This window comes from Mus musculus, chromosome 7 (assembly GCF_000001635.26).
Source record: "Mus musculus strain C57BL/6J chromosome 7, GRCm38.p6 C57BL/6J".
Classification (NCBI taxonomy): domain Eukaryota; kingdom Metazoa; phylum Chordata; class Mammalia; order Rodentia; family Muridae; genus Mus; species Mus musculus.
The window spans coordinates 68,429,965-68,574,143 of NC_000073.6; the positions used below are offsets into that span (position 1 = coordinate 68,429,965).

General features: G+C 43.1%; 1 long non-coding RNA gene across 1 annotated transcript; it reads left to right on the top strand.

Moving 5' to 3' along the window:
- Positions 1-58,106: 58,106 nt before the first annotated feature.
- Positions 58,107-60,933, top strand: Gm34549. The gene is made up of 3 exons (XR_391569.2): positions 58,107-58,234; positions 59,512-59,570; positions 60,773-60,933. It is a non-coding gene; the product is annotated as a predicted gene, 34549 (long non-coding RNA).
- Positions 60,934-144,179: the final 83,246 nt, after the last annotated feature.

A 144,179-nucleotide genomic window follows, 5' to 3' on the forward strand; every position in this document is an offset into this window, starting at 1 on the left:
GCTGCTTTGGAGGCTGAGTCACGGAGATTGTAACTTCAAGGCTTGCCTTGGCTTCACTGTGAGCTCAAGATTAGCCTGTGCAACTTAGTGAGATTCAATCTCAAAATAGAAGACAAAAAGATGGCTGGCATGTAGCTCAGTGGCAGAGCTCTTGCCTTGTATAAATGAGGCCCATGCTTAGTCCTCAGTACTGAATCCACTCTGGACTAAAGAGCAGATGTTTCTTATAGCATTCTGGGTGGTCCTAACAAAGCCCACGTATGCAGCTGGCTCCCAGAGAGTGTGTGCAGGGAGCCAACCCTACATGTGTCTCACTGCTTGTTCGTTACTGCCTCGCCACTCCATATGACTGTCCATCATGGGTCCTGTTGTAGATGTGTGTTATTAAGTTGATGTGGTAGTTTTCTTGTCGGTATATGCTTTTAACTGAAGAGTAATAACTACATTACTGAAGTGTACCTAGAAAGGGTAATTCATAAGACAGTTTCATGTGTCAACAATATCCCTTTTTAAATCCCCCTCTTATGTTGATTTTCTTGTTTCTATTTTTATTTTACTGTGTGTGTGTGTGTGTGTGTGTGTGTGTGTGTACATGTGGAGGTCAAAGGACAGCTTGTGGGAGTCAGTTCTTTCCATCTACCATGTGGGAATTGAACTCAGGTTGTCTGACTTGGTGACAAGTTCCTTTACCCTGTGAAGCATCTTGCTTGCTCTTGGGTTCATTTTCTTTCTGTCTTTTTTTTTTTTCTGGAGTGAGTTGTTGTAGACTACTATAGACTAATAAGCATATGCTGGGCCCTTAGTCCTTTGTCATCATCTGCGTCATTAGCCTGCCTCCACTCTCCTGCATCTTTTTTTAGCTCTTCCTCACCCCTCCCCTTTCACCTTCATCTCTACTAACCATCTGTAGCAGGTGGTTGATGTAGTTGCCTTACTTTTCTTTGTTTCTTGTACCCCCTTTTCTGGCTGCTGCTTCCAGTCTTCCCGTATCACGATCAGGGCAACTCACCATCTAATGGGGCTGGACTGGCTGGGAAGGCTCCTGCGGGTGTTTACTAGAGATACAACTATCTGTTAGTGATTTCATCTTAGTGCCATCTCCCATCAACCTATATATTCTCAGGCAGGTTAACTGGTCAAACCCATTTTACTTCACTTTCCTTATGTGTGAGATGGGAACGACTATTAGGCCACCATGAGGTCATGAGTTGGCTGATATTTGGCAAATACTCAATGAGTAGCCACATTATATATGCCATGGACTCTGCATATCTCCATAGCTGGGCTTTTAGCAGCAAGGATTTGCTGATGTTTTTGCTTGAGACTCTATGAAGCTATCAAAGTTCCACTGATCACCAACTTATGGTTGATCTTTTAGATGGGGCTACTTAAAGAGATGCCCCAACTTTTCCAGTATATGCTAATTTAATCAAATTCTAGGGCATCTCATTTTTTCCCCTGTTACATGGCTCTTTACTTCCAGATGGTAAGCAAAGTCTGTGTGTGTGTGTGTGTGTGTGTGTGTGTGTGTGTGTGTGTGTGTGTGTGTGAAGATAGTCATGAACGATCTCTAGTGGTTTTGGGCTTAGGGAACAGTAGATACACAAAGTTGAAGATCCTGAGAGTTAAGGCTCAGTTGGGGCTAACAAGAGTTCTAATAAAGATGGACAAATGTCCAGCCTGGGTTCAGAGGGAGGGGTTTGAAGCCAATTTTATAGACAGGAATTTGTCTTTCTCTTTTAGTATCAAGTTTTGCATTTGCTCATCCATCTTTTCTTTCATGTTTTCAGATCTTTTCCACCTATAAAGCAAGCCAGAGTCAAGTTTTGTATTTAATTGGTTATTAATCGGCAGACTGATTTAACCACATCAATGCAATTAAGCCATCAATATATTATCTTTTTTTCACACAGAAAATAACAATCAAGGTCTGTCTCTGTACTCAGGGACAGTTTTTTTTTTCTCTCTCCATGTTACCCTTGCTTAATATTTACAACTATGGACAGGTGCTAGCTCTTAATGAAAGCACACTCACATGGACACTAGAAGTGCCAGTGGGTTCTGGCATCTCCTGCAGAACTGTTCCTGCAGGTCTCTCAATTGACTCTTTTTCCTCAAGGCCAGAGGACAAGACGCTTCCTTTGGTGTTGATTGCAACCATAAAATGAAGCACACGGGAACGGCACGTTAGTCCTATTACTCGCTTTCTTGCTATATTGGGTATAGAGTCCTCCTATTTCATAAGGCCTTCAAGCACTGATTTAAGAAAAAAAAAACATTTTCTCTTTCATTTATGGACAGCGCCTGAGGCATCCACTATGTGATAGGTGCTTAATAAATAATAATAACAGTTATTATTTGGAGCGGAAATCTGCTGATCCTTTCCCACGAATGGAACCCCGAGACCTCTTTTTTTTTATTATGGAGGAGGCTGTATTTGTTTAACACTGCATTATTGTCGCCTTTATTTCAGCGCATCAGCGTTCCACTTAGCCATGTGCGGCAGGAGTTATGGTTATTGCTGTGTCTGGTTTTTTTTGTCTCAATTTCTTTTCTTTCTAAATTCCAGGGGTTGAGATAGCACCATAAAATAAATAATAAATTTATGCCTTAGTAAATAATACAGATGTGAATGAATATCTGCAGGTGTTGTGGGGGTTGTGTGTGAGAGAGAGAGCACGTGTGTGTGTGTGTGTGTGTGTGTGTGTGTGTGTGCGTGCTCCCTCACTTGAACAGTCTCTTCTTTAGCAGTTTGGGAAATCACAGGAAATCTGACTGTGACCTTGTAGTCTGGGCTGCATTTCAGAACTGTGCTTTGGTGTAGTCTTACTCCAATGCTAGGGGCTTTTCACGTTACCCAGTGTTCAGCAAAGATACCGCAATGAAACCTCATTCTAGTCCCCATTTCTGTTTAGATGAGAGAGGCAGGGAGGTGTTTTATTTTATTTTATTTTTTCACTTCTTAAAACATACAATGTATTTTGGAGAAATATTCCAGGAAGGATGTCACATGTCCTGCCACTTCATAAAAGGAACACAGTGTCTGTTTTTCTTTGTGACTCAACTTTGTTATGTCACAAAAAGCTAAAGAGCTGCTCTGGGTCCTCAGATGGTATCCTTGACTTCACAGCACTGTGGCCAGATTCCCCCCACCTCCCCATGAACCCTACCCTGATCCCCCTGTCCTCAGCTTCTCCTTCACGGGTTCTCTCCTTCCTGTGATACATAGCTGTTACTTTTTTCTATCTGCTGTTGTTCTGCCTCCTACCTCCCCCTCTTTCCCACCCTGTGTTTAGAATATGAACATTTAGAAAGAAGAGTATATAATCAATACTCTTGTTAGTATGTCCTAAATAAGAATTAACACAGCAATAAGGTAGGTTGTTTTCTGTGGTCTCTTTGGGCACCCAAATGTGATCTCTAAGTTTCTACCAGGACTAATGAGTTTTCATGGCTAGCAAACCTAACTGTGTTCACAATGAATGGCTGTTTTCCATATCAAATCACCCTAAGAAGTGGGTGCAGGACTTGAGCACCATAGCTTGTCTCTTTAAGATGAAGACCATCATTTATATCTGCCCCAACCATGTTGAAAGTCTTAGGAAGTCTGGAAGGAATCCTTGTCAATGATGAGATTGCAAGTTTGTATAAAAATGGGATAATAAACAGCAATAAGCTTGTAGAAAGTATAAAAATCAACCCACAAAAACTGACAATAACTTTTGCTTACCCTGCACTTCATCATTTGTAAGCCCTGTCATTAAAAAAAAAAACCTGTTATTGAAGGGGATTTTCCTATCCTGGTTTCAGAGAAGAGCAGACACTTGGGCTGCATAGGACTTCAGAAATGTCCCTTGAATTCCCCATGACCAGAGAAGAGAAGGGCATCCTCCAACTCCTGGATTAAGGTGGAACTCATTGTGGTAATTAGTTCAACCCAAACAATTTTTAATTAAAGGTTTTCTTAAAAGTGCCAGCCGTTGGGCCCTGGTTTTCCTAAACCTTTAGCAGAGCTCCATAGGTTAGTGCTTCGGGGCTGTGTGCCTGCGACAGCTCCATTTAGAGAGTATTTGTGATATTCTCTCCTGGTCTTTTACTATCCACAAGTTGAAATAATTTTATAAGCTTTTCTGGTGCAGTTGAGCCCACAGGCTTTTCTTTTCTTTCTTTGTAGCTCTATATAGGCACTAGTGGGGATATTTTTCTCTATGTTAAGTGATGGTGTTCTGAATTACTTTTCTATTCACCCAGAATCTTCTTAAAACAGAATATGTGTAGGAATGTGAATTGGAAAACCGCTTGGAAGTATCCAGTAAAGCTTATCTCATGTTTTCCCTATACTGCATAAAATATGCATATGTATGATATATCTCCATATATGCATATATGAGATATACATATATATCTCCAAGAGAGATGGGTAACAGAAAAGTACAAAAATGTTCTTAACTATCTTATCATACTCATCCACAATTGGAACATTCTGGAGAGCCACCCTCAGGCATGGTAAACTTGACACTATGCGGCAAACAAAAGCAACAATAGAAATAGCTGCTGTGCATCACAGACAGACTGGATGAGTCATGACTGGAATAGAAATATATGAGTGCTCACGGAGTATTCACAGAGTGATTACAGATAGCTGAGGGCCAAGGTTGGCCAAGCTGGTGTACGATGAACATGCAATCGTGCATTTGTGATGATGGTTATCCCTGGGAAGATGGTTTTGATTCAGGAGGGGAATCTGTTGGGGTACTAGAGGTATGTATGCTTTCAGGTGGTACTGATGGATAAGTGGAGATGTGTCAGTACTCTCTGAGTTTATAGGAGATGCTGTGTATGTGGTCCAGCCTGTATCCTCCTGGCTCTAAGCACCCATATTTCCAACTACTGAGAATGTTAGACAACTGTCAGTCAAACCCACCTCCTTGTCTTGCCCTTGGTCTCAGAGAGTAGCTTGTCCAAGATTACACCCTTCTCTGATTTAGCTAGCAACCTGTGACCTGAATCCCAGGCAGTTCTTCCCATTCCTGGAGCTCTTGGGGGACCACTACAGCTTTCCTTGTAAGTGCATCACTGGGTATCCTTTCTCCCGGCCCCATTCTGTTTCCTTCCTCACTTATGGGCAAGGTTAGTAACTTAATTTGGAAGGCTCAGAGCAAAATGTAAATGCAGGGTCTTGCTCACAAATTTAAGAATTCCAAAACGTTGAGAGCAGAGCAAAGGTCAGGTTTAAGTGTGGCTCTTATGCCCATGTGTATGTCTTAAAGTCAGGCTAGTCCCTACAACCATTTCAGGAAGTGTTTCCATGAACAGCAGGTTCATTCAACTTACAATAGAGACTGCTTTCCACAGAGAAGCCTGGCTGATCCCAGAACTCCATGATAAGGATTTATATTCTTGGGTCTTTATATGATGCTGCAAAAAAAAAAAAAAAAAAAAGTAACAAAGTGTAAACTCCTTTGTTGGTGAATAATGGTTCTTGTGATGGCTGTTATTGGTTGTCAACTTGATTATATATGCAATTAACTAAAATTAAAAAATGGAGTTCACAGCAGTGAGGGTTTTTTTGTTTGTTTGTTTAATTTGAAGTAGGAAAATCCACTTCTCATCTGGATCTTGAGGTGGGAAGACACAAGACTTTAATCTGGGCCACACCTTCTGCTGGAAACCTATATAAGGACATGGATGAAGGATGCTTTTGCTTTTTGTCTGCTTGCTCTCACTCTCACTGACAAGCCCACTCCTTCCTCATAATTTGAGCTTTGTTCTTCAGGATTCCAGCATCTACTGAAGACAAGCTGAGACATCCAGCCACATTAGAATGAGTAACATCTGGATTCTTGGATTTTTCTGTTCATATCCAGTCATTGCTGGATTGTCTGGACCACAAATGTAGGCAGAGAAATGAAAAGGGTAGGGATGAGATTACAAACTAGGAGAACTGAACCAAAGAGGAAGAATGCCTTCAGTTGGCAAACCAGAAGGTTGACAAAACACAGGTTAGGAGCCTGAAGGTAAGTTAACAGAAACTTTCCAACTCAAAATGCAAAGACAAAACCAGTGAAGAGTGGAGTTTCGAAGAACTATGAGACAAGTCCAGAAAGCCTTAACATGTGCCTTGTTGGAGGGAAAGAGAGAGAGAGAGAATGTGTGCAGGGAAGTCTGCAAAGTTACAGTGGCTAAGTGACTGTCAAAATTAACAACAGACATCCAAATGTACACTGAGGATCTTATGGAGCACGAAGTAAGATAAACATTATGTAACTGTATCAAGGCATCATGTTCAACGAACAGAAAACCAAAATCTTAAAGGTCTTTGTCCAACTTGTGTCAGGTGGCCACAAACATTTTTAGATGCTACAAGGGCAAAACAAGAGGTAGAAGAACCTAGAATTCCACTAAAGTAAATTAAATACAAAATAAGGTTCTTTAAAGTATTACATTTAGTATATATAGAATTATTATGTAATATATATTTAGGTTAATACATATTTCTTCTTCTTCTTCTTTTTCTTCTTCTTCTTCTTCTTCTTCTTCTTCTTCTTCTTCTTCTTCTTCTTCTTCTTCTTCTTCTTCTCCTTCTCCTTCTCCTTCTCCTTCTCCTTCTCCTTCTCCTTCTCCTTCTCCTTCTCCTTCTCCTTCTCCTTCTCCTTCTCCTTCTCCTTCTCCTTCTCCTTCTCCTTCTCCTTCTCCTTCTCCTTCTCCTTCTCCTTCTCCTTCTCCTTCTCCTTCTCCTTCTCCTTCTCCTTCTCCTTCTCCTCCTCCTCCTCCTCCTCCTCCTCCTCCTCCTCCTCCTCCTCCTCCTCCTCCTCCTCCTCTTCCCATATTGGAGTTAAAAATTTAGTCACAGTGCAAAGAAAATTCACCTCATAGAATTTTCCCCAAGAGGCAGAAACATTGATGTGTGTCTGTTATCCAGGATTTCCAGGCTTTAACCATCAATTGGTTTAAATAGCTGGTCCATGTCAAAGACCCCTTTTCTGTTGACTCTGTCAATATCAGGCAGATACAACCTTCCTATTCATGGTATCTGTTGTTTCTTTGTGAGCATGGGTTGGGAGAGGAGAGATGGTCCTTGGGTCTACAGTGGTCTCTGGATACTCCCTGGACTCTGCTAATGAGTGTCTGACTACAAAAGTGTCAGAGATCTTGCCAGTCTGGCTTTTCTCCAATTTAACTTATCAGTCGTGTTTCAAGAGTTCATATCTATGTGATCACTAGGCTCAAAGGTCCAGCAACCAGACTATCAAACCTGCATCTATCTATCTATCTATCCCACCTACCTATCTCATCTATCTATCTCATCTATCTATCTATCTATCTATCTATCTATCTATCTATCTATCTATCTATCATCTGTCTGGCTATTAGTCATTAAGGCACAAGGCCACAATGATTGTGTTCAGGTCAACCTCAAGCTCATCCTGTCTTGATGACACTGCTTTTGTGGAGCCTTTAAAGTCTGTAGCTGCTCAGCCTGACTCCTGAAGATGCTGTTTGAGTGGGTCTGATATATCCTTAGGTGTTTTGATTTAGAAAGCTCTCAAGATGAAACTGATAGACATATTGTATAAAATGTATTAAACTGCATCACCTAACGCTGTGGAAAAATGTCAGAGAACCAAAGAGAACACCACTCCTGGTACCAATTTCCTTTTAAATTTCATTTCTGTTGCTGTGATAAGATGTTCTAACAAAAGACAACTTAGGGGAGGATGGGTTCACTTTAGTTCATAATTCCAAAATTGTTAGGAAGTCAAGGCAAGAACTTTAGGCAATGCATTACATCCATAGTCAAGAGCAAAGAGAAAGGAATGAGGGCATGTCTACCCATATTCAGCCCACTTTGTAAACGTACACAGTCCAATATCCATTCCTATGGAATAGTGATGTCCACAGTGGATTTGGTCTTCTCATATAATTACTATAACACAGACATGCCCAAATTCCTTATTCCTTATAGACATGCCCAAAGGCCAACCTCATTTAGATGATACCTCATTAGGCCTATTGTGATAAGTTAACTGTTAAAACTAAAACCATCATAACTACTTGTATAGAGTTTATAATGAAATTAGTAAAGATCATTGTATAAGACTCATGGTCTAGTTCAGAAAATGGGGAAGCAGAAGCCACAATAAATGTTTCAGTAGTGTTAATTTCATATGGGGTTGAACACTTGCTGGAGAAAAGCATGACCATTGAGTTAACAGAGAGACAGATACAGCAAGAAGCAACAGAAGATTTCTTCATCAGTGGAAGATAGGCAGGACTAATCTTCACCCTCATGCATTCTGAGGTATCTGATGTTTTTGCAAACTTGTATATGGAGCAAGTCCTATGCCCTGAGAGACAATTCACAAAGGGTTAGATGGAGGACCGTAGAGCCTGACTTCTAGCATTAAAATCCTGGTGCTGTTTCTTAGTGTCCCTGTGACCTTCAGATGAATATAATTTAACTTCTCAGCACTATGGGTCCTGCATCTGTAAGATGGAAGCAGTGGATACGCCTGCTTCTTCAGAATAGAATATTGTCAAACACAGTGTTAACCCTTACACAGTGTTGGGCGTTCTAGGATTATTGTTGCTATGAGCAGTGTGACTTTTGAGGACATCTTTGGCTCCTCATGCTTTTTCATTACTTGCTGACTGTGAATTTCTTGGGGCTGTGTAGAACCTCTCCTCCAGGAGTGTCTCCAAAGTTAAGTCTCCTCTGGAGTCCCAAGAATAATGATCTTCTTTTTACTCAGTAGGAGGGCCACACCCCTGCTAGCTTTCTGACCTTCTCCTGGCTGAGCTAACCTTGATGGAAACTTCAAGCCATGTGTTTTTGCAGAGTAATCCATAAAGCATGACCCAGAGCTATATTAAACCCACAAAAATCAGCTTCCAACCGCGAGCAACAGCTTTATATGATAAAGTAGTGATTACATTTCCTAATGAGTACTCAAAGTATTTTATAATCTACGGGGAATATGTTTCATAGCTCCTGGGAGCCGTCCCAACTGCTCTACTTGTGATTCCACGTTTTAAGCAGAGCACAGAATATTATGAGAGGAAGTATTACATACCATTATTCTGCCAGGAGCACATGCATGCAGTCTCCATGTAATTTACCTGGGTTTGGACAGCCTGCTTATGACAATGCTATTTCTCTTCAGCAACAGAGATGGTTTTGTATGGACTACATCCTCTTGCTCCAAGATTTTGTACTTTATATATAAATAGTTTCATATTTTTTTAGCCGGTGGATGAAGTGTCTTCCTCTTAGAAAAACTATTTTCTTTTATTAAGGAAAAAATTAGGTAAATTCTTTGCAAAGTCACCTGTGGAGATTGTGATATTGGTGTGGCCAATTTTTTCATTTATTTTCATTTATTTTTAATTAAAATTTTTCATTCTTTAATTCATTTTTACAGTCCAGTCTTTTCACCCTCCTCATCCATCCCCCAACAATCGCTCCCTATCCCATACTACCGCAACCTGTCTCCAAGAGGATGTCCCCACCTCCTACCCCTACTCCACCAGACCTCCCCACTTCCAAGGGCCTCAAGTCTCTCAAGGGTTAGGTGTACCTTCTCTCACTGAGGCCAGACCAGGCAGTTCTTTGCTGTATATGTCTCAGGGACCTCACATCATCTCGTGTATGCTGCCTGGATGGTGGCTCAGTGTCTGAGAGAACTCAGGGATCCAGGTTAGTTGAGACTGCTGGTCTTCCTATGGGGCCACCTTCCTCCTTAGCTTCTTCCAGCGTTTCCTCAATTCAACCACTGGGGTCTCTGGCTTCTGTCCATTGTTTGGGTGTAAATATCTGCATCTGACTCAGCTATTTGTTGGGCCTCTCAGAGGGCAGCTATGCTAGGCTCCTATCTGCAAGCACACCATAGCATCAGTAACAGTATTAGGCCCCGGGGCCTCCCCTTGAGGAAGATCCCAATTTGGGCCTGTCACTGGACCTCCTTTCCCTCAGTCTCTTCTCCATTTTTGTCCCTGAAGTTTCTTTAGACAGGAACAATTCTGGGTCAGAGTTTTTGACTGTGGGATGGCAACCTCATCCCTCTACTTGGTGTCCTGACCTTCTATTGGAGGTGGACTCTACAAGTTACCCCTCCCAGGTGTGGCCTTTCTTTAAATAAGGACCTTTGAGATTTTTTTTTTTTCATGTTCTCAGTTTTCTTGGCTTAGTTGGGGCTTCTAAGGCACAAGCCTTCCTGACTTGAGGTTTGAACTCTAACTATAAGTTTTAACCAATTTTAACTTTTTTTCTTTGAAAGTATGAACCCTCCTTTTTCTGCTCTTGCAAATAATGAAGAGGTCTTGGGCCATGATTCTTATAGAGTAGAAATGACAGGAAGACAAAAGAAAAGAGACAAGGATTGATAGGGCTGAGAGGTAAAAGTTTTGCCTTGCAGGCCTGGAGACCCGAGTTCTATCCCTGGAACCAACCATAGAAGAGAAGAGGAAACAAACTCACGGAAACAGACTCACAGATACACTGAGCCCTTTTCAGGATTTGGTCAGTGCCGGGTGGGAAGTGGGTGCATGAATTAAAAGTCTAGGTTAGATCCCTGGCTGCTGTCCAGAAAGAGGCTGCGGAGGTAATGTTCTTATTGGGAAATATGCAGTGGATGTCATCATCCATTCAAAATGCAGATTAGAATGAGTAATCTCACAGGGGACATGAACTATTATGTCCAAAGGTACTGAGGTATAAACAGAAGAGATACTCAGTGCATGTAAATGCACGTGTGTGCATGTCCACACAGGCTCACATGCCCATCTGCCCCTGTCAAGCTCCACGCTGCACCTCTGTGTTTCATTAAAGGAGTGCTGATTTGGAGCCTGCTCTATTATTTCCAGTGATTTGCTGCCTCGAGGGCAGCTGAGAATTGAAAAGAGCAGGGCAGCCTGCTCTCACCGCGATGCTCACTCCCTCTGAAAGGTCATGTCGTGTTTTCTGGCAATTGACTCAATGGATTTGGATTCTGTGACACGAGGTCGGGCCGTTTCCACTCTGCTTGGGTTTCCTGGGGAACGTGCCTTCCAGTTGTTTTCACATTGACCTCATTACCCAGCACTGGTGATGAGCTTGGCACAGACAGGCTGCGGCCCAGGGCTTGTCTGCCCTTGTGAACCTGCACTTCTATTAGGGCCAGTGTGGGTGGATGTGGGTGCCTCTCCCTCAGTCTGATCTCTCCACCTCTCCCAGCAGAGATTGCCTCTAAGTCACTGAGAAAAGATCACAGAAGTTGGGACAGGCTATGGAGGGGCTAGGGATCACCTTTTCCTTCTCAGGGAAGCACAGGGAATGGAGAGACAAAGAGGAGATGCAAGGCCAGTCTTTAGATGCAAGTCTCTGCTCTTTAGTGCATAGACAGAGGGACCCTGTGAAGAGCGATAGGAAGTGTCCTAAGATTCATAACTTCTTTCCCCATAAAGACTCTAATTAATTATGAGAAACTGAGTTTCTTAAACCGAGTCTTTTGTAAACCTATACTCCCTGTACACATCTCTAGTGCATCATTTTCAGGAGAATGACAGGCAAAATTGTTCTCCCACAAGGGTGAAGACTTCGGCAGATCTAACCTCCCCAGATTACTGATGATCCTGAAAACAGCCAGCCATGTGCTTCTGCGAATTAGGTCTTAGAAGCCAAGGGTAGTGGATTGGGGCTGAACTTAGGGCTCAGTAGGACTGAGTGTCTACGTGGTTCTCCTCTTTGTGTTACATCCATAGGTGAGTTCTTAGAAGTCTCAGAGCCTGCCAAATGAAAATCATGTCTCCTACCCTTATTAAGAGGATTAAATGAGATTGCAGCTAAGAACTTTATGAATGCTAATTTAAATTATTTATGCTCGGTTTTTACTAGGAAGCTATTTCATTCACCAGGGTCTGGTCAATTATTTGCTGAAACGAGAAGAAACAGAAAGAATGAAAGAAAGGAAAAAAAAAGCCTCTCCAGTTTGATGCAGAGAGAAAGAACATTTCAAACCATGAAGGTCAATCAGGCCACAGAGTAATTCCACTCAGGAGCTGTCAGACACAGGGACTTGAGATATTCAAGGGAAAATTGGATGTAATACTTAGGGAAATAGTATCGGAAGACTTTTTGCCCTTGTGTATCCATCTGAAGGAGATGACCCAGCAGCCAATCTATAAATAAAACACTTGGCTGTTGTCTAAGATTTGGGGGCACTTTGGGAATGGCAGTTGTGTCAGGCACTTTGAAAAATGATAACAGCAACAGCATCGTAGCAAATCGAAGGCCTGTTTTTTTTTTCTTTCTTTCTTTCTAATCACAATATCAACATGGGAGGGTCCCTCTGTGTCTGTGATCATTTAGATCAGACAACTATGATCAAAGGACAAATATTTCAGAAATTTTAAGAATCTTAATTGTCTTTTTATTATCAATTCTAGGAGCAGGCAATACCCTGTCTCAGTAAAAAGCAAGTGGCTCCATGGTCCCAGTCGAGGAGCTTGGATATGCAAGAAGTAGTTTTAAAAAAACATTTATTATTGGGGTGTGGGGAGAGGGGCATGGGAAGGAGATGGGAGAGGGAGGGGAGGAGGAGGGGACTGTGAGGAAAGGAGGGAGGGGTACTGGGGAGGGGTACTGTGGTCAGGACATAATATATGAGAGAATAAGTAAAAGAAATTAAGACAAAAACTAAATCTACCACATGATTCATCTGTACCACTTCTGGGTATATACCTAAGGATCTCTTCTCTATTCTAGAGATACCTGCTCATTTATGTTTGTTTATGTTATTTATGTCCTACTTATATTGCCAGGAAACTGAAACAGCCTAGATGTCTATCAACTTACGAATGACTTCTGAAAATATGATCAGTTTATACAATAGATTATTATTCAGCTATTAATAACATTTTGAAACGTTCAGCTAGGAATCTATTATTATTGTTATCATTATTATTTATTATTAAAGCAGGAGTAGCAAACATGCTATTGGTCGTCGCAAAGTGATTTCCTTTGCAACACGAGGACAGGAAGGCAGAGCAATAGGAGAAGGACCGATCAGCCAGCATCAGGTTTTTGCTTAGGGTTTAAAGATGACAAAACTCCATCACTGTGGCCATTGAAACTGGTCTGTGTGGGAAACTTGGATGGCACAGGAGCCTAATCTAAGGCAGTGGTTCTCAACCTGTGGGTCACAACCCCTTTGGGGAGTTGAATAACTCAAAGGGATCGCTTAAGACCACTGGAAAACATAGATACTTACATTATTATTCATAACAGTAATGAAATTACAGTTATGAAGTAGCAATGAAAATAATTTTATGATTGGGAGGTCACTACAACTTGAGGCACTGTATTAAAGAGCCTCAGCATTAGGAAGGCTGAGAACCATTGACCACAGTAACACCACCCTGGGCCCATAATCTAGTGACATAAATATATGCCAAGGTTCTCTAGAATAGAAGTTTAGTGTCCCTCCACCCTTTGCTCCATAGGGAGTCTGAGGCAGTTTTTCCTGTTAGGCAAATGCTTTCTTCCATGCAATGCCTGGGAGTGAGGCTCCTTTGGCCACATGGTTCCACTGTCCTTCACAGCCCTCTTATCCTCTGCATGGGTTAGTGGGAGGGAAAAGGATGAGGGGAAGGGACATCAGCTCTTACGTGCCTTGGCCAGAGTAGGTGTAATCTAAGCCTTCTAAGTCATATGGCTTTATTTACCAGCAAGGGGAGCTGGGGAATGGGTCAGCTGGATGCCCAGGAAGAGGACACAGGCTGGTTCCAGCTGATCAGCCTGTGGTGATGACACCACACAATCCTGTTTTTAAAATTCATCAGCAGATCCTCACGGCTCTGAGATTAAACATTTATGCCACACAACAATGGTGCTACTGTTACTTTAAGACAGCTATAAAAGCCACCTTACTGAGTATGTGTGTGTGTATGTGAGAGAGAGAGAGAGAGAGAGAGAGAGAGAGAGAGAGAGAGAGACAGAGACAGAGAGAAAGACAGAGACAGAGACACACACAGAGAAAGATGGAGTTATATACATTGTATCTGTTCACGTGTCTATGTGTGTGTATGTAGAGAACAGAGGTTGGTGTCACATCAATGTCCTGTGTCTTCCTTAGTTACTTTCCATCTTATGTTTCCAGACAGGACTTCTCACCAAGCCTTGTACTTACTGACTTATAGCTAAGGAGCCTGGAGGTTCTATCATCCCTGCCCTCCTCACAGTGGGGTTACCACGAGCACTCCCACACTGGCTTTACATGGTTCCCGGGGATCTGAACTCAGGTCTCGCTTGCACAGAAAGCATTTTATGCACTGTTTCTGGTTTTAGAGATTGTCCCCAGATGTTATTAGTAGAGTCAGTATTATAAGAGGACAAAGGAACTGTTCCCCGATAAGGCTGCAGTCTATGAAGTACCATCTCACGAGAAGTTGGTGCAGAGAAGTACTTCGTAAAGTCTAATTTAAATAATTTATGTTCACATTTCTGGCTTTCACTACATTGCTATTTTGTAGTAGACAGGGATCATATAAGGGGCTAATTTTGATACTAGCATTGTTGGTTGCCTGGGGAAATACACAGAGGCAAGCCACTGCCCAGCGCACAGTGAACGGAGCTGTTTTCTCCACGGGTACTGCTAACAAGGCTCTGCTTGATTGCTAACCTCTGCTGTGTGGCTCCCCACCAGGAAAGTGAGGCTGACTGGGGTACCCAAGGTGATTCCCGAGGGCCCAATTGTGTAGAAACGTGTGCAGGTGTCATAATTAGCCATTTCCTGCACAAACCTCACAAACAAGCCATAACCCTCAAGACACAACCTTCTGGAACATTTTACAGAATTGTTTGCAGACCATATAATATTCCTCTGTAACCCGTTTAATTACCCTAGTCATATATTTAACTGCCCCAGACTTGCTGGTCCAAATTTTACAGAGAATCGGAGGTGAGGGTGGGTAATAGCAGAAGGGCCTTTAAGCCACCGCCGTGGGGAGCTCGACAAAGCTGAGACCAGGCTGGCCTGTCTGCAGACCAGTCAGAAGGCTTCCAGGGTGCAGTTTCCTGTTCTATTCCTTGTCCATCAAGAGCAATAAACATGTCACGAAGTGACCAGAAAAGTGTGAACTTGGGAAGACAAACATTGACACCGAGCACAATGTTTCAATAGTCCGAACTCCTTCTCCTACTTTCTAAGAAACGCTGTAAAAGTTCTGGATTGTTTGGGGTACGAAATTCATGAATTATTCTGCTTTTTAAACCCAGACATTGCGTGTACATCTCAGTAAACACATGGACCCAACAAACGTTTTCCCTCCTGGAGAAAATCTAATATTGCATGAAAGCCTAAACGGTTTATATTAACTACCCAGGCATTGGCTAGGATTATGCTTGTTAATGGTATAGCTGAGGCCCTCCCTCTTGTACCAGTAAGACATGTAGGGAGCCACTGTTCATTTTACACTACAGGAGAAATGTCTGCTGGGAGCAAAATTGCATGACCTGCCTCCAAAATGCTTAGAGGCAGTGAGTTGTTAGGTAAATATGGAGATTCATGCAAATGTATTTTCATCACATAATTAACTTGTCAGCTCACTGAGACAGTCATAGCATCTCCCATGTGAGGACCTCCGTTTCCATTTGTCTTGAAGTTGGAAAGTCATGTTGTGTCCCTAGTACCCTTTCCCTCAGGCTTGAAGCTTCACAATGGCTGATCTTGAGCAAAGGCAAACTGAGCTGCTTGGTTAGAGAGAAAATTCAGATGAGGAAGGATTGTGAGATACAATGTATAGAATATTAACAGCAAGGAATGAAGTGTGAACAGACGAATGATGAATTCCCTCTCACTTTGCATATTTGCATGTATGTGTGTACGTGTGTGTATGTGTGTGTACGTGTGTGTATGTGTGTGTACGTGTGTGTATGTGTGTGTACGTGTGTGTATGTGTGTACGTGTGTGTATGTGTGTACGTGTGTGCCATGTGTGTATGTGTGTGTACATGTGTGTATGTGTGTGTACATGTGTGTATGTGTGTGTACATGTGTGCTTATATATAAGATTCAGAGAGGGATTGGGTGGCGCACTTGAACAAAGCTATAGTTTATTTGAAATAAATCTGCACTGTTTCTCTTTTATTATAGATAATACCTCAATGGATATCATCTGCAAATAATTTGTTTTCGTTTAAGTTATTTTCTCAGGAGTAAATTTTCGACATGAGAATTTTTGGGCAGAGGTTATGGACTATTTATTGAGCCTTAAAAATGTAATTACCAGGTGACGTTTTCCAGGAGAATGACGATGACTCACAGCGTCACCAGGAAATAATGATTTAAGCAGCCTTTAGTTGCAGTTTTATTACTAATTTTGCTTCTCTCCTCATTGACCTGTGTCTATGGTGCCCCTCATTCTTATTTCAACTTGTTTTTCACTTGCTTATGGAAACAGTATTTTGCCAAGTGCGCAATTATTATTCACATTTTGGAACGGAATTCAGGCTTCGTCCTTCCCATGGCAGTTTTGAGAGTGGGTTTCCCAAGAGTGCTTGGGTCACGGAGGTGGAACCCTCATGAGTAGATTAGCGCTTTGTTACTCTGAGTGCTCACTGTTGCTGGGGGTACGTTAGTCGCCACAAGAGCTTTGCCTTCTCCGAGTCTCCGTGCTGCTCTCAGTGTGTCTGCTTTTCTCCACGCTGCATCAGTACAAACCCCCATCAGCAGCTGCAGCTGCTCTCTGGACTTTTCAACGTCCAGAAGCATCAGCCAAAATGAGCATCCTTCCTTTGTAAATTACCGAGTCTCTGCTATTCTGTTTTAGCCACAAAAGGTGAAGCAAGAGAGAGCTCTAGTTACATTTATAACTATGTGTATGCGTAACCCTTTATTCCATAGAGTTGTGGTGAGATTGTATTTGAAATTGCGTTGGGGCATCCTAAACATGATACGTATTTGGTGAACTTAGTGTAAAATTTGTATTAGTTAAAGCCATGAGTACACATAGACTTTAGAGATTAAATAATTTGATGGGAACTCAAATGTGGAAAGACTGGATAATACAATCGATCATGAGTCAGTAAGAGATTAGAACGGAGGGCAGCAATGCCCATTTGAGACATTTACAGCTGGATGTATTGTGGGTGTTCTTCTACAGAAGATTATCCATATGAAAGAGAGACCATCTATGTGCAGTCCAATCAGTTCCTTGTATTCAGAAAACAGTAAGAGCCACATTAGGACGATGTACTATCTCAGTCAGTATTAGCGCTTATCAAGAGATTCAAATTCATGAGGGAAAGAAATTTCATACCAATTAGTGATTATTCCTGGCTGGACAACCTCAGATTTTCAAAACTTACTATGTTTTTATGTATTCTACATTTGATCTTAGGGAACATGTTTTCCTTACTAACTCTTTGAGAATTTTATACAAGGGCAAGATACATTTTTGGTAATTTTCACCTCATTCCTCTCCCTAACTCCTCCCAGATTCCAATCCCACCTCTCCACCCTCCCAGATTTATGTTCTTCTTTTTAAAGAATAGACTATATAGACCAGCTGTGATGTCCACACACTCGTGGGTGTGGCACCAGTCACCGGATCACGGTCCACCTACCAGGGGCCACACCATTAGAGAAAACTGACTCCCCCCTCCCCCTGTTAAGAAGTCACCAGCTGTCAATAACTCCTATGAGGTGGGAGCTTGTGAGTCCCTCACCACCTCCATGCTAGAATGATACCTGGCTTGAACTTGAGCAGACCTTCTGCAGGAAACCATAGCTTCTGTACCTTCGTGGGTGCAGTGGTCCTGCCATATCTAGAAGACAATGTATTGCTCTGGCTTTTATCATCGTTTTGCCTCCTGGTCAGCAGTGGTCCCTGATCCCTGATGCTCTTGGAGTAATATAGATACCTCCTTTGTGGCTGAGCACTCCATAGACGTTTATTTTGACCATCTGTGAGTTTCTGTAGTCACTGCTGTTCACTGCATAAAGGAGCCTCTCGGACAAGGCTTGAGAGCTGTCTTAACTGGTATAGAGATGCCCATCTAAAGGATAATCTGCTAATTATGTACACTAAGCAAAATCATAATAGTAGTTCACCCTAGCTGTCCATGAGCTCCCAAACAATGGGTTTTGGGCAAGGTTACACTGCCAGGCATGCATTTTTTTCTTGTGTAATGGCCTTAAGTCCAATCAGAAAGAGTTTGGTTACCCCTCGCCCCCATGACATTCATGCCATCATGCATTCATGGGTATATCTTCCCCTGCCAATCATTACTGTAGCTCACAGGGTTCATGACTGGGTAAGATGATGACCCTTTTTGTCCAATACTATGAAATCTAACTAGTAAGGAGAAAGCCTCCTGATTGGTACCAGCCTGATTTTTCTCTGCCCTGGGACTGAAGTGTGTTATCTTCAGCAAAAGGATCTTATCATAAAGTTCTGGTGGACATGTCACGGGCAATGGCAACAGTCTGTATATATATATAATTTTGGGGTCTCTGGGACACTCTGGACCAATAATTCAAAGGGAAGAATCTTATCAAATAGCTTTTCTTATTTTTTTACAGTAATTATCAATACAACTATTGGTGTTAGCTATTTTTCTCTCCACCCCTTTTCTACCATCATCTCCCATCTCTCTCCTCCCACAAACTTCCCTCCTCATCCCCCCACATATCATCTTCATTGTACTATCCCACCCCTTAAGGTTTTTCCCTCCCCTCTCTACCAATATCTCCTTTCCAGTTTTCTGAATTCTACATGTACTCCCAATGAAACCCACAGCTCCAAGGACTCAATGCACTCTAAAGATGCAACTCTAAGGATTCACATATGGGTGAAAACATGTGACACTTGTCTTTCTGGGTCTAGGTTGCCTCGATTCATATAATGTTTTCCATGTCAACACATTTGTCTGCAAGTTTAAAAATTTTATTTATCCTTACAGCTAAAGAGAATTCCATTGTATATAGTAATTACAGTTCCTTGTTCATTATTGGTTGACATATTTATCATTTATAGTTTACATATTCTAGATGTTCTGAATAAAGCATCTGTGAACGTGGATGAACACGTATCCCTAGAGTAGAAAATGGAGTCGTCTGGGTATGTACACAAGAATGGTACCACTAGGCCACATGGTTGATCCGTTTCTAGTTTTTGGGATGAACTTCCACACTGATTTCCACAGTGGTGACACCAGTTTGCACTTCCTCTAGCAGTTCACGAGGACAGTTTCACAGCTCTAAATGTGGATCTCATAAGCCTCTCTCTGATTTCTAGAGATCAGTTGATAAAGCTAGTAAGGGGTTATGCATTACCATATTACATACACATACATTTGCTAGATTAAGTAAAAAAATAAATCCAACTGCTGAGGTTGGTAATGTATCTCAGTGGCCAAATGCTTGCCTGGTGTGCTGCGGTGGTCTAGGTTCAGCTGCAAGTACTACAAAACACACAAACCCAACCTACACAACACACAAACCCAACACACCCACACAACACCCAACACACAAACCCAACACACACAAACACACCCAACACACCCACACAACACCCAACATAACACACCCAACACACAAACCCAACCCACACAACACACAAACCCAACCCACACAAACACACCCAACACACCCACACAACACCCAACCCAACACACCCAACACACAAACCCAACCCACACAACACACAACCCAACTGCTAAAGGTTCCGCGGCTTGGGAGAACCCTTTCCTGCAGTGTTGTGTATTAGAGCCACAATGTGAAGCAGCTGGGATGTTGAACAGACATATCTGGACATGAAAAAACATTTACATAAGATTCAGAAAAAGGCAGCTTGACTGTGCATGGCTGTTTCTCTCTGGATGAGGACAGGTGGGAAGCTTTGTGATGGCTGCAAGGTCACTGTGTCAGTCCACTTCCATTTTGCCAAGCTGAGGCACCAGATGTGAGCAATCTGAACTTTGAACATATATCATCCTCCTGTAAAAAAATAAAAATCATACAGTGTGAATTTCTGAGAGCTAAGGGTGGTGGGCTGCTGTAGCACTACTCTGCATTATTCTGGACATGGTTCTGCTAAAAGGCAAGAATGATGTCATTGTGTGAAAACGAAGTGGAAGCAATTCTTTTTTGACAAATACAGATATGAAAGAGAAGTCATGTCCCTTAAGTGGTCTATGGGTATTAGAATTTGTAATTCGGAATAAGCGTGCAGTTAAACCCCTAAGTTATAAAATTCTAAAGCAGATACTTGCCGATCGGAACGGAAGTCTTCAGTTATAGATGCTTCCAAGTATAGATGGTCCCCTAAACCTGTCATAACCTGGAACTATATTAGGATGGAACTGCATTTAAAAAACAGAACTCACCGAATACAAGCCGACTTCTTGCCACTGCGTCCCTTTTTATTTTTTACTGAGTCATCATCAACTACCTCATTCAATCTTTTTGTGTATGTCTCTATCAAATTACTTATCTCCAAGAACTGTACTTATGTGTGCTTATATGCTTTTTAGCTGATATAAAAATTGCAATTTTAACCTTGCCATAAAGCCCCAAGGCATACGGAAGAGCATGAGTGATCTTTTGTGATCTCATGGCTGAAAGGGAGTTGTGGTTGGTTCTCTGTCATTGTGCACCTCTCAGTATCAAGAGAGAACACAGCACTGCACATTGTAGGTTCAGAGATTTGAGATTCAAAGTGTGCTTTCTGCTCAGTGTGTATTACTTGCATGCTCTCCTGAACAAATCCACAGTTGGCCAAACTGTGTCTAAGGGTTTTCTCTTTTTTTTCTTCATAATTTATTTTTTTATTCACTTTACATCCCAATTGAAGTCTCCCTCTTCTCCTTCCAGTCCCACCCTTATAAGCCCCTCCACACATTACCCTTCTTCTTCTTCTCAGGGAAGGGAAGGATCACTCCCCAGCCCCGCTGCCCCCCCCCCATGCTACCTGAGACATCTAATCCCAGCAGGGCTAAGCACATCCTCTCCAACTGAGGCCCAACCAGGCTGCCCAGTTAGGGAAAGGGGTCCAATGGCAGGCAACAGAGTCAGAGATAAGTTCTGCTCCAATTGTTGGGAGACACACATGAAGACCAAGCTGCACATCTGCTACAAATATGTAAGGGGCCTAGGTCCAGTCCCTGAATCTTCTTTGGTTGGTGGCTCAGTCTTTATGAGCCCCATAGACCCACACCAGTTTAATCTGTAGGTCTTCTCATGGTGTCCTTGATCCTTCTGGCTTGTTCAATTCTATCCCCTACTCTTCCACAAGAGCTCTGCCTGATGTTTGGCCGTGAGTCTCTGCATCTGTTTCCATCAGCTGCTGGGTGAAGCCTCTCAGGAGACAGTTATCCTGTCTGCAAGTATAGCTGAGAATCCTTAATAGTCTCAGAGGTTGGTTCTCTCCCATGGGATGGGTCTCAAATTGGGCTAGTCATTGGTTGGTCATTACCTCAGTCTGCTCCATCTTCATCTCTGAATATTTTGTAGGAAGGGCAAATTTTGGGTCAAAACTTTTGTAGGTCAGCTACTTTTGAGAAGTAGTTTGGCATCAGAAACCACATGTAGAGTTGCAAGTACATCATGAAGCCAACGTAGAAGAGGATTATGGAGTTCTGAGGATCCTTGAAAACATTTGTAAGAGGAAGGGCTGAGGATAGCCTGTGGCTGAGGTGAAGAAAGAGAACACTTGAAGTAAATGGATATGCATAAAGAAGTATTGCCACATTCAGAGAAGGAGGTTCATCTCAGTGGCTTTAGGAAAGAATGCAGAACGGATTCTGTTTGGTGATGTGTGTGTTGGAAGGTCACAGAGGAAGTCTGATATCGAGTGGGAACTAGAGCTTCAGTCCTGCAGTCTTGTGGGGCTGCAGATCCAGCCATCATCAGGAGCCTGAACTCAGGAATAGATCCATGTTCTGTGGAACCCTGAGATGATCACAACCTCTAACAACTTGATTTCTGTGAGTGATGCTGGCCTCAGGATACTCAGCTAAGATGGTAGCCAGAGTCTTGACCCAATCTTGACAAACAGGATGAAACAATCACTTCTTCTGAGCACCTAAACGTGGGGTTAATTTGTAACAGAGCGGCAGATGGAATGCCAGAGCACACCATCCATTGCTCACCGCCATTTAGAACATCAATGTGTTCACACTCTGCAGAAATGTCATGGACTGAAAGATGCACTGAAGATGCAATATTTAAATCAAGACTTTTATATCTATTTATTTATGTGGGGTGTTTGTGTGTGCATGAGTATGTGTGTGTGTGTGTGTGTGTGTGTGTGTGCGTGTGTGTGTGTATGTGTGTAGGTGCACATGTGCACTTATGTGGCGTGTTATGTGTAAACCAGAGGACAACCTGCAGGACATTAAACTTGCTTTGTCCAGCCTTGGTGGAAGTATCATTACCTGATGAGCCATCTTGCTGGCCTAGAATACTTAAATTTAAAAGCATCTATTGCTACTGTTCATAAGAAGTTGGGTACCTGAAATAGTAATGTTCTTTGGTCTCATCTAAGATTTGCTTACTGACCTCTTAAAACTTTCTGTGAAACTGGTCACGAAGAGATGACTAAAATGTGTTATTTCTTAACTCTTTTCAAGGAAAGCACATGGTTTCTAAGAACCAACTGGGAGAAGGTGATGGAGACTCTTTGTGTAGTAGACCTATTTACACCCTATTGAGCTGATATCAAATTAGCAAGTGACTGAGCTATCAAAACACTTAGAATCTTCCCCCCTTAAATATGAACATTCAACCCTAGAGCCATGTTTTGTTGAAAGTTATTGTTGTGGAATTTTAATTTTCTTGGCACTTAGCCACTCATTATAAATCCTACACCTGTAAATCTACTCCCCGAAGATATTTTCATTTCATGACACATTGTTTCTCCACGGATAAATTCAATTATAAATTACAACCAAATTGGCTTTTTCATAGCATCCTCCTTTCTAAGTATCTTATGTCCCTTATGGATTATAAAGTAATTACAACGCTCCAAGGACGGTCTAATAATTGCACACACGAACACAAACTCGTCTCTATGTTTGAGAGAGGTTCTTTCTCAGCCGGGAACGTGAAGTTGAGTTTTATTGAGACTGGGGACTCTTGGCTCAGACTCAGGGTGATCCCCTGGGTTAATTTGAAAAGCATCTTGGGATCTTTAATTTCCATCTGGATGGCCAGGGAGCTGAAGGAACAGCCTTCCCCAGTGTGGCCCTATGTTCCAGTTGGGGTCTTGACTCGGGCAGTTTCCCACCCCAGAGGTGCAATGCACACTATGGGTGATTACACAACATCTTCATTATTTCTGCTCAAATCCCAACCATATTCACAAGCTTGGCTTTCTTTCCAGGGCTTCAGATGGTAGCCAAGAAGTGTCAGAAACTTCTCAGAGAGCTGTTCCCCAAGGAAGGGTTAACTAAGCTTGCAAGGTGTTTCATTGTCGTGGTTGCATTTGAATTCAGATTTTTCTCTTTCTTTCTGTGTGCCATTCATGTAGCGGGAACATGGCAGACGCTCAAGGTTATTTGGTCTTGTGTCACCGTTTTCTTTTGGCACATCTAAAATGGAGTCGTTCTTTTTGTTTCTTTTCATCTGTTACCTTGGCAATGCTGCCTAAGAGAGCAAATGATTCCTTGTCTTTTGCAACTCACCTTGAGAGGCCTTGGGAGGCTTAGGTGCTAATTAAGTTGGAGCTGTTGGCCCTGCTATTGGTATGAGCTCCAGGAAGCAAAACACCTCTGTTTGTGTGTGTGTGTGTGTGTGTGTGTGTGTGTGTGTGTGCATGTGCGTGTTCCATTTTCAGTGATCCGAAGAACTGCTACCAGTGTGAGTTGTTTTGGAAGTCATAAGCACAACACATTCTTCAACCCTTGTTTGGGGGTTGACTCAAAAGTCACTCAAAAATAATTTGACACTTCAACTAAGTGTGTATCTGTTTGTTTTGATGGTTACAGGATACATGCCATATTTGAATACTCCCTGCCTCTAAGCAGAAATGAGCACATGGTAAGAACAGTTGGCATCTTCCTCCCTCACCTTGCCCTGTAGATATTAAGAAGAAAGATGAACAGATTCAGGAGTGATAAGAAAGCTATTTCACTGGGGTCTAAGGAGTCAGGCACATCGAGGCCCCAGTGCGGTAGTGTTGCCTTAGCCTGAATTTGGAGGCTGAACCCTTTCCTAGGGACTTGGCCTAGAGCAGTGGTTCTCAACCTGTGGTTCGCTCTCCCTTTAGGGTCAACTGACCCTTTCACAGGGATCGCATATCAAATATCCTGCATATCAGATACTTATATTATGGTTTATAACAGTAGCAAAATGATAGTTATAAAGCAGCAATGAAATAATTTTGTGGTGGTGGGGGGTCAGCACAACACGAGGAGCTGTATTAAAGGGCAGCAGCCGCAGGAAGGTGAGAACCACTGCTCTAGAGCATGGACTATGTTCTTAGAGGATCTGGTTCTTGGCTTTCTCCCATGCCAGTGCATGGAAAGCGAGGCCTCAGCTACTTCTGATGGTGCACCACTTCCCATCCTCCACTTCTTAAAGTAACTTCTACATTTGAATTCACATGGCTTGTTCCTTCTCCTGGGGTGGCAGTATATCTTTTATAGATCTTTTATAGTGTTATTTTTTTTCTGAGATACCTTCCATTTCTATACATAAATTCTTCTTTTCTTGCTGTGATAAAAACCACCACCACCACCACCACCACCAAAACATGTATGAGGTTGGGACCCAGGATCTTGGCACTGTAGCTGTGGTACTGTGGTCATATCCTTTCCCCTTCCTCATCTCCTCCCAGACCATCTCCACCTCTCTTGCTAACTCTCTTTAGCTCTGATTCTTGTTTTCTGAATGCCTTTTATACTTACTGGCAGAGCATGCACTCAACAAACAACCACTGAGCAATGTAAGAGTGGATCCGTCCTACCAAATGAGCGACTGCATTATTTTGCATTTTTAGCTCACTCATTGGTTGAATTCACCTACTCACAGACTATTTCTTTGGCCACCAAGGAATATTTGTATATTTTGGCAGACCGTGGAATCACTTTGGTGAATTTTTGTTGGAAGTGTTTGTTTGGAAGGGGCTAAAAGAACCATAGTTTAATTATGATTTGGTGCAAGGCCATTTGCATTAGAAGACCGATAACAATCTTTTTATGGATTGGACGATTTCAGCTTGAGCGACATCCAGAATTCCCCCTTCATCTCTGAATAGATAAAATACTATGATAATAGTAGATAATAATAATAATATATAAAATACTACGAGGGACCTGAGAGGGGTTTGTTTTTTCCCTAAGTTAGTTTCAACAGTCTACTGAGATGATGTCTCTTTAGGAAGCACCAACCAGCTGGAGTTTGCTTAAAGACATTGGGAGAGAACTTTAAGCTTCAGGAAGGACAGCTAATGAGTGACAGCTGAGATAATAAAGACCTGCCTGTCACCCACCCTGCTTTCTGCACAAGCCACAAACATCCTCGTGAAAGTTAAAAGGAAAAAGAAAAACATGCTCTTCCAAGGTGGGTGTAACAGGGAACAGGAGGTGAGCCTGGCTGTAAAGAGAGGTTTAACACTTCCAGCAACTCTTTCAGTGTAGCCCCTGAGGCTTTTATGTAGCCCTGTCACTGTCCCCACACCTCCTCGGTGCTGACAGTCTTGGTAATTGATGGCTTTGTGGGGGCTTTTTGCCCCCTGCAACACATTAAAGCAAGAAGGAACACTCCAGCTCCTACCCTGCAGCAGCCTGGCACAAGGGACTAAAGGAGAGTGGATACAGCGCCCGGTGATCTTGGAGGAAAGAAGGGATCGATCCTGTCAATCAGGCTGCCCCACTACTGTCATGCTCTGAGACCTTCCACTTGCTCCTTCGAGTCATTAGAACTCCCAAATCTCCTTGGAAGCTTTTCTATTAGACACATACTCACATGTTCTAATTTTTTGCTCCTAAAGTCATTACACACACACACACACACACACACACACACACACACAGACACACACACACACACGCACACACACACACCTGCATTGAACCACAGTTCCCATCTGTGGACTGAGAGTGGCCAATGATTTATTACTCTTGGTTTCTTCACTATGCGGAGGGGTATGGGATTGATTTAGCTGGTGGCACACACTGTGAGGAGAGGCTCGGTAATGGGTGGATGAGAGGCCTGTGTTAGGATTGGGACTGCTTTTGGAGACCTGGGGACCTGGGTTTTGGGGTTCAGTCAGTAGACTATGACATTGAAGAAGTGTTTTCTCAAGTTGGGGGGGGGAGTTACCTTATGGAAGGGAAGGAAGCCTCCTAGAGGACTCCCCTGGAGAAGAAAGTGTGCGTTTGTTGTGAGTGGGCACTGTGAACAGCTTGAAGCACAGCCTGGGAACACTATAGTTCTTTTGTCCATATCGAGGGTTTGACTGGGCAGTGGTCATTCATGCTTGAGGCTTCCTGACCACCCAGCTTGGCATTTGTGTCCCACCGGACTCACACACAAATCCAGAGATTTGGTGGTGTATCACCAGAAACATCCCCTCTTTTGATTTTCAAATTGCAGCATGGCCATAGTGGATTGGAGGAGCCCCTGTCTTCTGTACAAACAGCAAGCACCACCGTGCTGGCCACATGGGAAGTTTTCAGTAGCGGTGGTCTCCTGTTGTTTTTTAGGAAGCCATGATCTTGACTTATCAAAAATGCCCGGGTTTCCTAGTGAATAATGGGTAAAGAAGAGGAGGAGGCACCCTGGGTTCTATGGGGTCTGAATTACATTCGTCCTGTCAACTCCTTTCACTATAAAAATGCTAAAAAACGGCATTTATTGTTTTCTGGTAAAAAGTTACATTAAAACTTAACTCACCTAAAATTTGTATTTTTTTTTTTCCCTTTGAAGGCCCTTAGAAGTATTATGGCCCTGGCTACAGTCTCCACAGGGCCTCCTGGGCAGACATACCACTCATGGAGAAGAGAGGTCGCTGTCATTGTATGTCAAGTAAAAGACTTAAGGTTTCACAATCTTTTTGAATGATAGCCTAAGGTACATGTAGTGAGATTTATGGGGTTTTTATGATGAGCTGTGTGGACTCTGCGTTTTAGATGCTGAATGATATTAAAATATAAACTAAGGCACAGTACAACTGTCAATCAAGTCTTTGGCCAAACAACAACTCATGAATTAAGGAGGGTCACATGAGAAGACATTCTGAGCCTCCATCAAAGAAGGGCAGGAGGCCTTTATAAAGGTTATGGGGCATTACCACAAAGGAAATTTATTTGACTGGTTGTAGCTGTGAGGCTATCTCATTGTGTCTGCCCTAGTTGTGTAATTATAAGTTTTGTGGGTGCTTTTCATTGACCAAACTACAGTTCTCTTTTTCTTAAAGTATGCTTTTATAGGAAATGGCTTAAGTTAATGTCTACTTCTGTTTGTAAATCAGGCCAGGGTAAGGACATGTATGGAGCCGAAATGGCTTTGTCTTCTTTGGGATTCCTTATGTCGGGGCAGCATTTTAATTACATTTTGGGGCTGGAGAGACAAGTTGAACGGTTACATTGCTCTTCCCCCATACCCACAGGCTCCTTTATGGCTTTTGGGGTCAACTGCACTTATGGGCACGTACTCCATACAGACACATATGCAAACGTGTCATTAACAATGAAAAACTTTCACAGTGTTTCAGGTTTGTGATGTAACCCTAGGGCCAGTCTATGTTGACTATAAGACATTCTGAAGTTTGGACTTAAAAAAATTCCCTGATTATGAGTGGATTTTTTTTTCTAGATGTCACCGTTGCCTAAATTTCAAAGTTATGTGTTGTTAGATTATGGTTAAGTTAGGATGCTGTTCAACAAGCTATATACTATTTATACAAGCCAAAGAAATCTGGGGCTAAAGGACCTTAATAGTAATTTTTTTCAAAATTAGCTTAAAGAACAAACAAACAAGCAAACAACAACAACAAAAATAAAACCTCCCAGCCCTGAGGGGCTACGGTAATGCAAATACTACATCCTAATGAATTTTCTTGGCATGATGGGTGTCACATCATTGAGGAATTGTGGACTCCTTGGACACCCCCTTGTGTCTGAGCAACTGAACCACAGCTCTGGTTTCTTTTTTCTGTCCTCATCAGTGTCTCCTAAGAGGAAGTGAGATGTAGCCTGGGCTATGGGGCACCTGACTGTGGCTCACTTCTAGTTTTAACACTTGCTGCTGGTGAGGATGGTACAGGTGCTTAGTGCTCAGTGCTTCTGCTTCTCAGCCATTAAAAAGGAGTTTGTTCCAAGTCCGTGAAAGCTTGTACATACTCCTGGAAGCAGAACCTACATCTCGTTTTACTAGCTACTTATTTTTCTATTATTTATTAATTGGTATAAATTATATCTATATACATATAGATAAACATATTTGTGGTGTGTAATGTGATATTTTGAAATATACATGCATTCTGGAATGGCTAACTAAAGCAACCATTACAAGTTATACTTATTATTTCTTGTGATCAGAACACTTTTGTTTTTATCAGTTTTCAAGTGCTGGTGGACTCCCGTTATCATGTTGTAGAACAGTTTCCTTGACCTTAGCCTTCCTAACTGAGAGTTTGGCTCTTTTACCCAGGTTCTTCCTAGCTCCCCTTGATCCTAGTTGCTGGTGATCTTGTCTACACGGTCTCCTTCTGTCAGTTCCAGTTTCATATACTAGTGAGATCCCGTGGTGTTTATCTTTCTATGCCTGGCTCATCTGTTAAAAAAAGAAAAACAGATCATCTTAAGACTCCAACCGACTTCCTCCCAGCCCCCAGAATTCAAATTCTTTCCTAAGGATCCACTATGGATTCATGCATGACAGAGTATCTGAAATCTTATTTACTTCATTTCCTAAGCAATGAACTCATTAGTAACCACCATAGCTATGGGCATAAGAGTCAAAGACTACTCCTTTTCTTCACCAGACACCTTCTCTATTGCAAATGAGGAATGGGTATTAGAACCACTTAAAACATTTGGAGTTAAGAAGACAAATGATGCGAATTAAACACTTCCTTATAAATGGAGGGTGAGTGAGATTTGGAGGTCAGACAAAGTGGTTGGGACTGTTGTCCCTGCTGTGGAGAGTGATCTAACTCCATGATGTAATAATGACTTCTTGACCTACATATTGAAAAAATGGCTTTAGTCTCTTCACAGTCTGCCACACTGGAGGGTCCTCAGTGGACAATTCTTGGGAAACCCAGCAATGATTGGTCACAGAGAGCTCTCAGCTCAACCTCAGCTGCTGTCATATGCCCTTTGACTGACAATGCTGCTCCTTCAACATGGCGCGAGAGGGCATCTACATCGTTGGAGTAATAATACATCAGTAATGCATTCATACTGTCTTCATAATGTCCTCCAACAACAAACTGTCAGCCACTCTAAGGCTTCTCTCTAGGCACAGTCTCTTGCCTGATATATACATAGATAAAAAAGCTCGATCGCCTTTTTGCTGGTTCCTGGGAACCCCAGCTGCAGCTCCATTGTGAACACCATGGGTTATTCTGAACGTGTCCATTCTTTTATATTCATCTTTTCATAGTCCCTCAGTGCATCCAGATCTTGGTGTGAAACTGAACATCTTTTTCTTCTCCTCCTGTACTCTGTTTAGGACCCTGAAGATAAGCATCTTCATGGCGAGCACCCTGGAGCCTTTCACAATTGACCACACTTTTATAATCAAGGCATGTGAGGATCAGATGTGGCTGTGTTTATGAGCACAGGTCCATCTTCAATGAATGCCTTTTTAATTTGTGACTGTTTTTTTTTTTATTTTTATTTTTTATCATGCTCCAGTCTGTCTTTTTATCTTACAGGATTTTCTGTCTTCTAAGAAGGTAATTTTCTTAGTGAAGTAGGGAGGAGGATTTCTTAAAATGCTCCCTTTTAAACAATGTTCTGATCAAATCAGTGAGCCAGGAGGACTGTCCTGTGACACAAGGTGACTTCATGTGCACCCTCCTTAGATGTGGGAATGACAGATAATGATGTTTGGGAGCTGTGAAGTTTTTTGTCAGGTAGATTTAGTGGAGGCAAACTGTAGCGTGTACTTCAAAGGGCTGTTGTAAGGATATGTATAAACTCCTGGAGTAGGATTATAATTGTGCAGTGAAGTAAACATACAGAGAGAGTCTCTGGGATAAGAGCCCAGCTTGCCCAGTGGGGCTAAGCTGTAAACCACCTCCACAGCCTGCCTTTTGTATAAACCACAGAGCAGCTTGGTGGACTGTGAACATAGATCATTCACTTCATTTCATATGTGTGAAAGGGCCACGGAAAGGATCTCAGGGAAGACAGGTAGAATAAAGAATAATTGAAAGAAACTAATGAAAGACAAGAGAAAAAGCCAGCGGGGAAAGAACACTGAGAAACACACACACACACACACACACACACACACACAAACATACACACACACACACCCCACACAGAGCTTCATTTTAAAAAGGAATCTGGGTAGAGTCGTCTTAGGTTTCTGTGGTTCTTAGTATGCAAAGAAGTGGGAACCTAGCTTAAAAAGCTCAGTGTGGACTTTGACAGTAGTTCAAGGGGATGGGAATGGGAAGAGGTCTCAGGGTAGATACAAAAACCTCTCAGGGAGCAAGCTACTTGCCCAGCTAGCAATCTGGTCAAAGAAAGCCAGGAAAAAACAAACAAACAATTTTCTACTTCTGGTTCTGGTGTCACTGTGACAGGTGCTCTAGAAGTTGGTTTGTAAATGTATCTGAATTGGCAACAAACACAGGGTCTACATGGGCCAGGTGATGTCTCCATGTTCAACACAATACTGGACAATTATTCTTAACATATATATTCTTGACCTGGGCACTTGAGGCTGGACAGAAGTATCATTTCCGTGGTGAATGGAGTTAAGTTTTTCAAAATGATGCTTTCATGGAGGGTAGAAATTTTTATGTCCTGGAATTTGTTTAATGTTTTTGAGTAAGTTGGTCTCTGTGGAATTAAAACATCATGGTAGGTAGGTTAATGGAGAGTAGCCACGTAGCTTTCCACGGGACTGAAGAGCAGCTTTTCAAGAGGTCTGCTGCTGCAAATAGGTGGGAAGCCAAGGCTTTGGAGCACAGATTCATGCTGAGTGCCTTAGTCAGGGTTTAACTGTTGTGAACAGACACCATGACCAAAGCAAGTCTTATAAAGGACAACATGTATTTGGGGCTGGCTTACAGGTTCAGAGATCCAGTCCATTATCATCAAGGTGGGAGCATGGCAGCATCCAGGAAGGCATGGTGCAGACAGAGCTGAGAGTTCTCCATCTTCATCTGAAGGCTATTAGTGGAAGACTGACTTCCAGGCAGTTAGGATGAGGGTCTTATAGCCCACACCCACAGTGGCACACCTACTCCAACAAAGTCACACCTCCCTGGGCCAAGCATATACAAACCATCACAGTGAGTAAAGAGAAATGAACACCAAAGGAAGAATATACGCATTCTGAATGAACTCTGGTGCCAGATGAGATGCGATCTTGACCTTTGGAATGGTATCAGAATTTAAATTTTGTCCTGCAGAATGATTCTTGAGTTACTCTCACACGCTGGCTAAAAAACTTATCGAGACAGAGCTCTGGCAATGAAAGGTTTTTGGTTTAGTTTTAAAAAATTCCATTTTAATGACAAATAGTAATTGTACATATTCTGGGTTTAGAGGCTTGATATTTAAATACATAGGTACATTATAAAGATTGGGGTCATTGGCATATCTATCACAGACATTAATTTGATTGGTGACACTCACATTCCTCTCTACTAGCTATTTTTAAGAAGTCAGTTCGTTGACCACAGTCACCAACCTTCTTTGCAAGGCCACTGTCTTGATGGGGTAAAATTTCCCAACTTAGCACATGTACCAGTCTCTCTGAGAAAAATCCATCATATTTTTTGACTAGAAAGTGTTTTCTTATTCTAACCTTAACATTTCTACAAAATTTCAAGGACTTTAACAATAACAATAAAGTTCAAATTATTTTATATTACTTTGTTCTGTTCAGCTATTTATGATTTTCTGCAAAATTTCAAGGACTTTGACAATGACAATAAAATTGAAATTATTTTATATTACTTTGTTCTGTTCAGCTATTTATGATTTTCTGCATGGCATGTTTCAGATATGCCCATAAATATAATGTGAGGTTAGCCAATTTTTTTTTTTGCTACTTGTGTGTTTTAAAGTTAAAAATGAAATGGGGGTTTATAGGTACTAATGAGTCCATGCCTATTTTTTTTGTCCAATATCAACTCCCCTCCATTTTCCTTAGAAATTACTACAATCTTAATATTGAAATTCAATACTGAAAACACTAGTCCTTCATATGTCAATGCCCATAATGTCCATGAGCTAAGATATTGTTTGATATATCTTAAGTCATGTACAAAATGATCATTATTTTTTTACCAGACTTTTAAAAAATTCAAACACTGTATTTATGCTTACATTCACAGATTTAGTAGACTTTAATATATTGCTCACTTAGAAAATTCAAATTGGGAACAGTAATTCTTAACTGGAGAGTTTGCCTCATTTATATTTACTGTGAATTTGTTTAGACATATTTGTACCATAGTCTTTTTTCTTATCTATTTATAGTGCTTTGTTTCAAACATCTTTTTGTTGACTGTTAAAAACTGAGTCTTTTAAAGACTCCTTTCTTCATCTATTTCAAAGTTTATATATTGTTTCTATTCTACCCTTAGATTTGACTCCAGCTTTTCAGACTAAACAAATTCATCCGTCTAACTGTTGCTTCCCCTTTTTATGATCCCAGAGACTTTAGGATGTTCTAAACCCTTCCCCATGTCCCCCACCTTCACGTATAAATCCTAGAGTTTCACAGATGCGTCCTTGCTATGAGTCCACTGTTGACAGCAGTCCCTACATTTATTCGCATGGTGACTTAATTCAGTTTTTTCTTTTTGGGTTTTCATCATTTTTGTATTTTCTGGGTTTCTTTAGGATCCCACTTTTGGGTTAACCTGAAGAACAACTTTTATATTTTCCTTTAGTAAGAATCTGAGAGAAATCCTGTTGGGCTCAAAGAGTCTTGTTTCATCTTGCTCTTGAATGAGGGCTTAGCTGGGTATAGATTCTAAATGTCTATTTTTGCTTCATGCAAGGAATATAAAATTCCATTGCTCTGCCCTCTGCATTCTGTTCTTTCCCATCTTTTAGTTTCGCACCTCTGCATGTCTTTAAGTCAGGTCTTGTGTAGTTTCCTGTCACCTGCTCACAGTTGCTTAGTTATAAGTAATCTGTCCTTTAATCTATGTAGTGAGATTTTATTACAATAACACCATACTTTTTCAATTCAAAAAGTGAATTTTATTTTAAATTTCTCTGACCATTTATTTAACCCTTAGTAGAAACACTGCAACTATATGGCTTCTAACTTAAAAAAAAATCTTTGAACATCTAGCTAAGAGAAAAATGTTAAACTCTCCAGTTGTATTTGTGGACATTTTTATTTTTCTCTTTGGTCTTGTCAATTACTGTTTTGTAATTTTTTTGGATCTCTGGTATTTACAAACAGAATGGCAGGACTTACATGAAGAATTCATTCGTGAAATATTATGAACCATTTTTCTTGATCTCTTATTACTGCCCACATGTTAAATTATACTTTATTTGATGTTAATACAGCACTTAAAATGATTGGTAATATGATACATATTTATTCAGCATATATCTTTAAGCTAGGTATGTTGCTATTTTTATGGTGAATGTTTTTAAACACCATGCAGTTGGGCCATGACTTTTTTTTTCAATAAATGCAGTATAGCAATGTTTTCTTTTATTGGAGCGTTTGGTTGGTTCATATTTAATGTGTTGATTTGACATGGTTGATACATGTCTATCATTGTTTTCATTTGGCACAACTTGTTCTCATTTTGCTGTTCCTGCTTTTCAGCCTTTTTCTTTTTCTCCTTCTTGCTCCTTTCCTCTCCTCTCTTCCTTTTCTATCCTCTCCTCCTTGTTGTCCTTACGCAAGTAACAAATGCATACATATGTTATTCATTGTGACTACTTTTATTTCAGACAGATGCACCTCCACATCTTTGTAATGATAAGATGTGATTAAACATCTTTTACTTTTCTATACATCGATCATCTCCTTGTTGCAGTAAATCTCCAAACCAAATAAGCCCGTGCAAAGAACACACAACTCAGTTATAATATTTATAAGCTGCATGCCCTAGATTGGGCAGATTTACCACTACACTACCATATTCCTCAGCTATGAGATCCCTTGCTACTTGTGGCTTCTCAAGGCCCTGTGGTTCTGCCCCGTCTTCCTTCCACCTCCTTTTCATCCATCTTCAATGTCTCCTTGTCTCCACCTCCTCCTTCCTCTCTTCCCCCTCTCTAAAACCCCCCAGCCCCACCTTTTTCTTCTACTGCCCAATGGGAAGAAGGTTTGAAAGAAATCACTTGAAGATGTGATCCACTCTTGAGGAAGCAGAATTAACATCAAAATACAAACAATACCTGAGCAATCCACAACAGCTCCTATGTTCTGCATTTCTTTATATAAATAAAAAGAGTCTGCCTAGTGTTAGGATAGCAGTAGTTTTCAGAAAAACATCACATGACACAACTGAGTCACCAAAGGAACCAAAAATTTCCACTTCACACTAGTATTATATTTTCTTATTCTTCTTACTTTCAGGAATTTTTAAGATTTCTCCTCATTTTTTTTTCTGAACATTAGTGTCCCTCATTGTTTTATTTGTGATATAATCTCAATAGGTAGTTTTTGCAGTAGCACTACATTTCTTTCAATAAGATTTTGAGCACAACAATTATCCTCCAACAGATAAGAGTAGGTATTAGTAACATAAAGCTGGTCAAGAAGTTAGATAAAAAGGATGATGGGAGACTTAGTTGAAGTGAGAACATAAAGCCGTAAGCAGTGGAATAGATTCAACCACAAAAATCAATGTATCACGTACAGAAATAGGACCCTTTCTGAGAAAGCAACAACAAAATAGAAAATAGAAGAAAAATTAGGAGATGTGGAGGATTGAAAGAAAAATGCCAACATGTGGATAATAAGAGGTCCAGTAGGAGCAGAGACAAGCAAAAGAGAACAAATAGACACACACACACACACACACACACACACACACACACACACACACGCACGCACGCACGCACGCACGCACGCACACACGCACGCACGCACGCACGCACAGGAACGGCCAGATGTGGAGGTGCATTCCTGTAAACCCAGGACACAGCAGGAGAATCCAGAGTTCCAAAGTAGCTTTGGTCACACAATGAAAACCAGGGGGCAGGGGAGAAAGGACATGAACATTAATATCAAAGTAAACAGTGATGACATAATTTTAATACAAAAGACTTCTAGTTAGCCAGGCAGCCACAGAAATTATAGTGAAGTCTGACTGAAAAGATGAAGAGAAAAATTACAAATGTTCTAAACGGTGGGATGTGATAGCCCGAGACCTTAAATCAGCTTTTGGGAGGTGGAAGCAAGGGGATCAAGAGTTTCAGGCCAGCCTGAGCTGTGCGAGAGCCTGTCTTATAAGATAATGAAAATAGAGTTAGAGAAAGAAATGTCCTCAAGGACAAAAGAAGTACCCTGGTAGCTGGTGGTCCAGGAGGAGCTATGAGCACAGAAGGCATTAGTGATAAAACGGTGAAGCGTCTGAAGAAACCTGACACAGAGTTTTGTGGTTTACAAGACCTCTGGGAGGAGGGGTCCACACAGGTCTGCTCTGTTGTACTTGGTCTCAGGCATTTGCTCCACAAAACCCCCTGTAGACTCAGCCCAGGAGGAAGTAACTCATTTGGAGAGCAAAAAGACCAGATGCAGAAGGCCATGACTTAACTACTGGCCTTCAGCACGGCCTTATTAGGAGGTGATGGGGTCTTTTAGCACAAGTAGAGCCTTGTTGGTGATACATAGATGGGTCAGGAGAAATTGCAGGGTACAGGACTATAAGAACATCAGTGAAGGAAAAGAATTGAAAATAGATGACCATGAGGAGTTTAGTATTTAAAAGAGAAGACAAAATCAAGTTAGTATTTTTGTGAAAGTTAGAAAAAAGAAAAATATAAAATTTACATTAAGCAAACAATAACAATGGAATGGGAGAAATATTTCTAGACGTGATGTCAATTACAGGACATGGGAATGTATTAAAACCAGCTAGCCAAACCCCCAAAACTTTCATTAAATGAATAAACAATCTAGCATTACAGTATGTTCAGGAGCTACACAATAACTGATATATTTGACAAACAAAAGAAGAGGGAAAGAATTTGAAAGGGAAAAGAAAAAAGAAAAGAAAAGAAAAGAAAAGAAAAAACCCAAAAACCCCAAACCCCACAAAAACCCAAGATTAGCAGAGAACACTTGCATGAAGCAATACATGGAGTTCTTTCTTGCCATCTCAAAACGTAAAAGTGACATTTTAGTGTACCGAGTCTTAAGCTGTGTATTGGCTAGTTTTATGTCAGAGAGGAGGGAGCCTCAATTGTGAAAGTGCCTCCATAGGATCCAGATGAGACAAGCCTCTGGTGCATTTTCTTAGTGTCCGATTGTGTCGACATTATGGGTGGTGCCATCCCAGATCTGGTGGTCCTGGTTCTATAATAAAACATGTGCCATGTAATCATCAAAACAAACAGAGACACATTTAGTTGAACTGTTAGACTAATTTCCAGTGACTTTTGAGTCAAGCCCAAAGAAGAGTTGAAGAATGTGTTGTATTTAGGGCTTCCAAAACAACTTACGTTGGTAGCAGTTCATTGGATCACGGAAAATGAAACAGACACAGACACAGACACAGACACAGACACAGACACACACAGACACACAGACACAGACACAGACACAGTCACAGACACAGACACAGACACAGACACACACACACACACACAAAGAGACACACACAGGGAGAGAGAGAGAGAGAGAGAGAGAGAGAGAGAGAGAGAGAGAGAGAATAGCTGAAGATACACAGATACACACTTTGGGCCAGGAGTTCAGTTGAATGGAGATGTCGTAAGTCTCTATGAGACTATGGATCTGACCCTTAGCACTGACACAGGGTAGCAACTTACAATTCGAAACCCAAACCAAATCCCCACCAACAAACAAATAAAGCAATCCACGCCTAGCTCTAACTGTGTGATCATGCCGTGGTTAGCTGCTCTCAGAAGTGCCTGCATGAACATCTGTTGGAACAGACCCAGGGCTGGAACTGAGAAAGAAAACAGGACAGGTTCCAGAACCTTAATCTTTACTGTGCTCTTTTTTTACTGTCTGGACAGAATGCTAGGTCAAATGTGTTTATTTTGACAATCGAAAGATAAAACAGAATCCAGGTTTTATGTAGCACTTAGGGATTGGCCTTAATTTGTTTGCTTAACTAACAAAACAAAACAAACACCCCCCCCCCAACAAAAAAACCAAAACCCAACCACCACAACAAAACATTCTCTGCTGCTATTCTTATCAAGGAAGATCTTGTATTTGCATGACCACAGAACTGGCCTGTTAGGAAGGGCCCATTAATTTGACGTTTTTTTTGGACGTTGTTTTAGTGGTTTGAGGCCACAGGGGGTTGTATTTTCATGGCCTCGTTTTGGAATAGGCAGTCACTGGAGAGATGTGATGTATTCTGTTCAGAATGTCTTGGTTTCACCAGCAGCTCTTCTGTTGTTCCAACTCTGTTGACACACTCACAACAGGCACACAGGGATCCTGGAGCTGCAGCATGGCAGCCTGGGAGATACCAGGGAAAGGCAATTGTCCATTGTCCCTCTTGCTATTTCCAGGTAAAGATATGGTGTTTGGAGTGGCCAATAGCTTGTGATGCAACTCTCCTCAAAATGCCTTCTGGAATAAAGCTAGCTTAGCATTCGGAAACAATGCAGATACTTTTCTGACCTCAGTGACAACTACCAAACTCTTAACAAACACTGGGTGTCTCCCGAGACTCCCAGGGACAACCTCCTTGTAATCAGAACCCTGTGTGATACAACTTGGGTGCTGGGAGACCAGATTCTAGTTCTGTGTAGCCATTCCAGACATGACTAGAAATGTCACCTACCGCAGGAGGCTGTGGAAACAGATACCGGTTCCCTCCTGGCTCCAAAGTTCTCTTCGCATGTTTCACTTACTGACTGGTTTAAACTATAGGTTGCAGAGAAGATTTCAAATGTCTTGAAATACTTTATTTTATTCTTTTTTTCCAAACAATTCTATATTTTATTTAATTGATTAATTTAGGACTTTGAGACAGAGTCTCAGTATGTAGCCAAGGCTGACCCACAACTGTCAGAGACCTGTCTGCCTCTGCCTCCTGAGAGGCGGGATTAAAGGTGTTCTATACCATCCCTGACTTTTACTTTTTACAGATCGTGGGGTTTCATCCAGGGGCCTTTGTGGTGGGTTGGAGTGTCTACACAGCAGAGACAGGTTATACAAAAGGACAGTGGCCAGCACATATATAAAAATAACACTGATCAAAACCTGTAGCACGGTGCCTAGCAAACCATGGCCATATCTAGAACTACCCAGTCTCAGAAGCCAGCTTGCCGAGAGCCAGACTTGCTCTCTCTAGTAACAATCCAGAAAGCCAGGTGACAACTTCTGTAGCAGTCAGTCCCCAAAGTACACATTGGTTAACAAGTGACACTCTTTGTAATTTTCGTTCCTGGTTAAGGACCAGTAAGGGAAAGTTAAATATTTCCCTAAGCAACTCCTTGGAGTGCCCTGCCCTCCTTGAGCAGTGTCCCACATTTCCAGGCCCGAGGGCTCTAATTAGGGCCCACCTCACAGCTTTTCTGTGTTACACTATGAAGTCTTCCGTCCTGCGGCTCTGCTGAAACACAGGTGACAGTTTCCTCACTGTCAGCAGGCTCTGAATTAGTAGCACAATTCCTACTTTCTCAGCCTAACTTTCCAGTTTCTGTTAAAAAAAAAAAAATCTGAGCTCATCCATGGCCCAGAAAATGCAAATGGAAAAGGTGCAAAGTAAACATTCCCTAAGCTTTAACTTGATTACCAAGTCAGCAAGGTAGGAAGACATTATGTATCACCCTGGTCTGTCCTCCGGTTGTGGCTCCTGGCTATCTGGGTAGTTACATAGTACAAGTCACTCACGTGGGGTTGTCAGCTTTCCGTTACTGTAGCAAATGAGACAGCTATCAAGGAGTTATAGAGTTTTAGTCCCGGGATACTTGGTCCCAATGCTTTTGGGCCTTGGCTGAGGAAACACATTTTGGCAGGGAGTGCATGGTGGTGGAACAACCAGTACCACTCATGGCCAGGACAGGAACAAGAAGAGAAAAGGTTAGAATTTTCCACAATCTCCTTCCGGGGCACACCCCAATGACTGGAAGACTGGACACCAGCCCCAGTTTTTTTTTTTTTTTTTTTTTTTTTAATTTCCTTCGTCTGTCGATAGCTCTGATCAGGGAGACTGTCACATGCAGTGTGGCTTTGTCCTGAAACCCTGACTGAGGCAGTGAGGGATGGAGAAAGGACAGACACACAGACACAGACATACAGAAAAGCTGGGATTGTGTGGGTTGTTCTCGCTCTGCTGGAACAGCACTAACAACTGCAAGCAACCAGATGCTGCAGTGAGTTCATTACTGGACCACGCAGGGGGAGGAGTTAGCTAGTCTCCATAGGAGGTGGGGAAGCAGTCTATGTTATAGTTGGGGAGGAGGAGGCTGTCGTTGCTTGTTCTCCCAGGCACTGTCATTCTCACTAGGACCAGAGGAGAGCTTTGCTGTCCTTCTGAGCTTCCCTGAGAAGAAACCTTTGCCTGCTTCCATGGGTGTGAGGTATTTGTGTCCCTGCCACCAGAACACCTTCACCCAGGGCTTCCTCAGCTTCCCACAAGAGACTGAGCCTTTAACAAAGCCCCTTGGGGAAATAGTTTAGATTTAAACCATAGCCTCGCCCTCTTGCCAATTAGAAGCCATCTGGATTACCCGACTGGCTCAGTGCTATATCCAGCGGTCTGCAGCTCAAGAGCAGAGGAGCACAGGACCCGGATGTAAGCAACGGAGGGAGGGACAGATGAGTTCTGGCACCCTGTGGCACACTGAAAGGCACTAGACACTGTCTTGTATGCAGGGGAGGTGGAACATGTCTCCCATGACTTAAGGAGGACCTCTGCCTCCCCTGCATTCTCTCCTTTGATTGACACTTGCTTATTTCTGTATGGTAGCAATGTCATGGTTGAGAATCCCATGCTAAGTCCCATTTCTATTTTCATCACATCACTGAGGGGAGCCAATCACTTTCATCACTTAGGCCACCAGTAAGGAGCTGAAAGCACTCCAGAGAACTAAAGACCCTTCCCTTAAGGACCACCCATGCTCCTGACCTTCGACTCTTGTCCTGTGCTGTTTCTCAGGTAGCCGAATGTTACTGATAGTGACAGGAAACAAATCCTCTCACGTGATAGAAAACTCACCGTAACATTAGCGTGGGTTGCATGGCCAGCTGTGTCCAAGATGAGCATTTTCAGTTAGCTCTGTCCCTTTGAGCTAGGAAACCACAGCTGTGGGTTAAGACATCAGACTTGGAAGGAAGCAACGTTCGAGAGTAATCGAATAGGAAACTGTGTGCAATTTGTCCAGCACTGGTGGGTTATCTTTTGTACATTTGCTTTTGCTGATGTGGAGTGACCCATTATGTTAAAACAGGGCAGTGTGGAAATTAAAGTACCAGCAGCTGTTGAATGCCTACTGTTAGCAAGACAGAGTGTTATCCTCCCAATAGATGTTCAAGCTCATGTAACTTTCACAGGTTCATTGCCACCAAGTACCGGGACTTTTTATTCATCATTTATAGATTTGTTTGTAAGTGATTGTTGAGTGGAGGGGGCTAGCCAGGCTATATTTTTGTTATTCTTGTTCTCAGTAGGAGATTTTCTGACTGTGTGTATCTACATTCTCAGGGCTGTTTGTTATAGACATGCAGTACACCAAACCTCAGGCTGATGTACAGAATCGGGAATTCAGGGACGGATCTTCCCTCTTGGCTGACTTCAGCCTGAGGATGCCAGAGCCCGAGAGCACTGCGCATGTTGCCCTGGGACTGCCGTTCCTGGATGGAGAGGAGCTTTATTACATGTGAGGACCGTAGGAGGAGGAGGTTAAGTGGGCTGTCAAAGGTCACAGAGTCAGTTAATGAGTGGCTGTAACACGCAGAACCCAAGGAGCAGGATGATAAGGCTGCTGGAATCTGCGGGTCTCCTGGAGGCCTCGGGTCAAGTGCCCAGCATTTGCAACTTCTACGAAAGAAATCACTTAATAAAACACAATACTGCTCTCAGTCAAAAGCTCACCCGACAGGGTGGGAAATCTGCTACTGGCTTCCCAGAGAACTCCTCTCTCTGTGTGGCTCTTTAGCAGGGAGGTGTTTGGGTCTTAGAAGCCTGGGCTCCAGGTTGCCTTCCCTCCGAGAGGTTCCTAGACACAGCACAGGGACTGGGGATCTGGCTGCTGTGCTTGAGAGGAGGTGGGCGTCGGTGGTGAGTTAGTCCTTGCGCTCCTAGGAAGGGTGGAAAGCCTTTAGCTCTGTGCAGAGACTTTACAAGTCCATTGTCTTCTGTGGTTTGGGGAAGCCTGGCAGGTCTAAGCCAGGCCAAGGAATCTCTCTCCTTGTTCCCTATCTGTTCTTTTTACAACAAACTGATGAAGATATATATATATATATATACACACACATATATATATATGTATGTATGTATGTATATGTATATGTATATGTATATGTATGTATGTATATGTATATGTATATGTATATGTATATGTATATGTATATGTATATATATACATACAATATATATATATATAATATTTATATTAAATTTGAATCCTGGCTTACTTTCCATGCCTCCTTTTTCTACTTGGTAGATTGTATTATTTTATTTTATATCACCGCTTGCCAGGACCCTAGATCTCTTCTGCAGTCTGGAAAAGATTTGAAAGGAGAGGTCCTGGTGCCTGATGTCTGGCTTCAGAGGTTGCCTTTTTCCAAACCCATCCAGTGGCTACTTCAGTGTCCCAGTGCCACCTAGAAAGGGCAGCCCCTGGTGGATAAGTGTCTCAGGCTAGACCATTCCCTAGAAACTCCTTTCTTCCCCTCAGTGACATTGGAAGATGCACAGAATCAACAGCAAAGATCTGAACCTTTCCAGAAATAGAGATCCAAGGGAAGGTGAACCCTGCATTTAGAGGCAGACTACATTTTGTTGAAGGAAAACGACTTTTGTAAAGTGTACTACACCATAAGCAGAGTCACATTTACCTAAGGACAGGACCCCATCCTGAGCAATATATCTTAGATACGTTCGTGGTCGTGTGGGCATTAGAGTATACATATGCAAACAAGGACAGCTATAATATCACTGGGCTATAAAAATCAGGGGTCCAGTGTCGTACCTGCGGCCCTTCACTGGCTGTAATGTCGTTATGTAGTGAATGGCTGTGTGCTGAGAGAGATATGGGTTTTGCTGAGGCAGTGAGGGCTCTTCTCCATCACCTTGCTTATATTGGGACTTGGGGCCCCCTCTGCCTATATTAATCAGGCCTGTCTGTGACCATGCAGGGCTCCTGGTACCCCATGGTACCTCAGAGTGCCTATGCTGTGTGTTGAGTCCCGGTGAAAGCGTCAGGGTCCCCCTGCCTGACTTCTGACATCCCTCTCAGAGGAGCAAGGCTTGAGTGGTCCCTTCCCCCTCCCTAACACCGCCCTTGATCCAGCTTCCTGTGGTGCCAGGCTCGATGGCTTCTTACCCACAGGTTGCAGAATATTCTGGATTGCAGCTCTTACGAGTTGGATTGTTTCTTGTGCAAATCCAGGCTTAAACGTGATCAAAGTTCTAACCCTGATGTACTGGGGGGAGGGGAGAGGGGAGTTGCAGCAGCCTTACAAGGAAGCCTTGTTTCTTTCCTTTCTTCCAAACTGTGTGGAGAACGGCCGGCCACTAATTACTTATTAATAACCCATGGCCCACTGGGGCTCTGCTCTCTGACCAGGGTTGCTTTGGGGGTTAGCATTTTGACCCATGGAGTTCTCTTTGCACTGCAGTAGAGGGAGATCAGCACAAGGCAAAACAAACAGGAACAGCCATGTTTTTATTACTGGTTTGGGCACAGTGGAAATGGAGACTGTGCAGATGATTTGAACGGAGAGGGAGAGCTTTTGATCTCACGGAAGAAACAGAAACTTCATGCCGGTTTACATCCCAGGAGGCCTTGTTGAACCTGTAGTTGGCTTTAACATGACACAGCAGCTTGTAAATATTTCCAGGTCTCTCCTGCTCTCCTGTACAAAGATTTATTTTACCTTTTATTCCACGTGTACATGTGACTGTATGGGTATAGCTACAGAGGCCAGAAGGGGGCGCTGGATCCTCTGGAACTGGAGCTAGAGGCAGTTGTGAGCTAACCAGCATGGGTGCTGGGAACTGAACTCATGTCTCCTGGAAGAACAGTGTATGCTTGCTAAGCTATCTCCCCCAGGAACTAGTCATTGGAAGTTTTGCACATATCAGACTTCCTGTAGACCATAAGTTGTTTCTAATTTTTTTGATATTATGAGACATGGGGGTGGACACTCCGTGGTTTTCTGTTAGCAGTATCCTTTATTCTGGGAAAGCTGTTTTCTTTGTCTTTTCCCTTAAATCAGATCTGAGGGGATACAGGTTTCCCCACTAGGAGGAGTGAGGCAGTTAGGGTTTCCCTGGAACCTGGAAGTGACATCATGCTGTGTCATACAAGCCTGGAGGCATTCTGCTTAACTCTTGAGGCTGCTTTCAAGGGCTACAACTTTTTCATTGTTCTTACTAAGGGATTGATCACAGATCATCAAATAAGTATTTTCAAGGATGCTTTTATGGTATTGTAGTACTGGTAAGGAGCAAGAGAGAGAAACAGAAGATATTTACAATTAGAGGGGAGTAGTCAAGGAGATTATAAGCCAGAGTTGTAGTGAGATCTCAGGAGCCCTCAGAACACACACACACACACACACAACACACACACACACACACGCACAGACACACATAGACACACACACGCACAGACACACATAGACACACACATACAGGCACACACACAGACACACACAGACACACATTCTCACACACAGTAGCATCAAGGCTCCTGTCCTGAAAGAATGCCAGACACAGCTGCAGAGTATGTTCTGTTCCATGTGTCCACTGGACATCTATAAACCCATGAACATGTCCTAGTTGGGGTGCTTCAGAGTTCTTCCCCTCTTCTTTGGCCACTTTTTCTTCTCCAAACATGTTTTCAGCTGTTATGATTGATGGGCCCCTGGGATTAAGCTTTTGTATCTAGGTTTGTCCAGACAGTCATGGTTATGTTTTAGACAACGTTCTACTGTTTCATGGTAGAGATGGCTTATTCCCCACTTCTAGTAACACAAAGCAGAGAGCAGGCTCATTTCTTGCTCTGTTGTATTTTGATTGTTTCTGCAGGACATCTTTGATTCTTCAGCTTAGAGGGTGATTACGTTGTTCTTGGATCCTGGAGAACTTTGAGGGGGTGCAAACCAGAATATTTGAAATTATGACTTACCTGGAAAAAGCAGTATGGCTGGCAACACCTTCTGGGTCTATGGTTTCCTCCAGTTGTCTAAAAGTTGCTAGAAGCTTGCTCCTGCTCTGCCTGCTGACACTTGCAATGGAAGGCAAGGCTAAACACCTTCATTCAATGTTGTGGCAACCAATCTTTCTTCCTCCCCCCTCCCCCTCTTTCTTTTTGAGACAGGGACTCTGAAGTCAAGGCTGGACTTGAACTCACAGAGTTTGCTCTGCCTTCTGGGTCTTAGCGTCCACCATCACAGTAGCCATGGAAGTGTTTTAAAAAGAAGACATGCTAGTCAGGGAAGACAACTCAGTTGGTACAGTGTCTTCTGCACAAACATGAGGACCTATAGTTTATAGGACCTATTGATTTCCCAGAACCCATGTAAAAATGTTGAGTACGGACATGTGTGCATGTAATTCCATTGCTGGGGAGGCAGAGACAGGTTTATGTCTGGGTCTTTCTGGCTAGCTAACTTAGCCTACTTGGAGATCTTCCGGACGAATGTCCTCTTGAAAGATAAGGTGGGTGGCTCCTGAGGTTTGACACCTGATGTTGACTTTTGTCCTTAGCATGAATTCACACACATGTGCGCCACCACTACTACTATTACACACACACACACACACACACACACACACACACACACACACACACCTTACATATATACTGTACACACAGTGTCAGGACCAGGGATGAAGGAATCTGCATTCAATTCTATTGGGGAGGCATGGCTTATAAAAGCATCTTTGGCATCATGCTTGGGAAGGAACTGCATGCACAAAGCTGTGAAACCTGGGAAGGAGAATTCCCTGCAGATGAACTTGGATCAAACCATATTTTCATATTCTGGAAGCACCTATGGGTGTGTATCTGGGTGTGGAGAAAAATACCACTCTTCAGATATTTTCCAAGATTTTGTTTGTTATTTTATTTTATTTTTATTTTAGTCTTTTGGGCTGCTACAAAGTAACGTCACAGTAGAGAAAAATATGTATATGCATTAATCAGCCTTTTGTTGCTGTGAGAAATACCCAAGACAATCAAATGATAAAGATAAGAAAGGTTTATTTTGGTTCAGTTTCGTATTTCAGATTGTGATTTGTTGGCCTCATTGCTTTGAGCAGGTAGTGATATTGCTTATCACTGCAGGAATTCATAGGAGCTATTATTTCCATATTATTTCCAGGAAGCACAAGAGTGCCAAGATGTGGCAGGTGTCCCTAGTTTGCTTTGGGGGCACACGAAGCATCCTAATCAGCCCTCACAAAGACACACTTCTTCAGGGTTCCACCATCTTCTAATAACACCTCCCTGGTGACCAAGGTCTTTTATCTGTCTGTCTGTCTGTCTGTCTATCTATCTATCTATCTATCTATCTATCTATCTATCTAATTTTTATTAGATATTTTCTTTATATACATTTCAAATGCTATCCCGAAAGTTCCCTATACACTCCCTCCACCCTGCTCTCCTACCCACCCACTCCCACTTCTTGGCCCTGGCGTTCCCCTGTACTGGGGCATATAAAGTTTGCAATACCAAGTGGCCTCTCTTCCCAGTGATGGCCGACTAGGCCATCTTCTGCTACATATGCAGCTAGAGACACAAGCTCTGGGGTTACTGGTTAGTTCATATTGTTGTTCCACCTATAGGGTTGCAGACCCCTTCAACTCCTTGGGTGCTCTCTCTAGCTTCTCCACTGGGGGCCCTGTGTTCCATCTTATAGATGACTGTGAACATCCACTTCTGTATTTGCCAGGCACTGGCATAGCCTCATGCAAGACAGCTATAACAGGGTCCCTTCAGCAAAATCTTTCTGGCATATGCAATAGTGTCGGGGTTTGGTAGCTGATATGGGATGGATCCCCAGGTGGGGTAGTCTCTGGATAGTCCACCCTTTCATCTTAGCTCCAAACTTTGTCTCTGTAACTCCTTCCATGGGTATTTTGTTCCCTATTCTAAGGAGGAATAAAGTATGTACCCACTGGTCTTCACTTTTCTTGATTTTCTTGTGTTTTGCAAATTGTATCTTGGGTGTTCTATGTTTCTGGGCTAATATCCACTTATCAGTGAGTGCATATCTAATAACTTCTTTTGTGATTGGGTTACTTCACTAAGGATGATATCCTCCAGATACACCCATTTACCTAAGAATTTCATAAATCCACTGTTTTTAATAGCTGAGTTACTCCATTGTATAAATGTATCACATTTTCTGTATCCATTCTTCTGTTGAGAGACATTTGGGTTCTTTCCAGCTTCTGGCTATTATAAATAAGACTGCTATGAACATAGTGGAGCATGTATTCTTATTATACCAAGATATTTTAAATTAAAAAAGTTATTAATTATTAATTATAATTATTGTTGTTGTTGTGTGTGTGTGCCTGCAATGTTCAGTCCATGCCATGGTGCTCATGTAGACCTCCGAAGACAACCTTGTGGAGTCAGTTCTCTCCTTCCATCTTTATGGGAATTCCAGAGTTCAAATTCACCAGGTATGCATGTCAAGTGATTTTACCCACCGAGTTGTTTTGCTGGCCCTGGGACCTAGATTTCAACATACAGATTGTTGGGGGACTTGGTTAGAGGATAGCAGTAATGTACTGCCTGCCCCAGAGACAAGTGTTCTGCTGACATTGTGAGAATCCTACAACGTGAAGGTGAATGCTGAAGTTCTTAGTAATGATGGATGAGTTCAGCATTTCTTAATTCACAATGTATTAAAGGCAGAGAGTAACAGCACACACACACACGCACACACACACACACACACACACACACACAAAGAGAGAGAGGCAGAGACAAAGAGAAACACATACTGGAGAAAGAGAACCCTCTCTCCTGACCTTTGAACTATGACCTGCATTTCTGTTTTATTTGGGGCTTGGACATTATAGACCCAGCCTCAGCTGGTGAAAACCTTCACAGGCAACCAGACCTCCCCCTTCTCAGAAGAGGCTGGACAGAAAAGTCTAGTGCACAGTCACTGCCTTGGGCTTGGCCTTTGTCCCAACAAACTTGTCTGTGGCTTTTATTTTTCATTGTCAAATAATTAGGAAAAAACAAAACCAAAAAAAAAAAAAAAAAACCAACAAAAACCCCAAACAACTCCCAGACTTTGGATTCTGTTGGGGCTAATTCTCCTTAAAAGCATCAACAAGACTTACTGTCTACTGGCAAGGGCCGTGTGAGGCACAGTTTTCAAAATAAAATTTCATATCGCTTCAGTGTACGATGAGAGACAATAAGCAAACGTTCAAAAATACCCAAAACAAACAAACAAACAAACAAACAAACAAAACAAAACCCACACAGACCTTTTATCTGTGAGAACCCTTCAAGGATTTCCATGATGGGTTTAGAATATTCTAGAACTAACAGTGCTGTGCTCACAGAGCAGAGTTCACATCTGTGTCTTGAAACTTTGAGCGTCTTCCCTGGAGACATTGTGTGGATCCCTAAGGGCATGCTTTAGTCCAAACTTCCAGTTGTAAGGCAAGATAAACCTTGTTACCTTTGTGATGCTATGGAAGAGAAAGAAAGAATGAAAGAAATCCTTCCCTTTTAACACTAGAGGTCACTCTGTGAGCACAAATGTGAAGGCAGCAGCCTGAGGCTTGTGAAGGTCAGGGCAGCTAATCTGTATAAATTGCTGAACCATGAGCCAAATTTGTACCTAATTATGGACTGCTTTGATGCAGCCCCGCTCCATTAAAAGTTTCCCTCTTCCCTGCAGAACTGTGGGTGTTGGGACACACATATTTCAAAGCAGCCTTCATGTTTCTCGGTTGAGCAGTGGTATTTGGGATTCTATGGCCCAGTTCAAGATCCAGATGAAGAAGGCCACTTGACACTTGGTCATGAAGGGGTAGTGGTAACTTGGTTTGTATCCATTTCTGAGACTAAAATGTGGGCGCGTAAAGACCCCAGACAGCACAGGGCAGTTGTGCAAACAGTCATTAACCAGTCTCAGAGTTCCTCTTTCTAAGTTTATTTTTATCCATGTAATTTTAAGTGGGTGCTTGTTTGTGTACCATATAGGTGCAGGTACCCAGTGAGGACAGAAGGGGTGACAAATCTCTTGTAGCTGAAGTTCCAGGCAGCTGTGAGCTCCTGATGTGGGTGCTGAGAACTGAACTAGGTCCCCTGTCAAAGCAGTAAGTACTCCTACCTACTGAGCCATGTGTTCAGCCTCCAGGGGGCCCCTTTCTTGTTGAAGATACTCAAACTAGCTCTGTATCCGGTGTATAAAATAGTTGTTGCATTTGTCTGGGAGTTGAACTCATAAGTGGTATATAAAGTGGAAATTATGTGTCATTGTTAGCTCTCAGTTTCTTTTACCTTGTTACACTTTCGGAGTGACTAATATTTCTGAGGATTTGAATTTTATCTATGCAGAAATTTCACACACAAGTGTAGAATGATAATTTATGTTTCATTTTCTAAGCGGCGCCTGATCTTTGGTATTTTTGTCTATAACCTGCAGACCACAGCGTCTCTTCTGTGAGGAAAGTTGAGACCTTAAAGAAATCATGGGCGTGGTAACATTTTCCTTTCTCATAGCTTGGTGAGGAATAGGTGGAATTTTGCAGCAGAGGCTGGGGATAGCCAGAAACGTCAGTTTTCATTCAGTTCAGGGTGGAGGGTAATGGAGAGGACCATTTGGCATTGGCTCTGCTCGGCTCCCAGCCCCTGCTGCAGATAGCAGGATGAGTAGAAACTTGGACTTGAGGGGATACCTTGGGCTTTGATCCTTCACAGGATCCAGGGTGGCCATGTTTAATTAGGCTTCAGTGGTGGGCAAGTCAGGAGGTTCCTTCAGTAGTAGGTTCGTAGGGGTGTCTCTTCTGTAGTGTAAGCAGGGTGGGATTGGATGCTCGAGTTTGGAACGCTCAAGGCTGTTAAGGCTCTCTGCAAGGACGTAAAAATCCACCATGGTCACTTATCTTCACACCTAACCCGTCTGCCAACCATTGATTTCCCATTTCAGTTTGCAAGGTGCTGAATGGAGCCGATCGATTGAACAGCACTGATGTGCCTCCAACATTCCCATAATCTATATTATCAGTGGGCTTCCTTCCGAGCGTCCTTATCTGACCTGGCCACAGCGGCTTTTGGTTGGAGAGATCAAAGGAAACATTGCAAAGACTTCTTCATAGGCGCAAGCCAGCTTCAGGCACCGCCCCCCCCCCCCAGGGGTGGACCCAATGTGCCCACCTCCCAGATCTAAAGCTTTTACTAAAGTATGTGCTTGCACCCCGCCCCCCGCCCCCCCGCTTGGATTTAAATTAAAAAACCCTAATTAGTCTCCTGTTTTCCAGCAGCCCACAACAAACAGCATTTAAGGAAGAACTGTTTAGAAAGCAGATTTTTACTTAATAAACAGCGATCAATCGAATTGATTAGCCATGAACGCGCTCCCGCCGAGTCTGTGGGTGGCGCGTGTTGTTGGTAATTGCGGTTCGCAAGTACAAGACTATTAAATGGCTGCCTGTCGCTGATTTCCCGGCTCTTTGGTTTAATGGAATGAGGTCAAGGGTGGGTAGGGGAGGGTGCGAACAATTGTTGATGGCACTTTTTGAGTTGGGACCCTGCCTGGACCAACTTTTGCCCTAGCAGTCTTGAATTATGTCCTGTAATTGTGGCTGCTTTACCCAGCCATTTTTGTGGATCTTGCATCTGCTTAAAAAAAAAAAAAGTAATTCAAGTGGCAATTAGATCTTTGCATGCTGGCTATGTGGATTTACATAAACCTTAAGAACTGAAGCTGTTTGAGCATCACAATTAGTGCTGTGTGCTGTGCAAGGCTTTAGTTACCCTGGGGTTCTCTGTTTCCTGAAGCTGAGAAGGGTCCTGATGGCTGCCCTAGAAGGCAGGGAGGGAGGAGATTGTGCGCTGAGTAAGCACTTCTCATCTCCAAAGCTCCCGCTCTCTTTCACGAAGGTTCCCAGGGCTCCAGGCCAGGTTCTGAACCAAGAGGTGAGGCTACTCTTTATGCTACAGAGGGAAGGAGATGCCTGCAGTCTTGGACTCTTGTGGATGCTGAACTCATTTGGGGCAAGTTTTTGGGTCTCTTGATGTACTTGGTGTAATTTACCAAATTACCAAGAGTATAGACTAGCAAGCAGCACAGTATGTCTATTGTGGCTAGGATTCCTTAAGACCTAGTGATGGAGTTGGAGATTCCATGGAGTTGGTGTATTTACGTGCGTTGGAAGGAGTACCTTTGTATTCTTGGTGCAGTCCTTTGGTAACTGGGAGCCAACAGAGACCGGGGTCTTGGCAGCCTGGAGTCCTCATGGTTGAGTGGTTGCTTGCGCCCTCTGGTGGCTCACACTTGTATTTGTTGGAAATGAAGCCCTGTGGCCCCTGCACTCTGCTTTGAGTTACTGGCCAGCATCACCCTTCTAGGGTCAAATGCGGGTGAATAGGCTTTGGCGTTTGACCGAAGATCCTCAGGAGCCAAGGAAAGACAGCTCCACATGATAGATGGGAAGCCACATGTGCTTGGTACACATCACTTGTGTTTATTATAGCATTTATCATTTCATGATATTTGTTCATGGGTAGTTCCAATGTGCACATTTCTAATTCTTATCTGACAGCCACTCCAAGCCCTCTGTACCTCTTCATATTCTGCTGACTGATGGAGGAAACAAAATGAAATGTAACTAGCTAGTCTCTTAACCCAGGGTAGCCATGTGACAAAGAGCTAGTCAATATAATGTATAGAAGTCCACTGCTGTGTGCTTGTGGACCCCACCCCTCTCCCCACTAAAAAGGGATAGTAGATGTAGGAAACTGTCACCCACAGTCTCTCTTTCTGCTTTGACTATACACTTGATGGTTGGAGCTCAGGCAACTGCCTTGGAACCATGAGGTATGCAAAGAGAAAGAGGGACTCTAGCTCTGACAGGGCAAGCCAAACCCTACAGAACCCTACTTTCAGACTTTGTATTATGGAGGGTAAGTAAGCCCTTATTCATTTAAGACACTGGTTCGTAGCATGCTATCTACAGCCAAATAATTTGTAACAAAACCACGTTCAAATGAAACAACATGCTGAAAGTCGAAGTAGGAGGAAAGTGAGAAGAAAAATAAATTTCTTTAGAGTAATAAGTCAGACCCTGGGTTTCCCCATACATCAAAGTCACTGGTGTTATTGTAGCCATTCTCAGTTGAGAAAACAGATTGACTACTCTCCCCCTGTTCAAATACGCAGTTTAACTTGAAGGACCAATTATGAAATGCAAGAGCTGAGCTTCCAACTGGTTTTATCTGTCTCCAGGGACCATGTTCCCTCTGAGCATCACGTTCCTCCTCTCCCTCGTTTGTCCAGAGGAGATGCTATGGGCCAACATTTTGGGAGAAGACTGTAAATGCAGGAAAGCAGATGTAGCCAGAGGGAAGCATTAGGGAATGCTAAGAGTACAGAGTCACTCACTAACTCCAGGGAGACGCTGGCATGACTGTGTCAGAGCCTGTTGCTGCTTCCTGACCCCTGTAGCAGAAGTACAGAGTGACAGTAGTGGCTCTCAAGCAGCCACCAGCCAGGCCATGGGACCAGTCTCTTACACACAGCCCTCAGAGTCAGGCCCAGGAGCAGAGCCTGGGAAAGCAGGGATGTGAAGATCCTGTTCAGCTCCTCCCAGACAGATAGTGACTTTGGATGGTCAAAGACTGAGAATCCATCAGCCTGGGCTCTAAAGTGAGGAGCTGGGATCCACTGTAAACTTCCACAGTAAGCAGGGGACCTGTGTGCTTAATGGAGGAGGACTCATTGCTAGTTTAACGTAATCAGCTGTGCACGGTGTAAATTCACTGTGGGTGAGTATACTTCTTCATAGCTGCCAGGCAAACCTTAAATCTTAATTCTTCACGGGAATACTTTCTCCAGTTACATGACTCTATGTTCTGGTGTGGATACTGAATGGCTCTGTCACAGAGGCCAGGGATGTCCAAAAAGGTCCCCCAAAGTAGACCCAGAGCAATACATTCAGGTTTCTCATCTCTCCACGGTGCTACCACGTGCACTATCTGGGGTAGAGTCATTGGCTTCCTCCTCAAGTTCCCGAAGTCATTGACTCACACCTTCCCCGGCTGGATAGATCATTAAGAGAATTGGTTTACAAGGCTCTCGCTGAGCTGCTCGCTGTGCGCAAGAGAGTAAACAGACGTTAGATAGAGCTGTAACATATGATGCTCAATCCAATGCTTAATGAGGCCAGTAAAAGCAGGGAAGCAAGATTAGCTGCAGATAAATGAACTCGGCTAGTGCAGAATCGAGAGTTGACTGTATTTTATTTGATTTAGTCTTAGAAATAGCAGATGTTGTGCCAATTACCGCAAAGCAGTTCTGACTAATCTCTTCATCGAATTCATTTGGTTCACAGAAACGGATTAAAAATTATTTCATTTCCATGGGTATAAAAGTCATGTCTACCTTGCTGTAGAAAGTATGTAGGAGGAGAAAACAGAGAATTAAAATGACCAGAAACACCAATGTATCAATAGCCATGAAACAGATCACACTTGCAAGTGCTTAGCTGTTTCCAGACCCTTTCTGGAGCCCTGGCTCCATTAACACAGGAATCAACATGCGCTAATGCAGCAATGGTAGCCAGGGCACAGTGGGGCTACACAGCCTACCCAGGTGTCCACTGCTCAGAGGCAGTGGAGTTAGAGCTTGACTTTTATCACTTAGCCCTCAAACCTTTATCTTCACACACAGGGTTTTCTTTTGTCTCTGAGGGAAACCATGGATGACCCGTGTTCTCATCATCTGGAAAGGCCTGCAAATATCACATCGGCACATGTTACAAACCCAGAACTGTGATCCCTGTGCTTGCTGTAGTGCTCTCAGAGGACTTTGTTGTTGTCGGTGGTGGCTGGGGTCAGCGATAGGGATCTTCAGGTTCTTGCCCTCTTCTTTTGAAATAAAATAAAATCTTCATAGGTTGCAGAGTATTGGAGAAGCTATGTTTAAAGCAAAGTCACAGAATGGGTCAGATACACTGTGACAGCTAGACACATAAGTGAGGATACTTAAGGACCCCAATTATTTTTTGGGGGGGGCGGTTCCTTTTTATGGGATACAAGACAAAGAGACATTTAGTTGTTAAGGGGCAGAGTTTGGGTGGTTTTCTATTTTGACTGACAGATTAAGTTGTTATATAGCTGCTCCTCCTCTTCTTCTTCCTCATCCTCCTCTTCTTCCTCATCCTCCTCTTCATTCTCCACCTTCATGCCTTTTCCCATTATGCATCTGGTTTTAGTTATTCACAAGCCTGCTTCTACTTAGGCATAAGGTGGTAAGTAGGGGAAACATGCTCAGAATTGGCTTTGAGGACACAGTTTGACTTACTGCATGTGGACCGCACATCAGGTGAGGCTGGATGGGTCTCTTTGTTCTGTACCTTGATGTAGTAGAGAGGTTCTAAGTTCACTTGTAGTACAATCGAGGGGAACCTTATTTCATTGCGCGGAGAGGGCATTTGAGGAGTTTGATGCAGGTGAGGGTCTAGGCTGGCAACAGGCTGGCAGGTACATTGTTCAGATAAGGGTGTGCGCACAGATCAAGTGCAGTGCCAGGCTCTAAGGTACTCTCTATGCACACCTGACTCAACGCTACCATCATCACCAATGTTTGATGACTGCACTGAAAAAGATGAGAACATCTCCTTCTCCCTGTCCCCTCCTCCTCCTTTGTTTGTGTTGGTGTTTTGAAATAGGGTCTTGATATGTAGCCCAGGCTGTCCTATTTCCACCTCCCAGCTGGGGTTGTAGGCAAGTCCCACCATACACAGCTTTGTGTGTATTTTTTGTTTTGTTTTGTTTTTTGTTTTGTTTTGGTTTTCCTGACTTCTTCCATGTGATAAAGCAGAAAATCAGCAAGAAGAAATCAGCCTAAAGCCCCCCTTTGCTCAACTTCCAATCTCCCAGCTTCTAGTAGAATAAGATCTCCTCCCTTTGCTAATTGCTGTTTCCAGTGTTCTGCTACAGCGACACAAAGTAGACTAAAACATGGACATACATGTTCTAGCCCCAGGTATTTTCCAAGGGCTGATGGTTCATTGTATAAATACACTAAGATGATAGTCAGTCTTACACACACACCTCTGAATGAGTCCCTGATTACTTTATCTAATCAAATCCCCACAAGTAGCATTCCTGGCTGACAAAATCTGGGGCAGTTTTAATGACCTTGATAGTCACATATATTTGTGTGTGGGTTTGGGCTGGTGATGGGCTTTGACCATGATGATGAAATGAATGCGTTGTTTCATTTGTAGCTGTGATTACAGCTCTGCCCTTAGTTGTATGCCAACAGAGCATTTGATGGGTTGGAAAATAAATCCCATGGTGGCTTAATGAGAGGTGGTGGGTGCTCCATTGTGACCCACAGTGCAGCCTTTCTCCCAGGCATTGGAGGAGGAAGGTCACCCTCTGAGAGAGTGAATGCTGAGGGTCTCTTTGGAGGCCACTGCAGAAGGAAGGGGTTCATCTCACCTGCATCTCAGCTGCAAATCTTGTATCAAAGAACCTGAGGGCTATAGATACTGCTTGGTAGTATAATGCTTGCCTTGCACACTCATGGCATACAGTTTGATTCCTCAGAGACACAAAAGTAAAGAAATAAACAATCCTAGAGATGTAAAAAGGGCTCCCAAGCAATAAACAAAAGGCCTGAGAAATAGACTCGTGTTCAAATTGACAATATGGTAGAAGTCCTTTTCAAAACAAAACAAAACAAAACAAAACAAAACAAAACAAAACAAAACAAAACAAAACAAAACAAAACAAAACAAAACACCAACAAACCAAACCAAACTAAAACAGCAGTGTTCCCCAAAGTCACATTTTATAGTAGAAGAGGCCAAGTGAGTTTCTTGGTGACATGCAACAAAGTGAGGTGCTACTATTCCCAGAACACTTTGTGAGTAGCAATGGTGGGAAGACATATGGGAAAGTATCTAGACAGAACTGAAAGAGGGAAAGAAGAGGACTCAAAGACCTCACAGAATACCTAACCCAGCTCTGTTTAATGAACTCTTAGTACTGGGATTCTTCTATCCCAAAGGGATAGTGCTGCTAATTTCCCTTTCTCTGGTTGTTTATCTTCTCCATCCGTGTAATTTTTTGTTCTTGCCAGGGAGCCTCAGCAATCCCCTAGACAACTACCACACCCCTCCTTACATCATCTAGAGGGAATCTTTTCAAGTGTTCACCTTTTCCTGGGTGCTGCTATACTTGTTAGAGTTGAGGATCTTCTCTTTCCCCAAACATCCTCAATTTCCATCCTGAGCTCATGTCTACCTGGCTCATGTCATCAGGAACTCATGACTACCTGATTCCACTGTTGCAAATCCAGGATTTGTAAGATCCAGGTGCTGAAGGCCACATTGAACCCCGATCTAGACTGCTGGCGCTGCCCTCAGGGGACTGGGCTCCCCTGCATCTGTTAACAGTCAAGACAATTCCCTACAGACATGGTTCCTATTCTCTTTTCTTGGCTGTGAGGTAAGTGTCTCGGTCTGAGGTAATGCCATGAAAATAGCAAGCTGGCTTGCCTTTAGGTTTCTGCCCCAGCTGAGACAATTCCTCTATTGAGGAGTCCTCTCAGATGACTCTTAGGATGGGTGACATGGACAGGTAAACCTAACCAGAACACAGCACTCCTCGTCAACTTGGCACATAGATACATAACTTTTAAACCGTAATTTTTCATTCCTTGACCCCAACATCTCACATTAATAATATCTTAGAGACTTTTTCTTTATTTTGTGTTTATGTGTGTATGCCTGAATGAATGTGTGCACACTATCTGTGTGCAGGTCCCTGTGAAGATCATAGGAGGGCTTCAGATCTCTTGGAATTGGATTTGCAAGTGGTTATGAGCTGCTGTCTAGCATGGGTTCTGGGAGCTATACCTGGGAGATGGCTCAGAAGTTAAGTGCTCTTTAGCCCCAACTCTAACCTTTAAAGTTCCGTAGTCTTTAAAAACCCAGTATATAATAGCACAAAATAAAAATCCTTATTCCCAAAGGGAAGAACCAGGATATAGGAATAATCAGACCCAACAAAAAAATAACAGTATGGGAGTGAAAATCCATTTCTTTTTAGCTCAATGTCTGGCATCTGAGTCAGTCATTGGATAGTCTTCTGGCTCTGTCTGAAAGGCTTGGGCACACACACTATTCCAGCTCTACCATCCACAGCACACACAACCTGTCTTGTCGGCTTAGTCTGGCTCCACTTTACACCTGCTGCTCTCCTTGGCGTGCATCTCACAATCCTGGCATCTTCTAATATCCTGGAGTCTCCATTGAAGCTAAGACTGTGCCTTCATCAATAGCCTATCTACAGGGATTCTGAGCTTAATGCATGGTGCCAGGTCTCATCCACTAACCACGAGTTCCTCAGTCTTACATCTTGTTTGTCTTCAAAACCTGTACCACATATATGATGCTTACACATTTCTAAATTTGGCTTCCAGCGTGTTATGTAGTCTTGAACCAGCTTCTGTGTCCTGACCCTGCTATCACTTTCTTATCCCTATGAAGCATAGCTCGTTTCTTTCAGTGGTGCTGGCCTCTTTAACAAGCACAGATGCTTTTCTAGCTCCGTTATCACCAGTTCTCACAGATTCACGCCTAAATATTCAATAATAGTTGCCAGTCAATTCCTCAGCAAAGTCTTTGTTCCTCTTTAAAATATGAGATTATAGGGCCACACCAATGGGATAAAGAGGGATGTCAGTTAATCATGTCACCAGGTAGAGATTACAGCATCAAATGATGGTGTGATAGAGGGATGGTGGTCCATCCTGTCATGGAGTAGAAAATAGTGTCATACCTAGATATGAGTAAAGTTAACATCTAGATTTTGAGGATGCTGAGGGAAGAGAGCTAGATATGAGCTTGACATTTAGGTTTGAGGATCTTGGAGGTAGAGATGGAGGTACTGTTAGAGGATGTGAGTCCTGAGCAGCAAGTGGGCGATGTCCCAGAAGGCGGAAGCATGCCAGGAAGCAGAGAACAAAATCCTGGTGTTTTCCAGAGTCTTGTGGGTAAGAGGGAAAGAAATTCTGTGAAGGTCACTTGAGTAGGGTAGGTGTGGAACTCAAGGAAAATCAAAGGGCACTCATATCACGAACACTGATGAACAATGGTAACAGACAGCAGCAAAAGTTGGTTCATTTTTCATAAGGAAATTGAGGTCTAGGGACTTGCCAGTGGGTCTCCCAGGTAGTCAGTGGCAGATTGAGACCATGGATTGATAACACTTGCCATGCTTCATTTAGGGGGCAGATCTTTTAACAAAGCCATTTTGCTTGGACTCAATTTTACAACATCTTTGTTTTATTTTCTGTTACTGTGATAAAACACCCAACTAAAGCAAAGGTTTATTTGGTTTATTTACATTCTAGGTCACATTACATCATTACATCATTACAGAGATGCCAAGGTGGGAGAAACTTGAAGCTGCTAGTCTCATAGCTATAGTCAACCTCAGAGAGGAGCCTCAGAGAGGAGTCAACCTCAGGAGGAGTCATTGACACGTGAGTCCCTCCTCTACACTTGTACAGTCCAGGATTCCTTAAGCCAAGGGAATGGTGCCACCCACAGTGAACAAGTCTTCCCACATCATTCAAGTCAACCAAGACAATTCCTCACAGACATCCTCAGAAGCCCTTTTCAAGTGACTCTACATTGCGTTGAGCTGACATTTAAAAGAGTCATTACATATAGTTTTCTCAAGTATAGCATCTAAAAGATTATGCATTTAAAATACTATAATAAGGGCTCAAGATGTCCCTTGCCCAGAATGCATGGCCTAGGTTCAATACCTAAAACTACAAAGAGAAAAATTCCTATATTAACATACACATAGTTTTTCAATAGAAGGAGAATAAATGTGCTCTCTCTCTCTCTCTCTCTCTCTCTCTCTCTCTCTCTCTCTCTGTGTGTGTGTGTGTGTGTGTGTGTGTGTGGTCTGGAAACTAGGGGAATGGAAAAGAAAATTGTAGCCCTCACCTTCCACCTTCCAACCTTGTCACTACTAGTTTTTACGTGATGCTGTTGATTTTTTTCTGGTTCATTTTCTGATTCTTTTTTAAGACCCTTATATAGTGACCAACTGGTCAGGCTTTTCAGTTCCCTCAATCATTCCTTCTTACGTCATATACAAATCCATCAAGTAAGATGGTTCCGTTGATGAAGTACTTACTGTACAAGCATGAGGAACCAAGTCTGAATCCTTAGCGCTCTCTCTCTCTCTCTCTCTCTCTCTCTCTCTCTCTCTCTCTCTGTGTGTGTGTGTGTGTGCGTGCGCTTGTAACCCCAGTGCCGGGAGAGATGGAGATAGGAGAATCCCTGAACAATCTCTGGCCATCCACTCAAGCTGAGCTGGTGATCTCCAGGTTCAGTGAAAGACTGTAAAAAAATGGTGCAAGAAATGACCTGACATTTACCTTTGGCTTTCATAAATACATTCACATGGACCTGTACACCTGCATACTTACGTACATGCATGCATGCATGCATGCATACTTGAACACATATAAAACAATCCACTGAATAAACGGGTCACTTACTAACCTGAACCTTCTCCAATTTGGAGTGGTTAGGTTACCTTTTCTGTTGTTACTGCTGCCTGGAATAACATTATTACACTGTATTAAATATTCTTCTGAAGTTAAGGCCATTTTCTCATGAAAGTAGCACAATCAATATTTTTATTAGCCGTAATCTAGGCTGCCAAATTGCTTCACTTGAGAGCTGCATGCTGCATAAATATTATGAATGTGTAACTAGAGATGTTTGCTTTCTAATTTAGATGCTCTCTTCAGCAGAGTGTGCAGGAGATGGAAGTCAGAGGCCATCGGCTTGCCCACAGTAAGCGGGACTGCTCCTTGGAGGGTCATGACATGGTTTTGCAATGTTAACAAACCAAGGCAGGTGAAGATTGTGAATTGTGAATGGTTCTAGTGGATATCTGTGAAAACTTCACTGTCAAAGGGCAGAACCTATAAAGGCAAGAGAGAGGCTAAAGGAGAAACCAGAAACAGGGTGGGTCTAAGAGGTGTGGGTGGGCTGGACAAGGAAATCCTGACAGCCTAACACTGAAGAGAAGGCAGGAGTAGAGGGAACAGTGAAGAAAACAGGTACAGATGGGAACCCCAAATGTGAGTTAGCAGTTCTCTTATCTCCAGAGAATGCAACCCTTGAAGTATCCCCTGGACTGACTGAAGGACTCATTTATTACTCTGGTTGAGGAGTGCTCTGGATCCTCCATGAGTGGTTGAAATCTAAAGGTGTTCTCCTGGCTTCTGCCCTGTGCTTGTATGGTGGGACATGAGCCAGGCTGCTGCCAAGCTCAGGGTTGTGTCTTGAGATCCCAGGGGCACATGCATGCTGCCATTTAGAACTGAGTTAACCCTGTGTGTCCCACCCCTATGTGTGAACATTCTTGCTTTGGCTCCCAGTTATCCTTAGAGAAGTAGTGGTAGGCAAGGACCAGAAAAGACTGCACAATGGAAAAATCCCATTGGATGGGATGAAAGAGTGGGATGCACTTATTGCATGGCAGAGGCATAGGGCTGCATGTGATTCTGCTCCTTGTCCTTGACAGTTTGCCTTTATAGACCAAAGAAGACATTAATGGCTGGGAAATACTCCTAAGTCCAATGTGTCTTCTTTGTATCTCTAGGCTCTGAGACATTCAGATAAGAACTCAGGGTTCCCAAGGGAGCAGAGAGATGAACAGCCCACAGATGTACAGCCATGGCTTTCCAGAGGAGCCTTAAGACAACGAGACACTCATTAATGGAAGAAATATACGGTGGCAGACACCTTTATTTTTGTTTAGCCTTTTGACAGGATTGGAATGGAAGAGTTATGCAATAGGGGAGAGAGAGTCCTGCCTTCATTTAACTTGCTGAATTCGTGGGTGTAATTACCTATAAATGTAATTACAGGGAAGACAAATGACATTTTCAGCCATGGTCTTAAAGAGCGAGTTAATTTCTGACTTTGACCAGAACTACTTTGTTAATTAGCTCTCGCTTTCTTTCTCTTTCCCTCTCCCTCCCTGGAAGTTCCTCACCCAGGACTGAGCTGCGCATGACTGCTGCTTCCCTGCCTTTGAGTAATGAGGGGACACAGCAAGACGGCCACATCAGGGCTGCTGTATTAGTAAGGCTACTTTCCTGTCCATTTATCATCAATTAAAGGTGTGCTAGTTTGTAAAGCAACCCCACCTTCGGCCTGGCTGCCCAGAATGGCTCCTCATTTATTTTGTGTATGTGTGGTTTTGGATGGAGTTAGACCCACCTTACATCTCAGAGGTGACAGGCGGCATGAAAAAGTACACTAATTGAGACATCCCAAGGGGAAAATATAAGAAAACGGAAACGGTAATTAGAATGAAGCCATTTTAAGCTGGGTAAGGAAAATCGAATGGAGGTGTGCATTACAGGCTGCTCCAAATGGGCATGGAAGGCCCTGGAGGAGGGTGGGGAGGCAGAAATGGGTGTTAGAGTCGAACAGACCCTTTTAACCCTTCAGGAGGAGGCTAAGAACGATACATGGTCAGGGCCCAGACTCTTGAGTGGACTAGCTCCAGACAAAAGCAACACTCAGAGGGACATGGGCAAGACAGTTGTGGGGGTTTAAATGGTGCTTGGTGTCTGGGGAGGGATGTGTGCTGTTGGTTGTGAATGGGGAATGTGGTCTGGGGCTTGAGGCTTTTGTGCAATAGTGGGGAGAGAGGGAGCACGGAGAGTACCTGTGATTTCCAGCCTCAGTTTCCCATCAGGACCTGGCACAATGTTCTCACTTACACACTTACACACTCTGGAGAACACATCTCTGCATGCAGGATACTCTCCCCCACCCAGTCACACACCCTGGAGGACACATCTCTGCATGCTCCCCACCCCCCATCCAGTCCTCATGGGCCAAGAGATGTCAAGGACAGCTGTTCTCAGTCATGCTCTGTGTGTGGTCACTTTTCTGCTTACAGATGTGGATTGCGATAGTCCATTCTTCTTGTGAAATGGCATTCCTCAAGAACTGGGGACAAAGAGCATTTCATCTAATGTTTGAGTGAGTGAACCGTCATCTTGAGTGGTCAGCTCCTGCGTGAAGCTCCCAGCCATTGCCAGTCACAGGTAGAAGCTCTGAGAACTTAGGCAAGGGTGCTTTTCTTCTAGCCAATGAGGCCAAGAGCCAGGGAGATGGAGACTCAACATACCCTCCAGGTTGGAAGAGAAAAAATTTCTGTAGGCAAGCTGACGCAGGGACTGTCCTTAGGGGTCTGGAAGGGTGGGGTTGAATACCTTCAGGGACAGAGTCGTAGAAGACACTATGCAGTCACCTTTCTACGCTTCTCTTGTTTGCACCAGGAGCCCATGCTTGCTTTGTTTCTTTTCTACGCTAAGTGTGCACCCAGTTCCTGGGAGAATGCAGTTTTTATTGTCTTTATTCTTGACCATCATCTTATGTGACAGTCATGTAAACAAGAAGGGAAGGCCCATCATCTTCTTTGTCACATGCTTCTTTTAATGTCCCAAGCTCTCTTTGCTCTCCTTATTTGCATCATACTAGCAATTGACTTCACTTTCTACTCATTATTACCTGTTTCCGGGCATGTGCTTGGGCAGAGGTGAGAGATGGATAAGGCAGGCCCATAACACAGTGCGATGAGTAAGACCTATCCAAATAGAACATAGTGATGCTGCTAGGGCAGAGGGGTGGGGTCAGTCATAGGATCAGTGTGTGGGACTATAGGACATGGGTTCTTGCCTGGATTAGTGAAGATGAGCATCCTTTGGAGGAGCATTGAAGCCAAGTCCTGCAGCTTGTGTAGGTGTTCACTTGATGCCGTAGGGATGACAGCAAGGTGTGCTGAGTGGGGTGGTGGGGGAGAGGAGAGAGAGAGAGAACTAGAAGGTAAAGAAGATAAAGGAGAAGAAGTACCGGGCGTGGTGGCACACGCCTTTAATCCCAGCACTTGGGAGGCAGAGGCAGGTGGATTTCTGAGTTCGAGGATAGCCTGGTCTACAAAGTGAGTTCCCGTATAGCCAGGGCTATAGAGAGAAACCCTGTCTCAGAAAAAAAAAAAAAGAAAAGAAGGAGAAGAAGAAGATAAAGAAGAAGAAGATAAGAAGAAGATAAAGAAGTAGTAGTAGTAGTAGTAGTAGTAGTAGTAGTAGTAGTAGTAGTAGTAGAAGAAGAAGAAGAAGAAGAAGAAGAAGAAGAAGAAGAAGAAGAAGAAGAAGAAGAAGAAGAAGAATTATTATTAAAGGCCCAGAACTAAGGGAGGCCATGATGTGCAATAGAAGGATGCCTTGTACTTGTGCAGAAGGTCCTGAACCATAGAGGGAGGCAGGAAGAGACAATGAAGAAGCTACAGCTGGACCCAGCTTGAACTTGGGTGGAGAGAGAGACATGGCTGTACAGTTCTGCTTCCTGCTATAGCCAGCAAGGTCCATGGAAGCAGGAAGAGTCCACATTGGATTTTCTGCACGCTCACCCTTTCGTCATTTGCAAACATTCCCTGGGAATGGGAATCCCACATCAACCTGCTACCATTTGTTGACTGTATCTGTCTTTTCACACTCTGGTAAGGGGCTGGCATATACCCACATGCTAGATGTTGGGTGTGTGTGATCATGACAGCCTACTTGCACATTTGCATTGTATCTGTGATTCATCCCCTGACACAGTCTCTCCCTCTTAGCTCTACACAGTTGTGGCTCATGCCTCTGCTGCTTCCCTTCCCTTGCCGAAGGTTTTGAAATTGACTCCTGTGGCCATTCCCTGTAGAATGTCTGGTGACCTAGATCCATCCATTCAAGAGCACATGCTTGGCTCTTGTTGAATCCCCCCTTGGTTGCCCCTCATTATAATTATCTACTTGCTTGATTCTGCCCCCTCCCCGCCATTATCATCTTTGAGGGTACAGACACTAAAAATGCCCCATCATTGCATCGGTGTTCTGTTGCTGTAACAAATCCCCCATGCAGCCAACTTAGGCACAGAAAAACCTTATTTTATTTCACAGTTTTAGAGATCTCAGTTCATGGTTGTTTAACCCTGTTTCTCTGAGCAGGCATCACATGGCTGTGGAGTCATGAAGTCGAGCAAAAGCTGATCACTAAATGCTGGCAGAGGAAGGCGAGTCACATGCTTCAAGGGCACATGCCTTTGTGAGTCCTAAAGATGCTCTGCTAGCTTCCACTTCCACACCACCTCCCAGTGGCTAGCCTTGAACACGTCGACCTTGATGGACATGATGTGGGATTCACAAATTCCAAAGTTCATATGGGATGTGTTTAGGTGCTGACCGTCAGGATTGTTGCTTGCTGAGTGCGTCTGTATATGCACCGAGCCCAATTATGGACTGTCTTTACAAACCATATACTTCTGCTTCCCAGAGTTATGGAAGTTTGTGGCCTGAGATCAAGGTACTCTGTCTGTGGTCATGTTCTGGGGACAGTACTCTCTCTAATCTAGCTTCCCAATGGCTCCCATGCAGCTGATGAACTCTTTGGGGTCTCTTGCATAAGGGCACTAGCCCCGTATGTGATGGACCTCATTACCATACTGCAGTGTTCTCTGAAGCACCACCTTCTAATACTATGGTGTTGACATTTGAGTTTTGGGAGACATAGAACATTTATTTATCCCACTGTAGATTTTGTATACTCTCCCTTCCCCCCCCAAAATTAAGAGAAAGGTAGTTTCCTAACTGAGTCTTGGTAGAAGCAAAATAGGTCCAAATGGGATGGCATGACCCCAGTATGAATGTGGCAGAAACTTTGGTGGGGATGTTGATAAAATTGAACCCCCCCAAGTCCTGGGTCTTCACTTTAAGCACCTTTCCTGGAAGACACTCCTTTTGAGGACTATGGTTCACTAAGGCTGCTGCCTGGTGCTCCAAAGACGTACCATGGCCAACACTTGGAGTCATTTTGGGGCTTTCTGAATCTTACTACAGATCTTAGACCAGTGCTTCTCAACCTTCCTAATTAGCATTAGCTGTGACCCATTAATACAGTTTCTCATGTTGTGCTGACCCTTAACCATAAAGTTATTTTCATTGCTACTTTTTAACTTTAATTTTGCCACTGTTATGAGTTGTGGTGTTAATATTTTGGGGGACAGAGGTTTGTTGAAGGAGTCGTGACTCAATAAGAACCACTGTAGCACTAGACTAAACACACTCATGTACCATGGAGCTTCGGCTGGATGCCAGGTGCTAAACAACACAACTTCCTGTGAGTACCTGTGTGTCCCTCTTGTTCCCACAGGCTTCCCGGTGACACTGTCCTCTTCTGCATTGCCTTTGCCACCCCCTTTCAGTTATCCTGTTGTTGGTTCTGAGCTTGAATGAAGTCTGACTTTTCTGACTTGGTGTGGGAGACCTGTGGTTCCTTTGTCTGCAGTGCTGGACCACTGGTACCTCGCTTGGACCTAGGAGGTTCTGCAGCTCATCCACCATGCACAGGACATTTACAAGTGTTCCTGTCTGGCTATGCCTGTTCACTGGTCCTCATGTGTGGTCTGAAGAGCTTGCTCTTAGGGCTTTGCTAAGGTCTTGAGAGATAGCTTTGTATAGTTTCAGACACTGCACCCTGCCAGGAAGGACATCTCTCCCCCGGCAAGCAAGACAGACATACGGAAGCTTTTGGTACCCTGCAGACATCAGGCCGCTGCCCCTCCTGCACGTCATCATTATTTTCTCTGGTTGCCACAGGCATGCTGTTCTTCCATCCTCCCCTACATTCTTCAAGTGGGCTACACATTTCTGGACTGTGGTTGCCAATTAGCAGAGTTTACCATTCACAACCACAGCAGCAGCAGACGGCATGACTCATCTCACTGATAATGAAGAAATGGCTTCCAAGGCGGCATATCTGAGTGGAAATGGGTAATTTTATAAAGCCATGAAGGTCTTGAAGGGTCAAAACTCAAAGCAAGCATCACTTGAACAGTGTGAAACTGAATTAGCGAATTACAGTGTGTGTGTGTGTGTGTGTGTATATGTGTGTGTGTGTATGTGTATATATATATATATATATGTGTGTGTGTGTGTGTGTGTGTGCGTGTGTGTGTGTTTTAAAAGTTTTTCCCTCCCTGACACCACACACACACACACACACACACACACACACACACACACACACACACACAACCAGGCAGAGCTCCATCAAACAGGCTTCTCTTTGAATTTAAAATTACTTTCAGTGGACAGGGAGGTTTCTGAATCACAGATGAAAATGGGAACTTCAAAGACTTTTTCCTTTTGTAAAGGAAAAGAAGCTCTTCCTGCCAAGCTATCTAAGGTGGGGGACATATATAGATTTGAAAGTAAAATTTCAAGAGGGCAAATAGAACAGGAAACACCAAGGTCCTCCGTGTGGGTGAGCCCAAATATTGTTCTGAGGATGTGGATGTGACTGTAGAAGGAGCCTGGCAAGAAGATAGATCACGTAGTCTTAAAATCACACACGGGACCACGAGATCACTCCTTTTTGAGCAGAGACACCCACAGGCAAATTTCCTACTAACTGTCAATTATGGAAGGAATGGTGGGTACCTGAAAACTGAAAACTCCGAGCAAGCCTCATAGCAGGTTCTTTGAAGGAGCATTGATAAAAAGTTACTCTGACTTTTGAAAATTACAGTGTTCTGAGATAATGCACATCTGTCCATAAGCACATAGCCGTAGTCTGAAGAAAGGGTCTATTCACAGACAGAGGGTATATGTTACTTAGTAAAGGGCACTCTCAGTTTGTGCTGTTGAGACTGCTCCTTCAGTATTGCCTTCTCACATATTCCTATGTGTTTTTCCTTTGTGTCACTCATTCCTTTGCACTCTGGGATTTAATGAATGGAAGTCGCTAAAATACAATAACTGATATCAGCTCACAAAGAGCTCACTGTGCTTCATCTTGCTCTCACACTGTCTTGTAGGGTAGAGAGATGTTGGCCCTCACATCAAATAATGATCTAGTTAACTAAGAAAAAAACCTCAACTGACATCAGAGCTAAGACTGGGACAAAGTGAGGCTGTCTGTTCCCATCACTCCCATTTGTATAGTGAGAAGCCATTAATAAACACAGAAGGAGCTTCTGCAGGATGCTACCTGTGCCACAGGCCTGGCATCGTGGGATGATTTCACATCCCTCCACCCCACAGTGCTGTGGTATCTAAATGGGTTTCAGTGATTTATAGAGAAGAAGGCAACAGCTCAGAGGGCCTATGGCTTCATCCAGAATCTCTCAGGACGCAACTGTTAGAGCAGGCATTTGCCACTGAATTAGCGACTTCTGTAGCTATGACGAAAAGATCCAACAGAAACTACCCAGGAAGTTCTGATCCCAGTTCTGAATGACCCAGAAGTTATTCTGATCACAGTTCCACAGGTTCTGCCCATGGTAACTGGGTTCCACACCCTGGGGCAGAACTGAACATTCATCCAAGTGTAGGGCATTTCTTCTTCATCTTGTGAGAGGAGGAGGTAGAAGAGTGAGACGGGAGGCACAGTTTAGACAGAATTTTCCATGACACATTCCTAGTGATCTGCTTCCCCAACAGGACCTCATGTCTACAGCTTCTACAGCCTTCCAAATTAGCACCATCAGTTGGACAACAAGAATTCAACAGCCCATGGGAAACATGTCAGAGTCAAACCGTGACAGCCACAATAGCAGCCTACAGCAAAGGAGAAATGCTGTTCCCAGATGTCCTGCTGCATCCTTGAAATTCAGACTTTAGGAAGGGCCGAGACCTCAGCAGTGTCTGTGATAGGGTGAGGAGGACTCAGCTCCAAGGACTCAGCTCCAAGTGCTGTGAGCTCTTCTTGGCTTTGTTTTACCTCTCGGTTGTAGACTAGAATGTTAGTATATATTTAAGCTTTACATGAACACTGAGATCCCATATGACAATATGTGTGTGTGTGTGTGTGTGTGTGTGTGTGTATGTATTTCCATTTAGTGCAAAGGAAATTCCAAATGGGACACTAAAAACCAGCTATAGCCCTCTGATTTTAATTTTCTTTAAATTTCTTTATTTCTACCATAGTTTTCTCTATAATAATATCAATAGAAATTGCCTGCTTTCTTCTCATGAAGATATGCTGCTCATTAAGTTAAGTAGAAGAGTACATAAGTCCAGTGAAGTTTCATTGTCAGTGATTGAGTGTCATGTTTAAGAAAATAAATTAACTTCAATGAGACTTTGGCATAAGGCTGAGAACAGAAGATGTCATCAAAGATATTGAGATATATGGCAGGGCTGGGTTTGTTCCCTTGGATAGGAAGGATGCTGTTCTGAAAGCCAGGGATCTCACAGGATGCCTTCCCAGCCACACTCCAGAGTCAAGCTTTTTTTTTTCCCTATCCATCAGGTGGCTCCTTCTTCCATTTACAGATGGCTAAAGCAGAAAGCTGGCAGAGAAGGAAAGAGAGAGAAGAGGAAATGGGGAGGGTGGATGGTCCTTACCAACACTGCCTCCATTTCCATCCTTGCAAGCTACCTCTGTGTAGTCACACGGCACTGGGTCAGGAACGAGGAGGAATATCTTACCCAGAGTTCACTGCTGGCATTCACTATGAATGCATGTGGTTCTAGCCAGCCAGAGTGCCTCACAGCAAGAGAATGGGAGTCTATTCTCATGTACCTAGAGACTCTGCAGCTCCAAGTGCATTCTAGGAGTTAACATTTCCGAGTTTTTCTTTAAATTAATTGACTACTTTCTTGTCATTTTGTTATCCATTCATGTTAGCAAATACCCATGTACATCTGTCCAGTGCTTTAGAATGTTTCAAGAAAAAGTGTCAGGTCTTAACATTTGTTAACATTTTGGAGGCAGCAGGGAAACTCAGGGAGAAGGCTGTCCATAGTATGAGTGTGTGCCTGTGTCTGTGTCTGTGCCTGTGCCTGTGCCTCTGTGCCTGTGCGCCTGTGCGCCTGTGCCTGTGCCTGTGCCTGTGCGCCTGTGCCTGTGCCTGTGTGCCTGTGCCTGTGTGCCTGTGTGCCTGTGCCTGTCCCTGTGCCTGTGTGCCTGTGTGCCTGTGCCTGTGCCTGTGTCTGTGTCTGTGCCTGTGCGCCTGTGCCTGTGCCTGTGCCTGTGTGCCTGTGTGCCTGTGCCTGTGTGCCTGTGCGCCTGTGCCTGTGCCTGTCCCTGTGCCTGTGTGTGTTTGTTCCCTTTACTTCTAATTTCTGGCTTTATTGTTGTTGTTACTAAGCGATAAACTATGATAATCTAGCATGATGATAATTACAAGATAGTTATGAGAAGTACAGAGGCCACCCTATTACCAAGAGGAGGTCGTCCTCCAGCTCGTTTGGAAGCAATTTTTTAATTACGGCAATCTCTAGAGAAGATTGAACTGCTGTTTGCCACTGTGAGTCGGTCTATTATGTTGGGAAATATTTTAGTGTTTTGGAATAAAGTACTTTAAAGAATGAGGTGATTATTCTCCATTTTTCTTTGCAAGTGGAAATGCTTGGGTGAACACAGATACATAAGAGGTGAATTTAGTTTTTTTTTTTTTTTAACCAAACATCAAAAATAATACTGTGGTTTTACTAGGAAATTGGGGGGAGTGATAATTTTCAGACCACACTTTTTTGAGAAGATTAGCTACCTTTTTCTGAACTAGTCCTGTTTTGATAAACTTCCTAGAGGAGGGCTCCTCTTTTTCCAAGAGGGCATTGGGGTGAGGGTCACCTCACATATCTTTGATAAGTTAGAAATGAGCCTCGGGGTGTGAGGGAAACCAAATTGTACAGTATTACCCACAGGCATTAATATAGGGCAGTATTTCCAACTGGATTTTTGATATCAAAGCTTACCTTGACTATCTTACCTCTCTTATCATTCAAGATCAATTCTGCCTCCTGATGAGCTCACAGTCCTGTGGTATTCACCGAAAGCACCACCATCAAGTACTGACGACTAGATATTTTCTTTTGAGGATCTAATGTGCCTCAATAAAGGCTGTGTGTGCACCATGCTTTATTCTCATAATTATACAACATATATATGGAAAAGGAAGCCCAGAGGCCTCACGATAACTGCCCAGGGTAACAGTCAGAGTCAGACACAAATTAAGGCCTTTCTAGTTCTGGATCAGTTGATTTTTCTGGTTGCTGTGATAAAAAATTCTGAAAACAGCAACTTCAGGAAGGTTGGGGTGTTTTAGAGACACAGTTTACCATTATAAGAAAGTCAGGGAGGTGAGTCCTTGGCACAGTCCAGCACACCGTGTGCACAGTCAGGAAGGAGAGAGTGATGGACGCTAGTTTGCATTCTCCCTTTCACTTCTTCCAGGATCTCAGACATGGCTGTGTCCATTTTTCGGGCATATCTTTTCACCTTAGTGAACCTAATCAAGATAACCCCTCCCAGGAGTGTGGAGCTCTGTCTGCTAGGCAACTCTAGGTCCTGTCAATAGCAACCATCACAGGTTCCAAATTACTTCTTTTCATTAGGATGTTTCATTACCAACTACAAAGAGTTTTTCTCTTTCCTTTAAGAAAAAGGGGATTGCTAAGTCACTTTGTTAATATTTGCATTTGTCAAAAAATTGAAATGTAAAGAGTAGCTGCTCTTCTAATTGATGTCCGCTTTAGTGGCAGGACAAGGTAGAAGCCCAGGTCCCTTTATTCTTACTAGCTAAAAGGGACTCTCAGCCTTTATAGAACTTCAAGGTCCAAAGATGAGATTCTTTGCTTAGACTTGGAGGCCCCATTGCTGGTCCTTGGGTGCTGTTCATGAGTGTACCTGCCTCCCTCCTGCTATTTCCTGTCTTTGCGAATGCTCCAGAAGTCATTCTCCTGGAAGATTAGGTGGCTGTGCACCCCTCAGGCACTTTTCCTGCTTGCTCATGCACTGGATCACAAACATAAATCCCTCTGGCTCTTACCGACCTACCTCTGTTTTGTTGGCTCTTAGAGATCTGTTTTTGTTTTCTTGTATATCTGAAAATAAACAAGAGGCAGAAGAGAATAACTGACTCTGTTCTAATGGTCATTAGGCCTTTGATAATGAGTGAGCACGGCTGATTTTACTTTATCTATTCTTGTCTTCCCTCCTCTTCAGTGATATTCTCAGATATCACATCTCAGCTGTTCTATCATCTCATGTACAATCAGTTTTGTGATTGATTAAATTAAGAAACTATTGTGATGGGAAACCAGATAAAGGCACACACGCACAAACCTATACAAAGAGAGATGGTGGGGGGGGGGAGGGAAAGGATGGGTTGTATAAAGAAAATAGGCTGAGTAAGCCATAGGGAGCAAGACAGTAAACGGCATCCTCCATGGCTTCCTCATCAGCTCTAGAACCCAGGTTCCTGCACTGACTTCCTTTAATGAGAGACCGGTCAGGTGGGTGAACCAAGTAAACTCTTTCTTCCCCATGTTGGCTCAGCCTGTTTTGTTTTTTATTTTCCACAGCAACAGAGAAACTTGGCTTTAAGGAATTCAACAAAACTTGCCCAATTTGCAATTGCAGACTTGTATGGTGCCAACCTCGTTCTGCCAGACACTGCCAAACATGACCATGAATCTTGCCTCTCTCTGAAAGGACTCATCTTTATAGAAGATTTTCTTGGTAGTCTAGTGACAACAAACTTAGGAACTGTTCAAGGAGAGTTGCTCTTTTGTGGTCTCTTACAGGGTTTTTTTCTCTTGTTACTACAGGCACGGTGTTCTTCCTGGGAAGAAATGCACACAAACATTGTTGAAAGCTTTTTACAGCTCCTTAAATATTACTTAACTTAAGCTGAACATCTAAAGAACATGATATTATGTCTAACTTTTATATATCTGGGAAATTATCTACATAATATACACACATATACGTTTATATTTGGGAATACACACACACACACACATATATATACTTATATATATATACACACACATATATATGTATGTATATACTTATATACATACACACACACACATAATATGTATTATTACTTATATGCATGTTTTCAGGTATGACTATTTGGCACTGAACAAGTTGATGCTCTCTTCCTTGAGGAAGTCCACCTAATCTGCTCCCGCTTTCCTTAATTGTCTATAGCTCTTTGTGTAGGGTTGAAGTCTAGTGACTGCTCCCACCCAGTCGTCTACTTTGACATGTTCATTGGTATCATCCTTATTCAGGTTATATTTGGGCAGTTATTTCAGTGAGATTATAAATGATGTAGTAAATGGTGTAGCTTCTGATGTTACTAGGAGGTCCAATCCAACAGCAAAGTCCTCGATCCTCTGACTCTTACAATCTTTCTGACCCCTCTTCCACCTTGTTCCTCAAGCTCACATGTAGGGGTGTTTCATAGATGTATCCATTGGGACCCCACTGGACCCCATAACTCTGTGTATTGATTGTTTTTTTCTATAGTGGTCTCTGTTGCAAAGAGAAATGTCCTTGATGACAAGTGAAGACTATACCTATCTGTGGGTATAAAGGCAAATATTTATAGGTTTTTGCTAAGGATTATGCTGATTTAAAAATTAATGCTTGTAGAGTCTTCTCCAATAACCATTACTTCACTAGCACCAAGGACTTAGCTAGGATTCCAGTACTGGGCACAGTTTCCCTATTGTTGAGCTGGTTTTAAGTCCAACGATAGGGAAGTTTTAGAGAGCAGTTGGTTACTGCCAAGGTATGCATATCACCATTGCACCTTTAGGGTTGGTTGTTGATGGGTTCAGAGGTGTCACAGCGGGGTAGGACTGTTGCTTGCCTCCCTCCTTTAGAAGCTTGCATGATGCCTTCTGGTACCATGAAAGCTTGTCATCAGGGAAGAGACATTCATATCAGTTTCAGCTCATGGGCCCTGTTAAGTGCACAGTATTTCAGTAATAGGGACTTAGCTTTCACCTGTGGTGGTGGTGGTACAACCAAGAGTAACAGCAATAGACTCTGTTTTGAAAGTCTGTTCGATAGCCATGATCAAAAACTAGTATTGAAGGTATTTATCAGGTGGTTTTGGCTTTTGGAGGGAGCACTATCAGCCCTGATAATGCATGGAATTAAAACCATTATAGGTTTTTAAAGGTAAATAATAAATAACATGAATCCTTGTGGCCTTTTCAGATATGCTATCTTGCCTACTTCCCTCCTTCTTCTATCTTTACCTTCCCCTACCATAAAAAGTTTCCAGCTTCCCCTATCATATCTCTTGTATCACGCTATTTCCCTTTACCCCTCCCACTTTCTTCTGTGTTCACCTCTCTTCCCCATCAAATATATCCTCTCATTCCCATTCCCATATTGGGTAAGTATTTAGAGACTGTCACCTGGGTGCTAGGAGATGCAAGTAGTTGTGAGGCAAAAGGGAGAGACCGACAAACTCACAAAATGTACTGGTTTAAGTTAAGTACTCACCCATTCTAAGGGGGTGCTCATTGTTAACTAGCTGTGTGGTGCAAACGCAAGCAAGGATAATACTTAGTCTCTCAAATGTAAGCCTGAGGATGGAGGATAAATGTAGGAGTTTCTCAGTATGAACTAAAGGCTAAGACATCTATTCCCTACCGTAAAGTGAAAGGTCATCTGAGAAAGACCCAGTTTCCAGAGCCAAATCCTGAGGCTTATCCCAGACTCCATGAGATTTCCTGATCTGAGAATGCAAGCCAGGACCTGAGAATGATGCCGCTGAGCAACGCTGCGGGGGAATTACTATCCAGCACTCCTGGAATCTATGTGATCTCCATGGACAAGGGGAACATGGAACAACACTCTATTGGCAAGATTTTGCTATTTAAACTGAAGTGCACACTCAGGCCATAACATTAACCAAGCAAACAAACCAGAGGAGGACTGGGGCTATTTGATGTTGCTGTCTGTGGATGTGAATGTGGATGTTGTTGATGGCAAAGTAGGGACTTAATAATGAATGTTCACAGGTGGTACCAGAACAGCACATAACTGCCTCTTACTATCTACGAATCTGGTATATTTACATGAGCAAAGCTGCTTTTGTGGTTAAACTATGACAATAAATAAGTGAAATGATGCTTACTGGAGTGAAGCTGATCCTTTTCTGCAGAATACATTGTGGAAACCACTGATTCTGTAGCTGGAGGAAAATATCAATAAAAGGAATAAAAATTAAAAACTAAAAACATCCCGTCTCTGTAGGCAAGAAAAGTCGATAGATTTAGTTGCTAGACACTTCTCATTTTGTTACTGACATGGTGGTTCCCCAAAACCACCCCAAGTCAGTTTCCTTACCCGCAGCTTTGCCCAGTCTCTGTACCTTTTTCATTCTGTCATCTTCAAGTTGATATTTCTGAATTGGACCACACTGCTGTGTCCAACAGGCCACATATCCTTGCCTGAGTTTATGGGTGTTTAAACCATATGACATTTAAAATTCAGTCTTCAAATTTGTCCTTTTCTTTCTCCAATCCTACTTTCAGCCAGAAATAATGCCACCACCAAACTAGGGGCCTGGGTAGGTGTCTTTGAGTCATCATTGTATCTCTTGTCTGTTCCCAGCACACATGACCCAAGAACAGGTCCTATATCTGTTATTGCAGTTGCCTAACCCACCATGGCCATTAACCAGAACCTGTGCTAAGTGCTTGACTCATGTTACAATCTTTATTCTTATTGGTCACTTACTGCAATACAGACACTGTTCTAGGCAGGGCGTATTCTTGCCAGTTAGTATCATGGAGGGATTTCAAAATAAGTAGGCACTCTGGTATGAGACACAATCCACAGTGGAGGTGTATGGAAAGTTGCTTGAAGAGTATCAGAAAAAGGAGGGAACCAACTAAGACTCTGGAACATGCAAATGTGTTTCCAAAGATGACTGAATTTTCTAGGAGAATGAGTGGGGAAGTGTTTTTGGCAGGGTTGATGGGAAAGACAAAGCTTGGTTCATGTGACAAAGATGACACATGCCTGTTCCTGACAGGTTAATGCGAGTCATATGCAATACAGAATTTACACAGAAGATTTGATGACTCCGTTTTGTAAATCTTTATCTTTCAGCTTTCCCAAAATACTCGTGCTTGCAGAACCTCTGTGTGCATGCTCCTCACCTCTTTTAAATCCCACTTGATGCATTGCCATATGCCTCCATAGTAATATATAAAAAGCCTTCTGGTTATTCAGACATACATAGTTCCTGGACATCCCTTCTTTCATTTGTTCAATAAAATTGTTTCAGCATAGGGTGTTAGACTCAGAACTTCATGTGTGCCAGGTAAGCATTTTACCACAGAGCTATATCCCAAGTCCCCCACTATTCAATGCACATTTCTGTTGAGTTACAGAAAGAGGGTATTGAAACCCACATGCTTTAAACATAGAAGAGCAGAAGCTGTGTAGGGATACTGTGGCATTCTTTTGAAAATAACAAGACTCTCTTAAGAACTACAGAAATGTTCATGATACACTGGATAGAACCAATGGGTATAAAATTTTTATGATTACTTCCAGATTTACTGACCTTTCTTCAGTAAAGCAATTAAAGCTTCTTTTATTTTTTAACTCACATCTTGAAAGAGACATGTCAATCCCAGGCAATTATCTTCCTCTGTACCACATTTGTGATGTTCAGGTGCATAAATTAAGGCTTAGCTCTTAAAGATAGACTGTAGTTTGAATATAGCCCCTTGTATCCACAAGCCTTTTCTTTGGGCTCTGTGAATATGACTTTGGACAGGAACTTAGGTTCTTTTCCTATCTGTAGAATGTGTCTAAGAACACTTGCCAAGAGGAAGTGCCTATTAGTTTATTCTGTGTCTGCTGAAGGATGCTTAAGTCTCCATTGCTTGCCTGTATCTGTAGGTAGACAGGATTCTGTGTTGTATTAAGTAGGCCCCAGAGAGTACTGATTTTATTATTTGGCAATGTCAGTGCTTCAAACGTTAGTTCCCAAATTTTTCTTGAGAGGGTCCTCTGGTTTATGGACCCTTCTGGATTTCAAGGAATATCTGAAGTATGGTAGCATTAAGAAATGTGGGCCCTGAAATTTAAGCTCCCAATATCTTTTTCTGTGCATGTTATCACTAAACTTGCAGGGTACGAGGATTTGAGCAGCAGAGGAGGCACTTGCTCTTTAAGAGCTGGCTTTGTGGCATTTCCCTCCTTCTTCTTGAAGGGAGAAGGGATAGGGTGCCATTGGTTTACTCTCTTAGGAATGACGGTAGCACAGACAGCATCCTTTCCTCTAAGTGTTCTGCCTCCCCAGAGGCCTCTGCACATATCTATTCTCATTTCAAAGCAGAAAAAAGGCACAGGTGGGTGGGGAAATGTGTGAAAATAAACACTATTTTTGTTCATTTCTATCAAAATGAGGAAGAGGTAAAGGAAATGTGTAGTGTGAACCTGGACTTCTGCGAGGAAGAGGCTCAGGCTCTACTAGTGAAAGCGCCCCACTGCTGACTTAATACTTTAGCATTCACCCCACTTAGGGTGCAGCCTGCAGGGGCTGACACTGAGATCCTATTATTTTTTGGACCCCACGCTGGCTTCGATGAAATCAAAGGTGATTAGTATCATGCCCACCCACATGGTTTACAATTCTGTGGTGAATGTATATAATTAAACAAAATGTACACTGCCATTTGAAATACAGTGGGAATGAATGACCCTTCAATGGCTGTTGACAGGAGGTGGGTGGTAACTACAAAGATGTGACTTTTGAGTTTCCTAAGAGGCATTCAACATCAAAATACTAAGTTCAGCCTGGAACGAGGTTCCCTGCATCTGGTCTCTTGCTCCACTGTGTCCTGGCTCTATGAACTGGGGTTTGACCTACATCTTCTAATGGGCAAAAGAAGTCATCTGTTCACTGTGAACTTTAGATGACATCGAGTCTGAAAAAGGCTTGACATGGAGCCGTGCACATAGCAACTCATCTGTGAATGTGTGATATATCACGGTGCTACTGTCTATTGTTTACAGTCCTTGTTGAAAGATGTGGAGCAAATTGTCAATCAGAGAGACAGGGGAGGAGCACAGAGAAGGGATGAAACAGGTCAATAGACTGAATGCAAGATCCACGGATAAAGGCAAGGATAGAAAACTCCCTACAGAAAAAAATGTGGCTTAGCCCTCTTCCTCTTTGATTTTTTTTTTTTTTTGGTGGGGTGGGTGGGTGAGATAGGGATGTAGCAAAATGTAAGCTCCCTCCTGAGGATGCTTCAATAAATTAAAAAGATGATTTGGACCGAGTTATTTTAGTGCCTATCCTCAGGAGGGTGTGTTGAGTGCATATGAACTGCGGTTGTTCAGAGTGGGTTTGATTTCACAAATGCAGTTTTTTCCCCTGATGGAAATCAAGCAGGTTGGATATAACTTGAACCAAAAAGGTTTTAGGCACGTGCCAGGCAGATGTGGGTGGCATTAGTGTTGGTGTGCTCCATGCGGCTTTAATGGATTTAACCTGGAATTGCCTCCTTCTCCCTTTAAATTGGGACCCTGTTAAGCTAGTGCTTTTTCAGCCTTGGCTGCACATTAGAATCTCCTAGAAGACTAAAAAAAAATCTGTGGCCATATTACACATCTATATGGTTTGAATGATGCCCCAATTTTCTTTAAAAGTCCCCTCTACACATCAGCACCTGGTAATCTTAATGTAAGACCAAGTTTTATAAGCAAAGTCCTGTGGATTCAAAGCATGGCTCCTGTTGTAATTGAGAACAGCCTATATCAAACTTAGAGACTGTATCAGTTACTTTGTTCCTTGGTTTGACAAAATACACAATAAAGGCAACTTAAGGAAGAGACGATTTATTTTGTTTCAAAGTTTCAGAAGTCAAGGCAGCAGGAGCTAGCGGCATCTGGTTACTTTGCATCAGGGAGCAGAAGGAACAGGTTGTGGATGCCAGCTCTTGGTCTCCTTTTGATGCAACCCGGACCCAAGCCCAGGGCTTGATGCTGCTTACATTTTAAGGTAGGTTTTCCCACCTCAGTTAACCTAATCAAGATAATGCCTCACAGGAGCACCTGGAAGCTTGCTCCTAGGCGTCCTAGTAAATGTTCTATGGCTGTGAAAACACACCATTACCACAGTAGTTCTTATACCGAAAAGCACCCAAGTGGGGCTGGATTACAGTTTCAAGGGCTTAGTCCATCACCATTATGGCAGGAAGCATGGTGGCACACAGGCAGACATGGTGTTGGAGAAGTAGCTGAGAGTTCTACATCTGGATCTGCAGGCAGTAGGAAGAGAGAGGCACTAGGTCTGGCTTGGGTTTTTGAAAACCTACCCCCTAGTGACATACTTTCTCCAACAAGGCCACACCTCCGAATTCTTCCCAAGTACTGTCACTCTCTGATGACTAAGCATTCAAATGTACTAGTCTCTGGGGTTCTTTCTTATTTAAACCTCCCTACTAGGTGATCTAGTCCCCACTAGATGATCCAAGGTTGAGTCAGGTTGACAACCAAATTTAGGCATCACAGCGATACTGTGGTTTGTGGATATGAGTCTGCATCTGATAATATATGTTCTTTCTTCTCAGATAACATATTCAACAGGAGAGATAGATAGATAGATAGATAGATAGAGAGAGAGAGAGAGAGAGAGAGAGAGAGAGAGAGAGAGAGAGAGAAAGGGAGAGAAAGGGAGAGAAAGAGAGGGAGGGAGGGGGAAGGAGAGAGAGAGAGAGAGAGTGAGAGAGAGAGAGAGAGAGAGAGAGAGAGAGAGAAGCTTTTAGTAATTCTTGCATACTGTAGTGGGATTGGTTCCAGGATCCCTGGAATATCAATACTTCTTCTTGATGGTTGAGTCCCTGAATAAGATGGCACAGTATTTGCATAGAGCCTCATGCATAACCTGTCATGAATGCTTAAGTCATCTTTAGATTGCTTGTTATTCAATTCAGTGTAAACACTAGGTATAGAGAGTGTGCTGTCTTTTAAAGCATACACGCTTTTGGTTGTTGCATTGCTAATTTACCGTCTCCCCCCACCCTTGGGAATCTCTTGTACATTGTTGGTTGAGTCTGCAGCCATAGCACCTGCAGGTGGGGAGTGCTGACTATGTGTTTGCTACTGAAGGTTCGGGTTCCAGTGAGCTGATTCTCTATCCTCAGTCAGTGCAAGCTTCACAACTCAGAGGTAGCTATCAATAAGAATAATTTATGTGCCTTTGAATCTTGCCTTCAGCAGCTACACAGGGAGTTTTCTTTGTTCTTGGTCTGTCTGTCTCTCTGGTTACTTTGAGTATTCTTCTACTTGGACACTGAAGACCCCCAGCTTTGACCCTTGCGGTTGCCCCGAGGACTCATCTTCTTATGCAGTTTCACTTGGACACGTTAGGCAGGACATCATGTCCTTCACAGCCCTGTTGGCAGATATGTCTTCCATTCCTGCGGTGACCCCCAGCACCCAAAGGCATCATTACTTTAAACAAAGCCTAAGGCAGTTCAGCCATTGAATTGGTTGAAGCATGTTCCTTTGAGGAGCATCAAATGGTACCTGTTTTCCAATAAAAAAAAAAGTTAAATCAATCCGAATTACTTTTTGCCAAAAATATGACTCCTGGACTTGCAGAGAGGGAAGCTGGACTTTTTGATTCCAGGCTGAGCACCCCTGGGCGATTCTGACTTCTGGGCTGAATTCTGGCAGGCTCACTTACATTCTTTAGCGCAATGCCCAGCGGCGGAAGGTTAGATGTAGAGTTCCTCTAGATTGGCAAGCTTCGGGAACTGGCACTCTACCAGACAGAACTTTTTGCACAGCTGAGTGAAAAGCAATTGTAGGGGGAAAGGTGAAAAATAAATAGTAGAGAAAGTCCCAGCATTAGAAGAGAACAGATTATTCCTTGGAAGAGAAAAGGTGTGCTTTTCCCACACACTTTAGGTTTGACATCGCAAGATTTTTAATTCTTTGACCATAGAGACAAAAACAAAACAAAACAAAACAAAACAAAACAAAACAAAAACAACCCTAAAAATGTAAGTTCAGATAAACACCATAATTATAGATTATCCTCCTATGTCTGGCAGAACATCCAAATAATAAAATAATAATAATAAAAATAAAAAAACCCACTTTACCTTGTCACAAATGGAAAGTCTTAAAAGTTACCTGAGAAGTCAGTGCACAGGGTTGGGGCTTATACACATAAGAGAGGAACCGCGGAAGCAGCGGCTTGAGCAGTTTCAATCAGCCGAGAGGGAGCTGTTGGGAGATTGGAGAGATAGCTCAGCCACTGAGAGGACTCGCTGCTCTTCCAGAGTTCAGTTCCCAGCACTTACATCAAACAGTCACAACCAGCTGGAACCCCAACTTCAGGAGACCCAGGACCTTTTCCAATCTCCGTGGGCACCTTCGAATACATGGTGCACACACCAACCCCTCCCCCCCACATGCACACCACATACACACATGCACACACATACCCCACACATACACACAACCTACACACACATGCATGACACACACACACACACACAAATAAGTTTTTGTTTTTTGTTTTTAAAGATAGTTCCAGTTCAAGCGGGCTGTAAAGGATACATGGAATCTATGTGACAGAAGACATTGTACTCTTGGTCCATCCTATCAGCAGTGGTTTAATAATGCAAGCCAATTAATGATGAGGGAAGAATGAATGGAGTTCCCAATTCCTTATGGTAAAATCACCCATCTTGCCCTTTCAGAAAGTGGGCACCAATATGGTGGCACTGCAAAGGGGCTAGGAACATAACAATACCCCCTCTTTTTACTTTCTTGTGAAGCACCCCACATCCTTTGGAAGGGCAGGATGACTGGGAAGTGGTTAGGCAAACGGCACCATCAGTGCGGTGTCAGTGGAGCGACTTGGAGTGTTAGCTGTTTATTTCACTGACAGATCCTGAAGGGCCTGTAGGGGGCTTTTGCAGGAGTCAGGACCTCAATGTAATATACAAGCATTGATTCTGATATTTCCCTTGATAACAGTGCTCGCCCATATTGGGGTCGTAAGTCAGTAAGGTTCATTGGCTGTGGCAATGCTCACTGTCACCAGCAATAAGTACAAAGGACTTCCTCTAAAAGCTGGCTTATAAAACTTTAAGGAAACTTGGATTGCTTAAGTGAACTTACAGGGCTCTGGCGGGGCCAGGCAGACCTTAGTTGTCTACTTATATTAATTTCATAGAGTTTAAAGGGTCAAGAAAGGCGGCCGGTGAAGCTTACTAATTTATGAAAGGCCGACTCTTGTCTGTCTCGCTCTCTCGCTTTGACCGTGCTGCCTTCTCCTTGTAGAAAATTTAATATAAATTAAAACTCACCAGACAAGAGTGCCCTAAAGGATTAAGTATAAAGTTTGCAACTGGACTAGAAGGATCCAAAGATGCTCTATCTTCTTGCTGGTGCGATTTCATTTGAAGTGATGCTTGAACAAACGAACTGCGCAGTGGACGTAAAACATGAGAGGAAAAAGCAATTAGAAGCAAGTCACAGTTAGTCAAGGATTAGAACATTAAAAAAAGGGCATACTTGTTTCCTGAGGAGTACTTGATCTTCTTTCCTTAAGAAAGGGCAGAGTGGAACAGGAATATCTTACGGCCCTTCAGTGTGTGTGTGTGTGTGGGGGGGGGGGGGGGCACAGCTTGTGAAGGCAGGATAATGTGTGCCTTGGAAATAGCTCCAAACGTGTTTGACTGCTGAAGCAGAAGAAAGGGAAGCAGACCATTGTCATAGAAACGAAAGTGAAGCTCTAGGTTGCAAAGGATGTTCCCTTGTGGCTTATCCTCCCTGCCCCGCCCCACCCTCCGAGACAGGGTTTCTCTGTGTAGCTCTGGCTGTCCTGGAACTTGCTCTGTGGACCATGGTAAACCTCGAACTCACAGAGACCCACCTGCCTCTGCCTGGGATTAAATGTGTATGCTTCCCTGCTGTTTGAAGGGAAGGGCAGGACAATGTAAATACTGAGGTGTTTGGACAATCTCTGTGTAGTCCCGTCTCCACAAAAGCTTTGACTGTCTCTCTCATTTCGGAGAGGAGGCCACGGAGACTCAGAGAGATCGATGTGTTTTCTGAGGCTGTGTAGTTAGGACACAAACGAACCTTCACTCCCTTTTCGCGAAACCAAGGGACCAGATGGAGGGCTGTATCTGCCATGCCAGAGTCTTTCAGGAAGCCCCTTTGAGGAGTAAGGGAGCACAAAACATGTCTCCTCGGGCTCTGAGTGAGGGATGGACATCAGGTCAGTTTGGCTTCCGTGTGCGGGCGCACCCGTGTGGGGAGCGAACTTAAGGCTGGGAAGCATTTGGAAGCCTGAAGCAGAGGAATGCTTAACTTGGTAGATTTATGAGTTGTAAAAGTTTCCATTGAGAGATTAGCAGTTCCGGCAGGGACAGAGTAGCTGGTGGTAGATAATAGAGACTATTCATCTAGAGAACAACGTAGAAAACCAAATAGTCAGTCTAAGATGCTGCACTGTAACAAGAGAAGCATAAAACACAAACTGAGTAGCATTAAAAAATGTTTCTGGAGGATGGGAAGGTCAAGTTCCCTTAAGTCCAGCCCAGATGAGGGCCCACTGGCTCACAGCTGTACCTGTTCACGAGCTCTCAGAAAGGGTCTTTGGGTCTTTGTGGGTTTTTATGGGGCCGTTAATAGCACTTACAGCCATGATGTAATTGCCTCCAGCAGTCTCATCTTTTAATAGCACCACTCTGGTGATAAGATCCCAAGTTCTAAGGCTGTCATCTTGGTAACCAGGGGGTACAAAAGCATTCAGAACTTAGTGCCAGGTAAAAGAGCAGAAATCAGTGTGGGCAAGATGGCTCAGAAGGCACAGGTACTTGTTGTGTGAGTCTGATGACCTGAATTTGATCCCTGGAGCTCACAGGCTGGAAAGAGGACTGGTTCAAGAAAATTGTCCTTTGACTTCAACTTCTGCTCTGAGGCACACGTGTGCTTATGTGTAAGTCACATGCACGCATACACACACACACACACACACACACACACACACACACACACACACACACACACACACACACAGAGAGAGAGAGAGAGAGAGAGAGAGAGAGAGAGAGAGAGAGAGAGAGAGAGAGACATCATTTATCTGAACTTGGTAGAGCTGCTGAGGCAGACAACAGTGTCAAAGACTATATTATGAGCTGACTTTTGCAGTTTCTTTTGGATATAGTTAACGGTATCTCTAGGAATAGGCAGGAGACGAAATAACCAGGATTTAAAATAGCAATAGGCTTCCAGTTGTTAAGAGAAAAAGCCAGTAGAACTTCACAAAAGGAGCAAAAAGAGTTTAACTAGGCTGCCAGTTTCTCCCTTAGGGCAGCTGAAATCTGTGCAGTTTGGAATTAAAGGCAGAGCCCCTAGGTGGAGGGACTCAGAAAAAGAACTCAGCAGTTTTTCACAATTCAGGAGCTCAGAGACCTTTCTGTCTCTGTCTCTGTCTCTGTCTATGTCTCTGCCTATGTCTCTCTCTCTCTCTCTCTCTCTCTCTCTCTCTCTCTCTCTCTCTCTCTCTCTGTGTGTGTGTGTGTGTGTGTGTGTGTGTGTGTGTGTGTTGGGGAGTAAGCAAGGAGTGCATCATGCTTCCAGGTGAAAACCTGGGCAAACCTGGGCCAAAATATATTGCAAGATGACATTAGATTAAGTTACTGCAGATTTGTTTCAATTGGCCATGGTGATCAGCTACGACTCCCATCGGAAGAAAGGAAGGAAAGGTGCTCCATGTGCAGAAGCAGCATCACTAGAGTTTGCCTCAAGTTTTAGAAACAACATCCGTCAAACCAACAATTACCAGACGTGTCAAAGCATGGCACCACATGTGTGAAAATGAAGAGAAAAACAGTTACATAGAACATGTCTAGGATGGCCCAGGTATAGAAATTAGGCAGCAATGTTTTTGAAGGATGGGCCTTTGTCTAAGGGCACGGAGAAAAGGACTGACCGTATTGAGAACATGACACTGTGGTAGGAACTTGGAGCCACGGCTGTCATCTCCGATCCGTTTTATCCAGATGTGTGATAGTTACAGGGTGGAGTGGAAGACGCGTGGGCTCAGCAGACATTCAGCAGCTTGGCTGGGTAGAAATGGTGCCATCATTTCTTCACCCTGAAGTAGAAGTGCTGTGCCATTCGGGGATTTTATCTTTAGATTTGCAGAAGTTGTCCCTAAAACTGATTTTCTATTTTTTTTTATAGTAGGCTAATGGGTGTGGGGGGCATCTCATTCCAGTTTGGACATGAATTTTGTAATTGTTGCTGCAGTCAAACTTGTTTAGTCTTGTGTACAGTTCTGTTCTAGCATTTTGAGGCTTTTTTTTTTTTTGGTTTGCTTCACATAAGAGGTCTTTATATATTATGGATATGCGTCCCTCATTGTGCATGTGCTTTGAAAATATCTCTCCTATTCTATGTTTTATCTTTTCATGCTGTTCCTGGTGTTTGATGAACTGATATTTTAAATTTTGATGACATCAATTTTACTCTTGTTTCTTGTTGCTGCATGTGTCTTTGATATCACGTATAAGAATTCATCATCAAATTCAATGTCATGAGGATTTTCCATATACTCTTTCATAGTAGTTTTGGAATTTTTAGCTTTTATGATTAGGTCTTTGATCTATTGAGTTTTAAGTTTGTGTGCAGTATAAGGCCAGAGTTCAATTTAGTTCTTTTGCGTGTCTATCATGCAACCCTTGATAACAGGATCCCCACTGAGTGGTTTTTAGCACTTTTGTAGAGATCATTTGGAGGCTCATGCTATGTATTTGTAGGGTTAATTGTTACCCTTTTCACTAGTCTGCATCTAGGTTTTGATAGTAACACACTAATTCGATTACTGTACAGGTGTAATAAGTCTTGAGATTAGGAGATATGAAATGTTTATTTTCATGGCTGGGATTGATTTCCAGGGCTATGAACGTCCGTGTTCCTGTGATGGCTAAGATTGAATCAATGAACTGAAAGTAAGAGCTCATGACTTTGTGTGGACTCTGACGGCAAAGGGTGGCGATTCACTAGCTGTGTGGTTTCTGTTTCTGTTAGAACCACACAGATAGAGTGGTCACCAACCTAAAAACTGGGAGTCAGGTTTTAGCACCCATGGGAAATATCGGTTAAGGTAAGATAAAAGGTTAGGGCATCCTAGGGAGACAACACATTATCATCATGATTTATTTATATTTTTATTTTATGCGTATGGCTATTTTACCTACATGTATGTCTGTGCATCACTTTGGTGCCTGGTGCCCAAGGAATCCAGAGGAGGATACTGGGATTCTCTGGAATGAGAGTCACAGATGGTTGTTAGCTGCATGTGGGTGCTGGGTACCAAAACAGATGCCTCACAGGAATGCTTGCATTAGAAGTAGTAGTTCTCTTAACCATGGATCCAGCTCTTCCACCCTAATTTAAATCATTCCAAAATTCAGTCTACGTGGGCATGGTGGTACACACCTTTAATCCCAACAGTCAGGAGGCAGAGGCAGATGGATCTTTGTGAGTTCAAGACCCTGTCTGTTTTTGTTTTTTTATAGCTTATCTCAATTCTTTCTGTTTAATATTTTTTTATTATTACTTTTACTTTTTTACAGTCCAGTCATTACCCACCTCCCAGTCCGTCCTCCCACAGTTCCTCATCCCATTACTCCCTCCACCCCTGCTTGTCTCTAAGACGATGTCCTCCCCCCATCCCCTGCTGGGCCTCCTCACTCCCTGGGGCCTCAAGTCTCTCTAGTGTTCTGAGTATCTTCTCCTACTGAGGCCAGATCAGGAAGTCCTCTGCTATATATCTGTTGGGGGTGGGGTGGGGCGGGTTTGGACCAGCTCCTGTATGCTGCCTGGTTGGTGGCTCAGTGTCTGAGCGATCTCAGGGGTCTGGGTTAGTGGAGACTGCTGGCCTTCCTATGGGTTCACCCTCCTCCTCAGCTTCTTCCAGCCTTTCCCTAATTTAACCACAGGGGTCTCCAACTTCAGTCTGAAAGATCCTGGCAGAATGTAAAAGGACACAGAAGCCCTGAAATTGGCAAGATAGACGTCAGTGTTAGCAGAACTAGCTTCACTGATTTAGAAAAATAGAGGTACACAATGCTCTGGCCACTTCTTGAACCTGTGTGTCTGCCAAAGTTCTGACCAGGTGTGTGCCCATTGCTGCACCTTCATTAGACTCTTTCTTTGTACCCCTCCCATACCCATTTCTTGAAAATAGACATTGTTTAGATCTGGAAATCCCCTAATCTCCCCCTTCTCCTTTCCCCCCTGAGGGCCTATAAAAACTGGGAACTCTTTCCCCTTGAGGACGACTCCTCTACCCCTGCGTGGGATATGAGTCGTCCCCAGAGCTCTGGCTTTCCCCGAATAAAGCCTCATGTGGTTTGCAACAAGCTCGGTCTGTCGTGAGTTCTTGGGTGTCCGCTATTGTCCTGAGGCCTGAGCGAGGGGCTCCTCTCAGAGTCTTTCAAGTCCAATGGTTGGGTGTAAGTATTTGCCTCTGTCTCAGTCAGTTGCTTTTTGGGCCTCTTGGAGCACAGCCATGCTAGGCTCCTGTCTGTAAGCACACCATAGCTTCAGTAATAGTGTCAGGCCTTGGAGTCTCCCCTTGAGATGGATCCCAAGTTGGGTGGTCACTGGACCGCCTTTCCTTCAGTCTCCTCTCCGTTTTAGTCTCTTTTCTTTGAAACAGTTCTTTTAGACAGGAACAATTCTGGGTCAGAGTTTTTGACTGTGGGATAACAACACCATCCCTCCACTTGATGCCCTGTCTTTCTACTGGAGGTGGACTCTACAAGTTCCTTGTCCCCACTGTTGGGCATTTCATCTAAGGTCTTAGAAAAAAATCTGCCTTTTCTTTTATCCTGGCATATACTTTCAATAAACAAATCATGGTTACTTGAAGCTTCCCATACTAGAAAATTTACCAAGTCTGAGGTTTATTTCAGTCTTATTCAACAAAGCCCAGGGAAGAGCAATGCAGGGTTACAGTGTAGTCATGTGTGCATTCAAGCACCCGTAGTCTCAGCTCTCATCTGCATTCCTGGATTGCAGTCCCAACTCTCCTATTCAGAGGTGGAAGCTGCTATTTCCACCTAACACATCTCATCCAGTCTCACCACAATGAACCACTGCCTGAGCACATGATGGTACGCCAGTACAGCAACAGGAGGAAGGAAAACCCACAATTCTATTTAACCGTTATTGGCTAGGAGTGAGTCACTTGAGCACACCTCCCATGAAGGTAGATGGGAAATGCAGCTTTTCACTCGGTAAACAGTAGGAGATTGGATTAACAAGTAAGAATGAGGAAATGACCATTATGAGTGTGCTTGAAGTCTCTGTCACATTTTTGAAAGCATTCAACACGACCTCCGTGCACATAAATTCTTTCTTCTCTGTCCTACACTGTTAGTTACTAATGTATATAAACACAGCAATGTAACACAACTGAGGTTCTTCATTGGAATAGAACATGCTGCAAATCTCTAGAAGGCTTCCTGGCTTGCACATAAAGAGTCTGGCCAAGTTTTTCGAGCTTTAACATAACTTTGGAGTGTCATCGATAACTGCACTGGAGGGCAAGTGATTTTTATTTCCCAGTGTTTGTTTGTCTTTCTGCGCATGTTGGAAGGTAAGAGCATGTGATTTCATGGCTATGCCTCACCACGAGGAGGAAGCTTGGGCCAAGCAACTGACGGACTGGGTGCTATCTGATGGCATGTCTGGCCAACTTGTCTGGTTTTAAGAATCCCACAGTGCTGTTATTTAGAATGTCTTGGGTCCAGGGCTCTAAAGTAGAAAAAGCTGAGGGGGAATATTTAACTAGGACAGAAATGATTCATCAGAGATGTAAAAAGTTTTAATTTGGAAGTAGAATAGTGATTACTAAGGACTGGGAAGAGTACCACGGTGTTTGTGGGGTCAGGGTACAAGAACAGCGGGCAAGCAAATGCACATTGTACACATGTGTGGGAAGATCACAAGAATCCTGTTAGTATATTAAAGTGATATATGCTAGCAAAATGACTTAAAAGTGAAAGTGAGCACAAAGTTTACTTAGGAGCTAAATTGACAATGGCTCGTGCAGCCACACACATACATTAGGGAAGACATTCGGCCTGGCCTGGTATAGCTAAGGAAACCAATCTCATTCCACTTTGGATGCTCTGACTTAAAGTCATTTCTCCTATGTGTCTTGTTTGTTCATGTCCTTCGCCTTTGCTTTAGAACACAGCTTCTTTGATCAAAGACTTTAAAATATTGATTACAGAGACTTCTTCCGACTTTTATCAGCAATGGTTCTCAGTGCCTGTTCACTGCAAGTCATCATTTGCTTGTTCCTCGAGAGTCGTGCAGGTCCATGGAATGCTAGCGTTTAATATGGACTCCTCTTCTTCTGAATGATTGGCTACCAAGCTAGCTTCTGGGGGAATATTGTTCACTTTCCATGCTTTTGTTACTCGCCGTTGTGTCTGCCTGCTGTTGACAATGCTTGGTTCAGCTACTAAGTGCTTATCATTTACAGAGTCTCCTTGACAATAGCGAGTCTGGAACATTCTTTGAAGTTGGTTTTCCCAAGTAAATGCAAGGACCTCTTAAAGCACCTTAAAGCAAAGGTTTTATGTTTTTCAGCTAGACGGATTTGGAGGAATACCTTCCAGGTAAAGCAGGATCTTGTAGAGAGCTGGGACTTGGCTTAACGGGCTAAGCTTAACTGCTTAATGCGCATAGTAGCTCACGGCCACCCACCTATGACACCAGTTCCAGGTATCTGACACGAGCTTCCACAGGCACCCACACTTATGTTCCACACCCAACAGTCACACATGCACACACATAAGTAATAGTAAAAATAAAACGTGAGTGCCTATAAGACTGTAAACTGCTATAGAAATGTTGGTTGTTGCTCCAACCTTCATGGCCATATTTAACTTGTGCCTCTTAGCCTAAAATATAGGAAAGATACTTTTAAAATGTTTTAAAATAAGGTTGCCTATGCATCTAAGCTGGATTTGAGCTGTTGATGTAGCCTAGGCTGACCTCGAACTCACTATCCTTCTGCCTTTGTCGTTTTATTACTGACATTCCATTCATGCACCATCATGCCTGACTGAAAAATAACTAGACTACTAAGTGTTTAGCCTTTTCTTTGTTCTAAAAGAACTTTTCTTTATGATATTTGCAAATAGCAGAAATATGAGCACAAAGAAAACCAAGCAATGGGTGAAACTCATTGACTTGTCTTCCCGGAATCCATTACCAGGCACAGTGAGGTCCAGGAGCTCACTTACTGCCCTCAGGTCCTTTCCCTCTTGAACCTCTGTGTTTTCCCTTTTGTTCTTTCTTTTGGCGTTACATGGCCTCTGTGTAACCAGACGGTTATGGACATCGTTATATAAGAGCACCAAGAGAGCTTTCTTCAGTATGTCCTTATACCGTTACAAGGAAATGTACCAAGCATAGCGTTGTATGGCTGTATTGTACAGGATATTTGACATTCAGAAGACTAGGTTCTTTGGCTAGGTGGCTTCTTTCTGTGTCAGCTACTGTATTCTAGAGAGGAGTAAGCAAGTTCTGTGGTTGACTGTCCAGAGGCAAGAGATGCATGAATGAGACTCTCCAAAAGATTGCTTGCTGGACAGCAATGCAAGTTCCTTGTGCTCTTCTCTTCTCTTCTCTTCTCTTCTCTTCTCTTCTCTTCTCTTCTCTTCTCTTCTCTTCTCTTCTCTTCTCTTCTCTTCTCTTCTTTTTTCTTCCTTTCTTCCTTTCTTTAATGTTTGCAAAATATGAGACTAGACTTTCTTTAGGCAAGGAGAAAAAAAATAATGAGCAAACACATAGAAACATGCCCCACTTCATTCAGTCAGGGGAACTGAAGAGCACTATGGTATCATACAGTATTTAGTTATGTGGGAAACATTTAAAAGTCAAAATGTAAGTGTAGGGAGACTGTAGAGCAATAGTTTCCTTATGAACTGGTTCAAATATGACCTGGTGGGTCTGCTTTGCAAGGTCATCTGCTACATACACACTTGCTGAGCTCTGGCAGCTGCTTGCTACTCTCTTAGCTGACGGGATTTATTCTGAATATTTGAAACATGGGCATTAGATCCCAGAATCACTACCTGAAAGGGCTTGACATGACTCTTTGTTTCATAAATGGATACTTGTGAGTATTAAGTATTCGAAAGAGGATTCTGAACTCATGGGAATTTTTAACTCCCATGAGACTAGTTTGAATTTTCATTCTTGATAGGATTCCAGAGCTTTGGCAATGGGATGGTCCAGTGCTGGCCATGTCACACTGATGCATGCCTGCTGGGCACCCTTCACACTGTCCCGTTAGTTTCCCACAAACCCCCTTGATCACCATAATGAACCCACCTCAGATGGCTTCCCCCAGATCACACATTATATGATCAAGACATTGCACTTGTTTAGGAGCGCAGGTTCCCTCCAGTTGACAAAATGTTCCCTCAGATGATCTCCCTTGCATGTTGCCCTTCACCAAAACCTTAAAAAGGAGTGGTGGAGAAGATTTTACAGATAAGAAAGTTATGCTTCATTGGCTGTGAATGAGAAAATTAGACCAGGAAACCATTTTGAATTACTTCATCACATTCACACTCCATATTGTCATATGGAAATAGAAAGAGGACATTATCTTCCTTTTTTAAAAAAAAATTATTTTATTTTTAATTTATTTTTTACACTCCATATTCCATCCCCCACGACCCCCATCTATCCACATCCCACACCTCTTCCCCACCCCACGCTGTTTCCAGTCTCCACATGGAATTCCCCTCACCCCTCCACCCCACCTGACCTCTAAACTTCCTGGGGCCTCCAGCCTCTTGAGGGTTAGGTGCATCTCTGAATGGACACAGACCTGGAAGTCCTCTGCTGTATGTGTGTTGGGGGCCTCATATCAGCTGGTGTATGCTGTCTGTTTGGTGGTCCAGTGTTTGAGAGATCTCGGGGGTCCAGATTAATTGAGACTGCTTGGGGGACACTATCTTCTAATGCTCTACTTGAAGAAGAGGCTCCAGTTTTGGCATTGACTGGGTTGAGGAACTCTGTTGTTTGCATGTGAAATGTGCCCCCATGGACTCATGTGTTTGGATGCAAGGTTTCCAGCTGGTGCTGCTGTAGAGGGTGGAGCTTTTGTGGAGGAAGTGTGTCAAAGTGGCACAAATTGAGGCTTTGTAGCATTGTGTTACTTCCTGTTCACCCTCTGCGTCCTGAGTCTGAATTCAAGGTGGCTAGCCAGCTTCCTGTTCCTCTTGCCACGTCTTCCCTGCCTGCTGCCATGTCTGCCCTGCCAGGATGGACTGTATCTCTTAGGAACTGTAAGTAACATACACACTCTTCTACTCCAAATTGCTTTTGTCAGGGTCTTTTATCCCAAGAAGGAGAAAGTAAGACAAATTCATTCCCAGACCTCCTAATGTTAATCTTTCTTCAAGGTCGGTGGCATCTCCCTTTCCCTGTCCAGCCTGGAGACAGAGTGTGAGCTAGGGAAGCAGAGAGGCTGAGCACAGTTTTAGTTATGGGGTTGTAAGCTGACCAAGCTGAATTCGTGACTCTAAGTTCCTGTGATTCTGTGTTTCCAGAAGCTTTTGATGCCAGTGTGGATCATATCCATATCCGTCATGATATCATAAGATGATCTGTTATGGATCATCTTATGCTAAAGCCAAGATCGGGATCCATGCCTCATCGTCGAAACCTTGGAGAATGGAGACCATATATGATTCAATAGCTGCCATTTGGTATGAGTCACCCAGGAATTCCAAGTGATTTGTCTATTGATTTTCTGCATTTGGCAATAGGCTCACTGTGATGTGATTTTGACTACAATCCTTATCATAGGACATCTACTATTTTGGCTTCTTCAGCTCTCTAAACTTGAAGAATATTCCACCTGAGTACACACTACAGTCTCCCTTATGGTCCAAAGTGAGATGAACATTATATATATATATATATATATATATATATATATATATATATATTCATTCATTCTACCCTCTTCTCAACTCTATGGTTATGCACTAGTACTCCAAGACTAGGCATGGATATTTTCAAATGAAATTGCTGTTAATGGCACAAAATATTTACAGTTATGCCCCAAATTCAAACAGCCAGTAAACTTTATTTCTCCTTCTTGTAGTTTCAGTATTTAATTAGTGATGAAGCACCAGAAACCTTCAGGGAGAAAACACCCCATTATTTTTTAAGTTACAGTGTATTTACAACCCATTCCCACCTGCTCCCTTTGTCTCCACCTGTCTCTGCTGTATACAGATTCATCTCAGCCAGCCCCTCAGGAATACAGCTGTGTCATCACATACTGTGGCATCCCAATATTTCATACTAAGCCGTAAACCAATTAGGAATGACTACTCCCTGTGCTGACTCATGGGAAGAGAAGGGAATAATGTGTCCTTCAGGTAATGAACTTCTTTGGGGACTTGACACATATTTCATTTTTCAGTGCTGTGCTTTTCCCTTGTCACGTTTCTGTGGATGTGGCTTCATTTGGCTTCACTGTGCTAAGAAGATTATGCGGAGCTTGCCAGGCAACCAAATGGCCAACCTCTTAAATTTCTTAAGAACACCCTGGAGAGTTCAAGTAGGTCTGGTCCAAGTGAGCATGTCCTTGCAGGGAAATGGTATGTGTGTGATGTGCCTTAGTTTCCCTTTATTGAACATAAGAATGTAACAAATTATCATCAGAACATACTGCTGGTCCCTACTTGTAGATCTCCTGATTTCGCAGGACTTGGGTAGGGTCTGGTGCTACTGGGCTTGGGACTGAACTGAGGACCAGTGTTCTTCAGATAGGAGACTGCGATGGTCCCACTTCTCCTGATGTCGGAGGGTTAAATGAAAGCACAAATCCACGTCAAGTGTAACTGTGAGTTGGGATCAGAAGCTACAGAGCCAGCCAGTTATTGAAGTAAAAATCAAAAGTGCAAGACCCATGGGGCTGTGGAGAGTTTCAAAAGGCAGCTTTGTTTCAGCTCTACTGGGCTGTGGGTTGTGGGAACCAGATCTCCTAGTCTTAGGAGGCAAACCTTAAAATCAGGATTTTTAAAATGTGACTTTTTTCCCCAGTTTCAAAATAGATGCTTTTGGTTAGGAAGCTGGATCAGTGAGCAAGGAGCTAGTTGCACTAGTATAAGCACTTGATTCCCATCCTCAGCATCCATGTAGAAGCCTGGCAGGCTGATGCATCTCTATACCCATAGAGCTGCAGAGACAGGCAGATCCCGGAGGCTCACTGGCCAGCGAAGTCTAGCCACGTTCAGGAAGTGATCCAGTCTCAGAAAAAAGCAGAAAAAAGTGCCAAAGTGACTGACCAGATGTAGGGTTGTGGGTCTTGCATCTACTCTGCCACAGGGCATGGCCACATGGGGAGATGAGACATGGGGAGTTTGACTGTACTTATCCCACACCATGCCTGGCGGGTGTTGGGCTGTAGGGAAGCTCCCAGGTACCGCACGCACAGGGGTGGGAAAACACAAGGGAAACAAGGGAAAGCCAGAGCTGGACATCCAGACATAGCTGGGAGTTGTAGAAGAGCTGAGAATGGTAGAGTAGGGGCCCGCAGGCTGCATCTAGCCCAGGGTGGGGGCCAGAGGAGAGGGCAGCTCCGGCTAGTCTGACTGTGATTATCCATGGCTTGATGGCTGGGTTGTTGGTGGTTGTGGCTGGGAATGCAGAGAGGCCTTCTATGGGAGGTTAGACAGCAGCTCTGCAGGCAAAGGCCTTCCCTCTGGCTTCCCACATAGGATCCCGATGAAAAGAGGCAGTTCTAAGGCATTTGTTGTCATGTCAGAGAGTGGATGTGTAAAACCATAGCCTCCTTCTTAGAGTGGGCCTGAGATTCAATACCTTTTGCAAGGAGGAATGTCTGGGAAGGGAATATTAATAGCAACACCCTTAGGTTTATTATGCTGGTTAGAACTTTCTTTAGAGTTTCCTCCAAATTTCCTACTTGTCTATCTTTTAGTGCAGTCAGGTCCCCAGCCCCTGCCTAGGTCCTTGTGGCAAACTTTAGGGACATCTTAGGTTAATACCAAGTGGACTCAAATGTAAAGTATGGAGTATTTTGGTTAGGGTTCTCTATAGGAACAGAGCCAATAGAGTACAAACTATGTGTGCTAGTATGTTCAATTAGAAGGGGTTTGTGGGATAGGCTTAAATGATCTGGATAGTCCTCCAGTGAATGTCTACAAGCTACGGAGCTGGGGAAACCAGCGGCTGCTCAGTCTAAGAGGCTAGAATTCTCAGGCATTTATAGAGAGTAAAGAGAGCCCTAGTGAGGCCTCAGGCTTGGAAGGCCTATGGACAGTAGCTGGTGCAGATCTACTTCCAGAGGTTGAAGAATCTGGACTCTGATGTCCTCTGATGTCTAGGGGTAACAACAGTGGCCAGTCATGTACTGCTCAAGAAAGCATGTCCACCACCTTTCTTGTCACCATGAGAAGACATCTGATGGAAGCAACCTCAAGAAGGAAGACTATTTTGGCTCATGGTTTTGGAGGGTCTGAAGTCCATCACAGTTGAGAAAACATGGAGGATGGTAAGCAGACTAGGAAATAGGAAACTAGTCTGGAACAGAATGGCAAGTAGACTCTTCAAAAGCCTGGTGGTAATGGCCTATGTTCTTCACCGAATCTCATGCTCCAAAGGTTTCATAACCCATTAAAACAGCATTATCATGGGGGAATTAAGTGTTCAGGTGGGTGAACTGAGGGAGATATTGGAAATTCAGATGACCACAGATGGGTTGTACTTGGGTACAGAGCAAATGCCTTTATTCTGCTTTTTCCTTTTACTGGGCACAGAGCTTGTTGGGTGGCACTATCTACACTCATGGCGGCTCCCCCTCTCTTAGTCTCATGCTCTGCTCTTCTCAGAAAACACTCTTCAGACACACCCAGAAGTGAGCCTAATCCATTTTCTAGGTATCTTTCACCCCAGTCAAGCTGACAGCTAGCTCGGATCACCCTCAAAGGATGGATCTCCTGTGTTCAATGGAAAGATCACAGATGAAGGTGAGAATTTCTGTGCTTAAATTAGCACAGTCATAGACATCTGCTATTAGAGTCAGCAACGTCAGGTAGCTCCGGTGCATTGTCTTGGAGGGTAGATTCTCACCCAGCACCTTTCAGGTCTGGCATCTCAGTTTATCCACATGACAGCTAACAAGTTTGCTGTCACAATTATACCAAAGAGAAAAATACTTTGTATTGGTATGGAGTTGAGCTGTGATGCGAACAAAGGGCATGTTGTAAGAAGCCATATTTTGCACACCCTGCACTCTGGGCAACACACCCCTTGGTTGGTAAATGGCATGATGAATGGCGAGAAAGCCATGGCTTCCATTTAAAGTTTTATGACACCAAATTTTATAGTGGGGATTGATCCCCATATTTGTTCATATCTCTACATAGCAAGAGCTTAATTGATCTTTATTAATGTAAAAATGACCCCAGATAAAAGTTCACTCTCAGCTCATGGAAGCTGTATTGAAATAGGATATTAATAGAAACCTCATAATGCACTCCCCAGCCATTAACACTCCTGAATTTTGAGCAAGGAAGCTCCTAATTCTTTAGCTGAAATTTCTTTGCTCCACTAAGTTCAATCCATGTTGGGACGATTAAAATGTCCTCTCAGTACTTGGTCTGAAATCACCCTCCTTTTACAAATTTTCTCATTAGATAGATCTCTATCCCTTCAGAAATGAATTGCTTTTGATGGTGGTGGTGGGGATGTCGTGATCTTAATGACATTGTATAATGTGTCCTGATGAATCAATGTTTGAAGACTGTCTAGCTCTACACTAGATTAAAAGTAAATAAAAATGGACTTGGAGCATAACTCTTGTCTCCATTAAAAAAAAAAAAAGAAACCTCTTTCCAAAAGCTCTTCTGAAATAGAGATCATAGAAATAGGTATGCCTGAGCCCAGGAATGTGGAAGGTTTAAGAGAGGTACTTAATATTCATCTGGTACCCATTGCAATAACATCAATCTTACCATATTCTCCCGGTATTAATGTGAATGTTCTGCATTTAATATATACTTCCAGTGGAATTTCATTGTAATTGAGCACTAAATGATGTCTACTTATGGCAAAGTGGTTCCAGAGTTTTCTGTAATAAATAGGTTTTAGTAAGATAGAGGATCCAAAATTCATCACTGAATCTACACTAGACTTTTTAACGTTCTAATTGTCATTGATGGTCTTTACTGTATTATTTCCAGACAGTTCATAATGACGCCAGCTGAACAAATGATGATTTGTGAATAGAGTAAGACATTGACTAGATTATGTTGTGCCATTGATTTTTTTCAAATGCCCTGGTTTCACAAAATACAGCTAGTCTCCTCTCTATTGATGGGTTCTGGATCCACTAACCATGGATTAAAACCGTATGGGTTTTTAAAAAAATTGCATGTGTACTCCTCACATTAAGACTTTCTTCCTTGCCATCTTCCCTGGAACAATCTCACAAAGCATTTCCATGGGCTAGGTGTTAATAATCTAGTGAGAAGTTAAAGTTTATACATGAATGTGCATAGGTTCTATACAAAATAGTTGACTATCTTAAGATTTTGGTGCCTGAAGGAAGTGCTGGCACCAATTTCCCAAATGACCCCAAGGAATGACTCTCTTCTAAAATCATTTGTCTCCTCCCTATACGCTCTCACTATTAATGGCAGCAGAATTGTGACAAGGTGACTCGTGCAGTGACAGTGATAGCTGAAATGCATTCATGGAGTGATTACTGTATTTTGAGCACCCTGCTAAGTGATATGTGATTAGTATCCCAACGGAACCTCATGGCAACATCATAGCTCCGATTCCCAGCTTAGTTGGGGAATAGGGTTTTAGGAATTTAACGAGCCCCTCAGAGCTAAACAGATCAAGAGTTGGACTTGAAGTTTCAAAGTCTGTGCTTTGACACATGATGCCAGATACCCAGTCTATGGTTAGTAGGTACAGAATTCTCAGTAAGCAGCTGAAGAAAACTGTGGATCCCTGCATGGAAGAATTCCTGTCTTTCTTTGTCATAAGGAGGATAAACACATGGCAAGTTGAAATTTCCTTAAGAGAGCTTCACTGAGAGGTAACCCAAATTCAGAAAGACAAATGCTATGGTTTCTCTCATTGGCAGATGTTAGCTTCAAACTTTCAGATGTGTGTTCTATTTGGAAGAACCAAAGAGGTCAGGAAAATGTAAGGGAGGGAGCTGGATTTCAAGCAACGAGAGAACAGAGTGATATAAAGGCCTAAAAGGGAATAGTGGAACAGGAAGAGTCTTAGTGAGGGTTTTACTGCTGTGAACAGACACCATGACCAATACAAGTCTTATAAAGAACATTTAATTTGGGGCTGGCTTACAGGTTCATAGGTTCAGTCCATTATCATCAAGGCAGGAGGAGCATGACAACATCCAGGCAGGCATGGTACAGGCAGAGCTGAGAGTTCTACATCTTCATCTGAAGGCTGCTAGCAGAATACTGGCTTCCAGGCAGCTAAGACAATGGTATTAAAGCCCACATTCATAGTGTCACACCTACTCCAACAAGTTCACACCTCCAAATAGTGCCATTCCCTGGACCAGGCATATACAAACCATTACAGGAAGGTTTAGATGGGGAGAGTTATGGGAGGACAGGGCAGAGAAGGGAATGGAGCTAGTAAGTAAAATTAGAGTATATGGAAATGTACTGTTATGGAAATCTTCCTAAAATAAGGATATTCACATAGGTAAGAAGAGTTTAATTATAGTTATCCTATAATGAGGCAGCAATACCCCTATGACACACTACAGGATAACAAATAAAAGAAAATTCATCGCCAGGGACAGGAATGTGTTACCTCATTTGGAGTTGTTAGCCAAAGATGTCCCATAGATTCTCCAACCTTGCAGGACATCACCATTGCTCCTGGTGACCCTCTGGACTTTTGTTGGTAACTCCTATTGCTGAAGATACCAACCCTTGAGTCATAGAACGTGAAGAGATCAAGCTGGTACTCAGTTGGAAGCTTCATCCCTACTAGATAGCTTTTTTTTTTTAATGCTGGAGGTGCTATGCATGGTACCAGAGGATAAAATAAATTACTAGTCTTACCTAACTGTGAACTCTGTAAGCTATAATAACAATTGCCCTGACAAGACACTGGTGCACTAGTGCATGAATGTCATGGGAGTAACCAACCACTATTTGACTTAAGGCCTGCTCCAAAAACTGAAGCCCATAATTGGCACCATTATTAGGGCTAACAGCATGTGGATGAACAGGTCATAGGCCTTGGGGGAGAGTGGAGTACTATTACTTTCTTAAATCGTCACAGTACTAAGCTGACTCTTATTGATTTATTTGTTATGCCTGCAAATCAGTTTTTCTCTCAAACTTCATAGAATTTTTTTGCAGTAGATGACAATGACATAGGTTATATATATATATATATATATATATATATATATATATATATATATATATATATATATGGAGAGTGAGAGACTGTGGAGTGTTCACACATAGTAAATGGGACATCTATATCCCACTTCCTCCTCCCAAGGCTCAGGTATCATCCAGGATAGGGGATGGAAAGAGTGTAAGAGCCAGAGGCAATGGATGGCTACAAGGAAACATGTGCTATCCAGACACAGCAGCACAGTTGTTCATATGAACTCATAGCAGATGGCACTGCACAGAGACCTGTATAATCTCAAGCCAGACAAAATCCAAGAGTGGAGGGGGAGGACTGCTTCTAGCTAAGGAGTTCTTGGCAATCGATGGCTGTTGGGAAAGAAAGGGTTAGCATTCTTAAAGCTGTGGCCCCTGGCATACCAGGCACATTCCAGATGATGACCATCATTTAAGAATATATGGGCAGCAAAATGGTACTTGATGGGTTTTAAAATCAAAGAGGATATGATGTTCAGTGACTAGGGAAAAGGGGTATGAATCTGTCATTAGTTGGTGGAGGGAGATGAATCTGATCATATTCCCTTGACATTTCCTGGCAAACACAGAAGTGGATGCTCACAGTCAGCTATTGGATGGAACACAGGGCCCCCAATGGAGGAGCTAGAGAAAGTGCCCAAGGAGCTAAAGGGGTCTGCAACCCTATAGGTGGAACAACAATATGAACTAACCAGTACCCCTGGAGCTCTTGACTCTAGCTGCATATGTATCAGAAGATGGCCTAGTCGACCATCATTGGGAAGAGAGGCCCATTGGTCATGCAAACTTTATATGCCTCAGTACAGGGGAACGCCAGGGCCAAGAAGTGGGAGTGGGTGGGTAGGGGAGTGGGCGGGGGGGAGGGTCTGGGGGACTTTTGGGATAGCATTTGAAATGTAAATGAAGAAAATACCTAATTAAAAAAAAGAAATGAGGGAAAACAAAAACAGAACTTAACTCCCTTTAGCTCAAGCAAGATGGGAACAGCTAATATCTAAGGAGAAAGCCAGGAGCAGAGACAATGAATAGTGAAGTGAGTTGCAGGGAATCCGACCAGGTGCTTACACTGTCCATGATGTCTGGGGAAACTACAGGAGCAGTTTCCCCAGACATCAGTTAACACTCGAGTCACCCACAGGGCTAACAGAGCTGTGTCTGAACTCTCTTATCCACAACTCTCTTGCCAAAGGTTTGTGCATTTCCACAGGAAGGGGTGCTCTAGAGTGCGCACTTGCCAGCCCATGGCCTTGGCCTGTCTTGTCTGCGAACTCAATGGACTGAGATGAATTGAAGTCCATTTACATTTGCATGGTAAGTCTTTCCTCAAAAGAAACAGGTTGCAGAATATTATGTACCCAGTAGGTGAAAACAGACAGTCTCTGGTTGAAATAGGTACTGACACTCCCCTTTGGTAGGTGAAAAGTTCTCAGACCTCTTGGCCCAGATTTCCTAAAACCTTGTTTGATGGCTCATTAAAAGGCTAGAAAACCTATAGACCTCCTCTCTCAGACTCCTGTGACTTCACACTCTCTGTATGTACTCAGTACAAATTGGTATCTATCTTGAATGGTTGATGAGGCTTTAAAGGGTCGAACTTAAAGCTAACATGGGAAATTTCAACTCATTGGGAGAATGCTGTCCAGGTAGACTGTGGACTGGCAGGTTTCCTCTGTTCTTCCACCTCTATCATATCTCTTGAGGTCTGGCCTTGAGGTAAGCAGCTTGTTCCACCACAGGTTCCTTGCAGTTATGGGCTGCCATGACGTAGGTCCCAAGTTACAGGGACAATCAAGTATCCATGAGCCCAAATTCCAAAATGGTGAGCCAGAATAAAGCCTTCCTTCAGCAAGTCAATTCTGGCAGTTATTCATAAAACTGGTTGGGGAATCTGAACACAGCACTGTTTCTGAATATGGAGCCTACTGAGAGCCATTGGTGATTAGAATTCCTTGAACGCTGGGCATTGGAGTCATTGACCAGTTCCTTCTGCCATAAGGCTTCAGTGGATGGTTTACCTAGGTCAAAGTAGGATTAGCCTGATTTTCTGCTCCAACTATTTCATTCCTCTTTCTAACCTACCTACCTACCTTCCTTCTTTCCTTCCTCCCTCCCTCCCTCCCTTCCTTCCTTTCTTCCTTTTCTTCTTAAAGATTTATTATTTTTCTTTTATGTTTACTAGTGTTTTGCCAGTGTGTACATAAGTGCACACTACTCTCATGCTTGTGGAGGTCAGAAGAGGACCCTAGATCCTCTGAAACTGGAGCAGCTGTAAGCTTCTATGTAGATGTTAAGGTCCAAACCTGTATTCTCTGCAAGAACATGTTTCTCTTAATTCTAAAGCATGGAATTATATGTTCAACGTAATTCTGTGAGTCACGTCAAGTTTCTTTATTGTTTTGTTAAAATGGACTAAGAAATTATTCAATTGATCAACCAATATAAAATCCCCTAAAATCTCCCCTGGGCTGGTAGCATAGCTCAGTGTCAGAGCACTTACTAGAGTGTGCAAGGATCTGGGTTTTATCTCCAAGACACCCACCCACATAACACTCCCCCCCTCCTCAATCAAAATGAGCAAAACAGAATCCCCAAATCTTTTCCAATTCCAGCTAGACAGATGCATCATCTGCTTGTACAAACGTTGCAGCTTGCCACCCCTAAATCAGTTCCTCAGAGAAGGCACTGCAGCAGCTCCTGCCCTCCACACACTCTCATCAGGCCTGGGCTTCTCTTTGGTTGCCTATCACACAGCTTATGACTTTGAACTTCCATTTCATTCAGCTGTGAGCCGAATGTTCTAGGTGAGAAAACTGAGAACATTGGGTAAGGGTTAAACTGAGATGGGATCATGCTGCAGGATTTGACCTTCACCCTAGACAAACTTGCACGCACACTCAGTAGGTCTTCAGCTAGCCATTAATGAAAGATTGCCAGAATCAAACCATTCTATAGAGAATTAGCAAGAGTCAGCCATGGCCACTTAAGTGTCCATGAGAGGAAAAAGCAATTCTTTATTGTTAGTGCCAACACCTTGGATAATATACTTTTTATCTCTTCTCATAATGATAATGTAGATAAATTTCATAAATCAAATCTCTGCAGTAAAAAGGTTAATAAGTTTATGCTGTGTAATTGAAAGCCATATTAGTGATTAAAAGGATTTTATATATCAGTTTTCTGGGTCACCAACTAATTATTTTCAATGGCCAGTAATAAAACACGGCACCATGCCTGGCTAGACATTGCAAGCCATCAGATGCTAAATCATGTAGAAAGGACTACCTTAGGTTGGCTGGGTTTTCCTTTGGGATGTGGAGCCATTGAAATCTTTGCTGTTTATTTTGTGTCGAGCTTACAATGTGTTCTGAGGTTTCCTTTTACTCTAAGTAAGCAAGCTTATTTTGTCCTCCCAAGTGGAAAAGGACATGCTGGGCTCCTGGAAACCTCAGATAGCTATAATCAGTCATATTTAATGTTTCATCAACAGCAGGGTCATGGCTTAACTGTGTAACACACTTGGCCATCTTTGCAAAGAAAGGAGTATTTGCAAAGGAAGGGGAAGTCTGTGGGCTGGAATGTATTGGTGTTTATTCAAACATCCTTAAGACATCGCAGGAAAAGTAATGCTAGATGCGGACTTACTAGAGGCCACTGAAGTATAACCTAAGGTTACTGATGTGGGAAAACGGGCTTAGAGTCCACTGAAGTCACGGTTAGAACGCAGCAAGCTGATGCTCAGACTTGATTTTGTCTGACTTCCCACACAAGTAAACTATTGAGATGTTTGTACTCCTGGTTTCATCAAGTTGTAATTTACACATAAGTGCATATAATTGGGTTTGAACTTGTGTGACATTGATGCTCTGTGTATATAGAGATGAAGCATGGCTACTGAATTGTATGTAGAACCTTTTCTGTCATAAGTAAGTGATGTACCCCACAACAATAAGACAGAGAAAACTAACAGATGACAGAGCTTCCTCTCTGGAGGTTGAATGAAGGTGAACAGAATTTAGATAGGAAGGAGGCACTGACAGGGGACATCTGTTTTAATTTTTTTCTATTATTCCTTAAGAGAGGTCTTGATGTATTATTTAGCGAAAGAGCTGCCACCTCTAGAACCATGATAGAATTGTTTGCACAGTCAAAACCAAAGCAAAATATGAAGTTTTGGGCTTAACATCTCTACCAAATAATTCAAGTGTTCTTTGTTTGACACTTGAATGTCTGATTTTGCATTGTTATAGAGAAAAACTAAATTTGGGAACCTTCTGTGTATTTGAGCAATTCTTTTGTTCCTCTAGTTGTTTTTCAGGTTGTGGAATTACCTTGCAAGGTAGGGAATATGTTAGAACCTCTGTGCCTCTGTGCCTCTCTCTCTCTCTCTCTCTCTCTCTCTCTCTCTCTCTCTCTCTCTCTCTCTCTCTCTCTGTGTGTGTGTGTGTGTGTGTGTGTGTGTGAAAGCAGGGACAATTTGTAAAGCCAGTCCAACGGAGTTCTACAAAGGCTGTGAATGGTGGGTTTATTAGGTAGTTTGAATCACTAGGTTATTTTCTTCAAAGGAAACTGATTTGTAGATAAAACAAAAGATGAAAATTGGAAGGTAGGTATAATTGTCTTTTTAAACTTGAGGCATTCTTGATGTCTTAGTCAGAGTTTGTATTCCTGCACAAAACATCATCACCAAGAAGCAAGTTGGGGAGGAAAAGGTTTATCTAGTTTCCACTTTCACATTGCTGTTCATCACCAAAGGAATTCAGGACAGGAACTCACACAGGGCAGGAACTTGGAGGCAGGAGCTGATACAGAGGCCATGGAAGGGTGCTGCTTACTGGCTTGCTCAGCTTACCTTTTATCCAGGACTACCAGCCCAGGGATGGCATCACCCACAGTGAGCCCTCTCTCATTGATCACTAGCTGAGAAAATGCCTTACAGCTGGATCTCATGGAGGAATTTCCTTAAGGGAGGCTCCTTTCTCTGTGATAACTCCAGCTAGTGTCATGTTGACACACAAAACCAACCAGTACACTTGAAAACTGTCCTTGAAACATGCCGGCCAAATCACTAATCGGGAGACAGGATGAAGATGGCACAAAGATTGTACACTCCGAGTCCTCCCTGTGGGTATGGTAATTACATCTAGGTGCATAGTACCTTGGCATCTAAGGCTGAGGAGCACTGATCTTTGGTGAATAAATGATTGCTTGCATCTCCCATGGATGTCTATGTGGAATGTGTGAACAGCTCTAGGTGCTTCTTGGAGGAAGTAGGAGATGTAATTAACTCAATAACCCTAGGGAAGGCTCAGAAACATGCAGGGAAGAAAAGACAATGAGTCTTTTTGGGGTCCAGTGGAAAGATTCATGTTGCAAGGAAAAGTGGCTTTCCACATTTCAAGCATCCTTGATCCACTTGTGGCAGAACATTCTCAGATTCCATTAACCATTAAGCCATATTGCAGAAAGAAATACTGGAGGAAGCAGGAGGAATAGGAGGTTTAGAGAATGAATGGTAGGGAAGTATGGAAGGGATGATTTTAAAGCACACAGACCAATACATATATTCCTGATTATATGAAAGCAGATGCATTTCAGATGACTTGAGGCACAAGTGGCATTTGTTTTTAATGGGAGGTATATTTTGAACAATACCAAATTTATTTATCAGTGTTTCTTCTGACTTGCCTAGATACCGTAATCAGGCCTTGGTGACTTACATGGGAACTGTGGATGAAGGTTAAGGACAGAAGAAGGGAACTGAGCGCTGCGCACTTGGGGTTTGGGGGAAGGGTAGGGAAGGCAGTGCTGCAATCTAGCATCCCAGGTTTCAGTGGTGGATCATGTTTGAAGCAAAAGCCATCTCTGTCAAGAACATGATCATTGCTGATCATGAGAGGGAGTGGGTATACAGGAAGGTGGAGACTTTTCCTGGAAAGATGATAAAAACAGCATTTTTCTCTTCTCTGCTCCTTTCTCTCTAAGGCTTATCAGAGATTCCTATTAACTTTTTACATTTCCATCCTCTCTCCAATAAAACCTTCACCGTGTTTCTCTTTTTAAATTTATCTGATGAACACAACTACTCTAGCAAGAGAATGCCACCACTGGCTCTACCAACTATTATAAGGAAGGAGTGAGCTGACACTTGAATCCTCTCTCCCCTCTCTCCTATTTCTCTCTCTTCTCTCTCTCCCCCTTTCCCCTCTCCATCTCTCCCCCTCTCTGTCTCTCCATTTCTCTATCTACCTCTGTCTCTCCGTCTCTGTCTCTGTCTCTGTCTCTGTCTCTGTCTCTCTCTCTCTCTCTGTGAGACATAGATGTTCCACTTAAGGCCCAGAACACTGAAGACATTTATTCTCCACACTTCAACCCATTTTATAAGTTAACTGCTACACACTGCACAAAGAAACTTCTCTGGTGAGGTCTGAGCACTAATCTATGGGTATGGAGAAACATATTTATAGGACAATTAATACCATAGCCATTTAATAAATGACAGTAGTAGGTCCACCCTGGAGTCTATGAGCTCCCAGCTGTGGGTTATGGACAGATTTACAGTACTGGGCACACATTTCTTCCTGGGAAGTGGGCCACAGATACAATCAGAGAGCAGTTGGTTACCGCTATAACTGCTGCACCACTGCTGCACCATTGTGGGGAGCCGCCCTCACATTCGCCGTTGCAAGATGGCGCTGACATCCTGTGTTCTAAGTGGTAAACAAATAAACTGCACATGTGCCAAGGGTAGTTCCCCACCCCACGTGCTCTGCCTTCCCCGTGACGACAACTCGGCCGATGGGCTACAGCCAATCAGGGAGTAATACGTCCTAGGCGGAGGATAATTCTCTTTAAAAGGGACGGGGTTTCGCCATTCTCTCTCTTGCTCTGGCTCTTGCTTCTTGCTCCTGAAGATGTAAGCAATAAAGCTCTTGCTTTTGCTCTTGCACTCTTGTGCTCTTGCGCTCTGGCTCCTAAAGATGTAAGCAATAGAGCTCTTGCTCTCTTGCTCTCTGGCTCCTGAAGATGTAAGCAATAAACTTTGCTGCAGAAGATTCCGGTTTGCTGCGTTCTTCCTGGCCGGTCGCGAGAACGCATGTAAGAGTTGGTGCCGAAACCTGGGACGAGAAGACCTGGGACGAGAAATCCTGAGATGAGAAAACCCGGGACGGTTACCATCACCGGCGCAAGGAAGATCCCTCATTCCGGAACCAGAACTGCGGGTCATGGTAATGAAGTGTTCCCGTAAAACAGACTGTTGAGAAGGATTCAACTGCGTGAATTCAGAACTCTTCAGCTGGGGAACGGTGGTAATGAAGTGTTCCCGCATCACAGACTGTTGAGAAGGATTCAACTGCGTGAATTCAGAACTCTTCAGCTGGGGAACAGGGTACCCGTAAGTATAGCTTTACAAGGTAAGTCTGGTCTTGAACTTTCTAACGAAATTTAAGACAGTCTATCAGAAGTAAAGTGGGAAATAGCTTTACAAGGTACGCCTGGCCTTGAACTTTCTAACGAAATTTAAGACAGTCTATCAGAAGTAAAGTGGGAAATAGCTTTACAAGGTAAGTCTGGTCTTGAACTTTCTAACGAAATTCAAGACAGTCTATCAGAAGTAAAGTGGGAAATAGCTTTACAAGGTACGTCTGGCCTTGAACTTTCTAACGAAATTCAAGACAGTCTATCAGAAGTAAAGTGGGAAATAGCTTTACAAGGTATGTTTGGCCTTGAACTTTCTCTAGTGTTAGGAGCCTTTTTGTTCCTTTTCACATGTTATCAAGCGGTTAAGGCAGGGCTAAAAATTCTGGATGAAATTCAGGGCAATCTATCAGAAGTAAAGCGGGAAGAGAGAGTAGGAGCAAAGAGGAAATATGGTACACAAAATAAGTATACAGGCCTTTCCAAGGGTCTTGAACCCGAGGAAAAGTTAAGGTCAGGTAAAAATACCTGGAGAGAGATTGGAAGGAAGGAGAAGAAAAAAGAAAAGAAAAAAGATCAATTAGCGGAGGTCTCTAGGAGAAGGAGCCTATACTCATCACTAGATGAGCTCAAGGAGCCAGTTCTTAATAGTTCTGAATCAGATGAAAAGGCTATTAGGGCCTGGAAGGCGCTCTCCCAAGCAGGTGAAGCCACTGGACAACTAACAAAGATCGTCCAGAGACCTCAGGAGTCATTCTCAGATTTTGTGGCCAGAATGACAGAGGCAACAGAACGTATTTTTGGAGATTCAGAGCAAGCCGCACCTCTGGTAGAACAGCTCATTTATGAGCAAGCCACACAGGAGTGCCGAGCGGCCATAGCCCCAAGAAAGAACAAAGGTTTACAAGACTGGCTCAGGGTTTGTCGGGAGCTCGGGGGACCTCTCACCAATGCAGGCTTAGCGGCCGCCATCCTCCGATCCAAAAAATGCTCCATGGGCAGAAATTAATCAACGCATAGATCTTGTCCAGAAACAACTAGATGTATTATGGCAAATAACTCAGCTGGGATGTGAACAAAAGTTTCCGGGATTGTGCGTTACTTCCATTCAGTATGTTAAATTTACTAGGGCAGCTAATTTGTCAAAAAGTCTTTCTCAGTATATGTTACAGAATTGGACGGCTGAATTTGAACAGACCCTTCGGGAATTGAGACTTCAGGTCAACTCCACGCGCTTGGACCTGTCCCTGACCAAAGGATTACCCAATTGGATCTCCTCAGCATTTTCCTTCTTTAAAAAATGGGTGGGATTGATATTATTTGGAGATATACTTTGCTGTGGATTAGTGTTGCTTCTTTGGTTGGTCTGTAAGCTTAAGGCCCAAACTAGGAGAGACAAGGTGGTTATTGCCCAGGCACTTGCAGCTCTAGAACATGGTGCTTCCCCTGATATATGGTTATCTATGCTTAAGCAATAGGTTGCTGGCCATTCAGCTCTTGCACCCCATGAGGCTAGTCTCATTGCACGGGATAGAGTGAGTGTGCTTCAGCAGCCCGAGAGAGTTGCACGGCTAAGCACTGCAGTAGAAGGGCTCTGCGGCATATATGAGCCTATTCTAGGGAGACATGTCATCTTTCAAGAAGGTTGAGTGTCCAAGTGTCCTTCTCCCCAGGTAAAACGACACGGGACCAGACCAGGACCCCTCTGGGTGATAAGCCTGGAAGGAGGTTATGTGTACGGCTCCTTTACCTACACACTGGGGATTTGACCTCTATCTCCACTCTCATTAATATGGGTGGTCTATTGCTCTTATTAAAAGAAAAGGGGGATCTGTGGGGAGCCGCCCTCACATTCGCCGTTGCAAGATGGCGCTGACATCCTGTGTTCTAAGTGGTAAACAAATAATCTGCACATGTGCCAAGGGTAGTTCCCCACCCCATGTGCTCTGCCTTCCCCGTGACGACAACTCGGCCGATGGGCTACAGCCAATCAGGGAGTAATACGTCCTAGGCGGAGGATAATTCTCTTTAAAAGGGACGGGGTTTCGCCATTCTCTCTCTTGCTCTGGCTCTTGCTTCTTGCTCCTGAAGATGTAAGCAATAAAGCTCTTGCTTTTGCTCTTGCACTCTTGCGCTCTTGCGCTCTGGCTCCTAAAGATGTAAGCAATAGAGCTCTTGCTGTCTTGCTCTCTGGCTCCTAAAGATGTAAACAATAAACTTTGCTGCAGAAGATTCCGGTTTGCTGCGTTCTTCCTGGCCGGTCGCGAGAACGCGTGTAAGACACCATGAGCATTATTTTAGCTTGCAGTTCACAGCTAAGTAAGGCCATTGATGGCTTTTCCTTCACAGCATCCTGCAAAGCACTTAAGGCACTGTGAATTATAGGCAGCAGGAGGATGCTTGCCAGTCAATACTGTGCATATGTGTGTGTGTGGACCAGTGATGGATGTCAGGCCACTCTTCTCAATTGCTCTCCATATTAATTTTAAAAAGTAACTATTGGAGGATGGAGAGATAGCTCAGTGGTTAAGAGCACTAACTGCTCTTGCAGAGGTTCTGAGTTCAACTCCCGGCAACCACATGGTGTTTCACAACCATCTGTAATGGGATCTGATGCTCTCTTCTGGTGTGTCTGAAGAAGTCAACAGTGTACTCATATACATAAAATAAATTAAAAAGTAAGTGTGTGTGGTGTGAGTGTCTAAAAAAATAATTATTTAAAAATGAGTGGTAAAGACTGAAGCAGACTTGAAGGCACAAATACTTGCCCCTATTGGGTCAACATTAGGGTAATGATTAAGTAAATATTCCTCCTTTATGGGTATTCTTTCACTATAAAAGTGTTCATCAATATTTTACCCCAAGCCAACATTTTGAAACTTGAAATTCCATCTCAACTTTATTCAATATAATGAATACAGAAAAGCTAAAAGTGTGCCCACTGAGGGGCCAGTAACATCCTGACAGAACATCTTGTTCTGGATCCTGGGACACATGCTTCCAGCGGACAATATGAGGTGAATAACTTGAAAACACACACTGCCTGTAAGAAAGATTTCCAAGATAAGACACAGGAGTAGGATGTGACTAGCACATTACTGAGATGACTCCCCAATATTAATGCATTACAGAAGTCAAATACAGTCCATACTGAGGGAACTGGTTCTAGGACTTCCTTGGTCACTGAAATGTGTAGATGTTCAAACCTCATCTATAAAGTCACAGTATTTACTTATAACTTATGTGCATCTTCCTGCATACTTTAAGTCCTTGCTAGATGAAATATAGTGTCTGACAGGGTAGAATATCTATGTATTCAACTTACAGAATGACAGAGAAATGGCCTGCTCTCATTCAGTACAATCCCAACAGTGTGCCTGGGTGATTTTCAATTTGTACTTGGTAAAATGGATGGTGTAGAATACATAGGCCCAGAGGGCCAACTCCCTAGTCTAATTCTTACTTCAGTGTGGTTCGGAGTCAAACCCACTTTAGTCCACACCAGAGTTTGCACTTCACCACATCGTCCTTCTGTGTGCTTCTCCAGGGTCTGTTTCTTTTCTTTTTGGAAAACACAACAGTCCACTTACTGTGGCTGTCCAGTTACTGACCCACACCCAGTGTCTCAAGGGTGCTGAGCTTCTGGTGTCTGTTCTGTTCTTCCAAGGCTTCGTGGTGAAGGGTACAAAAGTACCATCAATGAGTAATAATGACTTCGAGTGACTGGAAAGGCAAACCTTCAGAGTGGGTACTATTCCCATTTTCTAGACAATTCAGATTTTAGTAGACATGTGCGTGGCACAGACAAACTCACGTGGTAATAAGTTACCACCAGAATTTCTAGCCAGATTGGACTGTCAATCGTCCCTTTCTACCTACATTTATGACTTTCTAAAGAGCAGTTAGTTATTTTTCATTTGTGCATTTGCGTGCATGTGTGTGCATACACATGTGTGTATACATGTTCTTGCCAATGCATATGTGCATATGTGTGGGAGCCAAAGCTCGTGGGAGTTGATTCTTTCCCTTTTCCATGTTGAGTCCCGGGAATTGAACCTAGGTTTTCAGGCTTGGTGGCAAGACTTTTTAATCACTGAAAAATTCTCTCTCTCTCTCTCTCTCTCTCTCTCTCTCTCTCTCTCTCTCTCTCTCTCTCTCTCTCTCAGGCATGCAGAGGACATCTGAGACTCGACATCACTGACTTCCTGTATAAGTTAAGAGTCCTGGCCTGGGGTCCCTATGAGGAAGGGAAAGACTGGCCTCAGTGTTGGGGGACAGGATGCCCATACTGGCTACCAACACAAATCAAACTCTTGAAAAGGAACCAAGTAATATGGCCCCAAGAGTCAGCATCGACCCAACATTTTGCCCATTCTCATCTGTGCCAGAAGATTTGAACCTCCCCACCTGACTCTCTTTCCTGTAGGAAAAGGATGGCAAAAGTGAATGGAAGACCGATTGAGAGAATGAATGAATAAGAAAATAAGTATACTGATTGTTATTGTCACTCTGTGAAATCTATAATAGAAAATTTAAACCATGTCTAACCCCCTGGGGCGGGTAGTTGCTTCTGATTTACTGAAACTCGGGTTTCCAGAAGATGAAAGCTGCATGATTTTAAATTAGCTTTCTTTGTGCTTTGGAAGTCACCTCCACTACTGTTGAGGATGGTGGGGACTGAAAAAGCCTGCAGCATCTATTTAACAGGCAAATTTATTTGGTGTCTAGGCAGAATCCTTTGAGGGTTTATAATCTGAGAAATAGATTGTAAATCCTCTAAATTAGTGGGGCCATGTAACTTGTCCAAGATCAAACAGCCAATGAATGACACTTGAGAAGTCTAGTCCGGTTTTCCCTCCTGACAGAAGATGGGTTCACTTCTGGCAGGCAAGTTGCCCTTGTAAATGAACCCTCAGATTTTGGAAGTTACATATATAGCTGTGAGGGATGGGTGGGAAGTCACTTCACCAGACCATCCACTGAGGCTGTCCTGGTAGTCAAGGGAAGGCGTTACTCGCAGAGCTGTGTTTCATGATCTTCACATACCTAAGACTTATTTGGGCATTTTGTAAGAAGTGCAAACCTTGATTAATTCAGTCTGGGATGGAATCTAAGGCTCTCTTGACTCCTAAGCAGCTTACATGGGGTGCATTTGCTTTACTGCTGTAGGGACCAGTCAGAGACCTAGCAGTGGCTTTACCAGGGACAGGGTTGATCTTGTGCATAATCATCTGATGTCCTGAGAGCCATTGTCACCATTGCTGGAAACATCTGAAGCCATGGCTACATGTACACCATGATTCCTGCTACTCTTCGTTGAGTACCTGAATCTCGGCACCCGACCCATTCAGATAGGTTCAAAATGAAAGGACGGTTTATCATAAGGCACAGACAAACTCTGAAACCCCATTGGGGACTGGAACTGGACAAAAGGAGTTCTCGTTTGTTTCTTGTTTAGTTGCTCATTTAACTGTTGCTCATCAAGATTGCCCTCCAGTGGTGGCCCTGACATCAACCTTTCTATAGCCTAGCAGGGCATTTTCTCATGGCCGACTGCATCTGTCAATCCCAGACACTCTCCGGTCTACTGGACTCAGTCTGTGCTCCAGGTTTGACTCAGTGCCAGACAGGAGTGTAGGGGAGGCGGGATTCCTGCTTTGCTCACGGGGCTATTGAGACTGAGGACTCATGGGTTGGGAGAGACATGATGGGAGTGTCTACTGCATCAGTTCTTTGTGCTCTTCTGCACGTCTAATAGATGAGGTGATAGTGGTTCGAAGATGTTCTGCCTAACACAGCTGCTCAGTGAGAGAACTGACTCACAGCCTCATCTCTCCATGCTGCGGTCCAGGTTCTTCCTATGACATTGGACCTCATGGTTTCATGGGCCCTGTCGATACCTGCCTCCCCTCTTCCTCACTCTCTTTAAGACATCGTTTCTCTGTTAATATTCCCTCAGGACAACTACAGTTGAAGAGGTGCTGGATGCACCTTTCTGGGGCTCTTTCCAGATGAACCCCCGTATAAATTCATTCCATAACTTTGGTTGAATAGCCAGTGTAGAAGGAGGCACAACATTAAGATTAATAATTTCCTGAAGCTCAGACTTGAGCTGGACCAAACAAACAGAGCACTAAGTGCTGGCTCCTGATGTCTTTCGAGCATCTTGGGTGTCCCTCCCAGGGACTGTGATCTACTTTTTGTTCTATAGTCCCCCAGGACTACGGATCTGTACAGCCCATTGGGGGCTCCACCATCTTTCTGTGGGACTGTGAACCCAGGGGATTTTGTTATCCATCAGTGTTAATGTCACAGATCCAGCATGCCTAGTACTTCTGGATCCCCTACAGTGCTTGGCCCGTGTCCCCATTAGAAGCTCTACTTTGATGGTTCACTTATGAGATCTCTCTACCCTATAAGCCTTGCCCATAGTTACAGTTGCCTTTACATAACAGAATGGACCAGATGGGTAGAAAGTGAAAGAGGAGGTGATGATCACCCTTTTTGAGTGAGTTGCCCTCACTCATTTTCAGTCCCAGTTAAGATGAACAAATACGTTGACTGAACACTGTCTGTCTCAGGTCCCGTGTCTGCAGTCAGGATAAATCAAAGCATCGAGAGCTGGTTCGGATGAATCTGTCCGTGCAGAGTCCAGTGCAAAGCCTATTGTCACAGTGACGGTGTTTCTGGAAAAGATACACATGAAATACGAAAACCTTTATTCTGGGTTTTAGCTTCATAGCCACAGTACAACTAACTGGATCTATCTTTTAATTTTTCTGAATTCAGTCTGAATTCTCATTTCTTGCTTCAGGGATAATTAGATAACGAATAGTAATACAGTGATTAAAAAGTAAAAAGCATTACTCCAGAGGCAGTTTTTCCTATGTCACAACCATGGGAAAGATGAAACTAGTTTAGACAAACATTTAAGGGAAAAGATGACGGAAGAATGAAAAGGTTGCAGTTCTTCAATAAGTCTGCCACATTCAAGCGAGTAGAATCTCAGTTAACAATGGCCCCAGTTTGCTTAGTGATCATTTTCCTAAGCGTAAATTCTGATGCCTCCAGCAAAACATGGCTCCCTTTGTTAATTGCAACTTCAGTGGCCTCCCTGGGGGTCCCTCCTCTCCTGCACCCTTGTAAAAAAGTGTGCATGCCTGTGGCTGTCTCCACAGCCTTTGAAAAAGCCGTATAAAAGGCCCCTTTTGACATTTCCCTACCCCCCCTTTTCTCCTTTCTAAGTTTCATTGAACATTAAAAGTTTTTACGAGTATGGAAGAAAGGCATCTTGCCACTTGAAGTTAAGGTGTGATTCAAATTATAGGATGGCAGAGTCCATTTCTAAAGTGGTATTTAACAAGTTTCACAGATATCTTCTTTTATAGGACATTTCTCCTGGTGTAGAGACGTAGAAAATGTGACAGATTTTTTAGAAGTCTCTATAACTGTCCTTTTGCCCCAATTCTGTTTGTGGCATAGCTTGAGCTACTCACTGTTTCCTCCCATTCCTCTCTCTTTGTGGATGGATGAACCTCATCATGCTTCCCCAGGAGTGCAGTCCGAGCAACCTTCATCAGTACCTTCTCACCTACAACAGACAATGGAGGTTGGTGGGTACCTAGAGGAGCCTGCCTCAGTAAGCCAGGATGTCAGTGTCGGTTTGTTCATGGGATCACTAGTGTCGTTTCATGCTAAGCAGAATCCAAGCATTTTTTCCATATTAAATGAAAAGAATCCAGGTAGCAATTGAAACACAGACCAGCACAATCAACTCTTCCAGAGCATTTTCTGTGAAAATTGTAGGTGTTTTCTCATAAAGAACTAACAAACAAAACCACAACCAGATTGTTTTCTTATTAGATGAAAAGGTAGGCAATATTATTGACTCAGAATTAACAATAACAACAACAAGAAAAACAACAACAACAACAACAACAACAACAACAACACTTCCGCCAATGTAAGCAGCTGAGCTCACTGGTAGGTGCAGGCTCACAAGTGAGAACTTGGGAGATATTTCTCTCCTTTTCTCTTTGGAAAGATTTCCCTTCTTCCTTGGGTTTAACTAGCTTGTTAATCTGGTCAATAATTCAAAAATTTTTTTCAATAGGAAGGTTGATTTATTTTGTTTGATTTTATTATTATTATTATTATTATTATTTGTCAACTTAGCTGGGTAATCCCCTAATTGGTGCTTTTCACTTCACAAGTTGAACCAGGTTGGATGCAGAACAGATTGAGACTATCCATCCCCTGCCAATTAAAAGAGGAAGTTCTTTTCCACTTACTGTAGAAATGTCTATGCTCCATAAATGGAGATCTAGACAGGAGGGTGAAGGACGAGGCTGGTGAGAAAATTTCTATGTGTCTTCTTTCTGTTTAGCAAACTATCATCTCCACAGAGGCCAGGACGCTCCTTTGGTTTGACTAGCATTGAAATACCTTCAAGAATTAATAATAGACACCCCCCCCCAAGCCTACTCATATTTCCAACTGAGCCAAAGCACAAGGGAGACAAATGACATTTTAAACTCACAAGACAAACCTCTTCTCTCCCCTTAAAGTCAAGCAAATCTGAGTTGACTTCTCCCATAAATTCAAGAATAGAAAGTCATAAATTGAACATTCGAAGGACATCGCCTCTTCTCAAGTGATGTTTCCATGTCTTAATGGATTTAGCTGTGGCAGGGAGTCAGAGAAAAGCTGTCTTAACGAAATCTTTGACTGATTATGCATTTTTTCCCTTATTCATACAAGATAGATTCATCATTCCAATTTGTCAAGCTGGCGGAGTTCCAATTAATTACACCCGGCCAAGCTCGGCTCGCGATCTGCCCATGTCAGACCTAATCTAGTGCCTCATTTGCTGGCTGCCCGATGAAGAGGTATCAGAGGTGGTGTTCCTTGAGGTACTTACTGTGATGGATGCCCCACAGTGTGGCTGGTGGCAGAGGCAGAGCCCAGGATGCGCCTTTCCTTCGAGTCCAGCACTCCTGGCTCCTGTACTAATTGAGGGCTCATCTGTATGGTGGATGTTGTGGCGGACTCTATTCCTCATGGCTGGGCTGAAGGCTCCTGTGTCATGCAGACTGTTTAAATATCTGTGTGGGTCCTATGTTGCTGTCAGGTTTGTCCTTGCAAAGTGGGAGAAAGAAGGCGACTTGTCCTAGAGCTGAGTTTTGGAGCCTTTTAGTGGCTCATGTGTGACAACAGGAGGACAAGGCAGGCACAGCTAGCTGCCATGAGGCTTTGTGAGCATATCTAGAGATGCTCTTAGGTATGTGCAGGTAATGCCATACGATTTTTGATTATAGCAACTTTGTTTTCATGAGTTTGGCTTGCTGAGCACTGACCCGCTAATGAATACCATTTATTGTGAGGCTTTCTGGACTTTGCTGTGATTTTTCTGATGCATGGGTGTGCTAATGTTTGATTGAGTGACTAGGGTCAAGCTCTATATTGCCATATTTGTCCTCAGACCAACTGCTATGCCATTTTGGATGAGAAAACTTAACTCAGATAATTTAAGAGGAATACTCAACGTTGCATAACTAGTAGGTTGTGGAGATGAGGTATATCTGATTGTAAGATTTAAGCTCTTCTAGGACCTCAGGTTGCGAACCTAGTTACTTACAGGTTACACCTCTCCTGTTATTCAAATAGATCAACTCTCACCTTTCTTTCTCTCCCATGAATGTGCCTAACCTGCAAACCACAGCCAGAGGCTACAGGAACCTGCTTGTAAATCAGGCTTGTGGGCTGAGGTTGCCGAGGATTATTACAGCGTCTGCTAGGGCTGTGTCTCCTCTAGATCATGGACTGACAGGCCTCAGGGAATGCTAGAGACAATGCTTGAGCATGGTCCAATATCTACTCAATGGCTTCCTTCTTCCCTTTTCTCTGTTAACCTTCCTCCCGTGTCTGTCACCTTTCCCTGAAGGCATGGGTCTGCATTCCCAAGTGTCCATGAAAGGGTGGTAGATGGATCTCAGAGAGTGTCGCTGGCTAGTCAGATCTGCACAGGACAGACTTCAACCCATGGGGAAATGGAGATAGCAGAGCCAAGTGCATAAATACCTCCTTAGGCTTGGCACTTGTGGACTTCCCTTTGGCGTCTCCCCTTCTTGTTTTCCATGCTAACAATAATACAGAACATCTGCTTAGCATCAGATTAGCTGATAGTCCAGACTTCTAGTCAATAAGTGACCAGCCAGCCATAGTTGCTTTACAGTGCTTTAGAGCTTAGCCTCATTTTAGCTTTGAAAACCTCCTTGCTTTCAAGAGGAATTGTTGGTATTGTAACCTTCCTATAGGGATACTAAAAGAAAACCCATTGTCTCACTACTATAGCCTCTTAAAAATAAATGCTCAAAAGGGTGGTCTTGATATAGAAAGAATGGAATCACACCAAAGATCAATATGTATGTCTTTTTTTATTTTTGAGTAAAGGTCTCATATGGCCCAAGCTGACCTTGAACTCTGTAAGCAGGGAACAACCCTGAACTCCTGCCTCCACCTTCCAAGTGTCTGGCTTGTAGGCATGCACCCCCTTTCTCATCGGAAAGATCAATTTCCAATGTAAATAAGACTTCAAATGCATTAATATTCAGCATTTACATTCCTTCCCGGTCCTTAAATATAATGTGTCTTACAGTTATCAGAAACATATGCTGCTTTTCAGCAGCATTTTATAGACAACTTGTTCAACAGAGGTGCTGGCATCCCAATATGTTTTGCTTAGTTTTGGCGTTTGCCATTGTGAGAGAGAATAAGCCCAGTGCAGTGGCGGGTGTCGTCTTTCTGAATGTAAATGAAGACACTGCCAACATGTGTCTCCCGAACCAAGAAAAAAAAAGCCAAATAAACAAAAGGAACTGTTTATTTTTTTCTTGCTTTAAACTAACTTTATGATATTTCTATCTTGGGAAGGGGCTCCCTACCAGGATAGATCAAGTGAATTAAACCCAGATCTTGTTTCTAAGAAACTTGAAGTATAATAAAAGACTTCTGTTGACAAGGTGGATTTCTTAGTAAGAGTCACTGATAATCTCATGTAGCTGTATCTATGGATCCTCAATAACTGTTAACAGCGTGAAGTACATCCATATTTGTTTGTAAATGCTCATCAGTCTAGTCTTCTGACACCTAGCTCACTTCTTCCTTCTGCTTTGGACCAGCTCCTAAAGCAGTACTGCTTCTCAAGGCTAGGGAATCCGACAGCACTACGCCCATTGTCTGATAGGCATACTTAGAACCTGTGCCTCACTAGCTGTTAAATATTTGGGATGCTATTCCTGAATGGAATGATGCTAGGCCTGTTCATGAACTCTGTATCTCTGATGTTTAATTTTGTAAGTTGACCTGGCTGAGCTAAGGGCTGTTCAGATAGCTTGTAAATCATTCCTGTGTGTCTTTGTAGGCGTTTCTGGAAGAAGTTAGCATGTTAATGGGTAGACTAAGGATCCAATCCATTGAGAGCTTTAACAAGAGAAGAATTAGGAAGATTTCTGTTTGAGCTAGATTGTCCATTTCTCTTGCTTGAAAGACTCAGGTACTCTGGCCCTTGGGTCTTGGGGTGTCAACACTTACACTGTCAGACTTCTCATTCAGACTTGAGCCATACGAACGTCTTTCTTGGGTCTCTAGCTTGTCGCTGACAGATTGTGGGAAGTCTCTGCTTAACTCTTCATGGTACACTTTCCACCCAAGACTGTTGGGCTACTTCTTCCTTCCTTCCTTTGCTTCTTCGGCTTTCGTTTTTATATGTTTTGAGATTCCGTTATTAGCTGCTCAAGTCATTTACAGTCATGACATCATCTTGATGAAAGGATGACGTCATCCTGATGAAAGGATTAACTCAGCATTACGAATTGTCCCTCCTTATTTATTTATTTTTGTATAGAAGTACGCTCACGCGCATGTGTGTCTGTGTGCAGGTATTTGTGTGGGTCACACACACCCACAGTTGAGAGGGCAGTCTTGTGTGTCAAGTTAGCATTTTAATGGGTAGACTAAGTAAAACCGTATCCAATCCTTTCTTCACCCGGTCTCCCCCTTTCTGAGCAAGCCTTCTCATTGGTCTGGAGCTGGTCGCATAGGCTAGGTGTGCTGGTTAGCAAACTCCAGGGAACCACCTATCTCTGCCTCAGCACCTGGATTACAAATGTGTGTTACTAAACTTGCTTTTGTTTAACGTGAGTGTAGGAGATTGAAGCCAGGTCCTTGAGCTTGCACTGTTAGCACTTTGCTGACTGAGCTAGCTCCCTGCTTCTTGTTATCTCAAAATTGATGTTATCCACTGCTGGTAAAGCCATGCCTACTTTTTGGGGGCTGGGTTTCTATGGTATCTCCTTTTTAGTTCTTCTATTTTAAACCTATATGTATCTTTAAATTAACATTTAAAGTTTTTCTTTTGAAGATAGCACATAGGATGGTCTTAGCTTTTGAAGTATTATTGTTGTTATTGTTATTATTACTATATCTATATCTGAAGAGGGGCTGTCAGTATCCTTATATTGAATGTACTATTTAATGTGGTTGGCTTAATTTTGTTGTTTTTTTTTTCACTTGTATATCTGTTTTCAACCACTTTCTCTTTTCTTACCTTCCTAGATAATCAGATCTGTTTTAGAATTTTAGCTTTACTTTTCATTGATATTTCCACCCAATGTGGAAGTCTTCTTTTGCTTCCCCAGTTCTTCAAACAGACTTGAAATGTAGATTAAAAAATGAAGAATGAGGTCTTGAGAGATGGTTCTGGGGCTAGAAGCACTGTTGCTCTTGTAGAGGGACCTGGGTTTGGTTCCCAGCATACACAGGTGGCTCCCTACTGTCTCTAACTCTGTTCTACAGGATGCCATGCCATCTTCTGGTCACCATGGGTACTGCACACATCCACACAGATAAATAGGCAGGCAAAACACCCATACTCATAAGATTAAAAATGAATAAAATCTCAAAAAAATTAAAACTATGAAAAATGAGTGAAAATACATCTCAGGAAATGAGTCACATGTAGGGGACATCAAACTGTATGCCACAGTAACTGGAGGAAGACCATGACAATAGGAGTCTCTGTGCTGACTAACATAGAATTTAACATCATTTAAGCCTACTTTGGATCTTGAAGATTTCTTGTAAAATCATAGACATCTGGATTGTTTAAAATTCAGTATATTTGAGCCCCTGAATTCCATGAGCCTATTGGGTTTGGCACAGTCTTCCAGAAGCACAGACTACCTGCCTTCATAGGCCAAGATCCTGCTGTTTAACTTGAGTCTTTCCATTTGTTCGGTCAGCATTGTGTTCTGGGTCTCAAAGTTTAAAAGGATAAATTAGACTTCTTTATACAGAGCCTCTCTCTGAGATGCATCTTTGGGGGAAGCAGAATGTGAATTGATGTAATTCACATATTTGCAATTCCTATCAGGTAAGAGGGTTGGGACACCCTGAGCTGGTGCCTCTAAGGCCAAGTAAAGTCACCTCTGAAGAATGTGATGATGGGAGAATTCGCTATTGTGAAAAGAAATCTCTTCAATTCTCAGATGCAGATTCAAGACTCAGTAAGTGGGCCCGGGAAGCTTAGACAAAGTGGATGGCAGATTTCTACCCCCAGGTCATAGGAGAGGCTGAAGTTAAAGTTTTTCATCTGAAAGGATGGCTCAAGAGCAGTCTTCTTAGAGGCTGGAAGGATCCTAAGGATCCTGGATAAAGACACGAGTGAGATTCAAGCTCACTGCAGTTACAGCGCTCAGAACACACTGAGCAGTGCTTCTGGTTTTTTTGTCCTCCTGGACTCAGTCTGCTATGGGTATTACGTCAGATATGAATGTATGGCTGGACTCTGTCATGGTTCAGCCCCGTGGTGCTGAAAGGAAATTTGAGACATAATCAAAACACACAATAAAGGGTGACTTTGTTATTATTATTAATAAAGAACACAGAGGATATGTGTCTCCTACCAACTAGATGTGGGTGGTTACTAGTGAGGGCTGGAACTCACGGCCCATGGCAGATGAGGGTCAACTCACATTTTGGGCTTTGCAAGAAGAATCAGAGAAGAAACCACATGTTCTGCTGGGTGGCACACAGTCATGTATCAGTGCAAACAGATAGATGGACCCCTTGGCTCATCTATTTTGGAGCTTCATAAGGGGGGAAAATAAACTCCCTGTGATAGGAAATTACAAAAGACAAGAGGACTGGGATCTGTGCCCTAAATCCATCCTTTTAGATTAATATTTACTAATAGATATTAAAACATGGTCGACAAATGAAAGCCCCATAGACCATACAGCTGGAAGGACATGCTTTCCTCTGACAGCCAGGCAGTCAACAGATGTCCAGGGATTAAAGGAAATTTGGATTATATTACCTCTCTATTAAAGTGCTTTTTCCTTTGTAACTCATAAGTTAGAGGAGAGAGGCAAAGGGAAGACAAGATCTCCTGAGGTCACTTTTTCAAACTTCTTTTTTTTTTTTTTTTAACTTAGATAGAAGGGACACATCCATGTTACCATGAAGGGACAAGACAAACACAGGTTAACAAGGGGGCAGGCTTAAAGGATGTGCACACTTAGTGCCACCCATCAGCAGTCAGAAACTTTGAGAGCATAGAAGCAGAGAAATGAAATTGCTGCCTAGATGTCTGCTGGCCAGGGTCAGCTGAGGGGCATTTTCACCAGAGGATTCTGTTTCTTGCTGAAACACCTCTCAGCATCTCGTCAGGTGTTGTTTTAAGTTAGGGTGGGCCACGGGAAAAATTCACAGGCGATTTGGAAGGTGGACATAAAGGCAGTTTCCCCCCTTTAAAGGGATACAGGCTCTTACCATGTGGGTCAGGCTGACCTCAAACTCATGCTGATCTTTGCGCCTTAGCTTTCAACCTCTGGGATTATAGGCACAAGTCACAGTGCCTAGCTACAGCAGCTGATTCCGGTGACTACAAAGGCAATGGCTCTGTCTACACGTTCCCTCCCTTCTCCATGTCTAATCTTAGAACAATATCCTATTTATAGAGCCCTTGACTCTGGCCTCAAACATGGACTGAGACTCTGTAACAATAGATGCTGGAGAGGCAGCTGGGAATGTTACTACTATTACTGTTTGGGAGAGCTTCTGTGTTCTTTCCAGTGCTTGCTGTCAGTTTGGTTTTTGGCTCTAGGACAAGCAGATAGTAATGGAGGCTGCTGAAATAAAAATATCCTACTAAAGTGATCCCGAAGAAGTGAAATACAGCTGCTTATTTTGTCTTTCCTGAAATCATCGCCTTGATGCACATTCATGTGAGGCAATGCAGTTACTGCCTGTTTATTACGAGAACCCTTGAAAGTTGAAGATGGGGGGCATCCTACTTTTTCCCCTATGTTTTTATGAGTTAATGGAGTAAATACTTTCTTATCTAGAAAAAACCCCAAAGCTTACTTTTACAGTTTTGTTGAAAATTAGCTGCTAATCATAGATTAGAAATTCATTAGTATAAAGCTCAGTTATTTTAAATTTTAATTAATAAATAAAATTGCATATATTTATTGTATACAACTGATGTTTAAACACACACACACACACACACACACACACACACAGTGTAGTAATTCACCTATGCTAACTAAAATGTCTATTTCCTATAAGCAGTTTCAAAGGAGAGAACATTCAATATCTACTTAACCCCAGCACTCAGGAGGCAGAGGCAGGTGGATTTCTGAGTTTGAGGCCAGCCTGGTCTACAGAGTGAGTTCCAGGACAGTCAGGGCTATACAGAGAAACGCTGTCTCGAAAAACCAAAACCAAAAACAAGAAACATGTATTTGAATTATGTATGTGCACATCTCTGTTTGGGTGTATAGACATGCCTGTGTGCTCACAGAGGCCAGAAGAGATGTCAGACCCCTCAGGGCTTGTGCTATGGATGGATGCAGGATACCCAGCTTTCGACATGGGTACTGGTGTCTGAACTCCAGCTCCCATGACTGCACAGCAAGAGCTCCCGCCCTGGCTGAGCCATCTCTCTAACACCAGTGGCTACTTTCAGTGATGGTGGGAATTTAAATCTTTGTTCTTAACTTGAGTTGCCAGGCTTTAAGACAGACCTCTTTAATTCATTCCTCCTACTTAACTGAGAGTGTGTATATAATTTCATCCAGTTCTCCTAAACTTCAATGAACTAAGTTACTCTTCTTAATGAGTTCAGTCCCTTTAAACCCAACACTTGAGTGAGATCATGCGACATCTGTCTTTCTGTCTCTGACTCACTTCACTCAGTATAAATTCCTCTAGTCTTTGTCCATGCTGTCAAAACAAGTAAGCCTACACAGGAGCTGAAAGGAGAAGAACAGATATGCCAAAGTGGATAAGGAATGCCCACGAGGCCTCAACTCTACACAAAGAACTACAGGCCACGAAGAGATGCCAAGAGTGGGAGAAATAGCCTTCCCCAGGGGTGAGTACATCAGTTGGTTATCCGATACCAAATGGTCAGCCCTGAAATTATCTATACAAGTAACATTATACAGTCTGATCAGGTTGTATTTAGAAATATATATGCACTTACATATACACATATGCGTGTAATAATACATTTAAAAAGAGGCCATGAATTTGACAGAGATGGAGAGGGGGTATATAGGAGTGTTTGGAGGGAGAAAAGGGAAGGGAGAAATGTTGTCATTAAAATACAATCTCAAGCCAGGTGTGATGGCGCATGCCTTTAATCCCAGCACCTGGGAGGCAGAGACAGGTGAATTTCTGAGTTTGAGGCCAGCTGGCCTACAGAGTGAGTTCCAGGATAGCCCGGGCTACACAGAGAGACCCTGTCTCAAAAAACAAAACAAAACAAAACAAAACAAAACAAAACAACAACCAAAAAAAACCCCAAAAAACCAAAAAAAAACCCAAAAACAAAAAACAAAAAAAAACCCCCCAAAAACCAGAAAACCAAAAACACCAAAAAAATAATCTCAAAAATAAAAGAAAAATAATACTAAGATTTCCTTCTTTTAAAAAGTGGGTGTGGTTGATTATGTTTAGTTTGCATACTTTCACTAACCACTTATTTATTGATGCACACAAGTTGACTTCTTATCTTGGTTATTGTGACTATGGCTGATGTAAACACAGGGGCACAATATGGGTTTTTTTGACGACTGTGACTAAGACAGCTATGAACATGGATGTGCAGCTATCTCGCTGATTTCCTCCCCTTTGGGTGTTTACCCATCAGTGCAGTATCTAGATCACATGGATAATTCCAATTTTAACTTTTTGTCTTTTGAGAAACATGTATAGGGGTCTTCACAGTGATTGCAGCAATTGATGCTCTTGCGAACGTTAGGCAAGGTTGCTGCCTCCTCCCCCTCCTCGACAACAGTTGCTGTCTTTTGGTTTTGGGTCACAGATGGTTGCATAGACACAAGTCAGCATCTGGGATGGTTAATCTTCGCTGTCATCATGAGGGGATCTGCAGTCAACTAAGAGGTGCCCTGATTGGCACCCTTGTGAGGACAATCTGCCTCACTGAAGTGGGATAGTGCATCCTAAGGGTGGGCAGCACCTTCCAGTGGCACCAGATAAAGAGAGAGAATCGTTAGCCACAGTGCTGTCACCATGTCTCACTGGAAGCTCATTTACTCTGCTGTTGTTGGTTCTCCCCTTCAGTGGCATCAGAACCCAGCTTCCCTGGGCTTCCAATGTGGACTGAAGACTATTTGCTCCCCAGAACTCCCCCAGGCCTTTAGCACTAGATTGAAACTGCTGGGATTCCCAGCCTCATGAGCTGAGCAGCTACCCAATATTGTTTATCCCATGGGAAGGCTCCCATTGTTGGATTATTTAGACTGTATAGTGAAGACTAATCTAATGGATCACTCTGTTAGATTTATTTATTTTATATGTATGGTCCTCCCCCCCCCCCCCGCATGTATGTCTGTGTACCATGTACCTGGTAGCCAGAAGAGGGCATCAGATCTCCTGGGATTGGGATTACAGACAGCTGTGAGTTGCCATGTATGTGCTGGGACCTGAACTTGGATCCTACACAATAACAACAAATGCTCTTAACCCCAGAGTCGTATCTCCACCCACCAAATTAACAATTAATATTATTCATTCTCCCAGTTCTGTTCCTCTAGAGGTCCCTGCGTGCATCGTGCATCCTAGTGGCTTGGTTTGCATTTCTCTGGTGAGTAGCAATGCTGAGTTTTATTTCTGCCCTATAACCATTGGGTATTTAAATATCTTTCTTTCATAAGCTTCTATTCAAGTAGCTCTCTTATTTTGAAATTAGATGATTTATTGAGTTGTTGGGTTCTATCTTAGTTAGGGTTTTACTACTATGAACAGATACCATAACCAAGAAAACTCCTTTTTTTTTTTTCTCTTGAGACAGGGTTTCTCTGTGTAGCCCTGGCTATCCCGGAACTCACTGGGTAGACCAGACTGTCCTCAAACTCAGAAATCTGCCTGCCTTTGCCTACGAGTGCTCCGATTAAAGGCATGTGCCACCACTGCCTGGCTCCAAGGCAACTCTTATAAGGACAACATTTAATTGGGGCTGGCTTACAGGTTCAGAAGTTCAGTCCATTATCATCAAGGTAGGAACATGGCAGCATCCAGGCAGGCATGGTGCAAAAGGAGCTGAGAGTTCTACATCTTCATCTGACAGCCTCTAAGAGAAGACTGACTTCCAGGATGAAAGTCTTAAAGCTCACACCCACAGTGACACCCTTCCTCCAACAAAGCCACACCTCCTAATAGTGCCACTCCCTGGGACAAGCATCTTCAAACCACCACAGGTTCCTTATTTAGTTTGAATAGTAACCCCTTACTAGATGTGTGGCTTGTCAACATTTTCTTCTTTTCTATAGAGTGTTTATGAGTAACAGAAAAATACTCTCTAAAGAGCATTTCCACTGATGTTAAAATAAAGGAAGATTTTATTTTGATATAATCCCATATGCTTATTTTATTGTTTTTGAAGCATAACTAAAAACCAGACAGAACCCAAACCACCACTACAGCACACTCATACATGCACATGTACACACACACACACACAGACACAGACACACACAGACACACACAGACAGACAGACAGACAGACACACACACACACACACACACACACACACACAGCCCAGAACAATGTCATGAAGTTTTCCTTTGATAATTCTTTTTTAGTAGTTTTATGTTTTAGGACTTACTTTTAGATCTGAATCAATTTTTCATTAATTTTTGTCTACAGTATAGAATAGGGATAAAATTTATTTTTTGTATCTGGGTATTTAGAAGTACTAATTCTATTTATTAAAGAGATTGCCGTTTTACCATTAAGTATCCTTAACCTGTTTGGCAGGAGAGATGCTGCTGGTTAAGAGCACTTGATACTTTTTCAGATGACCTGGATTCAACTCCGTGTACCTACCCAGAGCTCAAAACCCTCTATCAGTCTAGTTCCAGGGGATTCAAAACTATCTTCTGGGCACTGCACACACATGGTGCACAGACATACTTGTAGGTAGAGAAGCCAGACACATAAAACAAAAATAAATACATTTTAAAGAAATTGATCATATACATTTATGAGATTTTTTCCTTATTTGAGTGTGTGTGCGTGTGCATGTGTGTGTGTGTGTTATACATGTGTTTGTGTACATGTGTCCACATGTGTGGGGATGTGAACACCCAGCATTGATATGAAGTGTCCTCTTTTGTCACTGTCTACTTTATATTGGGAAAAGGTCTCTCTCTGGAGATTGCTAACTTAGCTACCCAGCTATGCCAGGGATGCCCTCTCTGTCTCTTGAGAGCTGGAGTTACAGGTGGCCTCCATGCCTGGCTTTCATGTGGGTTATAGGAATTTGAACTCTGTTTTTTATGCATGCATCACAAGCACTTGAGCCTTCTTCCCAGCCTCACTTCTGAGATGTCTGTTGTCTCCCACTGATGTTTGTGTCTATAACTTGGTAGTGTGTTTACAGATGAAGTGGTACAACACCCAGCTCTGTACTTCTTGCTCACGGTTATTTTGCTATATGCATCTTTTGTGGTGCCACATGAATTCGGGATTCTTTTAATATTTCTATGAAAAATAACATTGGAATATTGTGTTGAATCTGTAGATGGCTTTAGTGGTAGTTTGGAGTTGGGACACTTTAATAGTATTAGTACTTCTAATTCACTAGCATAGGGCATTTCCTCACTTGGTTGCAGCATTTCTGAAATCACTATTGACTATTTTGTGTACGTGTTTGTGTGTGTGTGCGCGTGCGTGCACGCGCGCGCGCGCGCGCGCTTGAGTATGTGCATAGGTGTGCATGTGGAGGCTATATGCTGACATCATTTATCTTCCATTGCTTTCCACATAGATTCTTTTCAATTGAAACATTTTTTTCATACAATATATTCTGATCATTGTTTCCTCTTCCTCAACTCCATACCTTTTGCTTCCTTTCTCTCTTTAGAAAACAAACAGGCAAACCAAACCAAACAAACCAGACTTAAAAAGGAAGAAAACGTACAAGAAACACACACACACACACACACACACACACACACACCTCATAAAATTGTAAACCACAGTATACAAAGGGTCCATAAAAAAAGAAAATGTCTAAACAAAGCTATATAAGATAAAAAGTCTACAAAAATACCATTGAGTTCATTTTTGTCTTGGCCATCTACGGCTGGACATGAGGCCCAATTAAGTATGGCTTATATACCCAATGACACCCTAGTGTAAAAAACTAAAATTTCCTTTGTGAGTCGGTGTCAATGGTTGATAGCTTCTTGGTTAAGGATGGGAGCCTATATGCAACCGATACCACTCAGCACTGGATCTCCTTCTGACTTGAACTCATGCAGGCCCCGAATGTGCTGTCACCGTCTTTGAATTTAGCCTAGATGGGATGTCTTCCTCAAACTCTTCCCCTCAAGGCTCAGGAATCTATGAGGAAGAAGAGGCAGAAAGACTGTAAGAGCCAGATGGGACGGATGGCTCCAGGAATCAGTGTTTTCCAGCCACAGCAGGACAGATGCGCCTGGCTTTGTGAGCTCGCCTCTCTCCCTGGCTCGAGGGTTGAATATTCACCCAGGTTTGGTAGCCACAACACCTAGATTTTTTTCCATGGGTGCTGAGGATGGGACTTAGGTCCTTGTGATTCTGTGGCAAACATTTTGCCAGCCAACGGAGCTATTTACCTAGTCCTTGTTTGCCAAATTTTCCTTAGCAAACGTTTTTAAACCCTTCTCTGTCTTGCACGCTGAGGAGCTGCTGAGTGCTGAGCAGGAGTTTTGTGCAGCGTGCTTCACACACATCTGCATTACATTTTTCTCCCACACGTACCCAGCATAATTAGTAGTGCTATTCCCACCTTATAGCTGATTATTTGGGAAGATTAAGTTACTTGGCTGGGTTCAGTTAACAGCTCATTGAAGTATGAATTCAAAGTTTTCTACTTCAAAAGGTCTTGGTTTTTTTAGCAATGACTAACGGGAGATTTCAGTTGTTTGTTACTTCATATATATATGTATATGTATATGTATATGTATATGTATATGTATATGTATATGTATATGCATATATATGTATGGCGATACAATCTGAATAAAGGTTTTTGTCAAAAAATTTGCAGTTTTCATGTACACAAACTACACAGAGGTAGTTTAGGTAGGCACTGGAGTCTCCTCAGTCAGCCCTGTTCCTGTATCTCTTCTCTTACCGGGCCTTCTGTTAAACTATGGTTCTCTCCAGCTCTGGGGAGGAATCGCTGCTCCATCTCTGTAGATCATTTCCATGTCTTTTAAACAAGTCCTAGACAGCCGCCATTGCTATGCTGGTACATTTTTTGGCCTCTGTACATACACAGCAGCACATAGTTCCAAAAGAACTTGAGGTATCTTCTTATTTGACACATTTAAATATCTGGATGCCATAAACGATTCTAATCAAATTATGATCAAAGATGAAGATATGCAAATGTGTCCTCATTGCTCTTAACTAGTTGGACTTGACCAGAATTTATCCAGATGAATTTATGTAATGAAGGGCTGAGTGAGAGGCCCAGAACGTGGAGATACTCCACAGTAAGGTAGTGTCTCCGAAGCCATGTCTCAATTATTGTGCTGCTAGAGTGTTCTTTCAGAACAACATCAACTTCTGTTCTTCTTACTGTCTCTAATCAAGTGCCTTAGGGAGACAGTGAGACCTAGCTATGTGCCAGGAAACATTTAAATAAGACATAGTCCAACAGAAGGAGGAGACCACTCTTTTTTTAAACAGATTTTTTAAATTCTGTTTGTCTGTCTCTGTCTGTCTGTCTGTCTCTCTCTGTCTGTCTCTGTGTCTCTATGTCTGTGTCTGTGTCTGTGTCTGTGTCTGTGTCTGTGTCTGTGTCTGTGTCTGTCTTTCTCCCTCTGTGTATGTGTGTTTTGCCTGCATGTAGATATATAACATGTGTGCCTGGTGCCTTTGGAAGTCAGCAAAGGGCATCGGATCCCCTAGATCTGGAGTTACAGATGTTTGTGTGACTCCATACAGGTGGTGGAAACTGAGCCCAAGTCCTCTGTAAGGGCGACACGTGCTCTTAACCTCTGAGCCACCTCCCCTTCCCCAGGAGTTAAGTTCATATCTCAGCTTTCTCAGTGAGTTCTGTGTCTAAGACAGCCTACAGAATGGCTGCCATCCTCCGTCTTATTTCAAAAGACAAAGAAATAAACACCATACTTAATGAATATGAAGTATGTAGGGAGCTGTAGAAGTCCTGAGTGAGCGAGTGTATACTGTTGGCACTGGCACAGCTCCTGAGAACTCCAGTGGCTCAGCCTTAACCCTTGAAGCTCAGGAGAGATGGGAAAAGACGGGGGGCGGGGGTGGGGTGGGGCAGGGGAATCTAAGTGCACGTGAGTGACCAGTATGTGCAAAGACTAGCAATTACAGCTTCCTTTTCCAAAATGTTTACAGCCTGAGACTGCACTTACAGGCACCTCCTATGAAGACTAGCTACCCCCCCCCACCCCCGTGAGCTGTATTTGATAAACATGCCAAGGGGCCTAGTTTTGTTGGTACACGGTGATCCCTTAGTAGATTCCTGCTTTCCTGTCTGTGAATCTCTGTGTATAGGACATACACTCCTTCACCTGTTCTTAGTCAGGTTTCTAGGACCCAAGGTTCAAAGGCCAGGGCAAAGCTACTTCAGAGAACTGGAAAAGTTGGGCAACACTAATTTAAATTGAAACTGTAATCTTCCATGGTTCCTCTTAGGACAGTAGCTGTCAAGTGATGCGTCCCAGAGGTGTCCTCAGGTGGCACCATTGTGTCACCCACTCTTACTAGAGGCTTCCTTTCTACCCATTTTGTATAAGACTTATATTGGAGTAACAAACATGTCTTATTAGAAATAAACCAAACAATATGCTTCCGGCACTTAGACTGGGATGCTACTTGTGTTGAATTAAGTTCCCGATGGCCATCATCACCTGAGGTTGGGAAGAACATGAACTTGACAGAGAAGTAGCTGGTCAGGTGCACATGACGATGAACCTGGAGTGGAAGGGAAGTCCAAGCATCCACCAGGGAACACATTCAGGAAGGTACAAGTTCTAAACTTAGTTCTTAGTTTTCACACTGGGCAGGGGATGCTAATGACCTCTCTCAGCTTTAGGTGGGAGGCCGGCTTAATTAACTAAATGGAAGTGGTCTAGGTTCTAGAAGGAAGAATGAGTGAAGATCCAGGAGCAGTCAAGCACCGCTGAACACGTATGTGGTAATTACCAGGTCATCCCCCTGCTCGAATGAGCATTCAAACATGTCCAAGTCTCCTTGACTACAGGTGCGGAGATCTTAGTGATAGCTTGACTCTCTCAAGATGCTACAGTTTTGGAGGGGTAGCTATATCTGGTGGAGAAGACAGGGGCAGTGGTCATGGAAAAAAAATGATGGCTTTATGAATTTGGAAAACTGATGATGCCTGATTGCTCTGTACCAGGGAGTCGATTTCCTTCTTCCTTCCTCCATTGTCAGGTACAAGGCAGACATTCTGGCAAGATCGCCTGAGTGAGAGTATACACTGTCTCCATGATCTGCATATTCAAAGCGGGTCCATCATTCAGGCTGAGCAACTGCAGCAGCAGAGACAAGCCACAGCAGGATGAAAGTGTCACGGATGTGGGGGGGACCCATCTAGGTGGCCTCTGGCTTCTCTCACAGAGGGCCATCTGAGGTCACCAGCTGACTTGTGGAAAGCCACTTTCAGCAGTAATCATAAAGACAGCATCCTGGAGATTATTTTTTTATGAGGATGCAGGGCACCCACCGACATAAAAAGGAGAGAAATGCTTGTTAGTTATGGCGAAGGTGAAAGGCTTAGAAAACTGATTAGCGTAGCAGTGTGGTCAGATGGAAATGAAAGCTCAGAAGCACAACCGTTAATTGGGTGCTTACCTACTAATTTGAGCTCGGATGTCAGCAGCACTGCACTCCATTTCAAACCCAGGGTCAGACTTTAACGCTACATCATAAATTACGTAAAGGCACAACACTAACAATTAGATAATTATGGAGACCCATGCTGTTGCAATTTAACTGGGCAAGTTCAGGGCAAACATGACAGGAGTAGGTTTAACCCTCAGACTGCTGGGCGGGCGTTTCCCAGCTGAGCGACACAGAATGCTCCCATTGGCTGGATCTCAACAGCTATGGGTTAAATCATTTCTTTCCAGTAGCTGGCTTCATCAGATGACCTGAGCAGACTCAGAAGAAATATTAGAGAGGTGTTAATTATGTTTCAGAAAAATCCAGCCACTGAATCCACACCAGCGAAAGCACCTGGTGGTGGGTTGGGTTCCAGCTAAACTTTAAGCTTACGCTTAAAATCAAAGCTTGCCCTCCCCCGCCCCCCTCTCTCTCAACCACGAGACTTTCTGAAGATAGGATATGTGAATGTTCAATCCTAGCTCTCCCACATTAACATATGAAACAAAATAGAAGTCTCAAGGTCGATGTTTTATTCTCATTGTACTCTTGCTGGCAAACCAGTGCCTGCTGCACTCAGTGATAAAGGCGGACATATCCCCTGTGACTCGCAGGGCTGTGCTGGGGATTCTGAGAAGTGTGTCACTCACTCATTGACTTGCTTATCTGTTGTCCTGAGAACCTCTGTGTGCTGGGTATGGGGGTTGTTAAAGATAAGTACCTGAGCACTGCTCCGACTACCTGGTGGAGCCTGGAGGTTGTGAAGGGTCAGTTCACATGTAATATGGCTGGGTCCTCACTGACAAGGGGAGAGTTTGAGAATGGGTGGAACCATGCCTTGTTTCCCCTCCCTCCACAAACTGGATATAGGAAAGGGTGTTTTTGAAGAAATAGATAAAGGTAAGAGTCTACAAAATTGACACAGTGAGTGGCTTTTGTCTAAAGGGAAGAAAGTAAAATAATGGGCAGTTTCATTGGCACTCATGTTTTGGAGATGAAAATTGTCTGCCAAATAAAATTGTATTTTAACTTTACAAAAATAGTATTATACAGCTGAATCTAAATATGTGGATAGTTGTTAATAGATCGGCTTCCTCTGTCTCTTCTCGTTTAAGAAACTAACATGTGATCAGCTCAGGTGTTTCTACATATTCTAGATTCAGGGACCATGGAATTCAGGAACACTGGATCCAGTGGGCATTACATTTGCTTTATGTGTAAGACTGGATTTTCTTAGTCCTTTGAGGTCCGAACCGGAAGGGGCGTGGCTTAGAGACAGACCCCAGAGCTGGAGAAAGAAAGGGAGAGCCTCTGATGACCCCTTTAGATTTACCGCATTGGCGTCAGTAGTACACCACAAAGGAAACTTCTGAGTCCTTTTCATGTCGGCAAACGTATATGTATACATGTACATGCATAGCGCAGTTTGTACGCATGCGTGCCAGCAGACCAGCATACTTGAAGAGTGGTACGGGGTAGCACGAGTTAGAATCTCACCCCTAGGGAAGAGAGATCTACCACTGTGATTCTACTTCTGGGTGGGTGGAAGGCTGGGACCCACAGATAGCTCACCTCTCTTCGCAGGGCATGATCTTTCAAGGCAAGAAAACAGTTCTGAATAGTCAGCTTTTCATACAGGAGGGGAATCTTGGCCACTTCTACTAGGTGGTCATATCTAGGGTAATTTAAGTATAGAAATAACTGCCTCATTTTACACTCCTAAAGTAACTCACATGTGATAGCTGGTTATATAATATGCAAAAAATGCCGTCAAAGTACAGGGAGGTGAGGTAGCGCTTTGCTCACTGGTGGTGGTTGTGAGTGTGACACAAAATAAGAAAGAAGCGCATTCGCTGCAAGTCGGTTCCTGAGCAGGAAAGCGACTGCATCATTTAGGCTAGCACCTCGTCGTCGTCTGCCTTGTCGGCATTCCCTTTCACTCTCGCACTGGTTTGTCCATATGTCTTCCATAGCTGCCTGAATGGGTTGTTTCAGGATTACTATTTATAAGCTCAATATAGTCCAACTTTCTTAAGCTCAGAGCACCTTTGAAGCCTGTCGGTGAGTACTGGGAAATACTTGTAAATACCCTTGTTGATCACCACTGGAGTTTCAAAAGAGAATTGTTGGCAATTTTTCTAGTGGTTTGGTATAGGTTTTTTCTTCCCCTGCTCCCACCTGTTTTCTGTTTCTCTCCTTTCTTATCTCCTCTTTCCATTTTCTTTTCTTCTTTCTCTTCACTCCTTCTTTCCCTTTGTCCCTCCCTTCCTTACCCATCCTTCTCTCCCTCCCTTCTTTCTTCCTACCTTTTCTACCTCAGGGTCTCACCATGAAGCTCAGACTGGTCTAAAACTTGTGATCCTCCTGCCTCAGCCTTATAACTGAGGGAATTACAGATCTAGTGTACACATCTAGATAATATAATATTTTCTTTTGTGATCAAGAATCAGTAGTGGCCCAGATTTGAAAACATCTGATGAGTTAACAAAGACTCAGAATCCATTTGCCCACTCATCATTCTTTCCTTGGCAGGGAAGTGGTCCTTTCTGTCCTCCCAGCTGTTACTGTAGGGAAAGGACTAAAGTGATGGCTCATTTTCACTACTGGGTTTGTCGGCATCTGGAAACTCAGCTTTTAGCCAAAATCATGTAGCCATAGATAATAACAACAACATATAGGATATTCCCTTAATCATATACTCTACTAAAATAGTAGTGAAATTTTAGTTTTCCTTCTTTGAGCTGTCTAGGAAAGATGCTGACTTTAAATTTTGGTTTACAGAACATAGTGCTAAATTAAGCACTTACAACCTTTTGTTGTCTTTGGGAAGTCAGTTCTTGGGAAGGATCATAATTTCAATACAAGAAGATATATTTATATAGAGGTAGGGTGTCTTGTTTGAAGACTCACTTCTTTACTCATTCCTACTAGATCTTTTCAGTGAGATTGTCTGCTTATTCAGTGAGCTTATTTAGCTAAGTAGATTATGTTTATCTAACGAAGACATAGTGATGCCTATTTGCCAGTATGCTGGTTACTCTCTCCTTGTCAAGCTGCTACCCGAGTTACTACACACTTGTCTTTCCTAACTTTATTTTGCCATAAATGATGCTGGAGACTAGATGGACAGTTTTTTCTCCTTAGCACGGTCATCTTCTCATTTCTTCCTCCTTTCTATTTCTCTTCTTACCTAGGAGGTAACAAGGTATGTTGTTCTTAAGTTTGCATTTTGCATGCAATGCAAGGCCTTCCAAGATGCCTTTTCAGCATGTCGGGGTCACCTCGTTCTTTATAAAAGTCACTTCTGCTCTGTAGAAGGGCCATTGTTTGTGAAGCTGCCTTTCCAAGATGGATGTTTAAGGACATTCTAACTTGCTGCCTTTGAAAACGATACCACAATATAAAGATTCTTGGTGGTGAGCATTTGTGCATTGGAGGAGATATTACTGGAAATGTACAGCATAGGATCAAAAGGCATGCATATCATACATCTATTCTCCAAAGAGAGATTTAGCAGCAATTCAGCTATGGACCTTAACTACCATTCCAAAGATCCTTTGAGATAGATCTTGACTCAATGGAGCTGTGTTCAGATGAGGAAAGAAATGAGTGAAACACTAAAGGAGAGTGGAAGAGGAGTAGAGATCAATGGAGGCCTGCCACTTATGAGATAGAAAGGGTTGTCTTGTCCTGTGTGGTCCCCAAGTACTGGAACTAACAGGGGGCCGAGAGCTTCAGGCAAAACCATTAGGGCTCAGTATAAAATTTTTTTCTTTAAGGTGTTTACCAAATATGAAGCCCTTTGTTTCATAGGAGGCAAGATCCTTGCTGCTAGACGTGCTCAAATCAAAGCTGGTTCTGTTAGGCTTTATGTTAGCATGTATGTATATGTATATGTATATGTTCATGTGTGCTGGTGTCTGTGAACGTCTTCATATGTATGAATGTGAAATACTTACAGATATTGTATGGACGTGTGAATTTGCATAGGGAAGTTGCATAAAACCCTTTGCAAATGCCTGAGATGTTGATTTAATAAAGAAATCAAGATATGCAAATTTATACTATAAATTTATTTAAGATGTAAAGTTTTGTTTCCTCAAAGTTATCAAGGTCAATTTTGATTATCACCTTGATTCTGGTGAACTAATACATAGCGTAACCAACCATTCTTTCATTGGATTTGGGGCTTGCTTCACAGAAAGTAGTCCTTGAGTGGTATTGTAAACCTGGTCACACATAGTTGGGGAAGTCATAGGTCCTAGAGGGGAACTAAATACTATGAATTGTCAAATTCTATCCTCAACCTTAATTAGAGAAGCCTCTCTTTTTTTTTTTCAGTGGAGTGTGGTGAGACTGCACAAGATACCAAGAGAGAGTGACAGATGAGGCCTCCCTTTGCCTTAAGTAAAACATTTATATTACATACTCCAAGGCTCAGAGGACACGGAAGAGGAGAAAGAGGGACAGAAAGGAGGCAAGAGCTGGAAGATTGGAAAAGGGTGGCGAGATGTTATCTGCTATGAAAGACACAGCCACTACAATGATAAACTCTCAGGAGCTGTGTGTAAGCACCTGTACTGGATCTGCCTAAGAATGGACCCATCAGTGGTGAACAGTGCTCGAAAGAGGGCCCCAAGGGAGCCTCGCCCTCTCTGTTCAATGCTTTGCTACTGATAGATTCAGGGAGACATAGAGTCAATTTTCTTCAGTTGTGAACCCAATGGTGAACCTGCCAGGCTCCAAGGAATATTTCCAATTCAGTGATCACAGTGATGACCTTGGTTAAACTAAATTAGTCATAAAACAATGCTCTGTGTTCTTAGACTGGGAATGGTATTGGTAGGAAAGGTTAGCAGGGATAAATGAAGATAATAAGGGGGGGGGTAAAATAGTCTAAATTATAAAGTTGTCAAAAAATAAAACCAAACAAACAAAAATTAAATTTAATGAGTTAAAGAAAAGCACCTAGAAGATTTCCAAAGCCCACCTCTGGATGTGTGTGTGTGTGTGTGTGTGTGTGTGTGTGTGTGTCTATGTTTGTATATCTGTATGTGTATGTGTTTATGTTTGTGTTTCTTTATGTGTATGAGTGTGTGTGTATATGTGGGTGTGTCTGTTTGTATATCTGTATGCGTGAGTGTGTGTGTATGTGTATGTGTATATGTCTATGTCTTTGTTTGTTTACCTGTATGTGTGAGTGTGTGTGTATGTGTGTAAGTGAGTGATGTGGGTATATGTGAATATAAGTGGGGAGAAAATAATCAAGGGAGAAACCATTTTGATATTTAGCAAACTGAACTGTGGGAGCTAAGGGTAGTTTTCTAAGAAGTTTGTCCTGATTAATGTTATATTCTTATTTTTTTCAACTTGACATAAGCCAGAGTTATTTGAGAAGTGGGAACCTTAATTTAGTCTATGTTTGTGTGTGTTTGTATGAGTGTTCATGAGTATGTGAATGTCTGTGAGTATGTGTGTGTGAGTGTGTGTGTATGTGTGTGTGTGTGTATGTGTGTGTGTGAGAGTGTGTGTGTGTCTGTGAGTGTGTGTGTGTGTGTGTGTATGATTATGTTTCCAGAGGCAGTTGGATTATGAGATTCTGAATCCATCAATTGGTTAACTCCTTAAAGGATTCATGATAGGGTAGCCTTGTTGGCAGGCATTCGAGGGGTTTAGTTGAAGGAAGACATTAGAGGCCTGACTTTGGGCATATCTTGGTTTTCCCCTCCCGTCTTTCCCACTTTCTGAGCCTCCAGTTCACAGATACGTGAAAAGCAACCGTGTGTTTCCAGTGTCAAGTGCAGGGACCAGTCAGCCTTGGACTGCACCTTTTGAAACCATGTGTAAAAAATAAACCCTTCCTCCCTCAGGTTGCTTATATCAGATGTTTTGTTCCTCACGATGAAAAGCTGAGGAATCCAACCTCTCCAGGGCTAACAAAGCTGTGGACTCAGGACTTCACTAACCATCCATGAGTCCCTTACCACACGGCAGACACAGCACAAAGCTGCAATGGATGTACAGATGGACAAGGGTCTCTGAACATATAGTATACATATGTTCAGAGGCAGCGTAGCAAGGCAAGGGATGGTACTGTGCATGTGTTGTGGGATGTTGAGAGGAGAGCTTGGTCTAGGCTGAAGTCTGGAGGGTTATTGGTCACTTATGTTGGATAAATTCCTTGGTTAGCATGGGGAGAGAATTTCAAGCCAAGACACTGGAAGCTTAGAGAAGTGCTGGTGTCTTGGGGTGGGTTCTTCATGTATGGAGCCTTTAGAGAAAGCAGATGAATTTCCCTTTGGAGGATTCTTAGTAGGAGACATCCTTTAGTTGCTTGCTCCGGCATTATGGCAGGGGTTGTCGTATTACAGGATATTTAGCAGCAGCATGCCTGGCCTAGCTACTCACTGGTTAACAATAGCACCATCATGAGTCCCAAGATAGAGAATTCAAAAATTAACTCTAGACATTGCCAAACATCCTCTGGGGAATAGGTGGCGAGGAGAGTTGCTGCTAGTTGAGAACTCTGGTCTTTAAGGGATGAAATGAATATTTTAATCTGAATTATATGGAAGATAGTGGTGGAAGTGTGGTTAGGAGGTATCAAAGGTGTGCACCACCACTTTTGAGTCATTTGGGAAGAGGGAACCTCAACTGAGGAAATGTCCCCACCAGACTGTGAGTCTGTGTCACATTTTCTTGATTCATGATTGATGAGGGAAGGCCTGGCAACTGCATGTGGTGTCATTGCTCCCCCCAACTCCTGCCCGACTCCTGGCACCCTCCCCATGGAGGGGGGCAGGTTCTTGGCTTGTACAAGAAAGCAAGTTTAGCAAGCGGTGGGAGCAAGCTAGTAGAAGCATTCTTTCATGGCCTCTGCTTCAGTTCCTACCTTCAGGTTCCTGCCTTGAGTTTCCTCAGAGGCAGGCAGTTGTAACCTGAGAGTTGTAAGCTGATATAACCCCCCCCTCCACTCCATATTGGTTTTGGTCATTGTGTTTTGTCATAGAAATAGAAACCTTATGTCATAGAAATAGAAACCTTAACAAAAACAGCGATGTGCTCCATTTTGGGGAATTCTGACTTTGAAGAGGCTGAAGGGCATCCACTAAATCATGGGGTCAGAAGAGTCTTGGACAGGCCCTGACTTAGAGATTAGCAAGCAAAGGCCATCGACCACAGGGGTGGTTGAAATCATGTCCTTTTTGTTTCATTGAAAAGCATCACGAAATTGGAAGTCTTGGGTGTGTTTACCAGTTGCATTTCTCATCCCTGAGACAAAACAACTGGTGGAAACAATTTCCTGGAAGAAAGATTTGTTTTAGTTTATGACTTCAGAAGGTTTGTTCCATGGTAACTTCATACACTTGGACAAAAACTGTGGAGGAGGAAACATCGGGAGAAGTTTCCACTCTTTGATGGGTAAGAAGGAAAGAGTGAGACCAAAAAGGGGGCAGGGATAACATACACTCCAGAAGCTGCTGCCAGTGACTTCCATCAGCTGGTACTTACCTTCTAATGTTCCCAGAACATCCCAATATAGCACCCTACCTATCAATCAAACATCAAAAACCTGAGCCTGTACATGTCATCCTAAAACTATGATACTACCCAAGAGTTTGAGGCACTGTATATAGGACTGTGTAGCCATCTGTGGATGCTCAGCACTGCCTGGTCATCCCCAATGGCCACTACACTGGGGAGAGATCCACATGGCTTCCCAGCTAAGGAGGGAAGGCCCAGCAAGCCTGACCTTTCCTGCTCTCAGCAGCTGAAGTGCTTCTTAAGTGATGGCTGAATGGTGGAAGCTATTACTCTAACTGCAATTTGTAATAGCTTTCTATCGCTTTTGAGAGAGCTGGGGCTCCTTGGGATGAAAGGTGACTTTTAAAAGTCAGTAATTATACTTCCAGTGAAAATGTGTCTCTGGCACGGCGCATAACTACAGTATGCAGGGCATCCAAGAATTCACTCCTGGACAGGGCTTAGATTAATCATGGTTTCAATGCCCAGAGAACATGTTCTCAGTAGTTAACCATCCTCTTTCCTGCTCCTTAAACTGTGGACCTTGTAATCAAAAAACAGACACACCCTCAACTATAGCAGGCTGATGTACTAAATAAAAAAATTATAGTTATTATACAGACTTCATACGGAGCAAAGTCTAGTTACAACACATCTGGTAAACTCCATTAAAGAACTGAGTTATGCTCAGCTTGTGTTTTAATTAGCCCGTGATAAACAAAGAATCAAAGGCTATTCCGCTCTGGTGGTTTTGATATTTACGACTGCCTTCACCTGCACTTACACACAGGTTTATGGAGTGTAAAAAAGGGAAGAGTCCGAGCGGTGTCGTCTAGACCATTTACTGTTTGTAGATCAGTTAGGAGGCTTGTTTCTAGGCCAGCCAGATGTGTGCACTGGCCTTCAGAGCTCATGGAATGCTGTGTTCTCAAACTATTTGGCACAAAGATAGTCTCATCTTCCAGGACAGGATTCGATATCAGAGCCTCAAGATCGCTCAGATTTCTCTGTAGCTTGCGAAGCCATTTTAAGACCAGTGTAGTTTAGAAAAGCAGCATATATTCTATGAGGTGATATCCAGGCAAAACCCTGTGCCTCTGACTGATGACAGGTCTTGGGATCCAAAGAGAAAGCACTTTTGTCAGAGTGGATATGGAACTCCTAAACACTTCCATCCCTAGTCCCCCCAACCGGCTTCACGGTGTAAACAGATGCTGAGCAGGTCAACATGAAAGGCTCTCAGAAATGTTGCTATACAGTCTTCTGGATTTTGATATCAATCAGACAGAACTAGAGATGTGGCTCAGTTGTAGAGTACTTACTGAGCATCCATAAAGCCCTGGCTACCATCCCTAACACTGCATAAAGTCGAGTGTGGTAGTTCTTGCCTCTCATCCTAGCCCTCAGAAGGAGACAGAAGAATCAGACACCATCCTCAGCTGCGTAGGAAGTTCAGGGCTAAACAGGGATACACAAGACACTGTCTGGGAAACAGAAGGCCCCATCTTTTGGTCTTCTTAAAAAATCTATCATTTGCATCCTCTAGTTCTGCAAGTTTCATGTAAGGCATTCATTTATATGTAACCCGTTTCTAGTGGTGTGAAGGAGTCACAGACTGAGCCTGGGAAACTGGCTTAGAGGAAGCCATCTGTGGTGGTTCCTGAACATTGGGCCTCTTGGAAAGAACTTACACCCACCTCCTTGTTGATCCAAGATGACCCTTGTCAGCCTCCATCCAGCCACTGACATATGGATTTGGACCCACTTCTTTATTGTTTTCTCTCCAACTAATTTCCCCATTCCTCTTTTCCTTTAAAAAGACCCATGTCTGCAAGTAGAGTAAACAGGCAGGAAATACAAAATGCCACAATGTGCGTGTGCACACTGTAATCACCATTCCCATTAAGGAGTGGGATACCACAGCACCCAGACACATCCCTCAGGTTCCCCTTCAATTCTTTTCCGTCCCTGCTTCCCCAAAGGAACCGTTATGCATCCAAATCAGATTAATTTCATAAACATCCAGAACAGAGAACATTTCCTCTCACTTCTCTGAGATTCATCCATGCAATGTCGCTGCGCAGGGCTATCACATGGCTATAGTTCTTTTTTTTTCTTAAATGCGGTATGATATTACTGTTTGAATACATAGTTCACTTTGTTCAGGTTATTCTTGTTGGAAATCTGCTTGTATAGAGTTTGAGTGTGTTGTGAATAAGGATTGGACATTTGCTTGCACATGGCGTGCATGCGAGCATTTCTCTTCTGCCACCAGCTAACTGGTGGGCTGACCTCTGACAAACCAGGGTACTTTTTAGGGTTTGAAGACTGTTAATGAAGTCAGGGCTGACTTAGTGTTTAGGTATCATCTCCACTGGATGGTTGTAGGATGTTTGCCATAAGCTTTGCCATTGATGATCTCCCAGTGTTGCCTCTTTGTAAGCCAGCGTGCACCATCAGCTGCCTGACGTCAGTGGGGCGCACTGCTCTTCAGACTGGCAACTCACAGTGTGGTCCCTGTATTTACAGCATAAGCACTACCTGGGAATTTGTGAAAGAGTTTCATTCAATTTTCCTCCTAAACCCACGGTCAGATAAAGGACTAAGCCCAGCACTGTGCACTTAAGAGGTCCTCTGGAGAATTCTCATGCCTACTCAAATCTGCTCTCCATCTGCATCACACATCTCTGCACCCACAAGAGGCACACAGAAGGAAACAGATTCAGTTGTTTTCCATCCATCCAACCTGTTCTCGCTGAGCATCTGTTAAGTCCAGAGCTCAGTAAGCACCAGGTATGTGAAGATGAATTAGCAACTGTCCTTGACTTTAGGAAGGTCAGGGTCAGCAAATAGATATTGCATAAAGCAATGGGTGTCATGGAAATAGGAGAAGGGGAACAACCACTTCTCCCAGGGAGGTCTGATCGTGTTCCATGTAGGAGGTGAGCTGTGCATTTCAATACTAGCTGAATCAAATCATTGAGTGGCTTCCTAATTGATACCACTTAATGCTTGCACATGGCTGGTGGCTGTTTGCTTCTTAGATGTGCGGTGATTTGTGTTATCCTAACTTCTGAGACCAGGTGCTTAGAACATACTAGACAACCACTAACTGTTGAATAAATAGGTTTTCTATATTTGTTTCTTGGGGATTTTGCATTTCACACATTCGGCCTTCGATTATGAAGTATCTGCTGCATGACAGGAGCTCTACTCTCTGCCGAGTCAAGGAGGTAAGTGGAAACACACATAGCATGGATGCTGACGATAAACTCCATCTCTTTACCTCCCTAGGCTGGCTTTAGTGTTCTTAGTGGTTGTAGCTCCTACAAATCCCACCATATTCCTGGTGGCCACAGTCCCTTAGTTGTATTAGCAAGCAGTTTGAATACATGGCAAAGGGCTATCCAAATACCAGACTGTAAGTTTGGCTTGTCTGATCCAAGGAAGGATGGTCATAAGAAGGCTCTTCTCAGTTCTTTGGGGTGTTTTATATGAGGTAAAAAGGGTTCTTTGATGACAGGATATACCACACTGAAACAAGATAGATGAAAGGCAGTCTTATGGTTACTCACACATGGGAATGATAGGATGCTGCCAGAAAGAACCGCAGAGGAGACTGCCCCAGGGACAGGCTAAGTGAGGCTCAGTCTACAGGGACAGCTTCTGTGAGGAAAAGAGGGTGGGGCTGATAGGGCTCATGTGCTTCCAGAGGGGGTGTGTGATTGGAAGGAATGTGTGGGAACTGAGGTGTAGTGATCCCTGCTCTGGCCAGTGACCAGTGCCAGTACCTGGCCTTGGGCTAAGTAGAGCAAGCACATAGTGGCCTGGAAATGTGGTAGCATGGTAAAGGATGTGGTAGAGATGTAGACTTAATTAGCTGCTTTGGATGGAGAAATGGCCAGTCTCAAGTTAGGGCCTCAAAACCAAAAGAAGACAGCCTGTTAGGACAAAGCATTGTATTTACATAGAAAAGACCACGGAATGGTGAAATCCGACTCTGCTACAATGAGGCATTCACACTGCCTTTGTGGCGGTCTCTGACCCTCTGTCACCAACTTTTCTTCTTGTGTAGCAGAGAGCTTTTGAGCACTTCTGAACAGAAGGAATTCTGCTGCAGCTTAGCAAGCTAACAGAAATCACACACAGTATTTCCATCCTACTGGAGAAATGAGACAGGCCCACAGACCTCAACTCTAAGTCACCTGTGACCGAAGATAATGTTGGGACATTGGAGTTGGCCAAATAAATACTCATGGCTTTTGTTTGAAGTAAAACCAATCTCCAAGCCCTGGCTGTGTTAGTCAACAGTGCTCTGGCACAGAGTCTGCAGACCTTGTCTGGGGGCGGGGGTGGGGTGGGGGGAGGAATAGGTCATCGAGGGAAGTGGCCTGTTTACCTACCTTAAGGATTCCAGTTAAGGTTAGCAATGCCCCAGTGGCTTTTTTTCCTGCGGTGAGTCAGCGGACCATCTAGTCAAGCAAGAGATAAGAGTAATGCCATAAACAAACTTCTGCGATTTTGGAGTCCATTTGTTTTTCTTTACTGGAAGACGTAAGGATGCAGGAATTGGGGTGGGGGTGGGGGTGGGGGTGGGGGTGGGGGTTGGGGGAGGGTTAAGCTCTTATCAAAGCCTCAACTCTTAACTCTGTAAACTTGAGGTTTCAGTTTCAGCCTCCAGTTCTTCCCGTGCAGCAACAGCTCCGGCAGCCAGCTGCGCACCTGAGAGCTCTCAAATGTGGCAGCGTGGCTGGACTGGACATTTAACAAGGACAGTTAGGTCCACACAGGCCTCCATACAATTCCTTTCCCAGTAAAGCTTCTGTCTGGCTGGAACGGCTCAGAGATGCAGATCTGAGGTTCATTAAGGGATGCTGGACTGCATCTATATTTAAAACATTCACGTCCCAGGATGCAAGAGTGGCAGAGTGGGACGTTATTCTTGGTAGGTGTTCTGTCTGGAAGTTGGAGCCTCTCGGTCCTTCCCATATCAGTCCTGTCTCATAATTCATTGTTTATTAAAAAAAATCAACAAACTTCTGCATTAAAAACCAAACCAAACAAGACAGAAGCCATCACCACTGCGCTTATTTTAGCAAGTTTATTTTTTAAGCAGATAAAAATCAATATTCTCCCTTACACAGCTGATGTCCTGAGGGATGGGCCACAGGAATCATAGTTAAATTGCTGCTAGTCTGTCTGAGGGAAAGAAAAGGTCAATATATATTTTTTTTTTCTAGGAAGAAAGGGCCCTGCTTTCCTCTTGGGAGACAAGAGAATGGCGAGGTGGTAAATTACTGGATGTTGTGCCCAAGTGATTCTGAGAGATAATTCTACCCTTTGAATGAAGACATTCTCCAACTCCCCTTTGAAGGAAGACACTCTCACACTCCCTGCCTGACTCTTCCTCTCATTTCTCTCATGCTTAACTTAGAATGCCATCTGGTCTGTGTCACCAACTTATCCTTCCAACTGCCCAGCATGGCTAACCCCTGAGCTCAGTAAGGTAGGATGCAGCTCTGAAGGCTGTCTGTGAGGACTTCAGGTCTGAGACTCTTGGCCAGGAAGGATACTTTGAGATTATGCTGAGGCAACAAACCTCCAACATCAGCTGCTTCAAACCACCCCAGTCTTGCACGTCCTCTGTTAATTGGGACTCTTCTGAGAGCTTTGCTGAAGGAGACCCCGTGTCACACTTGCCTTTGCACTGTGAAAGCTGTAAGGCAACTGAATTAGGCCTCCCTCTTGATGCTCTGCTTTTACAGGGCCTGGGTTGCTTACATTTCATTGGCTTACACCAGACACATGGCGCATGCCCAGAAGGAAGATAGGATCAGACTGTATGAGAAAAACTCTCAGGATCACCACAGTGCCAACACAGTGCCAACACATAAATTGGAGTTGAAAGCTCAAAAGACCCCAGGAGATGCCCTCTTCTGGATTATTCCCATGACTCTTAAATTTCTGAAGAGTTCAAGGGTCTTTGCTCTAGCATGGGGCTTTTTACATATCCTCAGTCTTTTGGGAGTTTTCCTGGTGAGGGGACCTCACTGCTTCTCAGGGTGACTATTGTGTTTAGGAGTGGCTCTTGTTTACTTAAACCTCTTGGTGAGTTTGGAGCTAGGGCTCCTCTATCCTTGTGGTCTGTGGTCCCAGTTATGAAGGTCATCTAGCGCTCTCTCTCTCTCTCTCTCTCTCTCTCTCTCTCTCTCTCTCTCTCTGGATTATTATTCTTATTTGAAGAAGTTGAATAGTGGAATGAAGGAAATACAATGAGGTCATCTATACTTGCTATGTAACTGCAAACCAAGGCTATGCCCTCGCAGTGTTCTGACATAGACTGCTGAAAGGAAAGATGAACTCGTGTGTGTGTGTGTGTGTGTGTGTGTGTGTGTGTGTGTATCTGTTGATTGTAGATAGAAAAATTATTAAGTAATTATGAGTACAAGTCTATCTATCTATCTATCTATCTATCTATCTATCTATCTATCTATCTATCTCTTCTGTTTAGTCTAGTTTAGTTTAGTTTAGTTTAGTTTAGTTTAGTTTAGTTTTGTGAGACAGGGATTTTCTGTGTAGTCCTGGCTGTCCTGGAACTCCCTTTGTAGACCAGGCTGGCCTTAGACTCAGAGATCTGCCTTCCTCT